The 143,528-nt window shown below is 47.5% G+C and overlaps 1 protein-coding gene and 2 long non-coding RNA genes across 9 annotated transcripts; 2 read left to right on the forward strand and 1 right to left on the reverse strand.

The window, feature by feature from the left end:
• The first annotated feature begins 11,681 nt into the window (after nucleotides 1–11,681).
• Nucleotides 11,682–25,829, forward strand: ARF6 (ARF GTPase 6). 2 transcript variants are annotated; one of them, XM_070588719.1, is made up of 2 exons: nucleotides 11,682–21,455; nucleotides 22,153–22,486. In XM_070588719.1, exons 1-2 carry the CDS (start codon nucleotides 21,209–21,211, stop codon nucleotides 22,347–22,349), a joined length of 444 nt encoding a protein of 147 aa, XP_070444820.1. In that variant the 5' UTR covers nucleotides 11,682–21,208; the 3' UTR covers nucleotides 22,350–22,486. The 2 variants fall into 2 exon arrangements, with proteins under 2 accessions (XP_070444820.1, XP_070444812.1); XM_070588711.1 differs by lacking the exon at nucleotides 11,682–21,455 and adding an exon at nucleotides 21,921–22,073 and having other exon boundaries at nucleotides 22,153–25,829.
• Nucleotides 25,830–28,466: 2,637 nt separating this feature from the next.
• On the forward strand, nucleotides 28,467–86,411 carry LOC139078123 (uncharacterized). Of its 6 annotated transcripts, none has more exons than XR_011530923.1 (4): nucleotides 28,467–29,070; nucleotides 66,599–72,258; nucleotides 72,754–81,901; nucleotides 85,288–86,411. It is a non-coding gene; the product is annotated as an uncharacterized lncRNA (long non-coding RNA). The 6 variants fall into 6 exon arrangements; XR_011530918.1 differs by having other exon boundaries at nucleotides 28,468–29,070; nucleotides 66,599–81,094; nucleotides 81,808–81,901; XR_011530922.1 differs by having other exon boundaries at nucleotides 28,468–29,070; nucleotides 66,599–79,568; nucleotides 79,765–81,901.
• Nucleotides 86,412–97,922: 11,511 nt separating this feature from the next.
• LOC139084879 (uncharacterized) lies at nucleotides 97,923–103,899 on the reverse strand. The gene is made up of 2 exons (XR_011542774.1): nucleotides 103,699–103,899; nucleotides 97,923–101,800 (listed from the first exon to the last, which is right to left on the reverse strand). It is a non-coding gene; the product is annotated as an uncharacterized lncRNA (long non-coding RNA).
• Nucleotides 103,900–143,528: the final 39,629 nt, after the last annotated feature.

The raw sequence follows: 143,528 nt of genomic DNA on the forward strand, positions 1-143,528 counted from the left end.
GATCCTTATAATTACATTGGGCCTCCTGGAAAAATCCAGGATAATCTCCCCATCTCAAGATCCTTAATTCACTCACATCTGTAAAACCCCTTTCACCATGTAAGGTAATGTAAGCTCCAGACATTAGGACGTGCCCGTCTTTGAGAGAGGCCTTCCAGACCTCAGCTGCACAAAGCTGAGAAGTTCTCCCAGAGGTGGTGGGAAAGACTGAAGGCAGGTGGGAACCCCTGGGGTACTCAATGTAGTCCTCACACCCAGGGCTAAGTCATTCTGGCCCACATCCAGGGATCCATTTAGTGAAAAACAAATGAGACATGCCCAAAGTGTTGGCCTCCTGTCTTTTGGGTGGAATGGGGTAAAGATTAAAAAAGTAAAAAAGCATTTCTATCTGGTGAAAACGCATTGACTTGGATGTGACTTTTAAATTCTTGAAAAGTTGTCGTGAAGAATCAGAGTAAGTCTTATTCCATGTGACTGTAGAGGGCAGACCCAAAAGCAGCCATGGGGAAGACAGTCTGTTCAATTCAAGGAGGACCTTATTCTAACAGTTATGTTTGTCCAAATGGAACGAGCCACCTAAAAAAAAAAAAATGGAACGCAGTTAGCTTTAAGAAAAGCTTATTACATTGTCCCCTTTCCTCTTCATTTTGCAACTAGTGAAAATCTCTGCTTGGCGTCTTTAAATTCTCAATAGATTATCAGACTAGTGTTAAGACTTACGAGAATGATCAATTTCTACTGCCTCTAAAATGCCAGAATTTAAGGGAACCCTTTAAGATAGTTCTTTCATAAAGATGGATTAACTGTCACAGAGCATCAAGAACTTCTGACAGTTTGAAAGAGTCTCTTCTTTCATACTTTATCCACTTATTTCTTTTGAAAATGAGATAAGGATTCAAGACTCGCTTAGCATGGCTCAGTGTGGGGCTGAGGCTTTGCCGTCGTTAACAGTGGGTTCAAGGCCCAGCCTGAACGGGTGCTCTCCGCTCCCGCACTTCGGTTCCGTCTCTAACGTCAGTGCTGACCATCTGAAAGTCAGAGGAGACAGGGTGACGGCTTCGGCCACTCTGGCCCCTCGCTCTGCTATCTCAGGGGCGTCTGCGCTCCTCTTAGGTGATTTTTCCCACCAGGAGGGAGTAGCGGAGTGGCCCGTCGGAAGGTCAGCCGTATCTATGAACGGGTAGAAGGTAAGGCATCGAGTGAAGGACTGTTGATTAGCCAGATCTTCCGTCTGCAACATTTAAAAGCAAAAACCCTGACAGGACAGCAGTGAAAGAAGGTGCCCTCCTGTCAGGAGGTGGGGAGGGGAGGGCAGGCCCGGCCAGGCACTGGAGACGGTGGTGACAGCAGCAAACGGCACCGCCGCGGGAAGAACTCGGCGTTCCGGAGCCGCGGCGCGCTGTGCAGTGTTGTCCGGGGCCATTCCCTCCAACGGGTCGTGAGGAAACGGGCGTCGCCTGCGGGCTCCGGGGACGAGGACGGTAAAGGAGCATCCCCTGTGGGCTCCCAGTGACGACGGTGAACGAGCATCCCCTGGCGGCTCCGAGCGAGATAGCAGCTCTTGGCAGAGACGTTTGCACGCGGCTCCAGTAGGGGTCAGTGGTGAGGGCGACTACAGGACCCCGAGTGTCCGGTCTCTCGGTCAGCTTTAGCCCCAAAGGAGGCGTCCGAAAGGAGACAAACATTAATAGAGGGAAGAGGGAGCCAGTGACAGAGGCCAGTTGCACCCCGTCTGTTTTTGGTGCACGCATTAGCAGGCTCCCGAGTACGAAAAACGTGGGTCTGGATAGGGGCAAATTTTCATTCCTTACGCGGGGGGCACGGGGAACCTTCGGGACCGGACGGGAGACGCAAAAGAGACGGGGTCTCGCTATGTTGCCCAGGCTGGAGTGCAGTGGCTATTCACAGGCGCGATCCCACTACTGATCAGCACGGGAGTTTTGACCTGCTCCGTTTCCGACCTGGGCCGGTTCACCCCTCCTTAGGCAACCTGGTGGTCCCCCGCTCCCGGGAGGTCACCATATTGATGCCGAACTTAGTGCGGACACCCGATCGGCATAGCGCACGGCAGCCCAGAACTCCTGGGCTCAAGCGATCCTCCAGCCTCAGCCTCCCGAGTAGCTGGGACTACAGGCGCGCGCCACCGCGCCCGGCGCTCGGAGCCGGCGCCTGGGCGCACTAGAGGCTGCGGCGCGTGACGTCACCCGGCCCGGGGCGGGGCGGGGGCGCCTGACGTCACGGCGGGGGGCGGGGCTGCAGCGGGAACAGGCACGCCCAGCGCGAGGCGGTGTAGATGCTGAGACGCGCTGACGTGCGAGCGGGCTCGCAGTCCCCCGACCGGGTGGCCTCCGTAGGGCGGTGATCGCGCGCTCCCCGCCTGGGCTCCCGGGTTTTGCTCGAACCCCGGCGAGGGCCGGAGGAGTCCCCGCGTGCGCGCATGCTCGGGAGGCCCCGGGCCGTGCGGAGGAGGGCCCACCGGGCCCAGGCTGCGGTCCCCGGGAGCGCCGGCGGCCCCTGTCGTGGAGACGAGTCTGGGCCAGGTGGCCTGGTAGGACTTGGCAGCCTCGGTCTCTTTTGGAGGGGATTGAGGGGAGGAGGAAAAGGACTTCCGGCCGGAGTAGACCTGCAGCCCGCGGATCTCTGCCCGCCTCCTGGCGGCAGTCTTTCCCACCCCCTGCCTCCCGGGAGCCGGCCCAGACCTGCCCTCCCTGCAGCAGACGACTTGCTCCCTCCTCCATAGAGGAAGGCCGTCAGAATCACTCTCCCCTCCTTGATACCCCTGCCTTCTCTGGATTCAGCTTTACGTTTTCAAGGAAGGGCCACTCCGTTGTCCCTTCCTATCCACAGCCCAGTAGGTGGGAATCCCCCCAGCAGTCTTTTCCACACCCGTCTTGTCTCTCTCTTTCACTTATATAAAGAGATTCCGAGCTTTCTTTCATCTTAGAAACAACTCTCCTTTGACTAAGGAAATTTGTGTTCATGGCTGCACTTCCTGAAAGCATGTTCTACAGTTAACCACAGTCACTTCCTAACATTGTCTTCAGTCCACAGCCCGCCAATCCGCTGAAACTATTTTAATAAGGCTCCCATACTTAAGCCTCCTAACGGGCAGGTCTAAGGGACTCTTTCAGAACTGGGTGACATAATTTGCACACACTCCCCACCCCCGCCCCTGAGCTGTACCACTTGTGACCACTACCCCCTCCCTGAAAGCTGCTTCTCCTTGCTTCTTGTTGACAGCCTCTTCCAGGGCCTCCGAGGCTCTGCTGGTGTCTCCTCCTCTGCCCACTCTATCCATATTGTTCCAGGTGGTTCCCTCCTAAACTTTCTCTGTTCTCTTGTCATGCTTGTCATGAGTGATCTCATCAGTTCTCAAGGCTCCCAACTCTGTGGCTCCAATGTGCTCTTTCCAGAGCTCCAGAGTCGTATTTTTAAGCTGCCTACCAGATAGCACCTTGAAATCATTCAAAACTTCAAATTAAACATGTGCAAGCAAAACTGATCCGTTCCTCCAAACTTGCCTAACTTCCTGTATCCTCACTCTCAGTCAGTATATTTAGTTGGTCACTTCAGAACTCTCTGAGTCATTCTTGATGACTGTTTCATTCATTTAACATCAGAGATTTATTTCTTGCCTCTCCAATCACAGGCACGGTGATGGAGGTGCAGTCGTGAAGAAACAGACATGTTGGGGAGACAGACAAAAACATAGAAAGTTGTAATTACAAGCTGTGATAAGGACCATAAAGGAAACAAAGTGCTGAGATGAAAATGGTGGCAGGAAAAGGGGAGGAGACCTTCTTTAGAGACAGTAGTCAGGTAAGCCTTCTGAGGAGCTGTCATTTGAACTGGGGCCTGAAGAATGGGGCATCAGTTAGGGTACTTCGATTGCAAGCAGTAAGGACTGTCTGTAAACAGAAGTATGCGAGCTCCTCTTAAGAACGAATTCATTGGAAGGGAATAGGGGAAGTGTGGCAGAATCATAGTTGTCCCCCATAGTCTGTTCTCACCTTTTACTACACTGATACATTTTTAGTTGGGTACATGAAGCCCTGATGAGAGACCACATTTCCCAGTTTCTCTTACAACCAAGCGTAGTCAAGTTCTCACCAAGGGAATGTGAATGAAAGTGATGTGTGCAACTTCTGCATCGCTTGCTTAAAAAAGCCTGCTGTCTCCACTGCTGCTCTTTCGCCCGTCCCTGCGCTAGATGGCGCCAACGCAAAGCTGTGGCAGTGCCCCGGCTCTAACCATGCCCAAGAGGAAAGTATCCTCAGGTGCCGCAGAGCATCAAGAGGAAAGGAACCAGGGTCCATGGATAACTCATGGAGCTGAGGCCCCCTGCCACCTGGGCCACTTCTACCTCTCGACTGTTACATGAGAAATAAGTTTCTGTTTCATTCAAATCACTAGATTTTGGGGTCTCTTATTGCAGCATACTCTGTACCATAAAGATAGAGAGAAGCTCACAGATGAAAACCTCAGCTAACCAAAACTCAGAAAGGGTAGAAACCAAACGGACGCTGGGTATCTCCAGGATACCCCAATGGATGAGTCAGCCTCAACCTCCTGTAAGGAGTCTGATTTTCTAGTTTGAGTCCCGCATCCTCCTACAATCTCTATTTATATTCCTATCCATTTTTATTAGAATAATGTTGTAAATAAAACTTTTACGTTTTGCTTTTCTCATTTGTCACTATACTTTTAGTGGCAGTATATGTCTCTTAGTTGGATGCATAATTTATGATGATTTAAATTGAACCACTGTCAGTTGCACTAACCACCACTTCGTCATTCTATACATTTCACCAATATTGATATGCATATTATCCAGTGCTAAGTGAATTATTCACAAGCTCGAGTCGGTGTTTGCTTTTTTTTAGGTTCTGTAATTTTACTTTTTCTCCAGCTTTATTGAGGTATAATTGACAAATAAAATTATAAGATATTTAAAGTGTACAACGTGATTTGATATTATGTATACATTGTGAAAGGATTCCTTCCATCAAGTTAATTAACACATCCATCACCTCACATAGTTACTTTCTCTTTTTTTTCTTTTGGTGTGAACATTTAAGTTCTACTCTCTTAGCAAATTTCCATTATCCAATACAGTTTTATCAATTACCGTCACCATGTTGTACATTAGATCCTCAGAGCTTATTTATCTTATAACTGAAAGTTTGCACCCTTTTACCACCCTCTCCCTATATCCTCTGGCAATCACTTTTCTACTTTATTTCTATGAGTTCAATTTTTTTTCAGATTCTACATATAAATGATACCATGTAGTAATTTGTTTTTCTCTGTCTGGTTCATAATATCCTCCAGTTTCATCCATGTGGCAAATGACAGGATTTCCTTCTTTTTAAAGGCTGAATAATATTCCTGTGTGTGCATTTTCTGGATCCATTCACGGGTTGATGGACACTTAGGTTGCTTCCATACCTTGGCTATTGTGAATAATGCTGCAATGAACACGGAAGTACAGATTTCTCTTCCAGATGATGGTTTTGTTTCCTTTGGATTGGGATTACTGGATCATATGATAGTTCTATTTTGAATTTCTTTTAGAACCTCGATACTATTTCCATAGTGGCTGCACCAGTTTACATTTCCACCCATAGTGCACAAGGATTCCCTTTACTCCACATCTTCGCCAGCATTTGTCATCGTGGTTGTTTGCTTTTCAATGGTGCAAAAAACAAGGTCATGTCCGGCTGCATGAAGGTTTTGCTCGTTCAAAACAACCTGAACAGGTAATTTTTTTTTCCCTAAAGATTGGCAACTGAGCTAACAACTGTTGCCAATCTTTTTTTTTCCTGCCTTTTCTCCCCAAATCCCCCCAGTACATAGCTATATATCTTAGTTGTGGGTCCTTCTAGTTGTGGCATGTGGGACACGGCCTCAGCATGGCCTGACAAGCAGTGCTGGGGCCCCACCCAGGATCCGAACTAGCAAAACCCTGGACCCCCAAGCTGAGCACGCCAACTTAACCACTGGGCCGTGGGGCGTTAATTTTGAGGCACCAAACGTTAGAATAAGATACTGTACTCATCTCAAATGGGATGTCTCAATCTGTTTACAAAACTGCACTCCGTGAGGCTCAAAACAGTTATAAATTAGCCCTTCCGGGACATTAAGAGGAAGAGCATGGGGTCAGAGCGAAAGTGTTTCTGCCCTGGTCTGGGGAGAAGGCTGTGGGCAGGCTGGGTCGGCTTGCGGCCTCAGCCGCCATCAGGCAGGAGCACCGGACAAGGCGGAGGCTGGACCCGGGCCGCGCAGGCCCCAAGTGGTGGGCGCCGAGAGGACACCCGAGGAGCAGGCCCGACGCGGCTGAAGAAAGAAGGCTCAGAGATCACAGACCACGGAGAGGAGGGGGCTTGCCCGGGGGACTGCGGGCCGTCGGACCGCCAGGCCAGTCCAGGCTGCGGAATCGGAGAGGCACCTGGGCCGGGGAGCGCCGCGGGGACGGGGAGAGGCGGCGCCTCCGGGAGTGAGGCGGGGCCACGAGGGAGGGAGAGGCGGGGCCACGAGGGGGAGAGGCGGGGCCACGAGGGGGAGAGGCGGGGCCACGAGGGAGGGAGAGGCGGGGCCACGAGGGAGGGAGAGGCGGGGCCACGAGGGGGAGAGGCGGGGCCACGAGGGGGAGAGGCGGGGCCACGAGGGAGGGAGAGGCGGGGCCACGAGGGGAGGCAGAGGCGGGGCCACGAGGGGAGGCAGAGGCGGGGCCACGAGGGGAGGCAGAGGCGGGGCCACGAGGGGAGGGAGAGGCGGGGCCACGAGGGGGAGAGGCGGGGCCACGAGGGGAGGCAGAGGCGGGGCCACGAGGGGAGGGAGAGGCGGGGCCACGAGGGGAGGCAGAGGCGGGGCCACGAGGGGAGGCAGAGGCGGGGCCACGAGGGGAGGCAGAGGCGGGGCCACGAGGGGGGAGAGGCGGGGCCACGAGCGGGGAGAGGCGGGGCCACGAGGGGAGGGAGAGGCGGGGCCACGAGGGGGGAGAGGCGGGGCCACGAGGGGAGGCAGAGGCGGGGCCACGAGGGGGGAGAGGCGGGGCCATGAGGGGAGGGAGAGGCGGGGCCACGAGGGGAGGCAGAGGCGGGGCCACGAGGGGAGGCAGAGGCGGGGCCACGAGGGGGGAGAGGCGGGGCCACGAGCGGGGAGAGGCGGGGCCACGAGGGGAGGGAGAGGCGGGGCCACGAGGGGAGGGAGAGGCGGGGCCACGAGGGGAGGCAGAGGCGGGGCCACGAGGGGAGTGAGAGGCGGGGCCACGAGGGGAGGCAGAGGCGGGGCCACGAAGGGAGGCAGAGGCGGGGCCACGAGGGAAGGCAGAGGCGGGGCCACGAAGGGAGGCAGAGGCGGGGCCACGAGGGAAGGCAGAGGCGGGGCCACGAAGGGAGTGAGAGGCGGGGCCACGAGGGGAGGGAGAGGCGGGGCCACGAAGGGAGTGAGAGGCGGGGCCACGAGGGAAGGCAGAGGCGGGGCCACGAAGGGAGTGAGAGGCGGGGCCACGAGGGAAGGCAGAGGCGGGGCCACGAAGGGAGTGAGAGGCGGGGCAACGAGGGAAGGCAGAGGCGGGGCCACGAAGGGAGTGAGAGGCGGGGCCACGAGGGGAGGGAGAGGCGGGGCCACGAGGGGAGTGAGAGGCGGGGCCACGAGGGGAGGCAGAGGCGGGGCCACGAAGGGAGTGAGAGGCGGGGCCACGAGGGGAGGGAGAGGCGGGGCCACGAGGGGAGGCAGAGGCGGGGCCACGAAGGGAGTGAGAGGCGGGGCCACGAGGGGAGGCAGAGGCGGGGCCACCGGGGAAGGGAGAGGCTGACAAAGTACTCACCCTGACCTCGGTCGCCGAATCGCGGTCCAGTCCTGGGCTGCGTCCTCCGCGAAGGGCCCCTGTCCCCGCCCTTTGACAGACTGTCTGTTCGCTGAGGCTCACCGCAGTGGGGTCACTTGCCCGAGGATTTCCATTACGATAGATCTATTTGCATTTCAGAGACATGCCCCTGCGGGTTGACCCCGATTCTATTACATTTAATAAACGAACCATGGATTAATGAGAACTAACACTTTGACATAATAAACGTTTACTTCTTGGCCAAACCCTGCATGGAGGAAGAGCCTTTAATATGGGTAATACAAAATATCTCATGGATCCAGAAACTCATTTCTTGTGGCAGGTTTTAAAATATCAGAATAAATCCTAACAGTGGACAAAGTTACTCACCCGGTGTCACACTGCTAGGACCTATAAATGTAAGTTAAACTTGAGGGGCTATTTTCTTCAACTTGAATATGTTTTAACGTTTTAGAATTTAGTAGAACTCCATTACAGCATGGCTATTTATTACATTGATTCTGATCTGATGTGGAATAATCACGTCCCCAAACCAAAACTTCATACATTAAACTCCCAGTTTTAACAGACTTTTTCACACCGCTGATTCTATCTCTTCACACCAGTGTGGCGAAAGCTTTCTGTGTTTAATTTATTCGTTCTGAAAGTATTAGAATGGATTAGAATGTTTCACTTTCATCAGATAACGTTTGAAAGAGTGCTTCCTTTGTTTGAGGGCTCAGTATTATTAGGCTAACGTCACACCCAGCCATAATAATTGGCAAATTGATTTGCTTTTTTGAATTCTATTCTCAAGGCTATTTGCTGAGGTTAATGTATTTGAACAGCCTGGCTTTCGGTAGGAAAACAAGTACTTTAAACTACATACAGCTTTCACTAAGGTGAGAGAGGACCAAAATAACATTCTTTGCTTAAATCATTCAATCACTCATCCAACAAATAATTATTGAGTACCTGCTATGTGTTAGGTTCCCTGAAGTGTTAACTATTTTAATATTGGGGATAAAGGTTAGTTGTGAGAATAAAAGTGTAAACAGGGAAACAATGAATTTGCTTGATGTGATACCAATAGTCTAATATATAGGTTTATGTGTATTCACCTGGCACCTTGAGGAAAGCGCATCATTTCTAAGAGAGGAATGACTGGAAAAGTGTCTAATCTTGCCTGACTGCTGGCCCTGAGTATGACTAATATAACAATCCTCAGGCTTTCCGTACATGGAGGTGGTGAGGAGGGTAATATCTTACTATGAAGCAGTGGAAGAACACTGAGGCCTTCTGAGGTTCAAATAGCAACCTACTTTCACTTTTATTTTGGAGAGGGAAATTTTAAGCTTTTGATGTGTGGTTTAGACAACTTTTTAAAATTACTTGTTGAGATTTTATGATGTGATGGTTGAACATATAGCACCATGGGTGCTTGCTAGGGGATACTTTATAAATACATTGTGTTGGCACAATTCACATAGTTAATAATTAAAAATATACTTTGTTACACTATAGTTTCTGTGTATGATGATTTATAATCCAAGTGATTTATAGTTTCCTCAGGGGCAGCTTTTAGGGCTAACGTGCCCTGAAAGCAGTCCCATCTATACAGAGAATCCTGAAGGCACAGGCCGTCAAATGAACCCCCTCGCTGTACAATGACAGAGCTCTAATTCATTTTGTGGCACAGCTCATTTCCCAAGGTGGGCATGGCCTGGCACGTGGCAAGAAATAAAGACAGACAACACCACTACACATCAGTTGCAATATTCTGTTAAAGGAGACAATCTGTAGTCACCATGATGTATGGATAAACAATAAATACTGCATCTACAAAAAGGTTATTTGTACAATCAAGACAAATAAATATAAATGCTGAATTATGATTTATCATTATCAAAACTAATATTAATGCTCTTGTACATTAACATACTAATAATATAAACTAGAAGAGTGATTTATCCTTACCATAAAAAATTTTATTAAAATAGTAAGTCCCAGGGCTGCCCCCATGGCCGAGTGGTTAAGTTTGTGCGCTCTGCTTTGGTGGCCCAGGGTTTCGCTGGTTCGAATCCTGGGCGCAGACATGGCACCGCTCGTCAGGCCATGCTGAGGTGGCGTCCCACATGCCACAACTAGATGGACCCACAACTAAAATATACAACTATGTACTGGGGGGACTTGGGGAGAAAACAACAACAAGAAAAGATTGGCAACAGTTGTTAGCTCAGGTGCCCATCTTGAAAAAAAAAATGTACCCTTGTGCGTTCATTCATTCATTAACTCTATTCATTAATTCTACATCATTAGTCATTAAAGAAATGCAATCAAAACCACAATGAGATACAACTTCATATCTACCAGGATAGCTATAATTAAAAAAACAAAACAAAAATGGATAATAACAATGATGGAGAATGTGGAGAAACTGAATTTTCGTACATTGCTGATGAGTAAATGGGGCAGCTGTTGTGAAAGACAGTTTGGTAGTTCCTCAAGAAGGTAAACATACTATTACCATGTGGTCCACGGTTTCCACTCCTAGGTATATACCCAAAATAATCAAAAACCAAGACTCAGTTACTCATATACTGATTTTTTTGCAGCATCATTCAAAATATCCAAAAGCTGGAAACACCAACAGAAGAATGGGTGAACAAAATGTGGTATTATGGAATACTATCCTCCCATAAAAAGGAATGAAGTCCTGACTCATGCTACAATATAGATGAACCTTGAAAACTTTATGCCAAGTGAAGTAAGTCAAACACAAAAGGACAAATATTGTACGATTCCACTTATATGAGATATCTAGAAAAGGCAGAGAGAGACAGGAAGTAGATAGAGGTTGAGGGGGTGGGGGATAGGAGTTACTGCTTAATGGATATAGAGTTTCTGTTTGGGGTGATGAAAAGGTTTTGGAAATAGTAGTGATGATTGCACAACATTGTGAAGATAATCAGTGCTCCTGAATTGTACACTTAAAAACAATTAAAATGGCAAATTCTGTCTTACATATTTTGCCACAATAATATATATGTTATATATATATATTCAATAATGTATTATATTCTATATAATAGAATATAATATATTATGTGGGTCTATTTCTGGATTCTCCATTGTGTTCCATTGATCTGCCTATCCCTCCATCAGGATCACACAGTCTTATTACTGTAGCTATATAATAAGTATTAAAATTGGGTAGAGTGATTCCTCCCACTTCTCTTTGTGAAAATTGTTTAGCAGGGGGGCTGGCCCCGTGGCCGAGTGGTTAAGTTCGCGCGCTCCGCTGCAGGCGGCCCAGTGTTTCGTTGGTTCGAATCCTGGGCGCGGACATGGCACTGCTCATCAGACCATGCTGAGGCAGCGTCCCACATGCCACAACTAGAAGAACCCACAACGAAGAATACACAACTATGTACCGGGGGGCTTTGGGGAGAAAAAGGAAAAAATAAAATCTTTAAAAAAAAAAAAAAGAAAAAGAAAATTGTTTAGCAGGGCCCACCCCTTGGCCGAGTGGTTAAGTTCATGGGCCCTGATTCATGGCCCAGGGCTTCACTGGTTTAGATCCTGGGCGCGGACATGGCACCGCTCTTTAGGCCATGCTGAGGCAGCGTCCCACATGACACAAGTAGAAGGACCTGCAACTAGAATATACAACTATGTACTGGGGGGTTTTGGGGAGAAGAAGAAGAAGGAAAAAAAAAAAGATTGGCAACAGATGACAGCTCAGGTGCCAATCTTAAAAAAAAATTGTTTAGCTATTCTAATTCCTTTGACTTTCCACATAAATTTTAGAGTAATTGTGTCTACATCTACAAAAAATCTTGCTGGGATTTTGATAAGAATTGCATTAAACGGGAGAAAATTGATATCTTTACCATGTTGAATCTTCCAATCCATGGACAGATTATGTCTCTCCATGTATTTAGATCTTCTTAGTTTTTTTAATCAGTGTTTTTGTAGTTTTTAGCATACACATCCTGTATATGTTTTGTTAGATTTACACCTAAGTATTTCAATTGTTTTTCTGTTTGTTTTTGCTGAGGAAGATTCACCCTGAGCTAACATCTGTTGCCAGTCTTCCTCTTTCTGCTTAAGGAAGGTTCCCCCAAGCTAACATTTGTTGCCAATCTTCCTCTTTTTTTGCCAAGGAAGATTGAGCCTGAGCTAACATCTGTTGCCAATCTTCCTCTTTTTTTGCTAAGAGTCACCCTAAGCTAACATCTGTTGTCAATCTTTTTTTTTTTTTTTTTGCTGAGGAAGATTTGCCCTCAGCTAACATCTATGCCAATCTTCCTCTACTTTGTATGTGGGTTGCTGCCATAGCATGGCTGCTGATGAGTGGTGTAGGTCCACACTGGGGAACTGAACCTGGGCTGCTGAAGCAGAGCATGCTGAACTTAACCACTAGGCCATGGGGCTGGCCCCTCAATTTTTTTGAGTAATTGTAAATATTACTGTATTTTTAAAATCAGTGTCCATGTGTTGCTAGTATATAGAAATACAATGGGTTTTGTTATGTTTATCTTGTAATCCTGCAACCTTGCTGAACTCACTAATTAGTTGTAGAAAGGCTTTTTTGGGTAGACTTCTTGGGATTTTCTATGTAGGAAATCATGTCTTCTACAAATAGGGACTGTTTTATTTCTTCCTTTCAAATCTATATGCCTTTTATTGTCTTTTCTTGTCTTAATGCACTGGCCAGAACTTCCAGCACTATGCTGAATAACAGCAGTGAGGGTGGACATCCTTGCTTTGTTCCTGATCCTAGAGGGAGAGCAGTCAGTCATTTTCACTGTTAAGTTTAAGGCTAGCTATAGGATTTTTGGTAGATTTTTAAAAAATCAACTTGGGGAAATTGATTCCTATTTTTCTTAAGAGTTTTATACCATAGATAGGTGCTGAATTATGTCAAATGCTTTTCTGCATTGGTAGATATGATCATGTGAATTTTCTTCTTTAGCCTATTAATCTGGTAGGTTACACTGATTTTTCAAATATTGAAACTGGCTTGCTTCCCTGAAATAAACTCCACTTGGTCATGGTGTATGATTTTTTAAATATATATTGCTGAATTTTCTTTGCTAATATTTCAAAATTTTGGCATCCATATAAACGAAAGAGATTGGCTTGTAGTTTTCTTTTTTTGTAGTTATTTATACCGTATTACTTGGCTTTAGTATCAGGGTAATACTAGTTCCATAAAATGAATTGGGAAGTTTGCCCTCCTCTTCTATTCCCTAAAATTCTCTAAATGTTTGGTAGCATTCTCCAGTGAAACCATCTGAGCTATCAGATTGCTTTTGTGGGAATTTTAAAATTATGAATTAAATTTCCTTAATAATTACAGAGCTACTCAAATTATCTATTTTATATTGGGTGAGTGCTCACTGCCAGGAGGCAGAATTCTATTGTATTTATTTTATTAATTTTGTCATTACCTTCTGTTTAGAGTAAATGATACGGATTGAAAACCTCCTCCAGTGAGTCTGTGATGTCCCTTTCTTCTCCCGCATTAAGAAAACTATTGCTATAACATAAGAGAATGCATTAAATTATTCTAAGAGCTCTATAAAGCAATTCAAGGGTGGGTCAAAAGTCCAGGTCACAGAACTGTGTAGAGGTTTTTATAAACTGAATTATATGTATCAGTAGTCCACCTACCCACCCTCAGGGGTAGTTTTATTAGGTAACTATGACGGCAGCATATAATTATTATACATTAGGTATTTGCATACCATTTATATTATAGTTCTCCATGAAGCACCAAAGTCTGTGACTTTGGTACATTTACTTTGATTGTCAAAATTCTGTCTTGCTTGCATACTACTTTATATTGACATGTTTTGTAAAGCCAAAACTTTTATTTGTAAGTAACAGCAGCCTACTGGAGCTTGCTTTCACAAAAAGGTAATTTTATATAAAGAAACAGGGTGTCTCATGAAACTCAAAGGCTGGCATACAGAGAGACCCCAGGAAGGGCCTGGAACTGTGCAATGCAGCCCGGGGAATAATTTGTTTCACCTCTGCTCTCTTTGTACATCTGCTTTTTTCTTTCTCCCTAAAGATTAACTTCTGTCTGCTTGCTGCCCTGTTCTCAAAGCAGAATCTGGCTGTGACATACTCCCTAGTTGGTAGTATATGGATCTACTGGGAAGAGACAGACTGACATGATCTTCCTTCAGGTCTGATTTCAAATTCTCAGGAATAAGAATCCAGTTAGCCGATTAAGATAATGAGTCTACCTGTGGTCCAGTTGGTTTGGCCAGAGATGTATGTGTTTAGGCGTCACAAGAAAAACCAGGACTGCCAGGAGTCTACTCCTGTATTCCTGTGGATGGGGGGGGGGACGTGGGGGGGCCGGGCCGCCATTTCCAAAGACCTCCTTCAAGTTTCAAATACATAGGGTACCTTGTTCTACTCCTAGAATCTCTGAGATACTGTTAAAGATGTATCCACAGTGAAATTGTTATAAAGTCCCACATTAACTCTCCGCGTAACCAAGGTTACTTCTGTGTTACCAAGTTGAATCATGACTTATGTCTCTTATAATGTTAAGAAGATATAGTAAGCAGCAGAAAGACCCACTTTTACACCTGGAAACAAAGTCACACCTCAGAAACTGCTTCAAAGGCTTCAGATCTTTCCTTTTCCAGCATTAACTCAGTTAATCTGGGAAGTCAGCAGACAGGGTGGTCGACCTCCTTCCCACACTGAAGAGAGCACAGGAACAGCTCTAGTTCACCAGTCACAGAATCCCTGCCCCAGTTTGTGAAATTGTAATGTTATCCCTGAAGCCAGTCTTTAGCTCAGCAGGTTTGTTATCTGACTATTATTTGTGGACATATAACCCAGTAGGTATCTTTCTAAGCCTGTTGGAATATAAATCTTTCTTACTTGAAATGGAAACAAACCCATACATTTTGCCCAGCTAAGCCAGTTAAGTTGTTAAATTGGTTACAGTGTAACATTTATCTTGCCTTTTACAACCATTTCCACAGTCATAAATCGCGGTCACTGTGCCCCACACTGTGTCTTAGAGTAGGAGCTCCTACAGACAATTATACACTCACAGTCCAAATGGACCAACAGCAAAAAGCCCTCCACTGTCTATCCTTGGTCCACATGCTATGTGTGCACAAATGTGCAAATGTGTGCAAAATGAAGACGGCTACGGAGGAGGAAGTCTCACACGGACCTCCCTGGTTATACTTTCCAAGGAATTATTCTTTTTTGCCCCAAAGCTAGATCAGATTAGGGATCAGTTTACCACACGGCCAAGCCTAACTTTTCAATACAATCCTTTCCTTTCTTCCTGCCTTCCTTCCTTCTTTTGCTGCCATCTTCCTTCCTTTCTTCTTTCTCACTCATTTTTTATTTATTTATTCTCTCTTTGAAGCAGCACCGTGTGGCAATTAAAGTCATTTTATTTGGTTTCTGATCTGTAAATAGTTGTAAATTTCCTGGCTTACCAACTGTTTCTTGAGATTTGGAAGATTAATTCTTTTCTCTGGGTTCTGTAACATGGACAGTTCCTCCTGTTTTTTCACCACCAGCCTAGCCATTAGATCCAATGCAGAATACTATGCTGGGGGCAAAGCCCTATTGAGGGGTAGTACTGCATGATGTCTTAAATTTGTTTAGTATCATTGGGACTTATTGGCCAATTAGAGGTCAGTGTTCTGCTTATATGCCATTTTCTTGATATATCTCTAACAATAGGGGAAAACATAAACAAACAGAATAAGACAAAGCAAAAGACAAAACCTATAAATCAGAAAGCTTAAAGCTGGAACCACTATAGAGAATAAAGACAGGACAAGGACCGTAGCCCTCAGGTCTTTGGTGTCCCCGAATGTCTTCCTGAAGACGTCACCGTCTGCACCAACACAGCGCTCTACAGCGGTTACGGCACACCACCACCAAATCTGCGTGACTGACAGCACGGCGCTGACAACTGTTACTGCAGACACCACATGCATGTTGTTGATTATGTAATTACAAAGCTTGCAGTACTCAGTTAAGCAGTCTCAATGACTTAGCCTCTTGGTTCTTAGAAAACAAAACTCTTTCTCAGGACATCAATATTGTAAACTCCTTGTCAGTTTAGAATGAAGCAATTATCTTGCTTTAGCTTAAAAATACTCTTCTGATACTGAAAATCAAATTTCTGAGGTTATGCGCTTCTTCTTAACAGGGGTGTTATTGATATCTCCAGGATATGAAATGTTTCTCCTTCCAACAATTTTAGTGATTAAATGGTTGACATAAAAACAATACATCCATAAACTTCCATGAGCAGGAACATTATTTTAACAGATTGGAAACTATGATGATTCCAGAATTTGACTTGTCTGACTCTATTTTCAAAGGACCACCTAATGGGAAAATTACTAACACAATCAGATGTCCAATTTGTACCATGTTGGTAAAAGATTTTATTTCACATTCTTTAAATTAAAATGTGTACCATTCAGCCTTCTTATTTACAATCAATAAAAACTGACCTTTGAGCAGAAAATGATTCGACTGGAAATGTCTGAGGAGGCCCACAGAATTGTCTAGAAGGCACAGCTGGGACTACACCACAGGACTGCTGGCTTAGACGCGTCCCACCAATGCTTTCCCTATGACACTTGTTGCCATTGGCACTCCTGCCACTGGGTATCCGCTACCATGCTGCTGGACAGTCACTTTGGACACTTGTCCCAGCAACTATGGAGTTCTGAATCTCTCAAAATCCAAAGCCTGGACTAGGACACTGATTAGTTAATTGGTTGAGCCCAGTTCAGTGACCCAAATCTCAGCTCCCAGGGAGACAGGAAAAGGAGAATCTACTTGCCCACCCTCATCTTTCCTTCTACCTAATTTGGGGTTAAGGCAAACAGGAGGGGTGTCTGCATCCGGGGCAGCCGAATGGCATGGACAGGTCTGAGTCTAGAGCTCACAAGTTCGATCATCCTATGGCTGTCAAGTATTCTGTCGTACCTTCTCTTCTTTGAATGGCACTGACTAGTTGATAGTGTTCTACTAATAATTCAATAAATTTACCTGTAATTACAGTATATTTTTAAAATAATTTTTGCAAGACTGAGAAATATTTATGCCTTTGTCTGAGACGTCTAATGTCTTGGGAAGTTACTCCGGTGACTAAAGCATTATTGCACTATATTATGCAAAAAATTGTGTTGGGGGCCGGCCCCGTTGCCGAGTGGTTGAGTTCGCATGCTCTGCTGCGGTGGCCCAGGGTTTCGCCGGTTCGGATCCTGGGTGCGGACATGGCACCACTCATCAGGCCACGTTGAGACTGCGTCCCACATGCCACAACTAGAAGGACCTACAACTAAAATATACAACTATGTACTGGGGGGATTTGGGGAGAAAAAGCAGAAAGAAAGAAAAAAGATCGGCAACAGTTGTTAGCTCAGGTGCCAATCTTTAAAAAAAAAAAAATTGTGTGTGGGAGTATGTATCTTGGGGACAAAGAATAACAAAGCAGAGTTCAGAATTCACAGCATTTTTAACGTGAGGGGAAGTTAGCAATTAGTTCAATGGTTCTCAGTCTTAGCTACACATTAGAATCACTCAGGGAGCCTTAAAAAAAATGGTGGGTAGAACTTCTACCACAGACATTTTGACTTAATTGATCTGGGGTGGGGCCCAAGCATTTGTGTGGTTTCAAAACCAGGTGATTTTAATGTGCAGCCAGGGCTGAAAACCACTGATCTAATCCAGCTTCCTGAGTTCACACAATAGTTTGGTACGATAGATAAAAGAACACCAGACTTGGATCAAAAAATCTTAATCTGAATCTCCTCTGTACCAGTTCTTGATCTTAAGGAAGTTGCTCCCCTTCTCAGTGCTTCAGCTCCTTCACCTGTAAGGAACAATATATACTGTCCTAATCAATTAAGAGATTTCTCCATCACAGGAGTAGAGAAATTGATGATCAATGAGGCGAACAACTCACCCAAGTTAAACGTGAGTCAAGAAGTGCTGGGAATAGTTTAAGGATGTAATTTAGCTTTTTCTCTTCCTTTGAGCCACTAGACCATATTGCCTGTGTTTATTTTTATGGTCTGAAGCTGTAACTATTCAACAGTTTGCTAAAATATCAACTATAACTCAAACTTTTGTTTTTAGTTCCCTCATTCCCACTTTTAATAATGCTAATAATGAGATGAAGTCTTCATACTCAGGCATAACTAAGGTAATTATCAAGGTTTTGATTGGGATGCAACTTTCTTTATGGTTAAAGAGGAAGAAGCAGAAAGTGGTTCCTCAGCTGACACAGGGAGAGGACGAGGGAGGGAACTACTGAATTTGCATCCATTAAAGTAATCAAGAACACTTATAAATGAAAATGAATTGTTTTCATTGTATTCATTGGGTTTCTCAGTTTTATTTTTGAGGGTCTCAACCTTTTACCATGTATCATCAAAAAATGATGATGCTTTGGTGGCCGGAGTGCATGGGTTTAGCACGGACCTGCACCACTCACCAATCCCTGCTGTGGCAGGTGACCCATGTACAAAGTAGAGGAAGATTGGCACAGATGTTAGCTCAGGGACAATCTTCCTCAGCAAAAAAAAAAAAAAAAGTTTGAAACTTTATTTTACTACCTACTAGGCATTATGCTGGCACTAAAGATTCAAAAATGAAAAGGACACAGCTCTCTCAGAGAGCTTATAAGCACATAGGTACAGTCCTAAGGGAGGGCAAATGCTCCTGCCTCAATTAGATTCAGCTGGAAAGGATTAGTAATTTTTCTAAAGATACACTCTATCATAGCTGCTTCTTTCCTCTTTAGTTCTACCGCTAATAGACTTCCTGGGGCTCTATGCTTTCTTCAAACTAGACAGAGCTCAATTCTGGGTAAGTCTGGACGAAGGGCTCAAAATGAAGCCATAAGCCGGGGTGTTACCTTCCTCAAACAGGCACATAGTCAGACCATGCTCGCACCCTCGCCATCTGGTCAGAATTGTCCTTGGCACTCCATGGGACAAAAAGAAATACGCAACAGAGTCCTACAGAATGAGTGCTTTTCAAGAGCTCCAGGAATTCAGAAATAGGGAAATAGCATGGGGTGCCACCGTTAAAGAAGACTTGTTCATCGCATTTTAAAAGCAGAAAGTTAAGCCATTTTTGATTTTTATTTAAAAAATTTTTTTATTTTTCTATTTTGAGGAAGATTAGCCCTGAGCTAACATCTGCCATCAATCCTCCTCTTTTTGCTGAGGAAGACCGGCCCTGAGCTAACATCCATGCCCATCTTTCTCTACTTTATATGTGGGATGCCTGCCACAGCACGGCCTGTCAGCACTGCTAAGGTCCGCACCTGGGATCCGAACTGGTGAACCCCCGGCTGCCAAAGCAGAGTGTATGAACCTAACCACTGCACAACCGGGCAGGCCCCCTGCTAAGCCATTTTTTAAAAGTAAATCTTTTTCCTGTAAGTTGGTATTTTAGTCAGGAATATTATAAGCATATTATTAAATATGGTTGTTGAACAGGTTAGAAATTATGAGATGGTGTTTTATACAAGGGAAGCCTGGTTTGAAAGTAAGCTGGAGAAATCTCTTCATTTGCAGGCTTTGAGTTGAAAAGCAGAGATCAATTTTTCTACAGTTTTTGGAGCTTTCATTTGTATCTAAAACTTAAAAACTGTGAAACAGAGCACAAACTGTGAAATCCAGTATTTTGTTTCATAAATGTAAGTTTCAGTTTATCTGTAAATATTTCGTTGAACGGAAATAATATTTTTAAAATAGAAATTTACTCTTTTTGAATTGTTAATTGTTTCAAGAAGGAATCAAGAAACAATATTTCACCAGTGGTACAATTTAGTAGTTGCCTAAATTGTTACTTTTTGCAGATATTTTGGTTTTATTGAAATTCCCTTACTTCTTTTTTTCTAACTGCCATGATATATAGAGTTAAAAATTTTGCATTGTTTGTATTTATTTCCTGACCATTATTACTTGTTTTATGATTATTACTTAAAATAATATATTGCATAATTTATTGTATGGTGGGCCACTCTAGATATCCAATACTCTTAAGATATGCCACCACCTGAAAAGCTTGTCAATTAACTTATTTCAAATCCCTGGATAAAAACCGTACGTACCTTTCTCCCCTTGTCTCACCCGTGGTCTAAAAGGCATTCGTTCACTCGACTAACCACCGACCTCCTGACACCCAACCGCTGCCGCTGGGAACATGCTGCTGACAAGACAGTCCCTGCCTCCGTGGAGCCTGCACTCTGGTGGAATACAAACGCAGGCTGGCTTTCAGAAGCAAGCTCTTCAGCCCCAGCACAGCGCCAGAGCCAGGTAGATGCTGGGGCTTCAAGCGGCTTCCACTTTTAACTGTATCACACCTTCCACTGAAATACAAGTCCAACCAGCAGATCAATCCCCCATTCACTCGGAAAAGCTGGAATCTGCTGTGAGAAAAACACCATGTTGGCATGAAACAAAATACAACACCTGCCTCTATTTGCCACATATAAATAATAACAAGAATTACTATGCGGGCTGGCCAGCGCAGCAGGTAAGTTTGCCCCTTCCGATTTGGTGGCCCGGGGTTCGCCAATTGGGATCCTGGGGTCGGACATGGCACGGCTTGGCACGCCATGCTGTGGCAGGCGTCCCACATATAAAGTAGAGGAAGACGGGCATGGATGTTAGCTCAGGGCCAGTCTTCCTCAGCAAAAAGAGGAGGATTGGCAGCAGATGTTAGCTCAGGGCTAATCTTCCTCAAAAAAAAAAAAAAAAATTACTATGGCACTTTATAGTTATAAAGCATTTCAAGAAATGCCATACCTGAGATTCCAAACAGCTGTGTGTAGGCAGGGAGTTGGCTTAATTTGGGGGTTAAGAGGGTGAGCTGTAGATTCACGATTTAAATCTCAGCACTGTGACCTTCACAAAATGACCTAAGCTCTCTAACCCTCAGTTTCCTTCTACGAAAATACCAGTACTCAAAGGTACCTCATGTGGTTGCTGTGTGGATTAGAACAACATATTTAAAGTATTTAGTTCAGTGTTTACCAATACAAAGTCAATACACGATGACTATTTTCATTCATATTCATCTGACTGTACAAGAAAACGAAGTTTACGAAGGTCCAGACTTAAAAACTCACAGCTGTGAAAAGGAGGGGTGACACTGTGAGCCCCAATCTTCTGACTTAAAACCCTTCCTTCAGTTTTAAGGCAGACGGAAAGTAAACTAGATCACAGAACACTAGTAACTTCAGGAAGCCTACTTCAGGCTGAAGCTTCTATTATTCCACCAATACAAGTTCTTTAACCCCCCTACCATTATCAGATCTTCCTAAATTGTGAAACAAAAAGTATGCCAACACACGCTGTTCTAGCATCTTCCTCTAAAAAAAAAAAACCCTACTTCCTGTTTCCCTCCCGTTGGTTCACTTATTTCAAACTTTCGCCTCCTCCTAAGCCGCCCTTGGTCGCTGAGCGTCTGCACCAGAAAGCCCTGGAGCCCGCACCAGCGGCGGTCGTCTCACCCGGGACGCGCGGTGCGCCCGACACGAGCTCGCGAGCCGAGCGCCGGGCGCGGACACCGGGCCCGGCTTCCGAGGGTGAGCGGCCGACGGGCGGGGACGGCGTGTGCACGCGGAAGCCGTCACCCCCGGACAGCCGCGGGCCCGGAGGGTCCCCCGGTCACACCGTAACGCAGACCGCGGGGGGCGCCCAGCCCGGCCTCCACGCGCCCCCCGAGACGCCGCCCAGAGGAAGGAAAGCCCGCGCGGGCTCCGGGCGTCGGGGCGCGAGGGCGGGCCGCCCAGCAGCCCAGGGGCGCCCGTCGTGGCAGCGGCCCCGCCCCCCGCGCATCCGCGCCTCCGGCTCGAGGGGGCGGACGCGGAGAGCGCGGAAGGGGAAGCGGACAGGGGACCCGAAGCCAGGGCGGCGAGCTGGGGCCGCGGGTCAGAGGCCGGGGTTCGCGGGCCGGGCGCACCGCCCCCGCGCCTCTCCGAGCCGCCGTAGCCCCGCCCCTCGCGCGGCGCCATGACGCCGGGCGCGCGGGCCGCTCTCCTGACAGAGGTCGCGCCCGTCCGAACGGCCGGCCTGCGCCGCGCATGCGCAGTCGGGAGGGGAAGTGAGGCGGTTTCCTCGGCGCCTTTTCCGGCGGCGGCGGCGGCAGAGCTGGGCGGAGGAGGTGGCGGCCGGAGGAGCCCGCGCTCGGGGCGGCGGCCGAGGTAACGCGGGCCCAGCTGGACGGGCGCAGCCGCGGCGCTCGCCGGCGCCGGCCGTAACCCTCTCTCTGTGTCTCCGCAGGCAGCGCCGAGTCCGCCCGGCCCCTGACGCGGCGCCCTGCCCCTCGCGTGGCCTGCGCGGCGGTGACCCGGCCCCGGGCGGCGGCGGCGGCGGCGGCGGCGCGGGGCTCGGGCCGCGGAAGGGCGGTTCTGGCCGGCCCGCCCGCTCCCCTCGGCAGGGCGGCGGCCGCGCGGCAGGAAGCGGGCGCCGGCGGGTGATGCCCGAGTGAGCGGGCGGCCCTGCCCACGAGGCGCCCACGCAGGCCGCGCGCCCAGGCTGGTTCCGGCCCCGCGGGGCGGCGTTGTCGGCGAGGCCCGCGACCCTGAATGCCCCCGGGCCCGGCTCCTCCGGCGCGATGGGGAAGGTGCTGTCCAAGATCTTCGGGAACAAGGAGATGCGGATCCTCATGCTGGGCCTGGACGCGGCCGGCAAGACCACCATCCTGTACAAGCTGAAGCTCGGCCAGTCGGTGACCACCATCCCCACGGTGGGCTTCAACGTGGAGACGGTGACTTACAAAAACGTCAAGTTCAACGTGTGGGACGTGGGCGGCCAGGACAAGATCCGGCCGCTCTGGCGGCACTACTACACCGGGACCCAGGGCCTGATCTTCGTGGTGGACTGCGCCGACCGCGACCGCATCGACGAGGCCCGCCAGGAGCTGCACCGCATCATCAACGACCGGGAGATGCGGGACGCCATCATCCTCATCTTCGCCAACAAGCAGGACCTGCCCGATGCCATGAAGCCCCACGAGATCCAGGAGAAACTGGGCCTGACCCGGATTCGGGACAGGAACTGGTATGTGCAGCCCTCGTGTGCCACCTCGGGGGACGGACTCTATGAGGGGCTCACATGGTTAACCTCTAACTACAAATCCTAATGAGCGTCCTCCACCCGGCCCCGGAAGGAGAGGAGCGAACCATTCATAGGATTATCGCCGCCGTCACCTCTTTCAATGGCCACTTTCTCTTCTCTTCAATTCGAACTCGGGAGTTACGGTTCTACGGTTTGGGGGCGGGTGAGGGGTTTTCTTTTTTGTTGGTTTCTTTTTTTTTTTTTTTTCTTTTCCGCTTTGCGTTAGAATGCTCTGATGTGACATTTGACATGAACACAAAGTGCTAGATGCTCCTGTTGACTTCCAGCAAATGGGATGGGGGAAATATAGCAGTTCTTGGTAAAGTCCTTTATAATAATGGTTTGATTTTTTTATTTCGAGAGAATCTTTTTTCCAATGTATGCTTTTTTTCCTTTTTGCCCAGTTTTCCTATCACCTGCTGTAGATGGCTTATTTTGCATTCATGCAGACTGTGTTGCAAGTCTGTTTCATCTAGTAAACTGAAAATTATTGCTTAATCAAACTGCCGTTTGTCTTTTATATTTAAGGCCTTTTCTCCCTCCCTTCTGAGTTCTAACTTTAACTTAGTAATTTCGAATGTGACCTTTTATATCTAAGACCAGTATAGTAAACTTAGCCCACAGTGGCAAATAATGAGTAATATCATTGTAATATATTCCAGTTGCACATCAGTGTGTCAAACAGGTAATATAAGAAGTTCTTTGAAATGTCAGCTATTAAATTCTGAAGCATACGTCATGCATGAGTAGGGATAAAACTCAAGTTCCCCATTACATAGCTAACTTACACTGCATAAAAATATGAAAGTGTAACTCGTCGAGGACACAGATTTTTTTCACTGCGAAGTTAGCAACTTTGCTGTGTTTTCCCTCTTTTTTAACTTGAAAAATAGACTCTTTCCAGGAAATGGAGCAATAACGGTGTATGCCACACACACATGAAATATTTGTAGATATCTTAAGTGACTTTTGGGCAAAACTGGAATATATACTTTTACTATGTTTCAAATGTCTAAGACCAATAGTTTTAAAATTACCAGAATGTTTACTTTGTTCATTAATAAAGCATTTAACAATTCAAATTATATGCACCCTTTACCTAGTTGGAAAAATACACGTTCCTGTTTTCACGTTGCAGCAACTGATTAAGCTGAAGGTAGAAGTCTTTTTTATAGATGAGTGATCCACATCTCCGTTAATTAGAACACTGGAAGAGATGTTTTATAAAAAGGATATTTAATTCTGTTTGATTGTAGGATTAACTCATGCAAGTAGTAAGTCAGATATCCTGTTGGTTCAATAATACACTTTCTCCTTTAATGAAGGAAATGTGATGGATGAATGATGTGTAGACTTGAGGAATGACAAAGGGGAAGTGGAAGGAAGAGAAAGAACCTACAGATGACGATGAATGTAAACTTATTTTTCTGCAAGGGTAAGCAGTGTGCTCACTGGTGATATCCAGATCCTAAGGAGATTACTTGCTTAGCTGGTTAGGACCAGTAACTAGATTATTGAGACCACTATGATAATACTTTGAACCAAATGTTAATGCTTGGTAACAGAATTGGGGAGCAGCATCTGGTTCTTATATAGCCTTAAGGATTAATTTTAGAGATCCTCAAGGAATTAAACTTAGGGAATTTCAGAAATGTACACTGCAAAAGCAGTATGCAGGAAGAGGTGGAGTTGATTTTGTTTATGAGGGTGTGTGAAAACTAAAACTGAGCGGGATATCATGGTATCTGGTTGGACAGTATTGGTCCTTCATGCTTTGGCCATATTGTATAATGGAGCTTTTACCAAAGATGTATGAGAAGCATAAGGCTACAAAAAGTCAACTCTTCAAAGTAAAACTCTTGACAAACATTTTACTTAAAGCAGATGAGAAAAGGTGCTATGTTGTAGGCTCCTGATGGTGCAGAGGGATTTTTGAATTCAAAATGCAACTGAAGTATAAAGTTCTCAGTTTCACTTTAGTAGAATATCTCTAGAAGCTGATAGACACATCTAAGAACATTTTAGAACAGTTTAGTTGCCATCTAAGAACACATAAGAACAGTTTAGTTGCCTTTGAAATTCCCAAAGCTCCACCATAAATTTAATTCTTAGTGTTTTAAATGATTACATTTAAGGTACATAAACATGGGTTATACAAATATCAATGCTGTAGTAACATCCAGAAACAAGACAAGCACAAAGGTATAAATGCCTAAACTGGAGGAAACTTGAAACCCTCATGTTAATTCTTAAATGTGGAATTTCTAACTCGTGACAGTTAGGTTGGTAGACAGCCATTTTTTTTGTCTTAAAATAACTGGGGGCATAGTTAAAATTTTATACATCAAGTAATTGCTATTAATTGTTGCAGGTGAGATGTAGTTATTTTTAGTTTATTTGAAATGTCTAACTGAAAGTGGTGGGGGGGTGGGAAGCAAATATTTGAAGTTTGGAAAACCCTAAACCTTTTGGTTAGAAATTGTAATTTTCACTTACGTTTTCTTTAAGGATAAAAAAGGTTGATAATTGATGTAGTTAAATTGAACCATAACTATTGGTGATCATGGAGCAGGTAATTACAGCCTGCAGAAAAAGTTATAATCTAAGAATTTAAAAAATAAGATCCTGAAGTTTTTGTTTAATTGCATCAATTTCTGTGTGTATGTGAATTTATAAACTGCAGTAAGTTTTGAATGAGGTCAATCTTGTCTAATATGAGTAAATGAGTCTGTAGACTGGTCTCCCCACACTGAAAAGTACAGTACTTGGAATTGTGCTCTTTATGGTTGTAGTGTTGGTGAAGCACTAATATGCAGAAAATAAAGGAATTACACAGCGCAGCTTCTCACGTTATGTTACTCGTTTGAACTAGATTAAGTGGGACATGTGGTGTGTTGGGCCATGTTTTTCTCCAGGGATATACCGTATAAAGTGGCTTAATTTGGGAGTCACCTAGCTTTTATGAGAACAAAAAAGAGAATCAATTTGGTTCTTGTACTGCTGCTTGTATAAAGAGGTTTTGCCCTGATTTAGTTCCACCAAACTTCATCTGATTTTATGATAACTTAGGACACAAAAACAATTGAAAATGGTTTTTAAAAACTAAGTTTCTATAGCAGTTTTTACTATGCCACTGTTTTTTCAAAATCACAGTCTTAGCGTTTTTAGGAGTACAGAATTATATCCGAAGAGAATTGGCCTACAGAGTCGTCTTAACCCTTGACAATTGACTTTTGGATTTTGAAGTTTGTGCTTTAGAAGCCGAAGGGCCTTGTCTGATAAGAATGGCAGAATTGTAGCCATTTAGAAAGCAGTAGATGGGGAATAACTTGTTGGATAAAAGGGTTCTTAAAACACATTTCCTTTCTTTGTAAGCATTCCGAACTTTTGTATCAGCAATTTTTGTGGTTTGATTTTAGAATGTCTTAGTGTGATCTCCAGTATGGTTTAACCCCCACATTAATGTTATTAATATATTTAGTACTGTGATTTTTTAATGGCTATCAAATATCAACTTATCAGTGATAGCAGTAGAAAATATTTTACTCTTTAGTGAGGCTTTATGTTTTAATGTAAGTTTAGATGTATAGTAGACATAAGCTGAATGGTGGTGGAACTTACTAAGTTTCTGAAGTTACATCCTCAGTACCTTGCCAAGTGTATAGCAGGCTTATGGTAAGGCAAATCTTGTCTCTTTCCTCACAGGTAAAAATTGTAAAACCACATAGTATAGCAATTGAAAATAACTTTTAAGTCTGACTAATCACTGAGCATAATGTATTTGGAATATAACATTCAATAGAATCTAGCTTTTTGCTTTGTTTATATCGAATGGTCAAATAGCAAAGAAGCAAGTAGGAAAGATTACAGTATTAGGAAGTTTATAAAAAGGGAATGTTAGGAGAGGGAGCTATAGCGGAGGCACAGTAACTTTTCCCTGCTTTGCTAAACGTTAAAGTTGCCAGACTAGATTAGTGAGTTGAATGGGCAGGGAGTACCGTGCAGGTGAGATCAAAGAGGGAAAACAGGTCTGTAGAGGTGTTTAGGAATGACAATTGAAATTCGTTATTGACTGAGCTGAAGTAATGGTAAACTTTCAGGGAATTATTCCATAAGAAACAACCTCACTGTGTGGGATAGTAAGAAAATGCTTTAATTTTGAGCATGTCCCCCCATTGTTTAAAATGTTTTGTGACTCCATGAAACAATTTTAAAACGAGAAAGTAATTGTCAATCTTGTCCTTGAATACCTTTTCACTTGTCAGATTATTTCATTTGGATATGTGTTTCCTCCATAGTATTTGTTTTATAAGTGTGAGGGTGGAGTTATTTATTGAGGCCTACGGTATGCTTGGCAGTGTTCCAGGTGAAGGAGAGACATCAGTGAAAAAAACAGTATCTGCCTTCATGCAACTTACAGGGGTGGTGGGGGCTGGGGAGGGATGACAAAGATCAGATGATAAATAAAAATGTGTCAGGTGATATAGTATGTTATATGTATAGGGGGACAGGTAGGAACATGTTCAGAGAAGGCCTCATTGAGAAGGTGACATTTGAGCAAATATTTGAAAGAGCAAAAATTAATCAGTGGAATTGACATAGTAACAGAAAGATAATATGTGTAGTGTAAAGCGGGGGTGGGGGAGCTGTGGCCAAGGGCAAGTCTGGCTGAGGCCTGTTTGGGACTGAGCTAAGGACAGTTTCTGCATTTTTAAAGAATGTTTAAAGACTGGATGAAAAAAACATGAATATGTGACAGAGAGAGTATTTAGCCTGAACAGCCTTAAATATTTACTGTTTCGCCCTTTACGAAAAATGTTTGCTGACCCCAGGTCTAAAGGTCAATTTTTACAACATTACCAAAACATACTGGAAATCCAGCAATAAGTAAAAGACATTTTTAAATGAATGAATGACTAATCAAAACTTTAGGAAACAGTGGCACGTGTGATTTTCCATACTTGAACATTTAGTGATCCTTGAGACTTGTTAATGAGTAGTCTAACCTGCATTTTTTTTCCCCTAAGTAAGTTTAAATGTGTGAAATCAGTAGTTTTTCAGTTTCAATTTTAACATTTAAAATTTTGTGAATCATTTCATTTAAAACATTTCCCTTATTTTTATGGTAGTTTTACTGGTGTTTGGATATAAGTTAAATGTGCTTCTCTGTTAAAGTGCCCTTTCCTCCGGATGACCCAGGTTCATTTGGAACAGGTTCAGGTAACATCATTGAACTCTGGCTTTTATTCAGTGGGTGTTACTGTAATCAAGTCCTGAGTCCAGTGTTTTATATTATGACACTTTGTAAGAGGAAGTGTTACTGACTTGGAAACTAATATGATGCATGATATTTGGTTTCTTCTAGTATTATTCCTCTAACCAATATAAACTAGAAAAAATAATTTACTTCACACCTAAGTTATTTCTTGCCAGGAGAGTTGTTCTACACTACTTATAGAGTAGGATGTGGAATCTATAACTGTCTTAAATGAGAAACTAAACAAAATAATTCAGCAGGAGTTACGGGAGTAAATTTTATGGAGAACAGTTACAAATGGGCTTTAAGAAATACAAACACTTGTAGTTCACGGAGAGATCTATGTGAAACTGGTTATTCATGACCATGAAAGCTGTTTCCCATTACAGCCGAATAGACAGGCCTGAGAAGGTCACAGCAGGTGAGAGGGAAAAACCAAATTTGTTAAGGGAGTTGAAGCAGAGATTTGGATCTTTAGAGTTTCTTCTAAAATGGCAAACCAAAGTGCTTTCTCTCCCTATCTTCTTGTTTCTGAAAGTTAGTTTTGTGAGTAACTCCTAGGTTGGAGCTACGCCTGAAGAGATCAAATTGGGAAACATTCTAAGAATAGTAAGTTAGCGTTTTTTGAATGTTTCCCGTGTGCCAAAGTTAGTTTTTTTTGAATGTTTCCTGTGCGCCAGGCATTGTTCTAAGCAGTTCATGCATATTAATTCTTTAATCCTCACAACGACCTTGAGAGAAGAGGCTTCCATTTCATACTTGAGAAAACTGAGGCTCGAGAGGTAGATGTGAATAAAAGGCGTAGAGACAGCCTCTGGACTCAGGTAGGCTGCACTGTACTGTGAGTGGGACTGAAGGGAACCAGTGGTTCGTAGTGTACTTGCTATTTTGTGTGTGTGTTTGCCTGCAAAAAGCTTAGCTCGAGTGAGGTCCCATAATTTTGTTATTTGATCATCAACAGATTTTGAGTCCCTATATAATGTGAATCTTCTGTGTAATGGAGGACATGGTTATTAGACTCTGCTTAGGAAGTTTTTTTCCTGTAAAAATCACATGTGACTACTTGATAGATTGTGAGTTTTATAGATCATTATGAAAAATAGGAAAAGTTAAGTTTTCACTAAGCTGATTATTTGCATGTTTATATGTAGGCTCCTTTTGATTGAAGAAAAAAGTTTTAGAAAATTTAAAATGCACAATTTGTATTGTGTCTCTAGTTGATAAATTCATAACTACTGACATTTCAGATATTGTTTAAGAAGTGAATTTCTTGCTTTTCAGATCCCATTACGGCTCACATTCTGTAGGTGAGGTTTGCTTAAAGAGCACTAGGTCCTCCTGTCAGCAAGAGCCTCGAGTCTAGGGTCAGCTGGAGAGCTTTAACCATGTGCTGTGGTGTTTACGCCGGGACTTAAGAGTAAAGGTTGATAATTTTGGTAAAGTGCAAAATGCCTTATTTTAAAATCCTATTTTATTTGTCGGTAATGTCTATATGAGGTAGAAATTTTAGGTGAAGTAAGACATAGACATGGAATGTTCAAAGCAAGCAATCAAGTGTTCTATCAAATTCTAGACAGAGGAGAGAGATTATACCGTGGGCCGGAGTGGGCCAGAGAAGGCCAGTGGGAGTTGAGTTGGACCCAAAAGTTCAGAGGAATGATAGTATTACTATCTACTGCATGCTTATTGTGTGCTAGACACTGTTCTAAGTGTATTACATGCATGATCTCACTTGAAATGTGTGAGTAGGGGTCTGGCCCCATGGCTGAGTGGTTAAGTTCACGCACTCTGCTTCAGTGGCCCAGGGTTCGCCAGTTTGGATCCTGGGCACAGACCTACACAACACTCGTCAAGCCCATACTATGGCGGCATCCCACATAGAAGTAGAATGACCTCCAACTGGGATGTACAACTATGTACTGGGGCTTTGGGGAAAACAAAAGAAGAAAATTGGCAACAGATATTAGCTCAGGGCCAATCTTCCTCACCAAAAAAACAATAAAGCATAAAAAAAATGTGTGAACAAAAGGTGCAAGGGTAGTAATCTATATGTAGTATTCGGAAGATAGAGAATAGGCTTGTCTGACTGGGGTTGCCAGATTTAGCAAATAAAAATACAGGATGCCCAGTTCAATTTCAATTTCACATAAACACTAATTTTTAGTGCACGTATCCCAAGCAATATTCTAAAACTATGTACTAAAAATTACTTATCTGAAATTCAAATTTAACTGAGTGGCCTGTATCTTACCTGCAATCCTATGTCTGACTTGAGTGGTAGGAGAGGAGTAAGGTTCAAAATGGAAGTTGAAAATGACATTTTTTAGGCCTCAAAAGCTAGACCAAGTAGATTTGTTTAGCGTGTAATGGGAGTCATTGAATTTTTAAAATATTTATGTAGCAGGAGAGAGTCACAATGTTTAGGACTATTAATCCAGTAGCTTTGTATAGAATCATGTATCAGGATCATGGAGAGAGGCTGGAAGGAAGAAGTCCTTTCAAGAGACTGTGAATAATTCAGGTGAGAGAATGAGGACCAAGTATATCATAGAGAAAATGAGACACGAGTGAGATGAAATAAATTGTGGACATACATTACTTGTGGAGGGAGAAGAAATTAAGGATTTTGATTCCTAATTCTTATGTAAAAGATAATGATAGCACCACTGATAGAAAGAAACCAGGATACACAGCAGATTTGAATAGAGACACTTTGGTAATCAGGAGAAGTATCTTGTTTGCAATCTTGAAAAGAGGTTGAATCCCTTAGGCGTGCTCTCTTTTGTAATTATTCTGTCTTAGAGCAGTGCAGTCTGATATAAATGAGTGCAAACCACATATGTAATTTTAAATATTTTAGTGGTCACATTTTTAAAAGTAAAAAGAAACAGGTGAAAACAATTTTAAGAATATGTTTTAGTTAACTCAATATATCAAATTTATTATTTCAGTGTCATCAGTATAAAATAACTATTGAGATATTTTACATTCTTTATTTCATACAAAATCTTCAAGATCCAAGTGCATATTTTATACTTAAAGCACATCTCGATTCGGACTAGCCACATTCCAGTGCTCAATAGCCACAAGTGGTTAGTGGCTATCATACTGGACGGTTCATTCTTAGAGGGTGGTTATTTCCTCCTAATACCATGCCTACAACTTCAGTAACTACACTGGAGGGTACCAGTTAAGATCATTGGGATATGATAAACTTTCTGGGCCAGAGATTGGCAAACTGTGGTCTATGGGCCAAATCTGGCCCACTGCCTGTTGTTGTAAGTAAAGTTTTATTGGAACATAACCATGGTCATTAATTTGTGTATTGTCTACGGCTGCTTTTGTGCAGCAACGGCAGAGTTGAGTAGTGATGATAGAGACCGTATGGCCCACAAAGCCTTAAAGCATTTACTATCTGGCCCTTTACAGAAGAAGTTTGACAACATGTTGCTAGGCCCCAAACTAAAGTTTCATGAATAAAACACATATTTTATACATTTAAATGAGTTTTCAGAAAGAAAGAATATTGAAATGGTTAAAAGATAATGCATATATCGATTCATGTATTCACCAAGCATTTATGTACTAGGTTACAGGCACTGTACTAGGCCCCATCAGCAGGAATAAATAAATGTCCTTAATCTTCACCAAGTTCACAGTCTAGGTGAAAAATAGAGATGTGTACACACCTAATTACAAAGGTGCTATAAGAGACGGTGCGTTGAGTGCATACCAGTGAGGTACCTTCCTGTGGCTGGGGAATGGGAGGTAGTGAGAAGAACAGAATGCTTTAGAAGAAGAAATCCATCTGAAGTAAATGTAAAGTATGAGTGCAGTTACTCAGATAAAGAGGAGGTGGATGGCCTTTTAGGCGGCAAACAGTTGTGTGCAAAAGCCAGCTGTTAGCACAGCACCACCAGGAACTGACAGCTAGCTTTGCAGCGTGGACGGGTGTCAGATGAAGATGGAAGGATGGTCAGCGGCTGCATCACAAGTGCCTTTGGTGTTTTAAGGAGCTTTGGATTTTATAATTTGGGTGCTGGAAAAACTTCATGGGATTTTTAAGCACAAAATTGCATGAGGTTTACATTTTTAGGGAGCTTACCGACTACTGTGTAAAGAATGAGTAAAGACCCCAGGCAGGAAACCTATCGTAGAGTAGGTAAGAGAGAATTCCCAACTGCAGCGACGGCTCTGGTGGCAGAGAGGAGAAAACACGTTTGAGAAATACTTGAATGGCATTTTGCAAAGTATGTTCTGTGGAAAACTGATCCTAGAAGATAATCCTCGGAAAAAAGTCTTCCAAGCTATTTGGGAAATGCTTATATTACATCAGTACGTGGGATGCATGAGATGCATTAGCAGTAGATGGAAGGTTCTTCGAAGTCCTGCTTTAACCCAGCATTTCCCAAACTCATTTGATCACGGAACTCTAATATATATTTCTTAAAACAAATACCCATCACTATCCTATGGAACAAGAGTTCCAAGGACTATAGTTTTGGAAACCCTATTTTAGATGCAGAATCACCAAGTTTTGGCCAACTGAATGAGAGGGAACAAGAGGAAAAGTCGGCTTGAGTGACTGCTAATGAAGATTACATTTATAAAGGTATAAGAGAAAAGAAAAGATTTGCAAAGTGAGGTTTAGTACTTTCCATCGGTTTAAGGGGAAGAGAGAGATTACACGCCCAGTTTTGACAGCAAGTTTTAGGTGCCTATGGCATGGACATCTTTACGGAGATATCCAGTAGATAGGACAAGAGACATCTAGTCTACAGATAGAGGTTTAGGAGTTAGCTTGTAAATGGCTTGTGAAACCATAGATGCTAGTGAGATTTCCTGGGAGTGAGAAGAATAAAGGGCAGGGATGGAATACCTCCCTGGGGAACAGCAAAGTTTACGGGGTGGGTAGAATGAGAGGTGTTAACAGAGAAGACTGAGAAGAAATGGAGAGAATATCAATGATGTCGTATCCCATAGGGAGCACAAGAAGGTTGAAACCCCAAATGAAATCTTTAGAATTGACATTGGCAAGTCATTGGGATCTTCCTTAAGTTTGAGTGAAGTGGTCAGAAATGAGTTTGCAATGAAAGACACAGGAGGCAGAAGAGAAGCTGCTCACAGAAGCATTCCAAAAAGCTGGAGACGAAGGCGTGATAGATGTTAAGGGTCTGAAAGTTGGAGGGAGATGCATGTGAACGTTTATCAAGATACTTTAATATAAGAGGGTCATTTAATTTTCAGGACATTGTTCAGATAAGTATTGTGGGTGTTGATTGTGGTCGGTGGAGTGGGGAATGAGGAACGGGCTCCCTACCACCAGATTCCCAGAGGTAAAGGAAAATTGAAAAAAAGAACCCATTGGAAAAATGTTAATCTTAATTCCTTTAAGCTGCTCTTTTTGCATAGTTAGGGCTCTCCTCTTGGAAATGCCTATGATGACCATGCCAGAGTAATTCTAGTCCTACTGTAATTACAGGTGTAGATGTGCATCCCCATCTCGCAAATGGAGAAAGTGTGACTTGTCCAGTAAATCACAGCAGTTAGTGGCAGAGCTGAGACTAGACTCAGACTTTCTTTGTATTTATCAGTCACCATAGTCATGGAGTGAAATTTAAGAGAATTTCTAATATCTAGGCATCATGCTAATTAACTTAATCCCTATTTAACTAAAATAGAGAGTTAACAATTTACCATGAAACTTCTCTTAAGATTTGCAAACTGAGGTTTCATACTCTCTGTCAACATCAGTTTTGAACTTTAGGATATTTTCTTCCACAGTGATTTGAGAGTAAAAGGGGAAAAGTCTTTCAGATGACAAAATGGAGTACAGAACTAAATAATAGTACACGTTATTGAATAATTATTGGGTGGCTGCTAGTGTGCTACGGGCTTTACATGTAATCCTCATAACAGAGTAGGAAAATAGGTGATATTACCTCCCATTTTACAGATAAGAAACAATGGGCAAAAATTTAAGTAATTTGTCCATGGGACCACAGCCCTTAAATGGGACAGCCCATATTCAAACCCAAGTCTTGTTGACTCCAAAGCAATAGCCTTTAGAGAGCAAGGGTTCTAACAAACTGCAATGTGTGTGTGTGTGTGTGTGTATATATAAATGCGTTTTTAACATCAAATCCAGTAAGACATGGTGGCTGCGATCCAGCAGATCTGTCTGTCATCAATCTGATTTATCAGGTGCTGGTGTGTGCTCTTGGAGACAAAGTAACATTTCGGAGGGGCAGGGACTTATTTGAAATGTGTGAAGAAGGTGCTTCACCTCCAATGACGCAAAAGAGCTGGTGATTTTAAAGAACTCCCAAGCATTCTTCTTTCCGTACCCACGAGCGCCTGAGGGCCTGGGTGAGACAGGCTCTGGGGTGGGGTGGGGCACGTGGTGAGGTGGAGGAGGGCTTCCTCTCTCCTATCCCATGTTAGATAAGTGCCATCAGGTTAGTTTGAACCTTACCTCTGGGTGAGGGGATGGTTTGCAAGTTGCCCTTTGTCAACAGCAGCATGAGTACACATGATTTCTGGACTCCTGATAGCTGGCTAGATCTTGTCTTGCCCTCGCTTGGAGAGGAGGAGCCAGCTGTATTCTGTTTCTGTTGTGCATTTGGCCAGGAGTTAATGGGCGTGTGTAGACGTGCCTTTGGCATATTCGCGTTTATTTCCCTTCTTGTGTCTTCATGGGTCTCAACTTTGTATTAGGTAAACTCATGAACTTATTCTTAAGGAACTCAACATTTGGGGTATGTAAGTATTTAAAGAATACGAGGGAAAACAAGATGAAGCACAGACTTATTTTCATAAGTTTGTGCAGGGTGGCAGAAAAATACACATTTTAATGAAATCATCTTTGTACCAGTGACAGTCTGACTGTTCATTTTTAAGAGGTGGAAAAAAAAAATCCCTGAATTTTTTCAATAACTTTTAGAAAAATCCATGTAGCATGGATTCAGTTTGATCTGCTGTTAATTGAATTACATAATAGGACTTCAATACCAAAAGTGTATAGAAACTAGTAGAAAGACATAGTTTATTTAAAAGATTATGATGTGGTAGCACAGGAAATCTAGCTCTCTAGTACCAGAGGCTTATTTCCCCCTGTACTGAATTAAAATTGGAAGGGGGAGGGGAGGGCAAGGCAGTGTCGAAGCCAGGAGGTTGAATCATCTAAGGAAATGAGTCAGTGCCTATGAACCATAACTTTCCTTTTTCTGAGGCCTTAACTTTGAGAGCTTAATGTTGAATTATTTTAAAAATCTTCTTGCTTTCAATCAGTAAATTAAAAATAGAAGTGTTTGTTTTTAGTTTTGTTTTAGAAATCTTTTAATATTCATATTTGGGATTCTTCATTCTTTGGAAAATATTTAGAAGAATTACAGGGATATTAAAAGCAGTAGTTATATATTTCAAACTAGGAAAATATGTAGTGATTTGGTAATATGGCTATACGTCAGTATCTTTGTATGTATATTTAGCTCTAGGTAACCAATAGTGATTCTTAACCAGGTTTTAACACAAGATTTTTGAGGTTAATAAGTGATGACTCATTTATGGACTTAAGAGGACAAACCTGGGACGCTGGTAGCTATTGTCACATCGTATTTCTTTCTATTGATACCCTTAAGTTTACTCCCAAGCCACGAATTGCTTCTTAGGAACCTTGAGCCCATAACTGAAATGAACACATTGCATTATGGCTTATTTTTGAAACTCTACAAGAAGGTCAAAATAGGTACGTATCTTAAAGTAAACACTGGTACTATTACATGAAAAATTCTTAGCCTTCTGTGCTTGATTGCTTATCTTTATGATTCGAACCTTTTTTTTTTTGAGGAAGATCAGCCCTGAGCTAACATCTGCTGCCAATCCTCCTCTTTTGCTGAGGAAGACTGGCCCTGAGCTATCATCCGTGCCCGTCTTCCTCTACTTTATATGTGGGACAACTGACACAGCATGGCTTGCCAAGCGGTGCCATGTCTGCACCCAGGATCCAAACTGGGAAACCCTGGGCCGCCAAAGTGGAACGTGTGAACTTAACCACTGTGCCACCAGGCCGGCTCCAGAACTTTTTAAATAAAATTGGATTGCATTTTTAATTCTCTTCAATTCATGAACAATAGTTTATTTAAGATAGTGAATGTATTTCACACAAGAACCTAGTATTTAGAAACCTGCTTGAGGATTCTCAAGTCCTATCATTGTCATCAAGGCAAACTTGAATTATAGAAGGAAATATTAAATTTTTGTTTTCATTCTTTTTTACTTATGTAATAATAAAGTAGTGGCAGGTTGGAGAAAATATTTTAAATAAGTGCTAATAGATACTCTTATTGTTCATAGACTATATCATTGAATAGAGTATAGATTTTAGACTAGTCTGATGAAATTTCTAAATTACAGTTACCTGGGTAACTGGTCTTCTCCTTAGTATTGTTGGCAGGGCTGTTGGTTCCATGTGCTTAGATGTGTTAATTTGTCTTCTTTCACACCTATGGTGATTTCTAGGCGTTTTCTTTTTCTTGCTGCGTGTCCCATCCTACTAAAATCTGAAGTATATTGCCTCTTGGTACACCTCTGAGTCCATGTTGCTTTGCTGGGCATCAAAATAGTGATTTAGGAAACTGTGATTTTGGGTTCTGGATTACAGTGTCAGAAATACTCGAGGAATTAGATCTGGAGACCGCCTGTGTACGATGCTCTGAATGCCGTTCATAGCATGGAGGGAGGACTGAATGGAAGAGATCTCCCTTTTTTCAAAGAAGTCATATAAGACACTTCCTATCTTTTCACAGACATTTTTAGTTCCCTGCCTGACAGGATTAATTTGGGTAAGAGCGTAAGGTTTTGAGTCAGAAAGCCCTAGCTTTGAATCCCCGTCCTGCTACTCAATTGCTAAGTACATTGGAAAGTTTATCTCTTCATCTGTTTTATTTACTAAAAACAGGAATGGTAATGTTCATCCAGCAGGGTTTCATCACTAAAAGTAGTAACTTTTGAGAAAGTCCCTAGCATAATATCTGGCATGGTAAGCACTCAGTAAAAGTTCTATTTTCCTTCTTCCTCTAGTTCAATAATTTTAAAAAAATTAAAGCAGAAATAAAATACAACATTTATGATAGCATCATTGAAATATTTAAAGATGAAATTATATGACTAGGATTTGTATTAAAATAATCTGGGCGTAGGGAGTGGAGTTATAGATGAAACAATATTGACCATGGGTTGGTAATTGTTGAGTTAATGGATGCATGAGTGTTCATTATTTGTGTTTGAAATTGTCCATAATAAAATTTTTTTAAAAATTATGCCATACATAAAAAAATAGTGAACAAAGTCTTTCTCAACGTGATAGGGAACCAAAGTGCTGATGTATTGTGCCTCTTTAAAGATGTCCAAGCAGGCATTGTTAGTTTAAGAATGGTGGTAGTTTTTTTGCTTCAACTACACAAAATGTGTAGTCACCAATTCTTTGAGTAAGAGGAAGGAATTTCAAGAGGGAAGCCTGAAAAAATCCTGAAGAGGTTTAAATGCTTTTGTCTAATTATCTGAGTCACTGCTCAGGGTGGAGGTTCTGTGGCATGGCTCCCAGCCAACATCACTTTCAGCTGGAAAAAGAGAGCAGTTGGTCCGGGAAACATAGTAGCTAAAATGACTACTGTGACGCTGGAGGCAGCTTCACACCCAGACATCTTCTCTGTTGTCTCAGGACAGTGATGAAGATGTACTGATGTTTCCTCTTCTGAACCATATTAATTTTCCAAGAATGAATGTGTACTGAGTTACAAACATAATTGAAAAATTCCGGAGAATGAGCAAAAGTGGACCGCGTATTACTAGGGATGTGGTTGCTCTATATGGCATTGAGATGCAGAGGAAAAAAAATGTATGACTTCTTGTGTTTAATGATTGAAGGCACATTGATTACTGCAGAAAGCTAAAAACTTACTTTTTAAGAATCCCCGCAAATCCTGTTGGGATGAATTCTAGAAACAAACGTATTTGAGAAACGTTCTTAGAAAAAAGAATTGCCAGTATATATTTAAACAATTGGCATTCATAACATAGGATCATAATTAGATTAATATGCTTAGTACTTGAATCAAGCTTGATGTCCTTGATCATTAGCTAAGGGCTTATTTTTAAATAACAAAATTAGAAGTCAAGTGTTAATTTAGAGAGAACAGGAACTTTCACTTTCCAGTTTGGCATTTATAAAGTAATTGTTTATTTCTTTAAAGCTTTCTCCAAGGATGTTGGTATCCTTACCAGAATTTGGTTATAGTAAGTTGATATTTAAATAACTTTTCATTGAAGTCTCAATTCAAGAATTACCATCATTCAACAATGACATCCACCTGTAGAAAATTACTATGAAAGAGGCATAAGCCAAGGGCTGTGGGCACCCAGAGGGTTGATTTAATTCTGCTGGGGTTGGGGGTAGTGAGGGAAGGAAGAGACCCAGAAGGGAACTAACATAGATTCAAAATTTACTATTGTGGGCACCAGCTCCTTTCATGTACTTTGTTTGTTTTGCTACAACTGCTTGAAGTTACTTGAAATTAGTCGTTCCAGAGTCAGCCTGCCTGGTTCTCATCTGGACACATAATGGCGTATACTACCATGAGACCTAGGGCAAAGATTGCATGGAACGTAATTATACTAAATAATTGTTTTTTAATCTGAAATTTAAATTTAACTGAGTGTCCTTTATTTTATCTGGCCACTCTACCACTGGGGCTTAAATTAGTAAAATCTTAGAAATTACCTAGAACAGGGCTGGTGCTTGTAAGTGCTCAAAAAATGTTAGTCACTATTTTTGGAATTATCTCATTTTATAAATGATACAAACTCAGGTTAAATAATCCCCATTTGTTTCCATAGATAAAAAGTAGTTTATCTAGATTGTAAAATCCTGCAGCCACTTTAGAAAAACAGTTTGACAGTTCCTCAAACTGGTAAGTGTAGTGTTGCCGGATGACCAGGCAACTAGATCCAGCGGCACTCTAGAGGAGCGGATGGAACCGGGGTGCAAATGCCCAGAGGCGGGGGCCCTGGAGCCGTGTTAGATGGTGTCTACCACAGCGTGGAACCGTTCTCTGGCCGCATCAGCACACAGGCTCCTTCAGCACTCTCCTCTGAGGGGCTGCCCATCTCTTTCTAGAGGGAAAGCAAAAGGTTAATATATAACAATTTGAGAACTTAAAACTCTTTTTAGTTGCGGTAGAGGAAAACTAAATGCTTCTAGAATAACAAACATATTGCTATTGAAGAACTGAAACTCTCCCTTTAAGTAATACAAGCTGTGTTTTAATTAATGATTCTTCTAGACTCTGTGACCTTCAGAGAGAGTAGCTGCTGCAAAAAGCCATAATTGTCGAATAAAAGTTTGTCTAGACATCACAGCTGGCTTTTTATTAGATACGTGTTTGACCTCTCAAGTGAATGTTAATTTTTGTGCATAAAGACTCATGAATTAATTGGCTATAAGAGTATGTTATTGTTTGAAAATATATAATGTGAGCATGCCCATGTAGATCAATTTAGAATTTTTTCTGAAGCAAAAAACAACAAACAAACAAGACAGGAAATTGCTGTGTAAACAATTGGGGGCTTATCTTCTCACATAGTTTTAAGTCCAGACGTCATCAGTCCTGGCTTTGTGTAGCTAAGGGATGTAATCAAGGACCCAGCAATCTGGGTTTTATCACGCTGCCAGCCTCAGGTGCTGACTTTTTGATTTAGGACCCCCTGATGGCTGCTCAGCTGTAGGTACCTGTGCCCATTTTTAAGGCAGGAAGCCAGAGGAAGCGGCACCATTGGCCAGAACTGTGTCACGTGGTCTCTCCTAGTTCCAGAGGAGTCTCAGGAAACAAGCACTGAACTTTTCCAGCCTCTCTAGTGGAAAAGGACAACGATGAAAGGGGTTGAGAACGGCTTTTGAGTTAGCTTTATCAAAGGGAATCATGGTCAAAAAGTTGAGAAATATTGCTTTAAACATTCAATAGGATTTGGATAAACTGAGAGAAGGAAATTACAGATTAGGGGTATAACATGAACCAAGGAGGGGATGCACACTGTGGGTTGATTCACAGGACACTGAGGAGCCTGGCCCTGTTGAGAAGTGATGGAGATTGAGTGTGGGGCTTAGCTTGGCTGTAGTAATTGGTAGGGCACCTCTAAAAAGTTTTAGGTAGGGAAACCATGTATGAAGAAAGGGATGAGAAATATTTGGCAATATGAATTATAGGAGGTGAGCTGGGAGGTAAGGAAGCCACAAAATTGCTGTGATAATGCAGTTGTGAAATGCCAGTTATTGAGGTTGAACCATATGTAATTCCAATATCCAACCACTTTTGACCTACAATATGATTAGATTCATTCATGTTTGAGGCAATGGTAGGACGTCCAAATGGAAAAGTCTGGTAAGTGAGTGAAGACAGAGGACTCAGATTTTCTGAGAGTAGAGTATAGGAGAAAAATGTGAATATCTAGATAAAAGTAGATACTTTCCATCCTATATTTCCTGGATGATTTCATTTCCTTTCAATGCTGAAGCTGTCACTTGCTGGTGGTTTTAACCCTCACATTTATTTCTAAGCTCCACACACTTATATTCAACTGGTCACAGGACATCTGCCCTCAGATATCTCAGTGGACTCTTCCAACTCACCATTTCAGGACAGGGATCATTTTTCTTCCTTCCCTTTGCCTCATCTCTCTCATACTTGTCTCATATTCTTTATCTCGTTTAGTGATATCAACATCCAACTAGCTGACTATGCTAAACATTTTGAACTTGCCTTTGATTGATGCCTCTCCTTACCCCCTACCTCCTTTTGCTCATAGATCTGGTCAGTTCTGCCTCTGGGATCCATCCTCCTCTCCATCTCCACTGCCGCTCTCTTAGCTTAGGCTCCATCACTTCTCACCTAGATTACTGAAATGCCTTTTGCCTGCTTAGGTCTTAGCAGTGAAACATCCAAACTGCTACCAAAGGGATCATTTCAACCACAAATGTGACCTCATCTCTTTCTTGCTTAACCCTTTTTAATGACTTTGAGTACATAACGAACAAAGTTAAAACTCATCACCAGGGTTTAGGAGAACTCTCCGCAGCACTCACTTTGTCCCCAGCCTCACCCCTTATACCTCTTTGAGCTCCCCTAATTCCTCCACACCAAACTCCTTGTCCTTTTCCAGATATGCCATGCCGTGCTGTAATTCCATGCCTCTGCGTTATTGTCCCCTTAGCCTGAAATTGTCATGTCCACATTTGAACATTTTGGTTATCTTTCAGCAATATCTCCTGTGGAGACTTCTCAGATGTGAGTCACGCCCTTGTTTCTGCTCCCAAGGTAATTCACTCAACCATCAGTGGCGCACTTATCACATTATATTGTCATTACTCAAGTGTTTTTCTCTGCCTCAAGGACAATGTGTTCTTGCTGCGTCGTGGTGTCCAGTGCAGTGGCTGGGTCATAGTTGGTGCTCAATATATATTTGTTCAGTGCATCACCATGAGTGTGGATAAGTTGCCCTCAGAAGAAAGACTGGGACAGGGGAGCAAAGACTGCTCTGAAGGGAGTGCTCATAATTAAAGGATGGAGAAAACAACAACAAACAGAAGATCAATCAGTGAGATTAGGCAAGAATCATTCATTTACCATGTCACGGAGCACCGTTCTGGGTGTGAGAAAGTGTGCTGGTGTGTTAAGCTAATGATAGGTTTGATTTGTCTTAGCTTTATCTCCAGGTACATCCAGGCCAGATACTTAAAGCAGAACTTTTCCCTGTTACTTTGATTTGTAGTTTCACAACAACTCCTGTAAGTACTGTCATACTTTTTTGTTTTTGTTGAGGAGGATTGTCCCTGAGCTAGCATCTGTGCCAATCTTCCTCTATTTTTTATGTGGGACGCTGCCACAGCATGGCCACCGACGAGTGGTGTAGGTCTGCACCTGGGATCCGGAGACGAGAACCCAGGCCACTGAAGCAGAGTGTGCCAAACTTAACCACTACACCATGGGGCCGGCCCCATGTCATACTTTCTTAAAGGTTCTCAACCTATAGGCTTTTGTACTGAAGTACAAATTAATTTTAATTTGGTGAGGAGACATATGGAGGGAAATGTCTGAATCCCCAAATCCCAGGAGTAAGTTCCTTTCTAGGCCCTGGCCAAGACGACACAGTCCTTTCGTCGTGTTTTGAAATCATACACACTTTCTGGGATGTCATTGCCCACACTCAGCGTTGGTCTCCTTAGTATACTCAGCTCCCAAAGAGTGAAAGTGAGCATGGTGTTCCATCCCTTCTTGGGCCACCAACCACAGAAGGGACATTATCATGTAAAATCCAATTAGAGGCAAAACTAACAACAATTGTGCTCCAAATATCAATCTCCAATTGTTTATAACCTAGTGCTTTACTCCACTATATGTGAAAAAAAAAACCTGGAGTTTTTCGTGTGTGGTTTTGTCGTCTACTGATTGACTCAACATGCAAACTACAGCAACACCTGCATAGAGTGTTTGCGTTAGCCTTCCCATTCCGCCTGCTGTTCAGGTGATCACTGTGTTTATATATCCCGTTCCATGTTTCAGTTTTTACTTCCTGTTGGCCTTGACTCCCGGGACGCTATAAACTCTGTTCCTCTTGGGTTTGTGCCGTATATGTTCGATTATTTCCTAATCCAGTTTTCCAAGTCATGGCCTCACCAGACTGCTTCTCCCTTTGCTAGCCTATCTTACTGCCAACATCTGCTCTTGATCAAGCCCCAAGCTACTCACAATAGATCCTGGCTTGTTTAGCCTACCCAAAGTCATCCTCTTGAATTTTTTTTTTCTTAATTTTTTTCATTCTTTTGAATTTTCCTCTTTGAATTTTAGTTTCTCTAGTCTGTCATCAAGGTTTCAAAGTTGTGAAAGTAAGCCATGATCTTTATGAAAAGTTTGGAAAATACAAAAAACAAATGGGAGGGGAGAGGAAAATAATCTCTAATTCCACCACCCAAAGAAAACTACTAACATAGATATTTCTATTCTTTTTCAATTTTCTCTTAGCATAAAAATATATTTCCCCATGTTCTAAACTCTTAAACATAACTTGTAATGGTACCACAAGTTCCAGCCAGCCTCAGTGGTCTAATAGTTAAGATCTGGTGCTGTCACCATTGTGGCCTGGGTTTACTTCCCAGTCAGGGAACCGTACCACTGTCTGTTGGTTGTCACACTGTGGCAGCTGTGTGTGGCTGTGATGCTGAAAGCTCTGCCACCAGGATTTCAAATGCCAGCAGGGTCACCCATGGTGGGCAGGTTTCAGTGGAGCTTCCAGACTAAGGCAGTCTGAGAAGAAAGACCTGGCTACCCACCTCCAAAAGAGTTGGCGGTGAAAACCCTGTGAATAGCAGTGGAGCATTGTCTGATATAGCGCTGGAAGGTGAGAGGATGGCACAAAAAGACAAGGAAGGGTTCCACACTGCTGTCCACAGGGGCACCAGGAGTTGGGATCCACTCCATGGCACTAACAACAAACTACACGTTCCACTTTTAAGATTACAATGTCATAATTTTCTGTTAGAATATTGACTTAAAAATGACACAATACCAAATTGCTTTCTAAGAGGATTAAACCAATGTATGTCCCCAACCGTAGTACGCGGGTGCCAATCTCTCTGCATTTTTTCACTATTGAATATTATTACGCTAATTTGATAGGCAAAATTTTCTCTTTAAAGATTATGAAGAACCCTGAAAAATACCACCAATGAACTCTTAAAGCTTGTAGAGCCAGAATTTTGGAGTCAAAGGGAGCTCATCAATAATCCTGGCGTCCACACGGAGTTCATCATCTATTTGCTCTCTTTTCACTTAACTAGCTTGGAATTCAATAGACTGATAGACCAAGAGTGTGGGTTCTGGAACATCTTTATCCCAGAAAAGGCCAAGTTAAGTCAGAACCATTCTAGTTTGTTCCCTCTCTGTGGTTTTGTGCTGATTTGGCACACAATGACCACCAAGGTTGGCAAGCAGAGGAAGATGAGTCTGAGAGATGGCTGAGGTGCCTATTGACTGAGGGTGGAGAAGAGAAACCAGCTGATGATGGTGTAAGGCAGACTCTTTTCCGAATCAAATTTAAACTTCTGTTATGGCTACTTCCAAGAAGAAGAAAAGTAGCTGATGAAAATCACATGCTTCAAAGCAGGTGGTCTTAGCCAAAAAAAGAAACCCTTGAGTGATGGAGATGCAATGCTTAATAAAGAAATGCTTTAAGTTGCAGATATTGCATTGTCTGGTTTTAAATATAAAAAGAAAACCTCACAAACCACAAGTATTTTATTTTTCATAAATGAGCCTTTGTGTTTCTCACCACTAGCCTATGCTTTGGGTTTAGTATTCCAGAAGGATATTGTTTCTCTCTCTCTCCCCTCTATTGAGTGCCTACTGTAATATAGTGGTGCCCAAAGAGACCAAATCCTGCTCATCTGGAGTTCATAATTTAATGAGGGCAGACAGTGAATAAGGAAAAGAACAAATGGATATTTTGGAAGAGTGAATGCTTCCATTAAATGGTCATGGGAGGCCTTTCAGAGGAGGCGCCATTTGAACTGAGACCTAAACATGGAGAAGGAATGAGCCTTGGGGAGATCTGGGAGCAAAGTGTTTAACGAGGACACGGCAAGTGTAAAGACTGTGAGTTGGGAGAAGGGCCAGCACGTCCCCACTATGCAGGAGTTTAGCTTTGGGACTGGGAGAGAGGTCATTTTTTTCACATAAGGAAGTATCCATTTATTCCTGTTTTCGTTGAGAGTTTTTAATCAAGAGGTGTTGTGGCATTTTTATCAAATCATTTTACAGCATTATAGGGATGATCTTATATGATTTTTCTTCCTGGATCTATTAATATGATGAGTTATATTAATAGACTTTCTAATATTAAACCAAATCTTCATTCCTAGAAGGAAACCCATTTGGTGTACTATTTTTTTAATGTGCTGCTGGATTCTGTTTTGCTGACACTCAATTTAGGCTTTTTGGCATTGATAATCATTAGTGATGTTGGTCTGTAGTTTGTTTTTTTGGACGTGCTTTGTCATATTTTGGTGTCACTATTATATTCATTGATATTATTATAAAGTAATAGTTAATAATGACATTATTATAAATTAATTATTAATTATATTTAATAGAAACAATTAATTATTATAAATTAATATACAAAGTAATACTATTAATAGTAATATTACAAAGCAATAATTTACTTTGTAAATTATTAATAGTTAAAAATTTCCTTTATTTTTCTATGCAGGGGAGCAGTTTAAATGGCATCATCAATGTCTTTAACAATTTGACATTGTGGTTCTCAACCTGGGCTGCATATTGGAATCACCTGGGGAGTTTAAAAACGACTGATATAGGGGCCGGCCTGTGGCCGAGTGGTTAAGTTCCAGCACTCCACTTCGGCGGCCCAGGGTTTCGGTGGTTTGGATCCTGGGTGCGGACACAGCACTGCTCATCAGGCCACATTGAGGTGGTGTCCCACATGCCACAACTAGAAGGACCCACAACTAAAATATACAACTATGTACTGGGGGGATTTGGGGAGAAAAAGCAGGGAAAAAAAAGATGACAACAGTTGTTAGCTCAGGTGCCAGTCTTTTAAAACAAAAACCAAAAAACTGCTGATACGGCCCAGAGATGCTGATTTAATTGCTCTGGGTCACAGCCTGGGCTCCTAGGTGGTTCAAAACCTTCTCAGGTGATTGTAATAAGTAGCCAAAGTTGAGAACCCTTGGTTTGGTCGAATTCCCCTGTGAATCTATCTGGGCCGTGTGCTTTTTGAGTGGGAGACCTGTTTGCCCACTTTCTCTGCTTCTCTATAGTTGGTCTGTTTAGATTTTCTGTCTCTTCTTGGGAAGTTTAGTTAAATTACACTGTCTTAGATAAGTATTCATATCATCAAGATTTTCAAATTTACTTGAAAGGTTGAGCAAAGTCAACTTTCACAAATGTTTTAATTTCTTCAGTATCTGTGACTAATTTTCCTTACTTTTCATCTATTTTGTGTATTCAAGATTTCTCTCTTTTCTCCCCCTTGATTTGTTAGATGAGGTTATATTTGCATTTTTTGTTTTTAAAGCACCGGCCCTTGGGATTTATTTCTACGTTTCTCTGTTTTTTAATTCATTAATCTCCACTTTTATCTTTATTGCTTTACTCTGTTTTCCTTAGAAAAGAAACAAACAAGAATAAATAAACCTTGGGGCCGGCCCGGTGGTGCAGCAGTTAAGTGCACACGTTCCGCTTCTCGGCAGCCCAGGGTTCATCCGTTCGGATCTTGGGTGCGGACATGGTACTGCTTGGCACGCCATGCTGCGGCAGGCGTCCCACATATAAAGCAGAGGAAGATGGGCACGATGTTAGCTCAGGGGCAGGCTTCCTCAGCAAAAAGAGGAGGATTGGCAGCAGTTAGCTCAGGGCTAATCTTCCTCAAAAAAAAAAAAAAAAAGAATAAATAAACCTAACATTGAGTTGTCAGAGCTTAAAGTTTTCCTTTTTTCTTTCCTTGTTCTTTGGACACAACTCTCATCTAAGGCTGTAAGATTCCCTGAGACCACTGCTTTTGTTGTACCCCTCAGCTCTGATTTGTGATGTTTTCATTGCTGCTCTATTTCAGATATTCTGGCGTGTCCATTTTTATTTCCTCTTTGATCCAAGAGTTGTCTATTAAGGAAAGTTGACACTATCTTTAATCCTCTATTTCTTCAGCCCATATCTGTTAATTCTCTACTATGAACAACGATGAGATTATGAAGTTTCCTCTTTATCTGCCTTCCCTTCCTTTTACCATCTAATTTCAGTTTATTATCTATTATCTATATTATATTATTATGCAAAAGATTACATTATCTTTTTTGGTAACTGTAAATTACGCCTATATTCTCATAACTGACTTAAAGAAATCTTTTGGCGACAGCTATAAAAAAAACAGAGGCATCAGTCTCTTTCACTACTTCCTACCTTTTCCCCGTTCCCCTCTCAACTTCTTAGTCAAATTGTTTCCACCTTGTCAGAGTTTGTAGCATTTGCATTTGGTTCTGTGGATATATTGCCCGCTTTTGTTTTAGTTCTAGTCCCAGGATTAAATAGATTTAATGCTCACATGCAGTTCTGTGCTGAAGTTTTTCCATCTACGTCTTGGGTGACTGAAATTTGTCCTCTGAAAGATTCTTCAGAAAAAACTCGTGGGAACAATATTTCCTGAGTGTTTGCATGTTCAAAATTGTCTGTTGCTTTAAAGTGAATGATAGGTTGGAATATACACTTTCCTTCTGGGATAATTTTCCAGATGTTGCTGTGCTCTCTGATATTGAACATTATGGAGAAATCTGAAGCTAATCTTATTTTCTCCTTTATAAATGTCTTCATTCCTCCCCTCCGCCCGCCTCTTCCACAGTGGCTGCTCAAAGACTTTCTTTGTTTTAAAATAATCTTTCATCTTCAAAGTCTGGAAAACTTACTATGACCATTCTGAGTCAAGATCTGTGGGACACAGTGTGCAATTTCAATTTGTAAATTCAAGTCTTCTTTTATTCCAGTAAAGTTTTCTTGAAATATATCTTTAAGGGTTTGTTCTCTTCCATTATTCACGTTATCTTATTTTCAGGTCCTCTTATTTTGTGAGTTGCATTGCCTACTCCTACTTTCATATTTATAAGCTTCTCTCTGACGTTGTTTCCTTCATCATGTTTTGCACCTTTTTCTCGTCTCTGACTCCTCTGTTCCATGCTGGAGCTTCTTACTGTGCCTTGCCTCCAGTTTCATGCACATCTCTACCATGGTTTTAGTTTCTTTTTCATTCACCTCTTTCCTGAGCTCTGTCAGCTGTTTCGTCTCCTGTAGTCATCTCTCTCACCCCTCTCTGAGTTGTTGTTTCTTTGTTTCATGCTTGTTTTCTAGAAACAACTGCTTCATTATATTTTTTAAAAAATTAAGGCAAAATACATGTTCAAAATTTTCGTCTGCTCTGAGGTGGCGTTTTCATGTTGACTATTCATCTGCTTTGTTTTTCTGTTCCATTTTCATTTCTTTCCTTATACCTTTCTTGGTTCCTTTTATTATTCCTCATCTTTGAATGAGGAGCATTTTCAAAGGTTGACTATTTATTTACAGGAGGTTTGTGTTTTGAAGGGGCCAACGACGCCTTCTACATCAGAGAGAATTTTTCTTTGGACCCGGGGTTTTGCGGATGAGATGTTTGAGCCCTTTCTTCTCCGCAGCCAGTGAAGACAGGCAGCTGCCGAGCTGCTTGCACTGTAGTCTCTTTCCTCTCCTCATAAACATACGAGTTCTTGTGAATGTTATAGTTTAGTCCCACCTTCTCTCTACTCAAAACCACGCCAGATCCAGGGAAACTCATGCCACCAGCCTACCCATCTGTCTTAGAAGCTAGGGCTGCCATAACAAAGTACCACAAGCTGGGTGGCTTAAACCAGCCGAAATATATTCCCTCATGCTTCTGGAGGCTGGAAGTCCAAAATCAAGGTATTGGCAGGGTTGGTTCCTTCTAGATGCTCTGAGAGAGAATCCGTTCCATGCTTCCATCCTAGCTCCTGATGGCTGCTGGCAACCCTCGGTTTCTAGGCTGGTAAATTCATCACTCCGATCTCTGCCTCCACCTTCATGTGGTGTTCTCCTCTCTGGTATCTCTGCATCCAAATTGGTCTTGTTACAAAGACATCAGTCGTTGGATTAGGGCCCACCCTAAGCCAGCATGATCTAATTTTGCCTTGATTACATCTGCACACTCTATTTCCAAATAAGGTCACATTCACAGGTACCAGGGATCAGGACTTCCACATATCTTTTGGAGAGACACAGTTCGGCCCATATTACCACCGTATTCCCCTTGACGGACAAATGGAGGCACTGATTTCTCACCTCAGTGTACGCATCTTTCGGTTGAACTGTCAGGCGCTTTCTGACACCTGCAGACTTGGATCCCTCCCTCGGCTCCTTTTCATGCCTTTCTCAAACTCCACTGCTTTTGGCACCCCTTCCACCTATTTTGCGGTTAGGAGCCTCCACTGTTTTAAATTCTTAATTGAAGGTGGGGTTTTTATTCCTGTCTCTGGTTTCCTTTGTTTTTTGCTGGGTGGTGTCTGAGAGATGACGGAAATGTCAATTTTATTTGACATCTTCAAACTGGAAATGCCTTGGGTCATTCTTTAGGGGTCACTGACACACTGAATTGAGCCAGAAAGGAATGTACACTATTTTTAACACTTACGTCAGTAAAATAGTCTCCTAGTTTCCTAGCCTCAGTCAGTCATGCCAGTTCCACCAACCCTGTCTTGACGGTAGGAAATAATAGAATTTACTTATGTGGGGACTTTCCTAAGGATCATATTGAGCTGATGTGCAGTTGTAGTTATTTTTTACTTTTATATGACAATCAGTGGCACACTTCTTTGAGTATATGATAATTAGAAAGTTAATATTGATTTTTCTCAGGATACAACAAGTCTATTTGTGTTGTATCTTTAGAACTATGTAGTGCTGAAAAATTTTTTTTAAGCTTTAAGTTATTTTTGCTCTAGTTGAACCTTTCTAAAAATGTTCATTTAAAGAAATTTAAAACTATTCTGTCAACTTAAGACATTCATTCCAGGAATAACCATCACTTCTTATATACAGAATACCTTAAAAATTCTTAGCCCCTAAGATGTTCCTGGCATCTGCTGATTTATTGAGATTTACTTATAATACATTCTATTATAGTCTACTAAATAATTGATTCCATTAAATGCTAATAACAGCCTGACTTTTCAAGTCTCTCCACACTGATCGGTTTTGAATTATTACCGCTTCAGCTGCAGAGTGATGCTCGTGAATGGCGGAGTCAGCGGTTCCGTTCTGCTCAGTAGTGGATGCACTTGACATACAGAACTGCTCAGAATTACAGAACACACGAAGCAGCCGGTTTAATGATTTCTTTGCTCGGGACTATGAGAGGTAAAATGTAGTTACATAAATGGTATTTGTCAAGGTTGACATTTGGGGGAAACATTAGTCTGCTTTTTGAATAGCAACACTCCTGGGCTACCATTAACCTCATCCTGCAAGGGCCAGTGTATACAGCACAGTGTTCGAGAATGCGGACCTGGAGCCCAGCCGCCTGGGTTCAGATCATGGCTCTACAAGCTGTGTGCGCCTGGGCGATTTCTTAAATTCTCTGCGCCTCAGGTTCTTCTTCTGTAGAAGAAGGGCTGGTCTTGGAGTAAATGGGTTAACGAATGTAAGGCACTTTGAACTGTGCCTGGCCTGCCTTAAGCTCTGGGTGAGCGTTAGTTATTTTCTTCATTTACTCCCTGGACCTGCAGGCAAACCAGCAGAGTAGCAGCTACTGACTACTTACTAGCCTGGTGATAGGTTGGTGTCCAGAAACAACTAGCGAAATAAGTCACTGCCTGGAGAAGTTGCGTGTGAAGGATAGGCGCCAAGCTCAATATCTGCCAGACAGGAAGTTGCGTTCAAGAGATAAAGTGCCTCCGATCTCCAAGAACAGTGTCTGGCGTGGGGGTGCTCTGCGGCTGTCTGTGGGATCTGAGCAGTTAATGACACTGGGTCAGAATGGGGACATTTAAACCCCTCATTCCAGCAACAGAGAAGGAAGTGTAAGGTACCGAACACCAAGGAAAAGATAGTTTCTAATGGGAAGAAATCAACCTGTGACTCTGTAAGCAAATAAAAATTGCTGGCCCAGGAAATAAGCATCTGAAAAAATGAAAGAGATTAAGTTACTGTAACTGGTCTGTTCTGTGACTATATTAACTCTTCTGAGTAAAACTTTCCCCTCCCTTTTCAGGAAGCACTTATGAATTTTTAACAATTAGAAGTTCTCGGCAGGGGGCTGGCCTGGTGGTGTAGTGGTTAAACTCATGTACTCTGCTTCGGATCCCAGGCTCGGACCTACACACCACTCACCAAGCCATGCTGTGGTGGCATCCAACATATAAAATAGAGGAAGATGGGCACAGATGTTAGCTCAGGGCCAATCTTCCTAAAGAAAAAAAAGTTCTGGGCAAGGTGTGTGGCTTCTACTTCTATCTGTGGAAAAGGCTGAGATATGGCACTGGGATTATCCACCCTCTCTCTCTGACCCCAGCACCACCCTCCTCCCTTCTCCCCCAGACCTCAACTCCCTGCTCCTCCTGAGCTGTGTCGCTTCCTTATGAGAGGACAAAGACCTGTGAAGCTGTTTTGGTGCAGGAAACAGGAGGCCTGGGGATCAGATGGAAAGTGAGAGCCCTGTCTAATGGGGTGGGTGGTGCTATGAAAAGCACAAAGGCTTGGAGCTGTGGATGAGCTGCCAGTGGAGGCCCAGAACCCACAAGCTGGGTGATCTTAGGCGTGTTACTTAACTCCTTTGAACCACGAGTTCCTTATCTGTAAAATGGGGTTACTATCACCTTCTGAGGCTGTTGAAAGGATTAAAGATAATCTATGTAAAATGCTAGGTACAAAGTAGGCCCTGAACTAATAGTTTTTCTCATTATTAGCTGAAGACAGAAGCATCTGACCTGATTCTATTTAAATCAGCTTGGTATTTCCTGTCTCCAGCAGTGAGGTGAAAACTAGAATTTTTTTTTTTAATATACATACAGAGTCTGTTCAATATAGAATAATGGAGGATCTAAATTTTTAGAAAATCATCTATATATCAAATGATCAGAACAACGTGGCCACTTGCTCACAATGAAACAAATGAGTTCTGGTGTTGGCTGAATAGTGGTCTAAAGTAAGATTTAGACTCTACGGGCGGAAACTCTCTTCTTCAGGATTCCCGGAAACAGCTGCTCTGGTGTGGTATACACAGGAAGTGCTGAGAAATGCTTGTTAAGTATTTCACTAAAGTGCACTTTATACGTATTTATACACACGTACATTTTTATAACTCATTTCTGTACCTTTGAGAATGAATCTTAAAAGAAAAAAAGTAGCGTAGCAAAGCTTTTGCTAGGGTAGTCAAGGCCGGGCTTGACATTGATCCATCTTTCGCCATTTATCCAGAACTCCTAGTGCTGCGCAGAAGGAGCAGCCTGGGTGGGCAAAAAGACGGCAAGGGTCTCAATAGGTTCTGTTAGAACTTGAACTTCAAGCAGTTTTTTTCTACCCATATTGTAATTTTCTTCAATGAACGTATTGCTTTTATACTTTTAAACCCTGATCTTTTCTCTCCAATTAGGGACACACAAGCATGTATGTATCCTCCCCCTACCCCGCCCCGTCCCCAATACACACACACACTTTTACAGATGCATCCTTGGCTAGGCTGAAGCTAAAATAAATCATTAAAGATGAGACTGAAGGCCTGAATGAAGGGTTCTCGTTTCATCATTCTCTTGGGGTTTAAGTACTGATGTGTCAGAACAACGTCTACGGAGGGTTGATTTTCATGTATACAAGCTGACCTTATGACCCATTGTTTCATCCATAGTCTTGAATTTTGATATTGGTTAAGGATTCCAGAAAATAAATGAAAATATTATCATAGAACAGATTTGGATTTTTAAAATAAAGTTACCTGAGCATATAGTGTAGAGTTAAATTGTTTTTGTGTTGGTTATCTATTGCTGTATAACAAATTACTCTAAAATTCAATGGCTTAAAACAATGATAAACATTGATTATCTCATAGTCTGTGGGCCAAGAATTTGGGACAAGCTTAGTTGGGTGATTCTGGGGTCTCTCAGGGTCTTCCAGAGCTGCAGTCAAGAGGTTGGCCGGTGCTGCAGACAGCAGAAGACTTGACTGGGGCCAGAGCATCCGCTTGTGAAGTGGCTCATTCTCATCATCGGCAAGTTGGTGCCGGACGTTGGCAGGAGGCCTCAGTTCCTCACCGCGTGGTACACAGGGCTGCCGTGTGTCTTCATGGCACGACCGCTGGCCTCCCTCAGATCCACTGGTCCTAGAGAGACAGCGTGGCAGCCACGCTGTCCTTTATGACCTAGCCTCAAAAGTCACGTCCCGTCGTTTGCACAGTACGCGGTTGGTTACTCAGGTCAGGCCTGTTCATTGTGGGAGAGGACTACACAAGAGTGTGAATCACTGGGGTCACCTTGGAGGCTGGCTACCAAAGTTCTACAGAGTTTGGTACAAAAAATATCACTCACATGTGTGGAGTAGAGATAGTGGTGGGGTGTCTGGGGGAGATTTCCTTCTCTCCTGAGATAACCATTTTCCATTTTTAGCCAACTCTTTGGTAGGCTCACTTTTCGTATAGACTTCCTCTCTCCTTGACTTTCTCTCCCCACTCGCCCCATCAGTGTGTCTGTTTCTACGATGCTCTCCCCGCTCTTCTCATTCACATTCTAGTCTACTTGAATTTGTGGAAAGGAAAAGTGTGGGGTGCTGATGAAGGGACTGTGGTGCCCTTCTCTGAGTAAGACGCTCAAGTCTCAGGGGACAATTTCTCTGGAGTGGTATCTAAAATAAAACATTTACAAATTTAGACAGTGTTTAAAATAGGGATGTACAACTGGTTCATCGCAGAAAGAAAGAGGATTTATTATCTGTGTAATAAGGACATTTGGGCATCGAGCACTAATGTGACCCATTACGAAGTCGGATTTATCAGCGATTCCTGGCCTCAAAACTACCACCTAGGGAAGAATCAAGATGCATTTAGAAATTTGTAGAGGTAGTTTGATGATTGCGTGTTGTAAAAGAATAGCTACGTAATCCCCATGTGAGCTTCTTAATAGGTTCACGTTTGCCAACTCTACAGGGCTAGCGGCTGCCACCAGTGCCCGGGAGGACCCACTTCCTGTGATGGTGCTGTCCTTGAGAGCCCACAGGACGGCTCCTTGCTCTGAGGGCTGTCTGTGAATCAGGCAAGGAAGAGCCATGGAAGGGCGGACTCTGGGCACATCTAGAGCTCCTGTGTCTTCCTGTAGCAGTGTTTCAGGCTCCTCCTGACTCTACAGCCATCTATCACTGTTGCTGGGGTCAACCTCCACCTCACAGTCACTTCCAAGTTTTCATTCCTTTAGAATTGCTGTGGACCAGGAAGCAAAATTACCAAACATATTTCACTTAAGTCTAAAAAAAGATATTAACACTGTTAATAAAACAAATCATTTAGTGATGCTCAGCAGTATTAAATGAACGCAGCCGCTGGGACCACCTGGGGTCTGGCTGCAGGTTGGAGGGAGTCTGCGGCTGGGTAGGTCTCGTAGAAGAGTTGTGAGTTAACCCAGGTAAGATGCTGACCCGCTGGTACCGAGCTACTTATGCAGAGTGACTCCAACCGAAGCCTCACTGGGGCGTTCCAAGAAGGCAGATGCCCAGTCCCTGGTGTGCGAGTGGGGCTCGGGGATGGTAAGAAGGGCCCCGGATTCAGTCAGTCTAGCTCCTCCAGCTTACCCGCTATGTGACCTTGAACAGATTATTCAAGGTCTTGAAGCTTATTCTTTAAAGTGGGAGATGAAAGTATCCAGCACGTAATTTTGTTGTAAGGATTAACGAAAAGTGTAAGGTGCTCAGCACACTGCCTGGCTCACAATAAGCTTTCGAATATTAGCATTTATTAAAAACACACACACACACACACACTGGATCCTCACTGCATTTCACCATGGGAGCCCATTTTTAATAAGTAGGACACTTTAAAATGAGAATCCTCTTATTTTTTCCAGCAATTAAAACTTCTCGGTTAAGGAACAGTTTTACAGCAAGGATGGGTCTCATGGAATAGCACTTGGGATATGATTATGGGATGGAATGTATCCATGTATACATGCATTGAGGCGTACAATAAGACTTTGGGAGATGTGGGTTAACATAGGAAGCGTTTCTTTAAAGGTTAGATTTTGACCCGAGTTTATTTTTTTTAATTTAATTAATTAATTAATTTATTTTTGAGGAAGATTAGCCCTGAGCTAACTACTGCCAATCCTCCTCTTCTTGTTGAGGAAGACTGGCCCTGAGCTAACATCCATGCCCATCTTCCTCTACTTTATACATGGGACGCCTACCACAGCATGGCTTTTGCCAAGCGGTGCCATGTCCGCACCCAGGATCTGAACCAGTGAACCCCAGGCCGGCAAGAAGTGGAGTGTGCGAACTTAACTGCTGTGCCACCGGGCCAGCCCCATTGACCCGAGTTTAAAGGGCTAGAGGGGAGGATATCAAGAATTTTGGGCAAACATCACAAGAGGAAGGAAATAATCATCTACATAAGCTAGGCAGAAGCTGGAGAGGGGTGAGGTTAGGTGTTTATTGGTCAGGAAGCTGTCAGGGAAAGAACCACATCCCATGTACCTTGAGCAAAAACAGGACTTGATTAGCTCCTGGAAGTGAAGGCCAAGCTCATTTTGACTCCAGGCAGGGCTGGATCCAGGGCTCCAGTGGTGTGGTACGGGCAGGCCCCCACCTCCACCCGGTAGACAGATTCTGTCCAAGTGGTGGGCAAGACTCGTATTCTTTTAGCTCAGTGACCAGGGAGAAAGCCTTTTCTGAGAACCTGAATTTCAAAGAGTTCTCTGGCCTGACCTGGGTCACAGGTCCAACTTTCTCCCAGTCCTTGTGTCCTTGGAGGAATTGGAGTGTGCTGGGGGAGGGTCAGCTGATGGAACCAGATGGATGGTTCACTACCACCAAGAGGAGTTCTGTCCCAGCAGACAGGGCAAAGGATGCTGGACAGGCAGGGGAACGTGTCCACAGCAGGTAGTGCTGTGCCTAACCTCCCCACACCATCTGCCAAAACCCGAGCGGTATTCTTACCTTTTGTTTCGGCTTGACAACAGCCCCCTGAACCACAGGGCCCCCTGAGGTGATTGTGGAGTCACGTGACCGCATGAGTTCCTGGAAACCCCATCTTATAGCAGATGTCAAGAGGACTAAGTGTAGACAGTTCCTTTGTTCCAAGGGATTTGGAGCCGTGACAGAGTTCATTGAATACAATGTCGGCAGAGCAATAAGAGTGAGGGTACTGCTCTGCAGTGTTAAACGAATGCAGCCTCTGGGACCACCAGGGACGGCTGCAGGTTGGAGGGAGTCCAGCGCTGCGTAGGTCACCACAGAAGAGTTGTGAGTTAACCCAGGAAAAACGCTGACCTGCTAGTAATGAGTTACTTGTGCAGCTTCATTTCCAGTGTCTTTCCCATGTGCCATATGTGGTCTTCAGGTCAATGGAATATTATTCTTTATCCCTAGTAGAATAATCTCATGAACACTTTTAGAGAATTGTTTATTTACAGTAAAAATTAGCACATGTCCTGTGCTTGATGTGCATGCTTCAAAGAGTTCTGGGTGAGGAGGCACGTGGGGCTGGGGCATGGACCGGTGGAGAGAATGAGCACAGATTACTAGAATGCTTTAGAAATCCTTTTCTGCTTCAGATAAGTGGCTAATTAAATTTGGGGTTGGCTACTGGAAAAGCGCCAATTATGGAAACGAGCATCTGTTGATCACACTTTCCTTCGGATGCTTGGCTCCTTACGAGAGCCGGTTGGAAAGAGAGCAGGAGCCACTGCTAGCGCCACGACAAGCGGGCCTGGCAGGAGGCGTGATTCATCATGTTTACTTTCAGGCTTTCATCCTATAACAAGACTAATTCAGTAGAACTCAACTTCCAGGGAAAAATGGACCATTTATTGTTTTAGATTCGGGCTCAGGCACAGCAGGTGGATTTTCCAAATTGCCTCATCTGACATTTCCTAGAAATGTAAGCTAATGTTATTCTATTTTTTGGCAACTGTAAAGTTATATTTGAACATTCTACAAGTCAGTTGGCAGGACTGAGAATTTCAAACACTTAACTATCTCTCTGGAGCTTCAGCTTGATTTTGTTGAGTGATTTTTAACTGTGAGACAGTCAATTTTTAGATCTGAAAATCATCTCAGAATATTTAAGTCATTTGCCAAAGGTCACTGAATAATATACACATTAGAGCTGGGAACTGATGAATATTGATTGGAATCCAGTTCTTTTATATCTCAGAGTCACTTGTACAAAGCGACTGTGATTTGCCATGTGTGTAACTTTGTTTGGCACATGGAATAAGTGAAGATTTTTGACATCCATCTTCTCCTTATGGTTTTTCCCCCTGGTGCTTCCAGGGCTTGCTTACCATGGTGTCTGCTCACCCTAAGTGAGCATGGAAAGCTGCAAACCACATTTACTCTTTTTCTAGAAGCAAACTTTCCTGCTGTGTGGGGCAGATCCAACAGGCAAATCCACTTTGCCAACAGTGATGCCATAGTGCAGGTAATGATATCCTTTGATCTTTTCAGTTGGAAATGGTAGGCCTAAGCAAATTAAATCCAAGCGAGTGCCATCAGTTAATGACTTCTTAATTGTTAGACATGCCTGATCTCCACCAGTTGTCTCTAAGACATTACTTTAATTCACTATTTTAATAAATTTTTCTGTGTTCCTTTGGGGTTTCTCTATTCAATGATACTTTAGGCTATTTTTCAGTGTTTTTGCTTGCTTATTTTATGGGTGTCACAGATTTCCCCTGTACGACTCTGTATCTTTGGGGTTATATGCTATAACTGTAGTCTTTTATTGTTTATAGAATTTCTGATATTTAAAATAACTCTTAGGTTGACAAAAGGCAGGCATTTTCGGGGGGGGGAGGTGGTTCAGGTTTGAGTCGATGAGTTTGGGTTTAGACTTGTTTATTCAGTGCCTCTCGTACCTCACGCACTCAGAAATGGTTTGGAACTCAGAAGAGACCTCAGGGCTAGAGACAGTTCTTTGAAATGATTGGTTTATAAGTAATATGTGAAACCATGAGAATAGATGTGAACATCCAAAGGAGAAGGCACAAGCTGACAAAAAGCTAGTATCAAGGGCAGTTGGGTGAGGTCTTATGACTGGCGGAGAGAGAGGAGGACAGTGCATTCGAGGAGGTTGGCAGCGAGAAGTAGAACTGAGAGGTTTTTTCAGGGCAGAGAGCATTGACTGTGTTTCTTGGGGAGCAGAGGAAAAGGGGAGTTAGTGGCGATGGATACACTGAAGAAGAGAACGGGGCCTGTGAGTGGCCTGAGGTTTCAGGGTGGTGGAGATGGCATCAGGTGGGTCTGGGAGGAAGGAGGTGAGTGAAAAGACAAGTTAGGAGGTAGAGAGGAGAGAAGTTGAGGGAGCCTTTGGTCCTGATGCTCTCTCCCTTCTCAGTGAAGCAGGAGGCTGGGCCATCTGCTGAGCACAAAAGCAACACTGGTGGAGTTTAGGAGCATCTTTATACATTAAAATATATGGTGCACCTAGATTTTGTGGAACTCACATATTACATTTCCATTTTGGAATCTAAATCATTTTTCACTTTCTTCTGAAGGCTAAAGTATCATGATCAAGAGCCAACGACTTATACCAAAAGCCATGGAAGTGTGAGGGTCTCGTCACTGCTTGTAAAACTCATCCTGGGAACTTCTGAGCAGCGGAAGGCTTCCCTTCAGATGTACAACTTGGTCTAACATTGCAAATCTATGCAGATCTGATGGCCGGTAAAGAGCGATGGCCGAGGAATTTACGCTTTAACCAACCTGATAAATTGACTCACTCTTTGAGAATGCTATCTTCTCTGGAGATAGAGTAAAAACTCCATGGGGGAGGGAGGTCCCTTGAGAAATGTTAGTGTTCCTGAAGTAATAATAGACCAGAAAGCCTCTTATTATGGGATGAGTGTGACAGCTAAGAAACGGAAAGAAATACATGTGAGTCATATAAAAGCCTCATTCCACGACCGTCAGCCGTTGTCAGTCATATTTGGGAAGACGTTGTGAGGAACTTCAATAGTTTATATCTTGTATGATGCTTATAAACACTCTACTTTAGCTTCGCCTCTGATGAAACAGGAGACAAATACGTAGCTTTACTTTCCTCCTCAGTTTTGACAAACTTGCTGCTCTGTGAGGCAGACACGCCTTTAGCAGCGTGATGGGCAGTGAGGAAGGGACGGGGAGGGACGCAGGCTTCTGTGTCTCAGCGGAGCCCTTAGAATTTTAAAATTTGCTGTTTTCCTTTGGGCTTCTCACCTCCGCCCCAGGTTTCCCATTTCGGGGCCTAACTGGGAGTGAGCCCAGAGCAGGCTCGCCCCACGCAGCCACGGAGCTCAGCAGGAGTTTGCCTGTTCTTGTCCAGGCTTCACACCGCACCCTGGGGTTGGGTACAGTGGCTTTCAAAACCTCAGGTACAGCCGGCTGGAACCTGTTTCTTCTTGGCCAGTGGCCAACTTTGAGGCCACGGTGCTGTGACTCTCCAGGTCCTGCTAATTGGCACCTTCAGTTACACATGGGTTAGGGATGCTGGAGGGTGGCACAGCATAGGGGGCACTTCATCTTTCCTTAGGACAACCTAACACCGTAAGACCCTTAAAGATACAGTGAATGAAGTGAACAAATTAAGGAAAATTAGAACAAGAAGAATTGGGAAGATTTTGCCTCTGTGTAAAATTTCCCAACTTGTTCTTCTTGAAAGAAAGTAGCTAGGAAGCGTTTATTAAGCGTTGGTCATTTATGGCTCATAAGCTCTTTCTGAGACTCTGTACCCTCTCTGGCGCACAGCTGTGGGTGTGACGTGCCCTCAGACTGCATCTAGTTTTCCTTTTCCAGAGCACATGTCTCTGTCAGCTCCTGGATCCTGATGAACCTCTAGAAAAAGGAGACTCTTTGGTCGGACACGGACCCTGAGGCTGTTTCCCTCAGTGCTGCCAGAGGTGCGAGAAGACTCTTTTCCTACCTGAAAGGAGCACAGCTGTCTGCTCAGTGGGTCCATCGTCCATTGCTCGAAGCTGGAGAAGCAGCAGGAGCATCCCAGATGGGCTGAAACGCCCCGGCATCGTCGTGAGGCCCTCGGCAGCTTCCTCCTGTGCGCGTGAACGGATCTGGAGATAGTCTGTGAGCGTCTCCTTTCCTGTTTTTATCAAGTGTTCTCTGTTTTCTACGGAATCTTCAAACACAGCTTGTGTCTTATTTACTGTTGGATGTATTAAGGACAGCGTTTTCCCACTTCTGAAGAGCTTAAAAAACAGGCCATATTCCTATTTTTCTGAGAATTTAGTTCTGCCTATAAGTAAGAAGACAAAAATAGCCTCCTAAATCTACGGTCCTTAAGTTGACCTTCCTCCTAGCTTTATTAGGAAACCAACAGGACAGTGTGCATCAGGGTGGGGTCAGGGGTGAGAGAGGAGGTGAAAGGTTGCTCTGACTTAGGTGCCTGGCAAGGCTTTCAGCCCCTGAGCCTGAGGACTTGCCGCAGTAATCTAACATCAACAGAAGAAGCATTCCAGGACCAGAGAGCAGGGCCAAGTACATGCATGAATCAGGGCCATGGGTTACAAATTGATCTGGAAGTGAAACGATGAGCCTGCACTAAGCTTTTACAGCGCTGGATTCCAGGAAATAAGGTGAATGCATCTCCAACGTAGTTAATTTCAAGCTGGAGCTTTCAGAACTTTGACCCCCTTTCTTCTCCCTAAGGGGTTGGGAACATGGTGGACGTTTGTCTGGTTCGTTCAATCTCTGCTCAGCATCCCTTGCCATCTGGAGGGACTTCCCTGTGTGAGTTGTGTTGGGGAGATCAGTGCTCTACACTGTCAAGGGCGGGCGGTCCCCGCTCCTGCCCCAGACATCCAGGGGCGGTGCAGGAGCCAGGCCCAGCCAATCAGACCCTCCTCTCCGGGACTCTGAATATCAGGGAGTGAAGCAAGATTCAAAGATAATTCAGAAGCCACTTGTGGTGATGGCGTCATCCTGTGGGCAGCAGTGGGTCACCAGCAGGGACACGGCCTCGGCTAGGTCCTCATGCCCATCCTTTCTGGGTTTCCAGGGCATTTCCTAAGCCCTGTTCTCCAGTCCTCCCATCCATCCTGGGGACTATTCGATGACCTTCCAATGCGTTCCAGCTTAGAAAGCGTTAGCTGGGGCTGACCTCTGTTGCTTGCAACCAAGAATTAAATGTGGCATCTGATGTTTCTGTGCTCAAACCTAAAGAAGTGTTTCCAGTGCTGGAAGCAGGCAGGGTATGCCCCTCCACAGAAAAGCAGCTGTACTTAAGAGATTTTAAGACAAATCTAGAGTCAAGGGTTTCTGGCACATTCCAAAAGTGGACACAACTAACTTCAAGTAGAGAGAAATTTCACTGAGTATGGGCTCTAAATAGTCAATATTCGCAGGTGTGAATCACAGGCCACAGACCTAGGTGGCAAGAGATACTGCATTTTTTCATGTATTTAAATCAATGTAATTTCAACTTCACCTTTTCCTACATAGCAAGAAGGGAATGGATCCCCAGGCACACTGGACTGCCCCAGAGCCCCCTGACCCCAAGGGTCATTTGGAAGCCCAGGGTCTCTTAGTGCCAGGATGTGGGGGAGGCTCTCTGGTCATCAGTCACTGGACTGCATTGGTGACTGGTGAGATACCCATTGTCCTGGCAAGTGCAGTCCCATAGGACCTGCTGGCTCTGTTTTTCCCTGTGGCACTTTAAGCATGGAGATCTTTGGCAAGGCGGATGCCTAGAGTCCCGTCTTCCCAGACACACCAAAAGGTAAACCTTTGAAGATTTGGTCGCCTCCGTAGGGCACTCCTATGGATGTGGCTCTGGTTCCTGATGCTGAGGAACCCACAGACCTCTGTCCCTCCCTCCTATCTCCAGGAATCTTTTAGTCTGACGGACATCCCACTGTCTTCAAATTTCCCTTACAGGACCTCCCCCAGCACAACCACCAAATACACACACACAGACACACACACCAATAAACTAATGAATGGCATAAGCTTTTGAAAATCAAAGTCAAGAAGGAAAATATCTCACAGGCAATTGATGCTTTCTGCTCTGTCACAAACCTGCTCTCTGCTCCAAGGAGAGAAGGGAGGGGGTCGCTACATGCGGTGGGAGGGGAATAAAAACAAATTAATAGATTTTTCAAAGTCTTGTCAATAACGTTTAAAATGAACGAGGGGAGAAATAAAATAGAATCCTGAAAAGCTATCAGCTGCCAAATAGAAGGGTTAATTGGATTTGTATTTGGTGTCACTATCTTCTGTGACTCCTTAAAGTTTCCTAAGAGACACAATCTATTCTGGTGTGAACAGTGTCACTCCCTCCTTTCTGACCCTAACTTTTTAGAGTCAGGAATGAGGAGTGTTTCTTGTCTACATTCTGTGAACCAAGTCAGCAATTCTATCTGTAATTAATATGGGACTTCTACTCCAACTGGAAACACATATTTGTGTTACAAATTAAATATCATATCATCTACAATCAAGCTTCTTACTGAGTCCCAGGTTCCAAGTGCTTCTTTGAATAGAGTCCGTTTACTATTGACTTTCCAATTTAGGGTAGCAAGGCGACTTGGGTGAGGTATCTCTGCCAGCATGTGAGCCTAATAATTCACTGGTACGTTCAAAGTAAGCATATGCCAAAATTTTTTACTCATTATAGGTGCTGATTCCAAAAAGCAAAGGATCCACATTTGGGGAATTTACACGTCTAGTTCATTCCACACATATAAGGCTGGATCCTGGTGAAATTGGTGAATCACTAGGAGGGAGGGTCAGATCTGCATAAAACTGTAACCACTATTGAGTCACAGAAACTCTGATTGCGAATGGGCTTAAACAATAGTGAGACTTATTGTTCCACTAACAAGGCCAGACTTAGGCTGGGTCTAAGATTGGCTAATCCAGGAGCTCACTGACATCATGGAAGACCCAGATCCTGTCTCTTGTTCCTCTCTGCCACCCTCTGTGCATTGGCTCCTCCACTTGTCCCAAGACAGCTCAGGCACTTCCAAGCATCTAATTGCAGCAAGATTTCTAGAGTCAGAGGAGGGGAATGGTTTCTTCCTACTTATCTCTTCTTAATAGCAAGAGAATTTCTCCCAGAACTACACCCCGACCCCAGCAGATTTCTTCTCATGTCTCCTTAGCTAAAACTGAATCAAGACCATTCCTTCAAGGCTTGACCCAGGGTACCCTTTTCATGGCACGAGGCCATGGAGACCAAATCTGGGCTTTCCCAAGGAAGGAAGGGGTAGAGTAAACAAGCAACCAGTAGTGTAGATCCGCCAACTTATCCCCCAAGAGCTTACAAATGGCTTGTAAATGTGTTTTGTACATTTCCGCTCCTGTGTTTCTTGAGCTCCTCTCCATTCCCTGGGCTCCAGGGGTTACCTCAACAGCCGCCATCCCTCCCCTTACAGCCTCAAGTGTCTTTTCTCTCCAACCTGCCCCTGCCCCCCATCACGTATGCCCCCTGCATGTCCCAGCAGCCTTCTAATTCCCTATGTAAGGAAGTGGAGAGAATCCCTTCTTCCACTGACAAGGCTAGAAGAGAGCTCAGAATTCTGTTCTTCATTCATTCACTTAACATGTATGTGTTGAGCATCTCCCATATGTCAGCCTGGCGGGATGCTAGGTGCTGAGGATACAAAGGTAATTAAAGCATATCTTCTGCCCTAAAGGAGCTTGTAGAGGAGACAAGTAACTGGGCAAACCATCCAGTAGGGTGGTTGTCATAGAAACCACATTACGATAAGTTGAGGCTTAGGGAATTATTGATAATGTGGTTCAGGGACACTGTGGGACAAATATGCATTTGCAAGGTGGACTGGGAACCAAGCCACATTGCTGGTGTTTCCAAATTACTGGCTTAAAAAGCGAATTTTGAAGAATAATCAATTCACAAATTAGAGGCAATATAAAGTGTTCCATATTGAGAGGAAAGCATGGGAGGAGGGGTTTAGATTCTTCAGCTTTCAAAGTTTTCGTGACTTTGTTATTTAATAAGATTATATTAGAAATATCTCTTTTTGGAGTTTAATTAGAAGTAAATATATGATGTTAAAATATTCTCTATGAACTGCTGAAAGTTTCATTTGAACTTTCATCAACTTTCAGAAGAAACAAAATATTTCAGAATGAGCCCCTTAATGATCTGGTCTCTCTTACTCGCGAGTCCCATCACTTATTTCTGAGGGTTGTCTAAGGAGCCAGGGAGACGTTGCATGATTCAGAGGCCACTATCTGAAAACCATCCTGGATCCGAAGATGCTTCCCCAGCTCCTCTTCAGACTCATCCAGTCACCGTCTCCCCATCTTGTCCTTTGCTCTTTTCGATTCTCTGTGCACATCCTCCTCTGGAGAGGGCATCTACTTAGGTGATGCTCCTGTCATGACCAGGTGCATTATGCCCAGATTTACATTTTGGCTCTGTCTCTCTTCCAAGTGCTAATCTCACATTTCCGTATGACTGACGGATATTTCCAATTGGGTGTATGACTAGTAATTCAAAGTCAGTCCTCTCAAAGTCATTACGCCCTCCCTCACCGGCTCCTTTTATTGCTATTATTTATCCAAGGCCAACCAGCTCAAATCCCGTCTTCCCTGTGAAGCATCTTCTGATTACCTTTCATTCAATAAATAAATATGTATCAAGTGCCACTTAGGGGACTCGACCTATTCTAGACGAGCGTATACAGCGGTTCCTGTGGGAGCTATATCGGACAACGAGAGACGAATCATCTCAGCTAAAACTGATCTCTCGTCTCTGATCTTCTACAACTTTCATTGTCTATATAATAAAGACACAGCACTAACAATGGCTCCCCTTGAAGAGAATTTGCTGGGGCTGGGCCTGTTGTAAGCGCTCAACACATAATAACTCGTTTAATCTTCACACCATCCCTGTGAGGTCGCACTTACAGAAGAGGAAACTAAGACACAGAAGTTGAGGAGCTCATCCAGGATTACAAAGCTGGTAAGTGATGAGTTTGCTTTCAGAGACGTATAATTGTAACAAATTCTGTTTGGGGTAAAAATAAAATATTTAAGCTTAAAATAATGGGAGTTTTAATACATCTACTTTTCAGTTTTCGCTACTTTCTCAACTACGTTAACGTCCCGGAAAAAAATTAACCGTCAAAAATACACTGAAACATGTATATAGGATCGCACTCTCTTCCTTTTGCCTGAGGCTTCAACGTGACGGCACAGCATCGTTGCAGCCTGCCTTTATTTAAACTTCTGCTATTTTGTGCGTCGTGAATTCTTTGCATTAATTTTGATTTTTTAAACTGTTATTTATTGTGATTCCAAGGTTGATTTGGGCACCCTCTCAAACTGTGTGCTGAGGTGAGCATCTTGCTCCAGTCCTGGCCTGGAGTGGTCGAGCTGGCATTCTCCGGAGGCAATCTGGCTCCAGGTCTGCACTCTTGACCATCACAATACTCACGTCCTAGAACTGTTGATTTTTGTATCTCTGTCTACATATCACTGCTCTTTCCAATCAAACTAAGAATGCCCTGAGGGCACAGGCCATGTTCTACACTGCCTCCTTGTACTCCCCACGCATCTGGCATGGTGTTCGGCACATAAGGGTACTTGATAAAGGCTGGCTGGAGGGGAATCAAAAGAGACTTTTCCAATTTGCTGAAATTTACCACCATCACAGCTACTTTTACCACAATCTGTAGTTTTGCTTGCTTTATTGCAGTTTCCCTCTTACATATTGCCTTTTAATTTTATAAAAGTAATTAACTGAGTAATCTATCTCATTAAACATGATGAAGGAACACCTGTTAATAAAAACTTTATGAAAATAAAATTCTTTCTCCACTCCAAGGTTTCCTTTTTAGTGAAACTTTTTCAGAAGTATATGGCCTTTGGGAAAAAAACCTAGAAGTTTTAGTTTTGTAAGCGAACAGATCAGTGCAGTAAAGAGAGAGTAGAATGTTCATTGACATAATTATCAGCTCTTTGCTTACAATGTGGTAGCTTCTGAAGAACAGCAGTTCTGTGATTCATGCTTCCCGGCAAACCTGGAGCCCCACTCACCACCTCCCACAGCCTGCCGTGAAATCCTCCCCAGCTGTGGGTGCGCCCAGCTCAGTGCAGCGATGCCACGCCTGGTGGGTTATGTTTGCTCCAGCACTCCTCTTGGAGTGACAGGAGGGGGTGCGTAATTTCTCTCCTGCCACCGAACTACTAGAAATGTGGCTCATTTTCAGAAGGTGGGGTCACGATGAGTGCAGCAATGTCTTCAGGGCGCATTCTATGCAGCCCTTGAGAGCTCTCCTCAGGGTGGGAGTCTTGAAGACAAAATAAAGGAAATGCATGGCACCGGGGAGCAGTCATCGCAGGTGACTTCAGGAGAGCTCCTCCTGCCAGCATTGTCTTCGCCAAAGGGCCCTACACCCTTCTTGCTGTTCCACTCCTTGCTGGATTGAAAAATATTCAAACCACCTTGACTTGTTTGTCTGTATGTTAAAATCCTCTGAGCAGGTTTTAGAGTATTCCATACTTACCTGTCTGTTTACTGATTTTACAGAATAAACCGTGACCTCCTTGAAATTTGGGGATCGCATGGATGCCCCCTTATGACCACGGGTTCTGTGAGGAATAAAATGCTGCACCCAGGCGGACTTGGAAATCACGCTGTGATAACGATACCAGACGAAAGATCCTGTGATCACCAAAACTCTGCAGCTATTAAAATCTGCCTAAGGCTTGTCCTGCTTTGAGGAAACGAGGTAAGGAGGACTGGATAGGATTGTTCGTCTGCTCTACAGACAGTTTTGTTGAACCTCATCCTTCCCATCAGATTCGTGCCCTGAAAATCCCGCTCTATCCCTGGTGCAAACACAACCTCATGTATTTTGGGGAAAGAAGAAATATTCCTGGAGAGCATATGGATTTCCCAGTGCAGCCCTTAGCTACCCCGGGGGCACCTCCATCTTCATCCCATGGACCAACGTAGACTGTAATGGATGGCAAAAACTTAAAGCTTAACCAAGACTCAAGTCCACCATCACTTCTATTTTAATAATCTGAGCAGGGAAAATAGTTTAGCAGGTTATCTGAGTTAAACTGGCTAGAGACGGTATCCAAAGATGCAAGTAGCAGAAGAGTTGGCACCAAGTGAAAAGGAGGGTTGCCAAGGTGGACGATGGCAGGGCCAGGGCCCAAGTCCTGGAGCCACGTTACCTGTCTCAGTCCTCAGGGAAGGGAGGAACGTTCTGAAAACAAGGCCGGGCAGCCTGAACTTCATCTGAGCAAGCCAAGCTCAGACGAGGGCACAGCAGAAGTCAACAAGCATCCTCTCTACTCCTTCTGTATCAAGGCTAGTTCTTTTTTTTTTAAAGATTGGCACCTGAGCTGACAACTGTTGCCAATCTTCTTCTTCTTCTTTTTTTTTTCCCTCCCTAAATCCCCCCAGTACATAATTGTATATTTTAGTTGTGGGTCTTTCCGGTTGTGGCATGTGGGACGCCACCTGAACATGGCCTAATGAGCGGTGCCATGTCCACGCCCAGGATCCGAACCCTGGGCCGCCGAAGCGGAGTGCACAAACTTAACCACTAGGCCACGGGGCCAGCCCCTCAAGGCTAGTTCTATACACAATGGCAGGGGTCTTGAAAGTTAGAGACCTGAAGGTTTGATGTTGACTTCTAGTCTTAGATTTAGATGTCAAAAGGTCAAGAACGTAACAGATGGGGAAGTCTGGAAGGATGTGAGTCAAGGAACACAAACTGAAAGCCCATCATAGGGCCAGGGGCTGGCCCGGGGTGGAGACACAGACACGACTGGATACAGTGCTGCCCTCCCAGGGCTACGATCTGACCAGTTCGGTGTCTCTTACATTCCAGCCAGCTCAGCTGTCCAGGACTGAACGGTGTCAGATAATTGCAAGTACGCTCTGAGAACCACGTGCTGAGATGTATGGAAATTGTCACTGGCAAGGTCTGCAGTGACAGGACTCTCTTGTCTTCAACTTCAACTGTCTTCCAAACATCTTTGTGTCACGCATCTTCCATGCGGTGTTTCTTCAATACCTGCCATGACTTTTCTCCTGCTGAGTTGGCTCTACCACACATTTGTCTCCCCAGAGAGCTAATGATCAGCCTCTATTTTAGTGCCTATTTACAACGAAAGCTTGTGTCAAGAGCAGCATGCATCTATATAGATATTGCCAAGAGTGTAATTCTGGAAAGCGAGGAAGCAGCACTCTTGGATATGTTCTTCATCCAACAACGATTCAGGGGAGTTGACGTGGGTCTGGTCAGGTCAGTGCTGGCCAAGTGGACAGCTAATAAGCGTTTATGGACAATAACCATCATAATAATGATGAAATGACCTAGTACAAATTTGTCTGGACATTCTCTATTTATATAAAGAGGCAGAGGATGCTCCGTGCTCGTCATGACGAGAGCTCGGGCTGCAGCAGCCTCGTAGGTAAATTCGTTCCTTGACAGACCCATGAGGGTTTCACTAGCCCCTCTCCATCTTGAGGAATGAGGTTCCTGTTGGAGCAGTGGCTCAGATTATTTGAGCATTAGGTCTTAAGTTTTGAACTTTTAGTCACAGGCTTCCTCGCTGATGTTACGATCTCTTTTAGGCCTTGGTCTCTGAGGCAGTTCTGGATTTCTGGGATGCTGTTATCACTTTTTCTTCTCCATCTCAGGGGCAGGAGGTGGAAGGGGAAAAAGAGAAATAGTAACATTACAAGTGTTTGTGTATTTACTACGTCTTGGATTTTGAAGAAGAAACTCAGATCTTCCAAATGGCCTTTTCTCATCGATTCAAGGTCACCAGCTCTATAGAAATGCTCCTCCTGGAAGACAAAACAAACGAAGACTCTGTGTTCAGAGCTTCCGTGCCCTTCTGTGTTTATAGATGGAAATATCTGTGGGATTCTGTGACACCGCGTCTTGCTGCAAACCCTCCTTCTGCCCTCCTTCCGTCTTGAAGCAGGTTGAGCATTTATCTCACTGACGGAGGGGAAGGTTGAACCTGCTTGACTTGTTCTGACTACTTGATTCAGGTTTCAGTAAAACGTGTCTACACCCTGCTGGGTGTGGGAGGCGGTGACTCACCGGGAGAGAGGATGTGGCTCCATGTTCTTTGTCTAGGGGTTGCAGGATGATTGAGGAACTTTTCATCCAGGCTTGGTGCCATTTCTTCCTTTTCTTGTCTTGTCTTGGATATTTACTTGGCTACTTGCTCCCAAGGAGAACCAGTCAGCTGAGTCTTCAAATATTAAATTAATTCCTCTTTCTGCACAAGTGACCCAGCAAGTTTTTACTGGAAACACAGATTAGTGCCTGAAGAAGGATGGGGGTGGGGAGAAGAGAGGCTGAGTTGAAAAGGCAAAGGAACCTGTGGAAAACAGCTTTTCTGTTTAATTACAAGTTTTATGACGCTTTTCCATCGTCCGTGATCTTTCTGCATGAGTAGATGAAGAAAATATTTTAGTGAGAATAGCCTCACATTAATCAATTTGGCCAAGAAGCTTCCTCTTTCCTGCTGCAGCACCATCCGCTCGGCCCATCAGAGCTCTGGCCCTGGCCACCTGACTCCCGTGAGGAGCCCTGTCCATGGAACACCTCCTCCCTTCGCCCTGTTTCAGACTGAGGACTTGCTGGAGTTCTAGTGGCTCCAGACGGAGCCACATGGCGGTATGACTATGGGGAGAATCCGGCTGAGTGGAAGCAGCTGTGGTCAGGTGAAGGGTGGAGCCCTGGCTCCTCGAGGCTGTCAATCAATGCTCTCCTCCTTCTCAGCGCTGGCTCACCCCTGTGTCCTATTTCCAACCTGCAAGCACTTCTAGACCTGGATATCTTGCTTACACTTCTTAACCCAAACTTTTCTTTCTCTTTTTTAAAAGGCAGTATTACTAGTTTATCAAGAGTTATACCCCAGGGTATTCAAATCAGATATTTTGGGTAGTGGGTCCCAAACCCAACTGTATTTCAGAATCATGGGAGCAAGGGGAAGGGGAGAAGTTGGCTTAGAAATACATATTCCAGGACCAGATGGCTTTACTGGTGCATTCTACCAAAAATTTAAAGAAGAATTAACACCATTTCTTCTCAAATTCTTCCCAAAAATGGAAGAAAAAGGATCACTTCTTAGCTCATTCCATGAGGCCAGAGTTACCCTGATGTCAAAGCCAGAAAAAGATACAAAAGGAAAGAAAACTACAGACCAAGACAAAAATACTAGCAAATCAAATTCAGCAACATATTAAAAGGAGTGTATACCATGACCAAATGGAATTTACTCCTGGAAATCAAGGATAGTTTAACATAGGAAGCTCAATGTACTATACCACATTAATAGAATGAAGAAAGAAACCCACATGATCATTTCAACTGATGCTGAAAAAGCATTTGACAAAATTCAACACTTAATGACAATAAACTAGGAATAGAAGGAAATTTCCTCAACATGATAGAGGCCATCTATGAAAAACCCACAGCTAACACCATACTCAACGGTGAAAGACTGAAAGTTTTTCTCCTAAGATCAGGAAAAAACAAGGATGCCCACTTCTACTCAACATAATGTTGGAATGTCTAGCCAATGTGCTTAGATAATAGAAAGAAATAAAAGACGTCCAAATTGGAAAGGAAGAAGTAAAATCATCTCTGTTTACAGGTGATGTGATCTTATACACAGAAAACTGTAAAGATTATACACACACACACACGAAACAGTTACAGCTAATAAATGAACTCAGCAGTTGCAGGATTCAAAATAACATGCAAAAGTCAGTTACATTTCTATACACTAGCAATGAAAAATCTGAAATGGAAATTAAGAAAATGATTCCATTTACCATGATGTCAAAAAGGATACAATACTTAGGAATAAATTTTTAAACAAGGAGGCTAAAAGTTGTACACTGAAAATTCCAAAACATTGCTGAAAGAAATTAAAGAAGACATAAATAAATGGAAAGACATCCTGGGTTCATGTATTGGAAGATTTACCATTTTTAGGATGAAAATACTACCAAATTGCTCTACATATTAAATGCAATCTCTATCGAAATCTCAAGAACATTCTGTTTTGCAGAATAGGAAAACTCATAAAATTCAATAGAATCTCAAAAAACCTGGAATAGTCAAAACAATCTTTGAAAAGAAGAACAAAGTTGGAGGTTTCACACTTCCTGATTTCAAAACTTACTACAAAGCTACAGTAATCAAAGCAGCATGGGTCTGGCATAAAGACAGAGGTGCAGACCAATGGAATGGAATAGAGAGCCCAGAAACAAGCCTTTACTTATATGATCAAATGATTTTTGACAAAGGCACCAAGACCATTCAATTTTTTTCAACAAATGGTGCTGGGAAAACTGGATATCCACATGCAAAAGAATAAATTTGGACCTTTACCTTATACCATATACAAGACTCAACTCAAAATGGACCAAAGACCTAAACTTAATAGCTAAACTATAAAAATCTTAGAAGAAAACACAGGAGAAAGTCTTCATGACATTGGATTTTGTAATAATTTCTCGGATATGATACCAAAAGCACAGGCAAGAAAAGAAAAGCAATAGGCAAATTGGGCTTCAACAAAAATAGAAACTCTAGGACATCAAAGGACACTATCAAGAGAGTGAAAAGACAACTCACAGAATGGGAGAAAATATTTGCAACTCAAATATCTGATAAGGGACTAATATTCAGAATATATTAAAAACTCCTATAATTCAACAACAACAAACCCAAAACAACCTAATTCAAAAATGGGCAAGGGACTTGAATGGGCATTTCTCCAAAGATATACATATGGCCAATAATCCAGTAAGCATGAAAAGACACTCAACATCATTAGTCACTAAGAAAAAGCAAGTCAAAACCATAAAGAGATACCACTTCACACCCTTTAGGATAGCTATTACCAAAAAAACCCCAGAAAATAACAAGTGTTGGCAAAGTTGTAGAGAAATTGGAACTCTTGTGCATTGCTGGAGGGAACGTAAAATGGTGCAGTTTGATGGTTCCTCAAAAAATTAAACATAGAAGTACCATATGATCCAGCAATTCCACTCCTTGATATATACCCAAAAGAACTGAAAGCAGAGACTGAAATAGAAACTTGTACAACAATGTTCACAGCAATATTATTTGCAAAAGCCAAAAGGTAGAAAGAACCCAAATGTTCACCATCAGACGAATGGATAAACAAAATGTGGTATGTACACATAACGGAGTATTATTTAGCCATAAAAAGGAATGAAATTCGAATACACGTTATAACATAAATGAACCTGGAAAACATTATGCTAAGAGAAATAAGACAAACACAAAAGGACAAATATTGTGTGATTCCATTTATATGAAGTACCTAGAAAGCAGGCCAGAGGTTACCAAGGGCTGGGTGGGGTGGGAATGGGGAGTCATGTTGATGGTTACAGAGTTTCTGTTTGGGATGATGAAAAAGTTTTAGGAAATGGGTAGTGGTGATGATGGCACAACATTGTGAATGTACTTAATGCCACTGAATTGTACACTCAGAAATGGCTAAAAAGGTAAATTTTATATTGTGTATATTTTACCACAGTGAAAAAAAATTTTAAATACACATGCCACAGCCCCACTCTTGAAGAGGCTGATGCAGTACACGTGGGATGGGAACCTGGAAGCCATATTTTTTTAATGCCTTCTTGTCTTTTTCTGGCATATTCAGGTTTGAAAACTTGTGGTTTAATCTCTGGCGGCCTTTCCAAGGGGACTGCTCCCAGCCTGTGAGGAAATGGTCACCCTCTGTGTGAAATACGTGTGTATATTTCGTAGAGCTAAGTGTGTATTTTTTGTAGATCTACAAACCTTTGCTCCAGATGCCAATCATTTGAAATATTGTAACAGAGACTGCTCCTGCAATTAATTTTATTTGTCCAGTAAGAAATTGAAAGTTGTATACATTTTTCTGTTGCTCATAGGATCAGTTGAGCAAGAAAAGGCAGAGTTGAAACTGACAGTATTAAGATGTTATCTCTCCCGCTGCCTGTTGCAATATTCTTCCTCAGACTCCGGAGGAAGATGGTGGGAGGGGACAGGCAGAGGTGGGACCAGAAGAGTAGAGAATCGTAAACTCTTCCTGGAGAACATCCTGAGAGAGGAAGTCGTTGCCTTGTCCTGGGTGTGGCCGGCCTCACCTTCCCCGAGTCTGGGGGCTGAGGGAGGGCAGCGGCCAGCAACAGCCATTCCTAGGGATGTTTTTGCATTCCAGAGGAGGGCAGCTGGCAGAGGGAGTGCCCAGTCTGTGGGAGCCAGGCCCGCCCCACCCTTTAGGCGGATTTGTTAATTATTGAAAAGTGCTTCAGAAGCACAAGGTCTGGGAGACTCCGTGTGCCCTTGCTTGGGCCTGTGTGGGAGCTGGCATTTCTGAGATGCTGAGGCTCTTCCGGGAGGCTGCGGAACAACCGCGGCTCCTTCCAGTGAGGGGCAGCCTTTCTGGGTCTGGGGCAGAGACCGTCCCGGAGAATGCTTACACTGTGCATTCTATCTCAAGAGAGAAGTTAACTTTATTCTGTGACAGGATTTGTAAAATATTTAGATAAATGAGCTGCACGAGATTTTCGTTTTGTTTTCTTGTTTCCAAAATTTTTGTGGTTTTTACAGTTTACATTCGGGTCATTTATACATAGACAGCATCATACGACATGTTCTGTTTGGGACTTACTGTTTTTCGCTTAACAGGCTCCTGGAGCTCTTTCCGTGTCAGTACATAGAGGCTCGCCCGTTTCCAGACTGCACAGCCGGATCAGTTTCTTCACCTCCTAGTCTATTGAGGGACGCATGGCTGGTTTTCCATTTTTCACCATTACAAACAGTCCTACAGCAAACATTCTCATAGGCAAGTTTTTTGTGTATACGTATAAATACTTCTGAAGGATGCATTCCCAGAAGTGGAATTTCTGGACCAAAGGGCATGCACATTTGAATTTTTGTTAAATAATACCAAGATTCTCTCCAAAAATTCTGCTCCAGTTTACATAGCCACCATCATACTCATCAACACCGGACATTATTGATTTTTTTAAAAAAATTGCCAGCATCATACACAGAAAAAACTATGCCATTTAAAATTGCATTTCTCTGATTTACCCATTAGGTTGTGCATCTTTTCCTATGCCTATTGACCATTTGGATTTTTTTGAACTTTTTTCTTGAGGTGTATAAATACAGCAAAGATACACAAGTCTTAAGTGTGCTGCTGACTGAATTAACACAAGATGAACTCCTCTCATAAGCGCCACCCAGGTCAAGAAATAGAGTTTTATCAGACCTTTTCCCACCTCCCCTAGAGTAATCCCCATCCTGACATCTAACCCCAGAGATCAGTCCTGCCTGGTTTTGAACTTCATATAAATGGAATCATACCACATGCACTCTTTTGTGTCTGGTTTCCTTCGTTCAACATTATGTTTATGAGTCATTCGTGTTCCTGCCTATAGCTGTAATATATTCATTTACATTGCTCATTATATTCCATTAAGTGAATACACCACAGTTTACTTATTGATTGACATTTGGGTTGTTTCCAACTTTTAGCTATTAGCAAATAATGATGCTATGAATGTTCTTTTGCATGTCTTTTAGAACACATGCGCACACACTTCTGTTGGGTATATATCTAGAAACGAAATTTTGGAGTCATGAGCAATGTTCTGTCAACCTGGCCAATTATATTTGTGAATTTCCTATGAATATTCCTTGTGCATTAATTATTGGGTGGTTTGCATTTTATTATTGATTTGTATGTGTTCTATTTATTCTGGATGTTAATTATGTGTTATGTCTGTTGTAAATATTTTCTCCTAGTCTTTATTTATATTGCCTTTTATTTCACAAAGTTTAAAATTTTTATGCAGTCAAATCTGCGGGTATTTTTCTTTATGGTTTCTGGGTTTTACATCGTGCTTAGCAAGTCCTTCCCTATCTCAGGATTGTCAAATATTCCCTTATGTTTCCTTCTAATACTCATTTTATTTTGATTTTCACATTAGGCTTTTTAATCAGTCTGGAATTTATTTTGTGAGCGTGAGAGACAGAGGCTAACAAGTAGGGGATGAGTAAAATTATACCATTTGCTGCCTAGATTTTTTTAATATTTATTTTTTAAAATCTCAAGACAGGTGATAAAATCGAAGAGCTAAGAAACTGCCAAGAATTAAAAAATTTTTTTGACTTCAGAAGAGTCTTCCCTAAGTAAAGTCTGAGTTAGATTCTGAATGGGGCAAATGTTCTAAATCAGTGGTTACCACCCAAAATGCCATGTGTGTAAATGGCATTGACTATTTATTCGTCGACTACGTACTGTGGAACTGGAAGGTGCGGTTCTCGTGGACTTCTGTGTCTAAGAGGAGGAGGACCGCCTTCTGGATCTCAGGGCAGCCTGACTGCATTCTGGCTCCAGGTTCTTGGGGCAGGAAAACCACAGCTGCTTCCTCCCTCCTGAGGATCCCGCTCCTCCCAATCTGAGAAGATGCCCCAAATGGACTACGAGCACTGAGCTCGTCCCCGGCATGGACTGGGGCCCAGTTGCAAAGCCCCAGGGTCAGCTTTTGGTTTAGACATGACTCCCTCAGGCAAAGCTACCCACCTGAGGGAAACTATCTTTCCAGCTGAGGGGGTACTGGTTGTAGGGTCACACATGGGAGAAGTGTGTTTGACCTCAATTGTGCTCCTCCTGGGTCTGAAATGGAGCACTGGCTTGCCGCGCCTGCACACTGGCTGTGTTCGCGTGCAATCAGTTGAGCGTTCGCAGACTCTCCAGTTGCTCCCAATGTGAAGCTGTTTTGTTCTGCTCGCCCCTCCTCTTTCCTTTGTCCTTACACAGTTTTGGGAAGGCCGATCTCTTGTGATTTAGCTAAGATTTTATAGGACTGGAGCTTGGCTCAGGGCAAGGAGAAACACCCCCCTCAGCTTGGCAAAGAGCTGGGTTGTAGGTTGGTGAGCTGAATGTGCGACTGTGAACTGTCTGAGTTGGTTTGCTGGGAAATGGCTCTGCTGGCCGAGCTCCAGAAATGTAATCAAAAGTGGCCTGAAGTCACAAGTTTTGCTGCCTGCATTCTTCGTTTCACAATTTAAGGGTTTGGCTGGTGCCTGTCCTGAAAGAATGAAATTTTCTACTGCGTGTAGCACATGACACAGTGTGTGTGTGTGTGTGTGTGCACATGCAGTGCACATGGGCTTGTCTGCACAGGCATGTTTTACAAATGAACTGTTTATACCTACTGGTAGGCAGTGATTAAAGAACACAGTGTGTGGAAGATTTTTTCTGATTTCAGGAATCGCATATCTGAATTTGTGGGTTAGTGTCTTTGGAGAAATGTGATGGAGAATCTTGCACAGAAGTGCAGCTGATGCACTAGGTACAGACTCTTGCCTCAGAAATGCATGAGGCTGATTTACTGAGGAGAATTCAGCCTGCTGGCTTTTGGAGGAACAGGTGTGTTTGACCACACACTGGGGAAGTGAAGACCTGAGTTTTGCAGAAGTCAAATCTGAGGCCCTCAGCGGCAGTTATTTATATCAGAATGGTGTGTACTGAAAGCTGAAGCCTTTCGGCCACCGCCGTCCGGGAGCCTGTAGAGAGAGGAAGGGCGTGCACTGAGCCTGGGTAAGCACCTCCTGCCCCAGGAGCGTCTGCTGCGGCTCGGATCGCTGGGAATCCACGCCGGGCTCCACTGTTGGCAAAGGGTGCTCACCAGCTCTGCCTCCAGCCTGCCTTGTGGATGAAACGGCTCGCTTCCGATTGGTTGATAGATGTGACTTGATTCTTGCTTTTGTTCCCAAGATGCCCTCCCCCGTGTGAGGAGCTTGGTGTGTGTTTGGGGGAGAGGGGAAGAACAGTGCATTTTCTCTAAGGTCAAAATAAGGACATCGGACCCTAACGACCACCCCAAGAACACATCAGGGACTCTCGTGTTCACTCTTACCGTAGATGAAGTCTCTCGTGACGAGCTTCCATCTTTATGTCTCTTGAGTTCTAAAGGTCTCCTCCCCCTCACGCTCTTTTGGTTACGGGAAATGAGTGTGTTTGGGGACAAACATGTCAGAATTATGAGGGAGAAACTTGGCAGTGGAACAAACCACATGATATGCTTGACGAGACTCGAGAAACAATACGTCTCAGATTTTCTGACAGTCTTCAATTTTTGGTTCAGGAATGTGACCCAGAAGCCGCAGAAAGGGAGGCACTCCTGCAGCTTCACTAGGATCATTAACAGTCAGTCTTTACGAAGGAGTCAACAGAGGCTATTTCTGCACAGAAAGATGAGGCGTCCGTAGGAGGAGAACTCAGTCCTGCATCCACCACGGGCAGGTGGAGACTGCAAACGGAGGACTTGCGGTTGTTTGCTTTAAATCAGAAGACCAAGGCGTTAGACGTCCAAAGGCAGAGGGCCCAGAACGATGGAGCCGTAGGAGAGCTGGGCGGTGGGAATCACGAGCACATTTGCATAAACACTGAGATTGTTCTGGGCTCACCTAATCCCAGTCCTCGGGAGCTGCCTTTTACGAGGGTAAACACGGTTTAATAGTGAGCAAATATTAGTTCTCATAATGAAACCTGTTGAGCTGAACAGGAAACACTCAAGGGAGCCTGCAGGCCTGCAGCGAGGGTGCTGCAGGAAGGCACGGTGCGTGGCGTCCCCGTGAAGACAGGGGCAGTGGGAAAGTTCTGAGCTTGTCAATAAGCCACTGGCCCTGGGAGAGTGTGAGAGGCGGCTGGGGTGTCGGCATTTTGCTTATTGAAGGGAGGAACGCTCCTCACAACTCTCTCTCTATTCATTCAGGACGTGATATTTGCAAGACTACAGCCATCTTAGGGTTTCAGTCTGTTTTCAGCTTCAGCCCAGGTCTCACCACACATGTTAGAGACAGGCGGTTCCAGCACAACTTAAGAAGGAAAGCCAGCCTGTCTTCTAAAATCCAAGTTTGCGCCATGGGTGCGTTTCTTCCTGGAGGGAGCCATGTGACTTCTCCCGTCACACCATCCCGCCTTCCTCTCATTCCTGCCCGTTCACATCCCTCAACCTCATCCTCAGGCTCTGGTGGGAAATGGGGGGTGTGGCTGCTCTGACTCTGCCTTGAGCTTCTTCCAAACCAGAGTGGAGACAAACGGGTGTGTAAGTCACCACAACCTATGGCAAGAAATGGCACATGCCGCAAGAGAAAAATAAACAAAGTGCTGATGGAAAATTCATTTCATTAGGGAGATATGTTTGTGCTGACGTTTGAAATGAGCCTGAAAAATGAGTAGGATTGTGACAGATGGAAAAAAGTGTCAGTGGCATTATTACGGTATTGACGTTTAATGATGTCTAAAGGAATCTGAATCTGTACAGGACACCAGGAGCTTTTGTGGTCCTGGCCTTGGCTCACTGTTTTGCTGGCAGGAGCCCCCCAACTATCCTTTGGGGGACCACCTGGCTCCCACTCTCAGCCTAAGTGGTTTGAATGGGGCTGACCCTGCCCTCTGGCCCCAGGCTTAGGCATGTGACCCAGACTGGCCAATGAGAGAACCATGTTCCCCTAGGCACAGGGTTTGGTTCAAGGGTGGGCAGGTAACCCAAGCTGGACCAGTCCTGTAGCTTTTTCTGGAACCTTGGGAAAAAGGCATCCTCTTTCTGCTGGGGTTGCTGAGCTGGTGGGTTGTAATTAAGGAGGCTGCAAGGGGCTGTCTTGTTACCACGGAGGGAGAACCCGGGCGATGGCGAGATTCCTGAGCACCTGGATCCGGTCGTGCCTGAAACTCTACTGTTGGATTTTTCAGTCACTCAAGCCAATATGTCCACTTTTTAATAAGCCATTTTGTGCTTTTCCCTTGCAAACAAAAAAAGTTCTAACCAACACAGAAATGTAATATGATCTGCTTTAACAAACAAACAAACAAACAAAAACCTGTGGGGGTCAGAGGTTGCAGATTCACAGAGCAGGTTCCTAGCAAAAAGGAGTCTTCCTGTCGCTAACATTTTCCAGGCCAGCCTCCTGGGCCCCAGTGACTAAGATGTTGGAACCTTTCTTCCTAAACCCCTTGGTCTGAGGCCGCTCACCATCTAGCTGACTCCCGTGTGCTGGATGTTTTTCCATGAATCAGAAATGAAATATGCAGCGCTGTAGCCACAAAGTAACGCAAACGGCTTATTCATCTGTCTCTTCGTTCCCCGCGCCTTGCTTTTTCTGGGTCGCACGTTGTAAGTGAAGAGCCATGATGCTAATCCTGTTTGGCTTTATTGACAGTTGAATGGATTATTGAGAAAAGCCTTTTAATCATCAGAAGCAGACTCCCTGCAGAAGAATTGCAGAAAGAAGGTGGGACCACTGCCTCGAGTCCACTAACTCTCTGCCCTTCAGGAAAAACGCCGGGCTGTTTCAGTTATGCGCCACAGCTGGAAATGCAGGAAGATAATCTCTTTTCTTCAGTGCTTACTGTGTCCTTTGTACCAAGAACAATAGTTTGCCTACATTCTGTCTTGATTTTGCCAACTAGAGGTATGTCCTCATCCTGTTTTACGGTTGGGGAGTGAGGCAGACACCGCCAGTTGCTACCCAACACCCATTTTCTCCTTGTTTCCTGCACGGAGACAGCCCCAAGCAGATACCGCTTCTAGTTTAAAGTTTAGGCTCTCTGGGCAATTACTGCAGACACTGATCATTTTGCAAACATTTTGTCATTTCTCTCCTGCAGCTATGGATGGCCATGATATGGTTCTGGCCACTGAGACTTGAATAGAAGTCTTCTGGGAAAGTGTTGCTTTCCTGATAGGAGCACTGCCTGGTCCTCCTTGTTCCTTCCTTCTCCCTACCTGGAATGTGAGGACGAGGCTTGTGGCGGAGCAGCCATGTTGTGACCTCGAGGCAACCACAAGGAGGACAGCCATATCTGGAGAGTGGTAGAACGGCAAGATAGAAGGAAAGTGGGATATTCTGACATTGCAAAGCCACTGCTTCTGCCCTGGAAGGCCTACTTTCAGCTTGTTAAGTGAAAAAAATAAACCATTATTTGGTTAACCCAGTGGGATCAGATTTGTGTTACAGACAGCTGAATGCAATCCCTAACTGACCAGGGAAATGGAGCTGAAGGGGTTTAAGGGACTTGCCTGCAGTTCCTTACAAAATGATGCCACAAAGCTGAAGAAGACACAGCACGTACCCTTGAAGAGTTCAAGCCGAGTTTGGGCGTCAGATACATAAGGAAACAATTGCAATATAATGTCATTGGTGCAATGATAGTGACCTGCCTCAGGTGTCATGGGTGTGTAGGAAAAAAACAGAAATGAGACAAAAGGGGAAAGGAAGTTAGCCAGGCAGAGGAGAGAGGTGGGCAAAGAGATTACAGTTTGAAAAAGGTGTTTAGGTGCGCCCAGCACGGCGTGTGCAGAGCCACAAGCTGGCGTGAGTTGTTGGGGCGTGAAGTTGAAGGAGGGCAGTGGTGAGAAATGCAGCCTCATTTAACTCTTGCTGCATCATGAGCCACCCCCAAAACTTAGTGGCTTAAAACGACAACATTTGATCATTCTCCTAATTCTGCCATCTGAGCTGAGTTCAGCTGGGTAGTCCTTCTGTTCATGGACTATCTGCTGGGCTTGGAACACCCAAAAACACTTTTTAACTCCCGTGTTTGATGCCTTGGCTGGGTAAATGGAAGAGCCGGGGCTGGCTGCCGTTTCTCTCTCTCTGTCTCCCTCCTCTCCATGTGGCTATCTCTGGCTTCCTCGGAGCACGGTGATCTCAGGGCAGTTGGGTTCTTACATGGTGGTTGGCTTCCAGTTGAGAGAAGCTGCCAGTGCATGTGAGGTCTGGGCTCAGAAGTACCCGAACCTCACTTGCACGGCACTCTGTTGATCAAAGCAAGTCACAAGGCCGGCCCTGATTTAGCGGGAGGAAGCAGCTTCAGCTTCTTGATGGGAGGAGCAGTGCGCATGTGCAGGGAGAGATGCGTTCACAGTGGTCATCTTTGGAGACTACCTGCCCAGAGGAAAGAAGCATGCAGAAGGACAATCTTGTCTGCTTGTCAGGTAGGTTGACCCAGACCCAGGGGGTTTGCCCTGCTTCCTATTTGGGATCTGAGAGGAGAATGCCTCTCAGACTGCCCCGACCCATCAGAGTAAAACAGTCATGTGATGAGGCACAGCGAGGGCTAGAATTTGGCTTCTCTGAACCCCCTTCAGTTTCTGTGGGGCGTGGACTGGACTCAGAAGTCCCATATGTCATAGGAGATGGCTGACTTGAGAGTCAGAGGGTCTATCCTGGGTGTGCATGGTGAAAGCCCACGGCAGAGGCTGGAGGGGAGACTGGCGGAGGACCCAGAGTCAGAGGGCAGGGGATGCTGAGCAGGCTGAGTCCAACTGGGAGAATGACTGAGCCCTGGCCCAGCCAAGACCCCAGAGGAGTTCCCAGCCACCCTGTGGCAGAAATCACCCAGGATCTGGAGGACATGCTATGGTTTTAAGCACCTCGTCTTCTACCCTCACAACACCCACCCGTAAGGTCACAAAAGACAGCACCCCTCCCTCCAGTGAATCCCCCAGATGCCATGTCGCATGTGGGAGAGCAGCGTGGGGAGAGGAGACACTGCAGAGCCCAAGAATGTGCCTGAGGGACGACCGTGTCCAGATGACCTCCTCATGGCATTTCCTGGACTGCATCCAAAGTTACCCCGCAAGAGAGGCTCAAAGGAAGAACACTAAGTTACCATGAAATAAAGGAGCCGTGTTACATAAAATTACAGAGAAATCGCAGGAATGATGACAAATGCAGGATAGCAGTTACCTCTGTGGGAGAAGATGGGATGTGCGAGGCCACAGGAAGCTTCGGCTATTCTGGTAAGGTTTTAGGCTTAAATTTCGGGAGTGGGTACCTGTGTGTTGTTATATTCTTTCTGCCTTTTTGAGGGTTTTAAATAGTTCATAATGTAATTTTTTAAAAAAGTACACTTCTGAATAGAACTGTGAGCCCCCAGTGCCTGGGTTAGGTCTTGAATGTGTTACATGGGAATGAGGACATAGAAAGGGGCTCGAAACAGGAGGCAGAGCTACTTGCTAGACAGATGGCCCTGGCTGGACTTGAGGAAGACAAGAGTGGAAGGGGAGGAGGCGGCCACACCGATCCCACGAGAGGTAATGGTGGCCTGACCTCCCAAGTGATGCCCGGGGAATTGACAAGACGGGGTGCGGGGTGGGCGAGGCTTCTGGTTTGAGTGAGTGGGGCTGGGGAGCCCCCATTGACTGAGATAAGCGAATCCCGGTGGACGGTGTGTGTAGATGGAAAAACAAAGAGTTCACTTAGGACAGGGTGGGTTCGGGGTGCCTGTGGGTCGTCCTGGTGGAGATGACTGGCTGGAGCGGGGGTGCATGAGTCTGGACCCCAGAGAAGAAGGTAGGGAGCCCCCAGCACTGACACAAGTTGGATCCGTAGAGGTAGTGACATGCCCAGAGGGGAGCAAGTGGGAGAGCAGAAAAGAGGACCAGGGTAGACCAGGCCCAACGTCTGCTCAGCCAGAGAAAGCGATGCTCCCAGCTCTGCAGACACCCTGTGCCATCTCCTCTGTGAGCAGAAAGACCACTACCCCCACCAGCACCCTCACCAGCACCCCTGCAGCGAGTTGCCCCACCCGGTGGTGGCCCCGTCCCTCCCTGCCGCTGTCCGTTCCACTCTCCACTTCCTGTCCAGGTTTGCCTGCCTGCTTTCCTGGGGCACTGCTTTCCTTTCTCTCCAGGATTATTGAAAGGGGCAGAGAAAGGCTTCCGTCCATAACCAGATATGAATTGAAGTCCTCGCCCGGGAAGTAGAAGGCCCAGCAGCCCGCCTGGGCCTGTCCCCTTCTAGGACAGAGCCTGGCGAGAGCCCGGACCTGGAGCCTCCTCTGAAGGCTGCGGTCTTTCTCTGGGAGAGTCTTTGTTCTGTAGAGAGCAACGAAGAAGGTGACAGGAGGAGAGCCGTGGAGGGGCAGCTTGGAGACCCCGTGTGCCCCAGTCCCCGTCTACTCCCTTGGCTGCTGGCGGCCCGCCCTCCTGTGTGCGCCAGGCCTCTCCTAGCGGACTGCCTCCCGCCCTCAGCTCCAGATAAGCTTCAGGTAGTCTCGTAGCTCCATCAGCGCCCTTGATTTGAATTTCTAAACTCTGGGCTCTGAGGAAACCCTATAGGCCTGACTAGCTGCCACTTGATTGACACTTGATTGATTCGACCCCTCCCTCTCCTGAAGAAAGAATACAACATTACTTCCTTCTAGATGGGTTCGTTGGCAATAACAGGAACACGCACAGGCTGGTCAGGTTAGAGGGAGTGTGCATGAGAGGGGTACAGCCTGGCCGGACCCACCCTTTGGCCTCCCACCTCCCTTTATTTTTTGTTGTAAGAAATACAAGATGGCGTCAGCCTTCCTCTGTCCCTTTGACAACCTAAATGTCTCTCTTCTACCCAGACTCTGGAAATCTCTTCGTTACTTAAAATTTGGATTCTGAGGTGAAGTTTCGATTCTGTGTTGGGCAGGGAACTGCTCTGAGCTCTAGGGAGAAAGTATGTCTGCCCCAAATTGGAATTGAGAGAAATTGGGAAAAGGCAGACAATGAAGTTGCATTTCAGAGGTATCAGCCTCTCAAAGCATTTCTCCGAAAGAGTAGGTTCCAATCACGCAATGAAAAGGTATTGGCGAGAATGTTAGAGGGTTTTGGTTTCCTAAGACGGACCCTATAGTCAAAGGTCATGCAGCTCCGTAATAAGATAAGCAAGAAAGGAAGGTTCTGATGTAGAAAACACGCCAACAGATCATTCCAACGGTTGTGGCACCACCTCTGAGCCCTCGGACTGGCTCTCAGAGTGATGGACTCACCGGCACCCGGGGGCTCGCTCGCACAAACCATAACCTTTTGGTCTTAAATACAGGCTGAGAAGGCGAGGCAGGTGCAAACAAGCATCTCCATGGTCACGAGCTTCCCTTGCACCTGTCATCGCGCTGGCACAGGACTGTGCAGGGGAATCAGGAGGTCCCTCGGTTCCTTCCTCTGCCTCCAGACTTTGAACACGGCCACTTCCGGCAGCAGGGCAGCCCTTCCCTCTCAAGGCTCCTCTGGAAACCTGCCCACTGCTTTGGATTGTGGCATCTTGAGCATCTGACGGTTTTTGATGTGCCTCCTAGCTCTCAGGCCACCCATTGCTACTACTCCTATTCTGGGCTTGCCCTTCTAGGGGTGCAGCCCTGCCCCAGACCTTCCATCTGTCCTTCCTCTGGGCCAGGGGATAACAGCTGGCTATTGGATCAATAACCTGGGACAGGGCGCGTAGCTAGGTCCCTGAGTCAAATGTGGTACTTTTCCCAGGTAATGTATTTGCATTTTAATAGGAGTCCCCTGGGGGGAGGGAGAGTGTTAATTTAAAGGGATTTTTCAGGCACTGGAACAAGCTGGTGTGTGTGTGTGTTATGTGAGGAGAGAGAAGAGGAGGAGGAAGATCATGGCTGCCGTTTATCAACGCAGCAAAAAGGACATAGAGGAAACCCTTTGTCCCTCTCATCCAGCGATGACACTGTTAATATCGTGGTGTATATCCTCCCAGTACCTGGTGTGGTAGAGATGAATGAGCATCCTCATCTCTGGCAGTCAAATTGAGACACTCAATTCTATAAAACTCACAAGCTGCAACACAGTTTCTATGTGTGCCATTTGGTAACACTTACACTCCTTGTTCCAGAAATCCCACCTCTAGGAATTTATTCTAAAGAAAAATCTAGAATAATAATACCATTAGCTACCATGTTCTGAATTTTAATTGTGCACCAAGGGTTTTACACACATTGGTTCATTTGATTCTTGCACCAAGCCTGCAAAGCAATAATGTCACCCCTCACCTGAGGCTAGAGAAGGAAAGGACCTTGTCCAGGGCCCTCTGTAGGAGGTGGGTCAGGAGCTGGGGCCCAGCGTGGACGAAGGGACCCCAGGAAAAGGCATCCTCCACCTGGATCCCCTCAGAGATGAGTGCAGCCATTGTTCCAGAGTCTCCTGTCCCCTCACCTCCCTCCCCAACTCCCCAATCCCCCAACCCCTCCAACCTACCTCCGCATCCCCCCTCTACCCCTCCCCCCCGCCAAATGTGCAAAGGCCCTGAGTGGGAGGAATGTGACCAAAAGTCTTGCCCTCACCCTCAGGGGTGGGGGGCAGCGGGTGACAGTGCCGCGGTGCCTCCCACCTGTCTAGTTTCAGCTCTTCTTTGACAGCTCCTTGTCCAGGAAGCCTTCGCTCCATCTCAGACAGTTCTGTCTCTCCTTTGTTCTCCCGCTGTGGTGGAGCCACCGCACAACAGCTCAGAAGATGCTCTGCGGCCTCGTCACAGTGTTTCGCACATGTTCCTGGGATCCCAGTCAGAATTCTCTGGGGAGCTGTGAAAAGTGCCAATCAACGGAATCTGATTCCCTGGTGCCGAGGCTCAGGACCTGCACCTCACGAGCCTTTCGTGGGCTTGGAGCACACTCGAGTGGGAGAGAAACTGCGTGGCTTACCTGCCTCCTCAGAGCAGGAACTCTGGCGGTGTCCTTTGTGTCCCCTGGCATTGAGCACAGGGATGTGCAGCCGACATAAGTGTGTGTGAATTCAGTGCAGAGACACATTTCTCAGGAAGGAAAGTGGAGTGGGGGCGGCGGACGACGTGGGATAACTGGGGAGAGCGTGAGTGGGAGCCCTTGCAGGAGAGCGAGAGAGGTGGGAAGTCTTAGGCTGATTTGGGATGCCCGCTCTGGGGGTCCTCTGAATGCTGCCAATAGATAGTCAGTGAATGTCTTTTCCCCTCCGTTTTTTCCGCAGACACATACTTTAGTCCCAGAAATTATTTTTGAAACCTGAACTTTCAATGCCAGAACGAGTAATTGCATATAAAGTGGGTCACAAGGAAGTGATAACTAATGCACAGGCTATTTTAACTGCTGAATCAGAAATTTCTAAGCTACATTATGAAATATGCAGGAAGGAAAATAAGCAGATGATAAGAGTGGAAGGAATCCTAAAATAATGTTTTCACAAACAAATTCTGGCCCAACATACGCCTGAGCGGTGGGAGTGGGGGAGCTCCAGTGACACACAATGAGAGTTGAAGAACTGGAATGAAATTGCCAAGCTGGAATTCTTTCTGAACGACGTAGGACCCCTGAGGCACGTGGCCCACACCCCACAAACCCACAGCCTGCAGGACTTTGGCCGTGTCGTGGGGGCACCTCGTCACTGCTTCACAGCACAGGCAGACAGGGCTAAAGAGAGCAAAGACAGACAAAGCCACAAACAAAATGTAGAAATCTGTTCTATTGGCTATTCCTCAAACAAATAAAACCCATCTTTTTGGTTCAATTTATTTCATAGAGTTTTTTTCATTGTGGTAAAATATGCACAACTTAAAAATTACTATTTTAATCATGTTTAAGTGTACAATTCAGTGGCATTAAGTAAAATTCACAGTGTTGTGCAACTGTCACCACTATCTATTTCCAGAACTTTTGCATCATCCCTAGTAGAAACTCTGTGTCCAATAAGGAGTAACTTCCCATCCCCCAGCCCCTAGCCCCTGGTAACCATTGTTTTACTTTCTGTCTCTATGAATTTGCCTATTCACATAAATGGAATAATACAATATTTGTCCTATTTCACTTAGAATAATGTTTTCAAGTTTCATCCATGTTGTTGGATGTATCAGAACTTCATTCCTCTTCGTGGCTGAATAATATCCCACTGTGTGGATATACCACATTTTGTTTATCCATTCATATGCTGATGGACAGTTGGGTGTTACCACCTTTGGCTATTGTCAATAATGCTGCTATGAACATTGCTGTGCCAGTTTCTGGTTCAGTCCCTATTTTCAGTTTTTTGAGTACATACCGAGGAGTAGAACTGGTGTCGTAGGGTAATTCTATGTTTAACTTCTGAGGAACCACAGACTGTTTTGAGTGGCTGTACCATCTTACAGTCTCAATAGCAGCTCACAGAGTTTCTAATTTCTCTATATCGTCATCAACACTTACTATTTTCCATTTTTTTGTTTTTTAAAAATAATAGCCATCCTAATGGGTGTGAAATGGTATCTCACTGTGGTTTTGACAGATTTTTAAACGGAAATCATACTGAGGACACATATTATAGGTAATTTCACGTAGTTTAGGTTTTGAACAGAAACTAAGAATCATAACATACTGAAACTAATACTAAGGATATTTGTAACTCATCGTATTGTGCACAGTCTCTTTTTGTTTATCTTATTTTTGGTGTAAATTTCTAAAATGTCCTCCTATGTTCTTATCTTGTGTATTAGTTAATTTTTCTTCTTGATACAAGTTCCAATTTTTTTTTTTTTGAGGAAGACTGGCCCTGAGCTAACAGCCGTGCCCATCTTCCTCTACTTTATATGTGGGACGCCTACCACAGCATGGCTTGGCAAGCAGTGCCATGTCTGCACCCAGGATCTGAACTGGCGAACCCTGGGCCATCAAAGCGGAATGTGTGCATTTAACCTCTGCGCCATGGGTCTGGCCCCCAAGTTCCAAATTTTAGCCAGTGTTCTAAAAATAACTTTTGTACATGACACTCGAAGATCTTTTAATCTCTGATGACAATTGTTATTACTACTGGCGTCCTATTGAACCAGCCCTTGAGGCTCAGCAGATTCTTTTGATCCCATTGTTAGCTTAAGCAGCATATTGTGGTCATTTGGAACAAAGATGAGATGCTGTTTCTTTGAAGTTGAGTGTAGTCTTTTCTTAAAACACTTACTGTAGTCAAATGGCAGATCTAATGTATTGAAATGCTCTGTTAAATCTTAATTTTCTTTGAGCATAACCAACACAACTGATAGGGACTTTTCATGAATACTTGGTCACTGAATATTTTGACCCATTGTGCTGGGTGCTGGATACACACCGGTGACAAAACAAACCTCATGGCATGTGGTAGAAGTTTGTAGAACGGGATAGTCCTATTCTTTCTGTTGCCTCTTGACTGATAACGTAAAGGATAACTTGTAAAAATTCAGGGAGACACTTGGCCCAGGACCAAATTGTACTCACTGAATTGATTTTTAGACATGTCTTTCCCAAAAGGATTTGAGTTAGCTTATAAGAGATACAGTACATACAATAATGCTCCTATACAGAAAGATAGGATCAGTAAGGAAATAAGGAAAGTGGCAACGTGCTAGAGCCCTAAGTTGCACATGTTTAACACGATTACTGTTATGTAATTACTATGCTACTATGTTTGACACAAACTCCAGGAATGTATTTGCTTGGAAACAATTCATATTGACTTAAACAAATAGAGGCTCATTTATCTCATATGACAGGAAGCCCCATATTTTGCAATCCAGGGCTAATACACAATTCTCTATCAGGGACCCAGGTTCTTCGTCTTTCTGCTGTGCCATCCTTAGCATTGATAAATAAATGAAAAGCAGTAGGATATATTGGAGTATATGGGGAAGTCATTTGGTATAAAACTAATTCGGCCTGATCTTGTTTTTCCAAAAGAGCCTGACGTGGCCTGTTGAGCATGCATTGCACATCTGTTTTAAACATTTACCATGCCCTAAAGACAGGAATGGTGCCCTTAAAGATAGAGATGTAGCTTCCCCCCGTATCGGCATTTCCTTTAGGATAAGCATCTCTTCTTGGAAACTAAGGATTAATTACTGCTGTGCTCATCTTGTGACCGCTGACCTGCTGACCACTGACCTCCTGCGACATCTTGTGACAGTAGCAAAAGAGATGTTCCTGTCATACGTCATGTATGCTCTTTGTTCCCAGATGGTACATAGCCATGCTGCACACCCCATTCTTTGTTGCCCCTCCTCCCTCCCGGGCTACAGTCCTCAGACTAGGCTTATAATAAACTCGCCCCAATTTTGATTTATGGATTGACTGTGGATTATTTGCATCGACAGCATACAGACCTTCATCCTCATGCCGTCACCTTGTAGTCTCCAAATGGTTGCTGCCCCTCAAGGCAGGAAGAAAGGAGACGGGCAAAGGGGAAAGAGCTTTTTCCTACTTTCCTTTTTTATTCTGAAAAGAATATCCTGTCAAGAACTGTGAAGCATCTGAGATTTCATCCTACTTGCAAGCTGAAAAGTTAGCCAAGTTAGCCTGTCGTGGCTCCGTGGAAGCTGGCAGAAGACATGCGACTCCTGGGTCAGAGACAATGGGCTTTATTATAACACGGCAAGTGGCATGAGCATCAGCATATCTGTGGCATTCTCCTTGTCCTCAGGCCCCACAGGCGAAATTCAGAGGCCAATAGGAATGCTTGTATACACAGGGGCTTGCCTTACAGGGAAGGAAGCCTGAGCTTAGGGACCCCAAATCTTATGCAATGGGCAGAGGCAGGCCTACCCTTTGGTCTGGAGTAAACGTTATTTCTGTCTCCCAAGGTTCTAAGCAAGCCTCCCCTTCGCTCTAGAGATAGTACCTCTGTTTTCCAAGGTGTTGCATGCCATTCAAACATTCTTGGGAAGACAGTCTGAAACACAAGACAGCCAGTGTTTCTGCTTGCAAGGTATACATAAATGTGAGAGACCGAGGAGAATTGTCTCCTGGCAATACCCTCTCCAGGGACGTCTGCCCGTGTGTTATTGGCCGGAACCCCATCGCACGGCCACCTCTAACCGCAAGGGAGGCTGTGAAATGGAGTATTTCCTGCTGGGCACATTGCTGCTCCAAATAAAACTGGGGTTCTGTTGGTGAGGAAAGGCAAGCGAGAGATGATGCTCCACAGGAGCAAAGCGAAAACCGTGTCCTCCTGCTTCCGTATGTGACCACTGTCCTTTCCCACTGCATAACACATTTTATCACACTCTATTTACTCAGCTTGCCAGAAATAATTCGTACAACTTAGACAGGAGAAAACTCCCAGTCAATCGCCATTTTACAAATTCCAAATAAGCTATCAGTAGAGCAGTACAGAGTTTTAATGTCACAACTACAGAACATCTAAGTGTACAAGCCCATAATTCCTTAGAATTCTCTCTATTTTAAAAAATCTGTAGTAGTTATTTTTACAGGTCATTTTTGAGGAGGTGAGAAGAACAATTCTTTTAATTTAAGAAAATGTTTGTGTCATGAAATTTCTCCCGATCTTTGAGTATCATCTATAGCCTAAAGTACGTGTTCTCCTTTGCGAACAGATAGGTGTTTGGTAAGAGGTTTATAAATATACCTTTTCTGGCTTCATTTATTTTAGGAGATTTTTGTCACCTCCTGACAGTCATTTGGGGCTGATAACGTTACCGTGGTAACCAGGCTCCAAAATGCTGGTTGCCAGTGATCATTGATCCTCGGCCCCTCAGTACCTTTCACAAGAGTGCTCCCCCCGGACCTGAGGGGGCTTTGCTGGGAGCACATTTAGGTCAAGGAGTCCACATCCAGCTCTGTTAGGGGCTATCAGAGAAATCTCCTGGATTTTCCTCCGAGGAACCAAGAATCCTGGCTCCACCGCGTCACCCTGGCTTACGTTTCCACTGTAACAGACGGGGCAAGTTTCTTTGTTTCCTTTTCAGCTGCATTGTGGGAGCCCAGAAGCTCAGTCAGTGCAACACGTACGGCACTGAGGGAAAATTCCAGATGTGCACGGACTTGTCTCCCCCAGAGGCAAAGAAGTTTGCAAACTACTTTTCAAAGCCCTTACTACATGATTTTGAAATAAAAATCCTTCTCTCCTGAGAGGGAGGGAGAGATTTTAATCTGGGCTGTGCACTGGGAACGTAATGACTGATCCAAATCAGAGTCCAGGGGCATCCTGGGGGCAACGATTGGCAAGGCTGCAGCAGGGCGGTCGCCGAAGGAGCTGGCCCCACTTCTCCACAAACAGGGGAGCCTCTCCCCTCCAGCCAGGTCTTGCGCATGAGAAAGGGGGGGCTTGTTAGAGAGAACAGCTTGGAAACTTTATTCTCCTTGCCAAGAGCTAATGGACTGTCTTCAACGTGCATGAAGATCTGTTCTGCACGGTGGGCAGCGAAGCCAGAAGGAGGCCTCCGCGGACCTAATTTGGCATCAGCCTACCTCGGTGTGAGAGGCCTGGATGCGCTCATTTTACTCTCTGCTGTAACTAAGAAAAACAACAAAAACCCTGTGAAGGTTCATTGAGACAGCAGTCGGTCACAAAAAAGGAATTTGAACCAAGATAACGCTGGTTACATTTTATCCACATGTCCCCAAAGCCTGTGTGCCAACAGTTGAACAAACATGACAAATTAAAACTTAACCAAATCAGCGTAGACTCTGTATGATTCAAAGAAGCCACAGACACACAGACACGCACACACAGATGTCTTTGGATATCCCGAGAATTGAAGGATTCCAGGACCGAGTGAAACGTGTCACTCCGTCCTGTGTCTGAAGAGGCAAGCGTGTGTCTCAGTGACGTGGGGGCCCAGGGAGGAAGTGCAGTGGGAGGAAGTGCCCCCTGTTACCGCCGTTGCAGAGACCGCGGCCCTTGTGGAGCTCGGACCCCGAGCCAGGCGCTGGGCTTCAGTGCTTAAGGAGGGATTGCGCCAGAGGCTCCTTCATAGTCCTCCAAGGTGGAGCCGATCATAATCCCCATTTCACAGCTGTGGCCACTGAGGTGCAGAGAAGTGAAGCGACTTCCCCCACATCTCACAGCTAGCTGTACAGGACCTGAGCCTCTGGTGTAAGATGATGTACGTGGTCCCGCTAGCTTTGTGGCTCACGGTCTTCCGAGCAAAATGCCCCAGCAGGAAGGGGAGAGGAAATTAGGCTGTGGTAACTGCAGGGAAAACCAAAGAGAGGCTCTTAAAGTCACGGTGAGGACAGGGTCGCCAAGGCCAGGGCCGTCTCTCATCAGCCAGCTACTGGTCAATCTCCCCGGCCTCAGAGGCCTGTCCAGGGTTTCTTTGCTGCCAGGGTCATGTTGCTCAGCTCTCTGTGGGGTGCTGTGGCCCTGGAAGGAAGCCGGGCGGCAGAGCCGCCAGGACCTGGCTGGTCTTCTACCCAGAGACAGGGGGGAACGTCATTCCTGGGCAAATTCTCCTTCAGATGACCTTTCGGAGATGAGTCCTGCCTGTTCCAGCGTCTGCCCTCCTCAGTTCATCCTCTCCAGCACCGAAATACACGTCCTCTGACAGCCAGCCAGTCCCCCCTGCCCTTGGGCACTGGTAGCCATGCTCTGAGGCCTCAGAGCCGTCCCTATTGCTGCTTCCCACGGGGATCCTGCCACACTGACCGCGGTGACGCCTGAGTGTGCGTTGGCTTACCAGCCAAACGCACCTCTTTTTAGTTTATGCTGCCTGTTTTCCCTGAGAATAAACTCCACTGAATCCAAATCATGCATGAGAAATGGTTGGAACTGTGATGTTGCCGTTTGGAGTTGGAAACGAAAGAAGCAGGGAGGACACAGGCCCCCACCCTCCTTGGGAATTTCTTTACCTGCCCTCTTGACAGAGTGACAGAGCCTCTTAGATCTCAAACCTTTTCTCCATTTACCATTTGGTCATCAAGATGACAAATGCCACTGGCCCTAAAATATGCATTGTTACAACCATTTGGTTTAAAAATATATGGCTAGCTCTATAAAAGGGATGACCAGATCAATTAACAAACTTTCTAAGTCCAAAGTCGAGCCCTCCAGGTTACACCTGTAGTGTCAGGTCTCAGAGCGTTAGTTTCAAACCAGGGATTTAAGGCATAATTTAGCTGATTCTCTGAAGACTTGAACTTAAAAAAACAGCATCCAGTTGGAGATAATTGTTCACATCTGCCTAATGATGTTCCTATTTGAAAAGACATAATAGAATGTAAATTTTGAGCGACAATAGCTTTCAGTTTGTTATTAAAATCAAAGTGAGAAAATGCAAGTGAAAGTACTAGATACTTCTGGAAGGTCTTCTCGTCTGAGGACTCGGGGTCACGTTTGTCAGCATTATCAGACAAGGATTTCATTCTTACTCTTTGTGCTTTTGTGCAGGTGAGGTGGGAGGAGCAGAGGTTTCACCTCCACGAGACAATACCTCACTTCACTCTCGTGTCTGCCTCCGCCTTCCTTCGTGCGTGGCTCGCTGCTGACGGAGGCCGGCAGTGCGGTCCTCCGCGCCGGGAACGGACAGTGAGGGGTCAGAGGCCTTGGGAGAACTGAGAAAGAAACCATCGCCCTGGCCTCGCCCAGTCACCCGTCCCCAGTCAAAACCACGCCCTGTCACCCACGAAGATTTGGAGACCAGCCCCCACTCTGCTGCTGGGCTGACCACAGCCCTTCTTGCCCAGGCAGAGCCCCCGATCCGCTAATGCCAGGAGGTTAGAAACTGAGTGAAGGGCGGATCTGTGCTGGAAAGAACAGAGTTCTAGGGAAGGACTGAAACAGAAGAAGGGCGCGTGTGAACGGGGCCCAACGGGAGCGCGACACAGAAGTTCAAACGTGCTGTGAGTTCAGTTGAAGCCAAGACTCTAGTGAAAGACTCATGCAGTCTAATGAAGGACAGTGGGACTCAATGACTGCTCCTTAACCGGATGAATCAGAAGATGCTGCTCAGAGGATCCTGGGTGGGGTGGGTAGGGAACCAGCTTGGGACGTTACGGGTCTGTGGAGAGCAAAACTGCAGCTTGAACCAGGGGTCTCCAGGGAGGAACAGGCACCAAGTGGCAGAACTGGACACAGAAGTGGGCTTGTTGTTAAGTAGGGTGTGGTAAACTTGGTAGCTCCTCTCCCCTTTTCCCTTGGTAACACAACCCAGATTTTAATCAAGGCACCCAGATGAAAGACTACATTTGTCAGCCACATTCACAGCTGGGATGGCCATACAGATATAAGCAGAAGTTGCTGGATGGATCTTCTGTGAAGACTCCTTAAAAGGGGCTAGACTACTGACACACTTGTTTTTTTCCCCTTCTCCTTCCCCCGTGCCTTCCTGGAACAAGAAGATTGGTGTGATGGCTGGAGTGCTAGCCACCACATTGGACCATGAAGTGAATTTGAAGATGGAAGCCATATGTTAAAAGATGACAGAACAAAAAAGTAGAGTAAGCCGTGGACTTGATGACTCTGCAGCTCCCTTACCAGGCAGACTTCAGCCTTCTTTTACATGAGAGAGAAATCAGCTTCCGTTTTATTGAAACCACTGTTATTTCCACATTCACCTGGGACATCACAAGCCTAGGGACCTTGGGAAGGCTTTGACTGAAGAGTGAAAAACCAGGGTTTTTATTTGTTTGTTTTTTGGTATGTTTATTTGTTTAAGTTAAATAAACTGTAAGATAAAGGTGATTCAAAATGACAAAATAGAGTCTCTGAGCTCAGTCATAAAAAGGGATCAACAGGTTAAGTATGTTTGTGTTGTATATTTATTCAGCTTAAAAAGAAGCTCTATTTGCTTATGGAATCAAGAAGTCCAAAGGTCAGCTGGGCTTCAGGTCAGGTCCTATATAGCAGCAGGACAAGTCAAGCAAGACCTCATGTCTTTCCATCTCTTCTCTGTCTCCCATGGTACTGGCTTTGTTCTCAGACTGTCTCACTTGATGATCCCGAGATCCCAGAAGCCCTTGGCAGAGTCTCCTTGCATCTGGGCAGGGTGGCCATCCCCAAATCAATCACTGTGGCTAGGGTGGCCAGAAAATGGAGCCCTCTGGATGGCTTAAGCCTACCCAGGTCCACCCAGAGAATGGTGACCAGGTTAATCCCTCCCTGCTGTGTGGCTGGGACGTGGGGGACTCTGCTAGGAAGGGAAGAAAGGGAATGCACATGAGGAGGCCACCATGTTTGTCCTTAGCAGGTAGTATTACTTAAGGGGCTTCTGTTTTTTAAAAAAAGGCAAAGGTCTTTTGTTCCCGCATTCATTTCTACTAGCCTGAAAGCCAATATTAGGCTTATCGGTTTGGGGTGAGGCGTGGGATTTCCAGAGGGCCTTTGCCACTCTTACTTTCACTCATTAACTCAACAGTAAACCTTTCTCAGGTGCTGGTTCTGTGTCACACAGGTGGCAGGTCTCACCTGATAGGTGTTGAGCCATCGGGATTGGTGGCACTGGCACACGGGGGCACACACTCCTTATGAAGGTCAGGAGGCAAGGATGAGGATGGGGGAAACAGGACAGGCAGGTCTCGCTGGTGACAAGGGAGTGGGACTGGGAGGGGGGGCTTGGGTGGTGCTCAGAGACAGTGGAACTGTGTGGGCCCCTCAGCGAGATGGGGGCACATGTGGAGACTTCAAGCTGTGTGGCGGCTTACCAGGGCTGGCTTTGTGCCTAGGGTTCCGGACCCCCCAGTTTAGGAGGTCTCTTGGGGGAGAATGGGTGAGGTCCATGGTTCTTAATTTGGGCAGTGGGAGTGTTTTGGGGGTAAAATGCCAGGAAAGGAGAGTGAAGTCCCTGACTTCTGGGGAGAGCCTCCCCCAACCCAGGTAGCCCACTGCTCTCCTGACCCCGAGCAACTTCTTGGGGTTTTCAGGTTATCATGACACAATTCTTTTTTCCTGCAAGAGTCAGAGAATAAGGGCTTCGTGACCCAAATAGTTCACAGCATGGTATTTGTCTCTATTTAAAATAGTCTCCCGTGGGGTTCCGTTAACAATGTACATGTCGAATTATGTCACATCCATTCCTTGCTCCACTTTGGTCACACTGGGTCAGGCAGTCCCTGAACTGACGGAACTGTTAACCTCCCAGCAGGCAGCATAGCCACAGCCGCACCGTCCTCAGCCCGAGCTGCCTCAGGGTGTAACGTCGGGAGGAAGTAGCAGGCAGCCCTACACGAACAGTCAATCTCATGACGACAGCGGCCTGTCATCAGCGCCCTTTATCAGAGCCTTGTCCCTGGAGACGGGAGCATGTGGGTTTGATTCACGGCTCTGTCACTCCGGCTGTGTCAGCAGTGTGAGTTTGGGCCAGCTCTTTCCCTTTTCCGAGCCTCCCCTTCCACGTCTGTGAAATGGGAGTACTTGTACCCCGCCATTTACAGGCTGCAGCGAGGACTGCGTGTGACCACTCGTGCACAATGCTGGGGAGCATGCCTGGCACTTCTTAACGCCCCAGCTAGTTACCAGTAGTGGTGGTGTTTGACTTTTTGTCCTGTTCAGTCCTTTAAAATTTGGGGTGCTCCCAAGAGCACCCCCAGGAAACACTTCACCAGCTCCCCAGAAACCCAGAGAAGGCAGGCGGCCCCTCCTGGAGGGCACGCAGGGCAGCCTGAGGAGCTGCAGCGGTATCTGGACATCAGGACTGTTAAAGACGCGGCCAGAGGGCCTTGCCTGTAAGAACGTCTCTGTGAGGGTACAGAAAGCTTCTTCCTGCACCCAAGGGTCACAGATGCCTTCGCGGGGCCATTCAATCCACCTGCGGAGCTCCGGAGAAGCAGACATACAGGTACTGGCCGTTCTCTCCATTTTAGAGGTAAACTGAGGCACAGAGACGTCTACACGCACCGGTTGCTTCCTCCTCCTCTCAAAGGACAGTGAGACTGAGGCAATCGCAGAGCTGGGGGCAGACTCTGCTGCCCAGACGAGTGGAAACGAGGCATCTGGGGGTAAGCCGCGTGGAAGCAGGTGATGAGGACACTGTCCGGGGCCCCTTTCCGCGCACAGGGACTCTGCTTCTCACCTCTCCCACCGCCAAATCTCTGGGCGGCCGGCGGCCCCTCTGCGGTACCCGGCGGCGGTGTGGGGCAGGAGAGGCCCTGGGGGTTCGGGAGCCCCTCGGCAGGGCTGGGGCTGTGGCCGCCGGGGGCCAGCCGGGGCGGGACCGGGTCCCGCGTGTTCCGGGAGCCCTGGGGCCGACTGTCCGGGCCGCCGCGGCGCCGGGGCCTCCTGCCTGCATGGCCCGCACTCTCGTCCTCAGGGGCCCTCGCGGGCAAGCCCAGGGGACAGCCGGCGCGCCACCCGGGCAGCCAGTGGCCGAGAGGGGGCGGCCGCGAGGCCCGGGCCCACCTGTCCATGGAGCCTGTGACCTGGGTGCCCTGGTGCCGGGGCCGGGCCGGCTGTGGCCCCAGCGGCCCTGCTCCCGGCCCAGACCCCGCGCCCTCCGTGCTGGGTCTGCAGCCCCCAGGCCCAGCCCGGGGTCCCGAGAAGCCCGCTGTCCCCAGGGCCGCGGCCGCCGAGGCCAGACGTCGTCTTTGTTTCGGCGCCGCGTTGGTCCTGACCTCGTGGGGCCTCAGTGAACCAGGAGGCTGGGGGTCGGCTCCCAGGGCCGCTGACCGGGGCGGGGGGCGTGGGGACCCCGCTGAGTGGCGCAGAGGCCGGGGCAGCTTCGCGGTGGCCCGTCGCGGTGGCCGCGGGCCTGCAAGGGGAGCTGTGACGGCGTGTGGCGCTGCCTGGGCCAGCGCGGGTGGGCCCGGCTCCTGCCCATTGCTGCGCACCAATGACACTGGTGTCACCAACACCTCATTCTTGAAAGAAGTCAGAAATCTCAATTTTGCCTGAATTCTCCCAATTTTAAAATGATGACACATTTAATTTGGAAAATTCCTCAGACCAAGCAAATCACACCTTCGGGCCGCAGTCTGAGACTCAGAGTGGGGGGCCTGGCCTTGAGGACTGGTCTGGGAGTGCTCCCATCTTCTGCTCCCAAATAAGCAGAACCCCCAAAGGCCGTTCTTCAGTCTGAAGAGTTAAACCCACCCCCAACCCCCTTGGCCATTTCCTGTGTTGGAGGGGAGGAAGGCTCCGGTTTTCTGAGGCCCCCATTCTCTCCTGCTGTTGACACCCCAGACCCACAGTCCTCCTCTCCCCTTCCCTGTGTCCGCCCCTTGCTCCCAGTAACCCCCAATACAGAGAGCCCACGCCCTGGACCCCCTCCAGGGTGACACCCCATATACAGACTGTTACACCCTGTCCTTTCCCACACTGCAAAAACATTCAGACCCAAGGAACACGAGAGAACCAATGACACAGATGGCCTTGAGCCATCATTTATTTTTTAAAGGTAAATCACTTATGTACTTTGGTACTCTATCTTATTCAGGACACATGTCACAGTGGGTGAATGATGGCTCCAGAATTTCTATGCAGGAAAATCTTGGGGGTGACATTTTGTTTGGAAGCGAGGAATAGCTAAAGGACTTCTCCTAAAGCTACGCTGTATAGTAAACTCTCTTTATACTTACATTGCACATTTATTTAAAAAACAAAGAAAACCTGCCGAAGCCAAGCCTTGGCCCCACCACTGTGATTGGTCAGGACACAAGATAGAGACCCCGCATTCTCAGTGGGGAGAGGGATGGGAGGGACCAGATCTCAGAACAGCCAGGCCAATGGTAGGCCCCACTGTTAGGAAATATTCAATTTGGAGGTTGAGGGGTTTTTGCCCCATCCCCGAAAGTGTTCTGGACCAAGAGGATCTGTTCTTCCTACTGGGCTGAGTCATTCTAGAGAAAACCAAACCCTCCTTGACCAAGGGCAGGGGTAAAGTCAGGAAAGTCCCAGACCTCTGCTCCAGTGGGCTCCTTCCACCAGGCGGCCGGATGGCTCATTATGGCCAACACGCAGCCCTCCAGGCCCGGTGCTCTGGCTTGTTGGCCACAGATGGCCTGGGGGACAGGAGCCTGCCCTGCTGCCCGGAGTGTCTCCCAGGGGTCCTGCCCACCGGCCCCTTCTTGGGATCAGCAACTCCAGGGACACCAGGGAAGAGTTTCCCTCGAAGCGACTTCTAAACTTTAGAAAAGTAGAATAGAGTGATAGATTTCTTACTTGCCAGGAAGTGGTTGAATTCTTTCTGTCACCAAAATGCTACTATTTGGTATCATTTCAAGTAAGTGATCTGTGTATAACTCAGAGGGTTTTAATATTTAAAAATAAATGAACAGACAAACGACTGACCCTTCTGAAAAGGAATGTGATGTTTCTCTCCAGGAGCAAAGAAATCTGGCAGGACATACACACAGGTATGGACGTACACACAGGTGTGGACCTGCCGTCAGAGTTATACACAATTATTAGTTTTCAGTTGGAGGGTGTGTCTGGGAGACAAGGGACAAGAGAGCGGCTTCTGCTGAGAGGGTAGCTTCCTCTGACCGGCACCTCCCCACCACAGTCAACTCTGGGTGTGCCGAGCTCCACCTGCCTCTCCGAGCTCACCCACAGCGCTTCTTCCAGCTTCCCCGCAGGCCTGGCTGCCTGGGAAGTCAGCCACAGCAGACGGGCTCTGAGCGGAGCATCTTCAATGGTCCCAAAGCCCAGGGGGATGGTGACATCGAGGGCAGGTCAGAGGCTTGGACTTCACAGCACGAGCATCTTTCTATTTTTCATTCTGGTTTAGGGCTCCATTGGATTTCTTTGTCTCAAATGTCCTCATCGGTCTGCGGGTCTCCTGAAGGTGCACTGGTTTGCTGTGTCTTAGTCTGCTGGACACATGATAAGACGGCGGATGAGACAAGAGGCCTGGTACCTAGTTCCTGGTGATATGAGCTGTAGACAATACCTGCGCACTTCCTCAGTGTGTCTGTGACCTACACACTTGCGCCTGCAGCATCTTGAGAATAGAGAGTGACGTCTTTAAATTTTTTTGAGCAATGATAGTAGTCTAACACACACAGATCGCCTGAGAATTCTCACTATTTTCCGGGCATGATCACGAGACCACAAGATTCAATGTCAGAGCCCCTTTCCTCGAGAGTCTTACAGTTTACTGCAAAGAGATGCTCACTGAAAAGTACAGATCCAGATTGCTCTTGCTTCTCATGTTAGGGTCCTTACATCCAGGGGTGAGCAGCGGCCTGCCAAGGGGGACAGCACAGAGCCATGGCTAAACGTGGTCCACGTCTTCCTGGAATCAAAGGTCCTCAAAGGTTTGGAGGGAACGTTATTTATTTTTTTAATTGAAATAACCACAAACCTATTCTGGAACAAGGAATAGCCCACCCCATGCCCAACTGTAGCCCCTCCCCCAGCCGTGTCTCCTCTGTGGAAAAGGAGGGATGCAAGAGGGACAGAGGCTCGGCGGAGCAGAGGAGTGGGGAGTCTGGAGAGAGGGCAGAGGCACTGAAGGGTGTAAATGGCAGGGAGCATCCTTCCCAGGGCGTGGGGCGTTCCCGTGGAAGCCCCCAGGCCTGGTTGAGAGGGAGACCCACAGAAATGCCTTTGGGGACATTGTCAACTTCAGTGACTCCTCCTTTTGTTCCAGAGATGGGGGAGAGACATTCCCTAAGAGCTTCAGCGTGGGGGAGACTGTCTTTGAAGCAAGCCGGGGTCTTCTGAGCTGTGGCCCCATCTACTCTGATGCCTCATCCGCTCTCCGCAGGAAGTGGGCAGCCTCCAGGGCTGTAGCAGAGATGGCGTCGTGTGGAACAGGAGCAAGGAGGCCGACATGCCCTCCGCAGTCTGCTGGGAGGAAGCTCTGCTGAGCAGCTCTGGTTTTAGTTGGAAACTTTCCGTCATGTCCCTGTCAGGGCGGCGGGGGGACTGTGGTTAGGCTTCCTCCTTCCTGCAGTGGACAGGGACCATGGGGCGGGGTGATGAAGCAACGGACAGTGGAGAAGTGACGGTGACAGGAGGTGGAGGTCACCACAGCGGGTTTTCAATTCACAAAAGCATTTCTGCTGTGGGGAGGACGAGGGCCACCCGCCCAGGGAACAGGCCACTGGGGGTTCCGGAGGAGGACCCGCCCAGGCCTCCTGACTTGTGGCTTTAATTATCCAGTTAGTCATACGTTTACTGTCATCCAAGTTTAATAAGCTTGACTGTGACCTGTGAGCAAAAAAGTTGTCCAGGCTAAAAAACAAAGGGGAAAAAAAGCCATTCTGGGCTGCCTGACGGGCTGCGGCAGGACCCTGGAGCCAGCAGCCCTGGAGCAGTGGGCACTGCATACCTTTCCTTTCCTTGTCTTTCCTGGGAGCTGTGTCTTGAACACAGGGCCTCGGGCACAGGCGGGTCCAGTTACAATGGAAACATTTGGGAGCCGACAGCCTGTAACTGCTCAGAGAGGTTTCACTGGCACAGAGCAGCCTTGGACAGCAGCGCCCAGCTCCAGAAGCCTAGGAGGTGTGGGCGGGTGTGGGGACCCTGACAGTCACCAGGCTGTCACCCGGTTTTTCACAGGAAGCTGCAGATGCTTATCGGCTCTGGCCCCTGTCCCTCACCTTAGGGGGAATGGGTGTGTCTGGGTGGCATCCTCCTGATGGGGAACAGGCAGGTTTTTGTCCCTGGCCTTGGAACAGAGCTTGAAGCTCGGCATGCACAGCTCGGGCTTCCATTCTGAGACACCTGATCCCTAGACGTGAACACTCGGCTCTTTGTGTTTTGCACAACCGGATGGACCTGCTCCTCGCTCAGCTCGGCATCTCCTGGCTGCAGCTTCTCTCCTGAGCACCTGATGGCTGTCGGTTACTGTGACTCCCTGCCGTCATACCTGCCTGGGCTTATATATTGCCAGCATCTCACCCCAGCTGCCAGGACCCAGCTCCCAGCAAGGCCGTCCACTCACAGCTCTGCCGAGCCAGCAGGAGAGGAGACCTCCCATCCCTCTGTCAGCCTCTGAGTGATTTCATCCACACATACTTCTCTTCCAACCACCCGGGCTATTTTCGTTTTCCTGAGCCACAGGAGCCAAAGGCGCCCGTCGTCCGCTCGCTCTCAGGAGCAGGACGCTCTCCTGGAGCACTCAGGAGCCCGCCACACTGGTTTCTTTGTGAGGTCATCTTTGCAGTGGTTTCCGGCCGCTCTGGCCTCCTTCCTGCTAGCCTCGCACATTCTGGTTTCCAGAGTTCTGAGGGTGGCTCAGCTTAGGGACAACCTGAGGCCTTCTGAGCGCTCACCGCTGGGCTTCACCTGTGCAGGACACAAAAGCCAGGGGGTGGATGGGGGTCGAGGGGCAGTGTTGTTGAGAGCTGTCCAAGGTGGTCCCCCCAGAGGGAGTCCCTTCCCGAGAGAAAGAACCCCATCATCGGTTACACTGGGGAATCTTGAAGGGTCACAACACGTGTTTGTGTAGTAAAGGTTCTGAGAAGTCCTATAGCAAAGAAATTCTGTTCCCTACTGTTAACCTGCTATTTCTCAAACCCAGCGTGATAGGGACCATGGATGGGCTCTTTTCATATCATACCTACTTGCATCTCAAAGAACTATTAATGTCCTGGAATATAGTTTAGGAGATGATGTAACAGTGGTTTTCAACTTACGGAGGCACCTCAATCTCTAGAGCATTTGGACGCAGGTGGTGGCAAGTTTGGCTGTCACAAAGACGGGGGTGCTCCTGTCACTTACTGCCCGGGGCTGGCGATGCTCACCCTCCCGCAGGGCAGCCTCGTCCTCGCCAAGCCGGGAGGAGCTGCGCCCCCGCCGAGGCCCCCGGCACTCCGCCCCTGAGACGCGTGGTTAGATCAGCGCTCAGAACGGCTTGAAACCCCTCTGCAGGTTCACACCTCTCACCGCTCCCCTCTGGGCCCCAGGCGCCCCCTCCCCGCCCTCGTGGCCCCTGGGCCCCCGCCCCCTCTCGGGCCGGGCCCCGCCTCCTCGCGTTGGGACGCCTGCGCGGCGCCGCTGGGGTCCCCTTGATGGCCGGGGCTGGTCTGCTCCAGCGGGGGCTGCGCGCTCCTCCGGAGGGGAAGAAGGACGTGCTCGAGGCCCGCGGGGGCGCAGAGGAGGCCGCTCGCCCTCCTGAGCTCGCTCTCCTCGCCTCACTTGGCGCGGGAAGGGTGCCCCGGCTCCGGGCGAACCCCTGGCGCGGAGCCGAGGTCGGGTGACTCGCGAAGGGCGCGTCGCAGCCCGGGGGCGCGCTGACGCTCCGTCCCGCCCTGTCGAACGGGACCCGCCCACGGCAACCGGTGGGGCGGCCCGAAACTGCAGAGGCTGCGGCTCCGGTCCCCCCGGGGCCTCTGGCGCGGGGCCCCCAGGCCGCAGACCCTCCCGGGGCGGCGGACGACCTCTGCGGGCTGCCGGTTCCTGGCCCCCGCCCTGCGGGGATGAGCCCCCCGGACCCCCGCCCTGCGCGCGATCTGGAAACGAGCCCCCGCGGGCCAGATCCCGCCGTTCTCCTCGCCCGCCCCTAGACCTGCAGGATGGGGGATGGTTTCCGGAGCAGGCAAACCATCCCTCCCCACCCCAGCCCGAACGTTTGACATAAACCGCTTCTGCGCCTCTCCCCTTCCTCTTCCTCTCTCAGGATTAGTGTGGGTAAAAAGGAGGGGTGCACCTTTCATTTTGAAAATGACCTTGAGGGCGAGGTCTTGCCAAGTGTGCAGTCCAGTAGGCCCGTTGTGTGGACGAGGACACTGAGGTCTAGGGAGACCAGATTTCAGGTCACGCTGCTGCTGGGCTGCCCAGCCAGGCAGAGAGCCTGGTGCCAGACCCCTTGGCCATTAAGTCAGCACAGGCCCCATTGTTCCCCTTTGTTAACACCCACCGAAGCAAATGCTGTTGGCTTTTCTCTCTGTTAAGAGGAATTACCAAAACCTGATGGGCGGAGGGGAGCTGAGGGCCTGTCCATATTAGATTCGAGCCTGTCTGCATGCGGATCTGGGCCATCTGGCTCTCTAGGGGAAGGTAATTTTGACTCAGTATTTACTATTAATTAGCGTCCAGACGTGCACAACTCGGTAAAATTAGATGATGGCGTGCAGAAGCGGCTCAAATGTAAATGACTTCTGCTCAGTGGAGAAGCAAATGATTTCTGTCTGGTAGAAAAAATACCCCAAAGGTTATGGCTTTGTTGCCTGTGGGACGTTCACCTGTTCTGTCTCTGTGATCTTCCTTCAGCATTCCTTTTTTGTTGTCTGAGTGCGTGAAGTCTTCGTTCCCATATCCTCTTTTAAACCGGCTTTGTCACCCTGCAGATTCTCTCATTAATGAATTAATCAGCTCACTGGTCCGCACGCACCATCTCTTGTCAAGGCTTCATGTTCCTCTTCCTCTGTAGTCCCCGCCAATTCACAGTCAGCTGAGAGGGACGGTAAACACGGAGTGTTGATTCTCTGACCCAAGCGGAGCATACGCATGACATCAGGGGGGCCTAAGGTTATGGTCCCCCCAACTTTGCAGAGTAAAAGAAATCACTATCCCTGTCAGAAGCACACTAGAACCGTCTAAAGTGTACAAACTCGACACATTACTCCAAGCAGTCCGTTCTCCTTGCCTCACACATGTTAATCAGGCCGTGTCCGTGATCAGGGGCTGGGGCACCGGCCCTCAGGACACCTGCTCTGCCCTCGTCCCCATGGAGAACATGTACCATGCACAGAGTCACACCCGTGAGCCCACCCCTGGGCCACGCACCTGTCCCTCAGCTGCCCACTTACTGGTTGGATGGCCACAAGGGCTCAGCCCAGTTGCACTCGTGAGAGGCTCTGTCTCAGCAAACTTGACAAGGCGGCTCAGAGGGAATCTTGTAATAAAGGTGATAGGGACAGGCAGGCAGGCGTTCAGGGTTCTGGAGCGGAGGAAGAGCAGGGGCAGACACCAACACCCAAGCTGCCCTGTGGCAGAGCAGGAAGGTGAGGACGGATAAGCTGTTGCTGAGCGGGTGGGAGACGGGGCGCCTGTGTCTGACCCCGAAAGCCCTCTTGGTCCCTGAACTACGCCTGGGGCTCCGTCAGGCTCCACACAGCTGCTGCTGCTCCTCCCAACAGGCCAAGATGTGTGGCTTGTCCTGGTTGCCATCAGAGCCGTCATTTGTCGATGGTACTGTGTGTGGCCTTAAAATAGACCCCCAATGCTGGAGGGAACCTCGTGGATCTCTGCTCCCTCCAATCCAGAGACTTGGCTCGCCTCTCACCTCCTCTAACAACTTAACGAGTTAAGTAACAATACCAGAGTCTGTATCACCTTTTGTTCAGCCATCTCTTTTCAAAAGTCAAGGCTTTCCCAGGAAAGAGCGAGTTTCCTTGGTTAGAGCTGCCCTCCGCTGGCCTCCATTCATTCGTGTGTGATCATTCATTCATTCTCTCCACAAGCACACCATGGACCCTAAAATCAACAAGGCGACATTCGTGCTTTGAAGGAGCTCACAATCTCGCCAGTACGGGGTTAAGAGAGTGGGGTCAGTGCAGGAGTGAAGGGAGAGCACCCCAAGGTGGGGTGGGAAGGGCAACCTCACGCCCTGTGGCCAGCGTTGGCAGGCTTTCCTCCAGGCTCTCCAGCGAACGCTGGCTCTCGTGCCTCTGGCCTGGAACGGCATGTAACCAAAGCCATGTGCTCAGCTTGGATTAATTTAATGGAGACCTCAGCAAATTTCTGTGTTGCTTCTAATGCTTTTGTGTTATAATAACTTTAATATTTGTCACTGTGTTGTTTGTTACGTGGAACCCTGCGGCTCAGAGTCTATTAGTCTGTAAAGTTTAAATGGTGAGAGACTTCTGGTCTTGATTTTAAAAGAGAAGGATTCCATGAGAAAATATCTTCTCTTCTCCAGGTTGGACCTGAGAGGGTCCACAGCCTGGATCTACCCGGGAGAGGACTGTAATTTTAGCTGATTTTAGGAAATGGTGTAAGAAAAGGCTGTGCTGCAAACACAAAGTCCTGATGCTCCGTTCTTAGCACGAAACTGCGGAAAAAATTGAATTCCCAATCCAGTTTCTAACCGCAGGTGTCCACGCACCCAAGATGGTGGGGCAAGGGGGAGGGAAGAGGAGGCCCCCTTTCCAGGGATGGACGACTCAGGCCGGGCCCTGAGCAGGCGGGTGAGCAGGCAGCCTCCGTGCACCAGCACATGCAGTAGTAAACCCAGCCGTGGACCACAGAGCTTTGCAGGGGCCGTGGTGCCACAGCCCACAAGCACCAGCGCCAGTGCTGGTGACATATGGCAGGTTTGCTCCTTTATACTGGGGCGGTTGTCACAGTGACAAAGGGTCCCCATACCTTGTGCAAATGCCCTGAAGCAGGTCCCGGTCTGGGCTTCCTTCTCTACAGTATGGTGTGTGGGGGGCTGGGCTGGTGGGGTGGAGGGTGTGCTCACTAGTGGTAACTGTGGGGATGACTCGAGGGGAGCAGAAATCACCTGTCCGATCGGCACATCTGTAAATTTGGGCTGGGGCACTTCTGGCTGTGAAGTCGGGGGTTTCCTTGAGGTGGGGCATCTGGGCGTTTCCTCGAGGCCTCCAGTCCCTGGGTGGGTAGGGGGTGGGGCTGGGGTTGGGTGGGTGCTGACAGCTGTGCTCCTCGCCCAGCCAGAGTATGCTGAGATCTACCTGCACATCTTGCTGGGCCGGATCTGCAGAGAGCCGGGGTTCCCCTGGGGCACGCCCAGCACAGGCCCCTCATCCCCGCCCGCCCGCTCTTTACACCCGGCTCTCGTGTCTGGGGAGCTTTGGCCATGATTTCAAATAAGCGATCAGTATTGAGAGGACATGCTTATGCATCGTCCCAAGGCCCCTGTCCCACTGACCGGCAAGTGCCACACCCTTAGCTCCTGCCTTGCCTAACCTGGCCCCTCCCAGCTGTCAGCCTGGAAGAAACTGACCCTCCCTTTGGAGGCTGCATCCTCCCCTCCCCCTTCCAGTTTCCCTCTCTGAGTCTCTCTAAGGAAGAGCACAGAAATGAGGAAGACAGCCTTGCCTGCTGGGCAGGATTCATGAAGACCTGTTGCCCTGCATGTAACAGATTTTAAAACTTTGTCCTGACTTTTCCTGGAGCACTGCCCCTCCCTTACTCTCTGGGGAGGCTGACCCCACCCAGGCTCAGGACTGACACAGACCCAGGCCCGGCCAGTCACAGACAATCCACCTGGCCCATCGGCAAGGCGTTCAGAGATAGGCCCAGGCCCACGTCTCAGAGAAGAGTCAGCCCCAGGGTTTGTGCTGAAGCTGTTGGAAAAGAGGCTCTGGGTTTCCACAGGACTTGCTGAGTGGGAGCAACATGAGTCTAAGGCTCCTGGTGGCGGGAGAGCCAGAGGGAGGAAGGCAAAGCTGAGAGCGAGTCCTGAGCACGCCTCGAGCACCTGCACCCAGCTCTGGGGGCCCCAACTTCCCACCACAGGAGCTGATGCAGCATTGTTGTGCTTAAGTCCATTTGCACTGGAATTATTTCACTTCAATTTAAAGAGGCCTGACAGCTAGCTGGCTGAAGTGTGAATGGATATCCAGCAATCAAAGATGATGTGTTTCTTCAGGAAAGGAGAGAAAAAAGAGGCAGGGGAAAGACTAGCACGGAAGCCTGGGTGGAGGGCTGGAGTCTGGAATGCTGCCTGACGTTCTCTCACGGCTCCTTAAACCCTCCCCCTCCCTCCAAACCAGTCATGTCTCTGCTGTGCTCTTAGCAGCACACACCCTGAAAAGGGGCCGTGGAGAGACTTGCTGTGGATGCCCAGGGTTTTCAGACCGCAGCGAGGTTTCCTCCTGGAGGATGTTCTCCTCGAGAACCCCTCCAGAGCCGGTCTTGAACCCGCAGCCCTGCCCCGAGCTGACGAGGAGCAGTGAGCTGGATCCCCCGCCCAGGACTGGAAACTAGTTCTTGCAGGAAGTGTTCCACCTCCAGAAGTCTTCAAACCCTCAGCGGGAGGAGCAGCCTCATGCCCTCTCCAGGTGCCTGGGAGAATTAGATTCCGCTGTTAACGGCCCCACCCTCCACTCCCAAGTGGTTCAAGTGAGAGAGAAATTGATTTCCTGCTCATGAAAATGAAGTCTAGACTGAGGCTTCATGAAGTTATCAAGAACGCAGCGTCTCTCTATCTTGCCTTCTCACCGTCCTCAGCATCTGGTGTGTGCCTTCCACTGCCCTCTCCCCCTCCCTCCCCAACACCACACACACCACTGTCACTTACATCATCGGATAGAAATGGAGACACTACCAGCAAGGGAGGCTGGGAAGGCATCTAGCCCTGTGTGCCAGCTCAATATTGGGAGGCCATGACCAAGGAAGAAAGGCAAAATAGGTACTTGGGACACTAGGAGTGTAGGGAGCCCCATGACGTGCCACCACAGAACTCCCTGCAGGACCAGCTCCGCTGCTGACAGTGCAACAAGGGCCGCTGGGGAAGAGAGGAATTAACTCCAGGCGCATCAGGACAGACACTGTCCTGTTACAAGTCCTAAGAGGATGGACTGGGACTACCAGGGGAACCCTCCCGTCCTCTGTCCTGACCATTCAGAGGTCACTGCCCTCAAGGACGAGGGCTCAAATCCCACCTTAGTTCCTTAAGGACAGCTGGACTGACAACAGCATCAGAGACGCAGAAACGTCCTAGGAAACTTCCGGGGCACCAGATAGCAGGCAAGGGAGCCGCGTCCCTACCTGACCCCATCTCAGCCGACATCAGACAATAGCAGCTTTCTTCGTTAAAGAATAACGTGGGCTGTGTCTCTTGATATACTTCACTACCGTTTGATATTGAGAGGCCATTCTTGAATGAGTGAACTGTGGAATTCGTATGAGGTCCGTTGATCCCAGAGCTGCTTCTGCGGCTCATTGGCAGGTCACTCAACCGGGCGACAAACCATCTTCAGGGAAGGAACCCACCCTCCCCACTCATTGCTTAGCATTTGTAAAGTGCTGAAAATGCTGGTTGGCCCTTGGTGAGAGCTCAGTAAATATTAGTGGAATATGGGCCTCAGTATTCTGAATGAGAAGAGCACTTCTTATTTTACGAAAGATTTATTCCACATCTACTATATGTATATGTATAGAGGACTCCTCTACCTACCCCAGAGGGTCGCAGAGATGAAAAAGACACCATTCTTCCCCTAAGTAGGTTACTATCAAATAGGGAAAATAAGAATAGTTTCAAAAGACTGCTTATTTCACATCAATTACCAAAACCAAACAGAAAGTAATCAAGAGGAGAAGCTGGGGGTCCTGCTCTCACAGTGGTAATTGTAAGTGTCTTTGCAAAGACTGGTTTCTGCGGCCGCATGTCTGTCTCCAGAAGAGCTGATGAGGGTTCCACGTCGTCCACCCTGCCAGGCTCAGAGAGGTGCAGGCAGAGCACCGTCCTTGGAACAGCAGTGGTGTGCTTTCTGTTTGCTCCTGTCACCTCCCACTCCCTAGCTGAGCCTCTGCTTCAGTTTCCTCATCCCCAAGGTGAGAGCAACTCCATTTGTTTCTTCCCAGCTCCCTCCTTGCTCGTGCTCTGTGTTGTGTTGATGGAAGCCGTGATATCTGTGAATCACGTGGAGCCTCCTGAGAACTGGTTTTACATCAGATCTTTCTCGGGAAGGTAGGAGTGAAACAGCTGGCTTTTCAAAACGGCTGTTTTGTTTTGAATTAATCTTCACACGAGCTCTTCCCAGGAGAAATGATGGAGGAGCAGACAGAGTGAGGATAAAATGCCCAAGGAAGACTTGGGGGATGATTAAAGATTTCCAGAGCCTGAACCTCTGCACCAGACACCTGAGGGCAGCTCTCTGACGTCAGGGCATCCGTGCCCAGAAGACTTTGGCCTGGGTCAGTGGGGGCTTCAAACCGTCCACATTTATGTTTCATTCATTCAGTGACTCATTTATTCATTCTGTATTCATCCAACCTTTATTGAGTACCGGTAGGTACCATCTGGAAATGTTGCCACCAGGAAGGGTGTTTGCATCGACCTTTCTGTACACTCAGTTTCACTTCCCAGGAGTGGTTTTGGACTTGAAAGTAGATGTTACTCAGAACCTTTTCTGAGAGCTGTGTCTCGAGTTTTCAGGGAGGGGCCCACTCCTCCAAAGCCTTACACATCCTCGGCCCGGGTGAGCGCCCATCTCCCTCTGCATCCTCACCGGCGTTCAAAACCAGCAGCATCTCTGCACAGTCCCGGGTTGTCCCCAAGGAAGTCAGAGGCGCCTGGCTGAACTAACAAAGACTCTTTGTGTCAATGGGGCTGAGTCACCTGACAGGTCTGAAATGTAACTTCCTCTTGTGGGGCCAGGAGAACTGAATCTGAAAGACTAGAAGGATGGGTCAAAATGAAGATAAAATTTAAAGGAATAAAGGTAGAGTTTCATACTTAGTGATTAAAAGAGATAAAAAAAGATGAAAGAGGAAGGAATCCCATCCTGATGGTGGTGTGTGTGAAATGGATTTAGAGATTTTGGTTGACGGTAAGCTCCGTGTGAACCAGGAGCTGATCTGGCAGCTGGAAACCCAAACATCCTTTGACAGTGTTAGCAGAGTTGCAAGTGCCTGGAGAGGGAGCTGGGAGCCCCCTGGGCTTGTCACAGGCCGGGCCATACCTGAAATGTTTAGGCTTAGTTTTGGGTCCACATTTTAAGAGACACTTTAACGTTCTTGAAGGAATCTTAGGAGGATGGTATGGGTGTAGAAATTATGCCACACGAGAAACCACTGATGTTTAGTCTATAAAAGCAATTTATATTTCTGCAGATATTTGACACGTCAGGTGGAAATGGGAGCCTGGAGAGTGAAGGTTGAAAGGGCTACCTTATTCTCAGACTATGGACTTCCACAACTTCCAGCCCCTTCACCTCTAAATTTGATCTGCACCTTCCTCTATCCTTTCGTTTCTTCCTGTCTCAGAACAAGACCATTCCTCCTTCTTTGGGAGGTTAGCCTCACCCTCTCCCATCTCCTTTAGGATGTACCCCTCCATTTACCACCTGCTCCACAATCCTTCACTTTGCCTTCTCCATCGGTTTCTTCTCATGAGCCTGCAAGTATGAGGAAGATCATGATTTGGGTACTTGTTACTATGTGCCAGGTGCCTAGTGATGTAGCTGCCTTATCTTGGTTAATGCTTACACCCCCGATGAAGCAGGAGTACCCTCTCCACTTACAGATGAGAAAATTGAGGCTTTGAAGACTTAGTGACAGTCATTGCCAAGCTCACACAGTTGCCAGGTGGTGAAACCAGGGCCCACTTGGGGTCCATCTGCCTCTAACACTGAACCTCTTGCGTTCAGCTGTTAAACACTCTGCTCCCCCTCCTAGCCCAGTTCCTTTAGGGAGGTCTCTCTTCACGCATCTGCTTCCTCACCTCTCATTCACTCCTTAGCCTGCTGTAGGCTGCTTTCTGCACTCACCCTCTGTGGAAACAGCTCCCGCAAGGGTCATCAGTGACCAGTGGTTCATCCCAACAGCCTTCCTCAGTTCTCATTCCACTGGCCCTTCTGTAGCATCTGACATTGCTGACCTCACACCCCTTCCTCCCTCTCTCCCTCCCTCGTGCATCTGTCAGAGCTCACCCACTCCCACCTTTTCATGATCACCCTTCTATCCTCATCTTAGGTCCCACCTTCCAAGTATCACTAGTCATTTTAAAGGATCTGAGGACTCAGCTGAGGTCGGAAACCAGGAATCTGTGTGTGAGAGTCTACTGGTTTGTGGAGGGGTCAGATAGGGACTGCAAATAGATGAGCACGTAGAGAGCACGGTTCCAGTGATCCGAGTGTCCTCACACCCATCTCGGGTAGAGTTACAGGAGTGGGGAAGAGCTATAGGGCAGACACGAAAGCACCAGGAAAGCGGATTGGTATAGTCCCAAGAAGCAGAGAAAGCTGACAGTGCTTAGGGAGTGAGATGGACGGGACGGTGAACTTCAAGGAGAAAGCAGGCTACGACCTGGGAAAGGCTGACCACGACGAGGAGCAGGTGAACGCTGCTAGAAGCACTCACATCAAGGAATTAAGAGTCTAGACTGCTGGCTGTCTCATTCACCTAAACTCTGAAGTCCCCTAAAGTCATGGCAGGAGGTGGCTTTAACGCCCCTGACTCGTGCCTGCATCCCATGCGGAGCTGTGTCCTCCGCAGCACAAGATTTTGTATCCTGTGGGCCCATCTTCAATTTTCTAGTTTGCCCAGAGCCCAGGATCCTTGCTCCAGTCAAGCAGGGGCCCAAATCCAGTGTATACTGAGGGGGCCAACTCCAGGAGTGCCTTCACATGGAATGTCCACTGGGGCTCCGAATCTACACTAACAGCACAGTGCCTAGTGGAGACGAGCACTTATTGAATGAGCAGGTGAACGAACAAATTCATTTCCTGTGTGTCTTACTCTAGTTCTGTTCAGCAGCATCCTCTGAGCACATACTGATGCCAGGCTCTATGTGAGGGACTGAGACACATCCAGACGATGGAAGAGATCTGAGTAGCACCTGCTGCCACGGGCTCATAGCTGTGCTGATCCTAAATTAGGATGGAACCTTAGAGGGCTCTGGACGCAGTCTTGAGCTCTCTCCTCTGGGCTCGGCACTTGCAAATCTCCTTCAGAACCCCAGAAACTCTTTAGCTTGATCAATGACGGGAAGACATCTTGGAGGGACCATTCAAGAACATCTGGCTGTCTCAGGTGCTGGGCCACTTCCCCCAGAGTCACCAGGCAAAGGAAGTCAAATGCGTCTGCCTTGGACAGAGCCGCTGCTCGTTCTCAAGGGAAAACCCTGGAGGCTGCATGTGGGAGAGCCCCCTGGACCCCTCCTCATGTTCTCCCAACTGGGGGATGGGGAGCATTTCCTACCGATGCCCTTTTCCTCGTCTCTCATTTCATTTTATTCTGAAAGGAGTCTGAGTATCCCTTTTCATTTTCACTTAGAAACAGCCCTGCCTCCAAACCCTCCAAGTATTTCTCAGAGAATTACCTCTGGGCCATTTCCATTTGCACCAACAAGACCTGGAGCATCACAAGAGGCTTCTCCTCCTGATTTCCAGAAGAAGAGTGCAGGAAGAGAGCCTTACCAGGAGAGCCCCAAACCCCTGCTTGCTACGCCCACGTGAAAGTGGCCATCACCCTGCTCTCCTGTGTACGTGGTGATGCTCCCCCAGGGCGGGCTGTAGACTCAGCCAGACAGAAGCAGAGGTCTCAGGTGGCGACCACTGTGGGCCCGCCCTCAGAGACTTCTAGAAGAGCTTCCCTCTCTTTTACTGGTCTGTTCCTACTGCAGCCCCAGGGACCCAGGTTCAAGTTACACAAGCTATAGAAACCCAAGCAAGACTGGAACGCCTAACTGCTGTGGTTCACTCTCGGCTGGCAGGCCTCCTTTGTCAGCACCCAGCCCCACCTCCAACATAGAGAAAACACAGCCCAGGGGAAAGAAGCCAGAGGAAGGAGCTCAGGACCCTGGTGAGGAGGGGACTGATCCCCCAGACAATGGGGGATCCCTTTACACAGAGGCCAGCTCTGATGTGAGGGTGGAGCAGGGGATCCAGAAACCCTGGCAGAGGTGGAACCCAGGCCTGGAGCCCCAAGCCCCTGTTCCCTTTAGACTCCTAGGCTGGTCCCTCCGCAGGGAAACCCTGGGACTGCACCAGCCAGTTGTAATCGGTAACCCTGGAGACACATTTGTCTGCAGACATGTTGCACAATATTGTAAAAGCTGCGATCCACCATTTATAGATTGAGAGAGCCACAGATTTATGGCTTCTTTCGGAGAAAAAACTCAGGAGGTATTGCTAACCTGGGCTCTCCTGGCAAGCTGGACCGTGTGGTCAGACAGAGCGCATGCCTGGCAGTCCACGCTCCCCACTGCCCCCTGAGAGGCCCTCACACGGCCGCCAGGTGCTACTGACCTTGCCCTGCTGTTTTCTTATGGTAGAGAGAGATTTCTCTACGTGCTCTTTGCCATCAAAAATGACTTTTCTGCCCTGGAGCTCCCAGCTCCTTTTGGCGTTTGAATCTGCAACCCCCGGTCTAAGGCACTGGGTTAGCCAAGATTGTTTCAATTGCAAGGGACAGAAGATAATCCCAGCTAATTTAAATAAAAATAAAGAGAGGCTGGCTGGCCCCTGCCGCTGGGCAGCTAAGACAGGGAAGGGACAGCAGGAATCACAGACGATGGCCATTCGACCCTGCCAGGCCCCTCCCGGCTCTCCCCTCTGCTTGTCCCTGCGTCTGTCTGCAGGTTGCTCTCATCCCCCTGCAGCAGAGGCGCCTTCACCGTGTGGTGAGCGTCCCAGCCACTAGAAGCTCAATTTAGAAATCCCGGTAGGAAGAAGAGCTTCCTATCTCTGCTTCCGAAAATCAGTCCCCGGAAAGGATATGGGCCTCACTGGGCCACGCCTCGGAGCTGCAGGCTGTTTTCTTTCAAATTCAACACTTAAGTAGCTGGTCACTGTTCTGAGCAGGTCACGAATATTAATTTATTTAATCCCTATAAAGAAAGCTTTGAGTTAGGTCCTGTTACCACCTCCACTGCAAATGAAGAAACTGAAGCCCAGATAAGTTAAGTGGCTTTCCTAAGACCACACAGCTATTAGTTGGTGGAACTGGAATCTGAACCCAGCAGTCCAGCTCCAGAGCCCAGCTGTGGTGTGCAGGTTTGCACTGCACGGCTCTAGGGGAGTAAACCCTGGACGTGCACAGATTGTGACCTGCACAGGCTGCATGGAGAGGTGGCACTTGACCAGCCCTTGGGTCGGTCACTGTTGTCAGGGTGAAGGGAGACTCACAGGGGCTCATATCTGGTGGGGGAGGGGGTACTGGGACCAACAGTTCCACCTGTACCACACCTACCGGGAGGGGAGTGGTGTCCCAGAGAAAGAACCCAGGCAGATGGGATGACGTATGACCATCTCGGGTCAGCCGTGGGCTGCGGCACCTGCCTGTCCTCCTGCTCCCTAAGGACGTCTGAGCTCTGCAGTGGCTTCTGGGTAGGCTATTCTGGCTCAGGGGCTCTTAAAAAACTATAGGTTTAATCAACCAAACAATAAAAGATGAGAGAGAAATAGCTCAATGTCAATAACACAAAAAAAGCTTAAAAGAAAATCCCAGTCACTCTCTCTGTACCTGTGCTGAGCCTCGTGTAACTCCACCGTCTAGTTGAGAGACCCTCACCTTCTGAATCTCGGGGTCTGCATCTGTAGTGGGGGATGAGGCCTGTGAAGCGGGGCTATGGGGTTTGGTGAGATCAGCACCGTCCAGCATGGCTCCTGGCACATGGAGCCTCTAGAATGTGTTAGCCATTAAAGACCTGGTTTTCACCCCGGCCCTCTCAGGACCCTCTGCTTTCGCTTTCAACCATCTCGAGTGTGTCCCTCTGAAAGTCACACAGACCCCGCCACCTCTGCTCATGTGGCCTCGGTTTCTCGGCGTAAATCACAAGGCCCTTCCCAGTGAAGGTGGCTGCGAAGCACAGAGGGAAGTAGGGGGTGCGGGGGCTGCAGGGAGGCTGGGGCGTCCGACTCGGGGTAAGTGACTGAAGGACACTGAGTGTCCTCAGGATGAAATGCGATGGCAGTAAATGAGGCGATGTGAGGAGACGGAACAGAAAGGGGTGGGGCACAGCTTCAAGATAGGTGAGACTCATGATGGGTCCCAACCATCGCGTTGGAGAGTGAAGGGAACTCAGAGAGGGTCCAGCTGAGTGGTTATGCAGTCCTTCTAAACAAGTCAAATCGCGTGCAGAATCTTACTGCCAGACAGGCAAAGGCAAGCGGCCCTGGATAAAGGGAGGGCAGGGGCTCGGGAAGCAGTTTGTCTGCCCCCTCTGTCCTCCACGCACGGCTCCTAGGAACAGAGTTTGAAACCCAGATCAGAGTCAATCCAGGAAGGAGTTCAACACCACCACAAATATCCATTCTGCTGCATTCCACAGATGAATCCGCTATTTCATTATCCATCCCAGAACTTAGTGTCTTAAGACAACCACCGTTTTATTTGCTCATGACTCTATGGGTCAGTCATCTGGGCTGAGCTCAGCAAGGGGGTTCTGCTGGGGTTACTTGTGCAGCTGCCGTCAGCCAGGCTTGAACAGGGCCGAGAAGCTACGATGGGCTCACTCACACGGCTGGTCGTCAGTGCAGGAGGCTGGCTGGGCTCCCCTCTCTCTCTGTGGCCCCTCATCCTCCAAGAGCTACTCTGAGGCTCTTCACACATAGCGCTGAGTTCCATGAGGGCCGGAATAAAAGCTGAAAGGCCTCTTGAGCTGTGAGCCAGGAAGCCACTTCACGTCACCTTTGCCACATTCTACTGGTCAAAGCAGCTCAGGTTCCAGTTCAAGGGGTAGAAAAATAGTCTCTCAGTGGGAGGAACGTTAAAATCACATTGAGAAGAGTTGTTAGTACATGAATGGGAAGAATTTGGGGCTATTTTTTGCAATCTGCCACATCTCCTCATTGTCTGTAACCTTTTTTCAGTAAACTTGGCATGTGTCTGGGTGCACAAAGATGACACCTGATAGTATGTGTGTGAGCATGTGGCAAACCTGCTGGCGCCCTCTTCACTATTCAGTCTCCGTTTCTTTCTTATTTATAGAACCTCAGTTCTCTTTTCAGGGTGGCAACGTGCCCCGTTACAAATATTCACCTTCCCAGATACCCTCACAGCGGGGGTGACCATGTGACCCAGTTTTGGCCAATGAGTGTCACCAGAAGTCTCCTGGGCAGGGCCTCCAGGAAAGCCGCTGTTTTCTTGACAAAAGGGAACAGGCTCTGTGACACTTGCCTCTGCCATCGTCCTTTCGCCCTTCCTGTCTCATTCCTGCCTGGATCCCAAATGCAACACTTGTGGGGGAGCAGCCATCTTGAAACCATGAGGATGTTGTGAATATGGCAGAACAGAAGCGCAGAAGTCTGCTCTCTGATGGCTCCATGGACCTCTATTCTAGTCCTGGACTCCCGACCTCTGGGCTTCTTGTTGCCTGAAAAAAATAAACCCCACTTGGTTAAGTCACTGTTAGAGCTGTGGTTTCTGCTACTGAAACAGGGAGTAAGGAGACGAACCTAGGAGGGGTGAGGCTGGCCTGAGGGGCTGTGACTGCAGGAGACACCCCACTTGCTATGAAAACTGAAATGAGTTTCTGCCTTTTGTTACACACATGTGTGTCTGTGAATTTGGATGTGAGTCTGGATCTATGTGTGTTTTGGGTGTGGGGGTGAATGTGAGTAAGGAAATGCTATAGTCACTGAAAAATTTAAAATCAAATTGGAGTCCAGATTTTGAAAGGCTGAAATAATTAAGTTGAAAGTGAAAAGAGAAGTTTAATGGTGATGACTATAACCCTGTACTCAGGGTTTTTCAGGATGTCAGGGTGGGAGAGCTGAGTTTCGCGGCCTGGGGTTGGAGTTGACTGCAAAGGCTTAGAATGAGCTCAGAGTGAGCCGGGAGTCCCAGAAGCTCTGGCGCGGCCCCTGACGGCGGTGATGATGATTCGGGAGGCAGAGCACAGACAGCGGAACTCCCTCAGCCTCCACCCAGTCAGAGCACTGGGAGCGAACACTGTGCCACCGCAGGACTGGCGAATGGAGCCCAGCTAGCAGAGGACAAGATGCCTTCCAGAGATCTGAGAAAGTTTAACTTGGTCAAAAGGAGACACGGAGCCTTATATGATAATAAGTGTAGTAAGTCATCTGTCACTGTGTTTAAACCACAACTGAAACGTCGTGTCGTAAACCAACAATAACCACGCATTTGCTCACGGTTCTGCAATGTGAGCTGGAGAGCTTCTCCGCCCCATGTGGTGCAGTAGGCTGGGCTGGGCTGGGCTCACTGGTACATCTGCGGCCAGCTGGCAGCTCAACTGGGGTGGGGAGCCGTGGTTGCTTCACTCTCGTCTGTCGCCTCAGCTGGGATGGTTGGAAAGGCACTGGGCTGGCGGCTCCTCTCTCCTCACAGCGTCCCCCTCTCCATACGGCCTGTCCTCCTCAAGGAGGCTAGCCCAGGCCTCCCGGCTTCTTAGGACAGCAAGACAGTGAAAGCAGACACTGCAAGGCTCCAAATGCCTGGGACTAGAATTTTGTCACATTCTACTGGACCAAGCAAGTCATAAGAGCAGCCCAGATAGGATGTGGAAAGGGAAGACACGAAAGTGTGAATTCAGGTGTGTGATTCATGGGGACTATTTGTGGCAGTCTTTCAAAATAATTAATGTCTATTATTTCTCCAGTCTTTATAGTTCACAGAGAACACTTACTTGTACTGTCTTATTTGATCCTTACAACTAAGTGGAGATGTGGTCAGTGGTGTGCTCTTAAAACAAAAAATAAACCAACAAAAAGCCCTGATTTAGAGCATTTGCCAATTTCCATGGTGAAAATCCTCCCACTGTGGCTCATTTTAAGTGACCAGTGGCGATCACTGAACACACAGGTGAGAGCAGGTGCACTCAACAGCTGGCCTCAGCACGCCTCTGTACAGAGTGGGCGTTGTCTCTACCGGCAGATGAGCTTATGGAGATTTCTCAAAGACACACACACCCAATAGTAGCAGATGTGGGACTCAAACCAGATCCAAACATTGGTTACAACATCACCCTGCCTCATAGCACTATTCTTCAAATATCTGAAGGGCTGCGATGGAGGAGGAGTGACTGGAGTCTAGGTTACCCCAGAAGGCAAAGTAAGAGTCCATGTGAGTAGGTTCCAGAGACGCGGATTCCGTACAAGAAGTCAATATGAAAATGGATCCTGCAGTAACAGAGCCATCCCAAGACAGTGAACGGCTCTGTGCCATAGCATTGTCGCTCTTGTAAAGTGCTGTCAGAGGCCAGACCTTTGAAGACCTCTGAATTAGGGAGAGGTTGAACTAGCTCATCCCTAAGAGCCTATTTGTCTCTTAGATTCTGGTTGTGAAAACATTCTGAAGTCCAAAATCTGGAATCACTTAATGTCCTTTCGAGACCAAAGGAGGCAAGGGAAGGGAAGTGAGAAGGTGAGCCTTAAATCTTGGAAGGAACTGGCCAGAGGAGAGGTCCCGGTCCTGGAGAGCCAGGTGGGAGGAGGTCTTCACTGGGGTAGCCCTGGTCCACGTGCCAGAGCCATGCAGCTCAAGATCCGGCAGCACAACTTGTGTTGAATCCCAAGTCAGTTCAAATGACGGCAGACAGCCCCAGACCTTGTGCCCGAAACGTCAGGATGTTCTCAGTGTGTAGAAGGCAACCACTGGTATTGCCCGACTGTTTAGATAATGGTCTTTCTTTCCAAGTGGGCTTCTTTAATTTTTCTCAGAAGGAAGCGTTGCCGAGGATTTAGCATTTCATCTCTTTGGCTCAACCAGAACCCAACCGCTCCTCCCCTTGGCTGCCTGCCCCAGCTCTGAGGGAGTTTACATGATCTGCTCGAGGGTCTGGCAGTCCTGGGCACTTCCCCCTCAGCCCTGGGGGCAGTTAAGGCTCTAGCTTTATAATGAGAACCACAAAACTGGAAGCTTTCCCGAAGGAACAGCTCAAAACTTGAGGACTAATTCTCAGCATTTGGGAACAAACACCCGGGATGTTTCCTGGGATGACTCAGGCGTCACCGACCACGCCAAGAAATTACACGGGTAATCACGAGGCCTGGGAGCCTCCGGAGAATGCCCAGGACGGTTACCGAAGTAGACAGCTCATCCCTGAGAACAAGCCTTTCAGCTCGAAAATTGCAGAAGTCTGTGCATCTCTGGGTCTGAGGAGTTGCGATTTCTCTGTGCTGAACCCAAAGAAAGGAACACAAGCTCACTGAGCAAGGTCTGGCCCTGCTCTTTCAGCAGACAGCTCCCCCAAGCGGGACCAGCCCCATCAAAGGACTCTTTCCAAGGACACGTTCACATCAAGGTTCCAGGAGCCGGCTAGTGACGTGTCCCCTGAAGTCCAGTGGATTTGTCACCCAAGGGTGGAAGTGTCTGGATTAGCTGGGCAGGATTTGAAATACGAAACGATGATGATTCCAAGAGGCAGTCCCCTGGAGACAGAGGCTGGGGTGTCTGTACTGCACTCTGAAAAACGCTCAGACACTCCGGAACCCTCATCACTTTACACACAAGCGGCACCAGCTCTGGAAACAGGGAGCCTCTCCCCAGGCTCAGAGTGCCCTCGGTTCTCTCTGTTTTCTCTTGCACAGAAATAGGTCTGAAAACCTCAGGGAAATGGGGTGTCAGCTATTAAATTAGAGTTCTCGTTCTCATTTCCTCACTCAGCGAATGTTAGGACTTGGACATCTGCCTGGTCCTGGAAGCTGGGCCTGGGGCCTGGAGCCTGGGGCCTGGAGCTCGCTCAGGGATTAGGGCTCAGGGCTCAGACGTCAGGGCTTGGGGCTCCAGGCTCAGGCACCGGGGCTCCTTCGTGAGATCCAATTTCCTTTCTCTCCCTACTCCTTCCCTTCCCTCTCCCCTCACTAACCTCAAAGTGCTAGAATCACAGACCTTAGGGAACTTAAAGATCATGCTGGCTTGAACCTCTGACTTCACAGGAAAGGCCCAGAGATGCTGACTTTTGAAGGACACTCAACTTGTTAACGAGTCCTTCACGAGCCAGTTCACACCATTAACCTTTTCAGGGCATGACCCTCTTCCCCTAAGTCTTCTTCCCACACAGGATGTGGCAGCCAGTTTCCAAGATGTCTCCTAAGACCCCTGCCTCCTCGTATCACCCCCCTGCATAGTCCCCGCTCCAGTTGTATCAAGGTTGGTCTGTATGACCAAGGGGATAAAAGACCCTGGCTTCTGCCTTGGGCTCTCCCTCCTCCTTTCTCTCTTTCTCGTGGATCACACCCTCTGAGGGAAGCCAGCTGCCCCAACATGAGGACACTCAGGCAGCTACGGGAGGCTCACGTTGTGTGCAACTGGAGTCTCTGGCCAACAACCGGTGAGGAGCTAAGGCCTGCTGACAACCTCATGACTGAGCTCGCAAGCAGTTCGTTCCCCAGATGAGCCTTCAGAGGACCACAGCCCCGGCCAACAGCTTCACTGCAACCTGATGAGAGAGCATGAATCACAGCCACCATCCAAGCCACTCCCCGATTCCTAACGCACAGAAACTCTGAGATGATAAATGTTTGTTGTTTTAAGCTGTTACGTTTAAGAGTAATTTGTTACGTAGGAGTAGATAAATACAATGGGGGTTTTCTTGGCTTTTTTTTACTTGGGGGAAAAAGAGAGAGAGAGAGAGAGGAACCAAGGCAAATCCTAGCTTAGCAGTCAACCCGGCCTTGTCATATACCGCTTTAAGAAATGAAACTGTGGCAAATCAGGACAAAAGGAATCTTCTCTGGAAGCCTGGGGCAAGAGCCTCACTGGCACAGGAATGAGTGTCTTTCAAGGGCCTAGGGAAGGAATGCCAGCTGGTGGCTGCTAGAATGCACTGGCTCCCTTCACAGATAAATTGTGAGCACACGGCCGGTGCAAATGCTGACCACAGAAGATGCACAATGTGCAAACCGCACAGAGCTTTAGAAAGGGAGTTCCTTGGTGGCTGCTCTGTAACTTAAGGGTGTTCCCATAAGTTAAAGGTGATTGCCCGTGATTCTGGCTTCCCAGCTGGGATGGAGTTTCTGTGTGATGTTTTCAGAGGCTGCAGCAGAGGCAGAGCCTGCACTCACTGCGTCCTCCCCACGCCACTCACTCCCAGGGTGGACCAGCCCACCCCTGTCTGACACACGCACAACCTCCAGAGAAGAGGCTCTTTGAAAAGTGCCTGAGCACGAAGCACCCCACAAATGCGTCCGTTCAGCAGAGTGTGGTCACAAGCGCTCTTTCTAGAGACTTACTCATTAGTGGGTCCAACCGTAGGGCCCTTCAGCAGCAGGCTGTGTCCTGTGCACTCTGCCCTATGTGCTCAAAGGTGAGCCCTGTCTTGTTTTCTCTCTGGAAAACCTATAGCTGGAATCATAACGGGCTTTCCGGGGCCCAGTATTTGTTTCCTAAAATACAGCTAAAGTAGGTTAATACTTTTTTTTTTTTTTGCCCTTGAAGTGTAGATTCAGAGACTCTGGGAAACTTCCTAGCTTCTTGTTTTAAAGAGCCAACAAAAATACAGCTGTTCCCTTCCCCTCAGGAGGGATTTCAGTTGGACACACTGGCAGCAGACAAGCTGGAGAGGTGGGCCCGGGCTCTCCTGGGCCGTGAGAGACAGCGAGGGCCGGCTGGTGCTCGCTTTGCAGTGCCATGGGGTTCCCCCGTACAGAATGATGCCGGGGTCACTGGGACAGCTGAGGGAGCACTGGAGGCCCTTTCAGGACCTATTGTATGTGAGCCAACAACCTCATGTCTCCAGCTGTTCCTTCGTCTCCTAAAGGAGACCAGGAAGTAGAAAAAAATGAAGAAGTTGGAGCCAGAAGTCAGTTTCCACCACAGGAACAATGGGTGCAATTGTGCTCCTCACACAGCAGCAACGGCTCTCAAGGAGCATTAATAAAACTATGCGCACGCCCTGCCATCATGAGAACCTCACCAGGGGAACTTCCGGATGTGGTCTTCTGGAATCCGAGGGATCTGGGAAGACCATTCCAGTAAAAGGGGCCTTCCATAGAAAAGTCATGGAGTGGCCAGTTCTCGGGTGACCGACCTTTCCCAGTGCGAGAAAATGCAAATATGTGCATTAGGAGCTTCCTCAAAACCAATGCAAATCTGTCTTCATGCAAAAGCCATGCTTTCCCCTTAATATTAAAGATAGTCCTGGTCTTGCTCCTAAGAAGCTTGCAGGGCCAAACTGTGACCAAACTCATAAGAAAGAGAGAGACCCTCAGAGCTGGGAGAGCATCACTTTACGTGGCTTCTTGCCCCTCGCCTTGAACTGTGCTCAGGCCAACATCTGCCACGTCTCTAGACGGGGTCCTGTGTGGGTTGAGATGTTGGTACTTCTTGGAGGGAAGACAGAGGCACATGCTGTGCTGACAGGAGCATATGACGTGTGCCTCGGGCACTTGCTAGCTGCTGACCTCGAGAAAGTTCCTTCACTCCTCCCAGCCTGTTTCATCGGCCTTACAATGGTGGAGCTAATACTTACTTCATTGGTTTTTTGTGTGTTTTTTTAAAGATTTTATTTTTTTCCTTTTTCTCCCCAAAGCCCCCCGGTACATTGTTGTATATTCTTCGTTGTGGGTCCTTCTAGTTGTGGCATGTGGGGTGCTGCCTCAGCGTGGTTCGATGAGCAGTGCCATGTCTGCGTCCAGGATTCGAACCAACGAAACACTGGGCCGCCTGCAGCAGAGCGCGTGAACTTAACCACTCGGCCACGGGGCCAGCCCCCTACTTCATGGGTTTTTTTATGAGACATTGATGAGATGATGTATGGGAATGAGGTTTGAAAACTGAAAAATAATCTCTGGATCCCATTGGATTGTGCCCCATCTACCACATGAATAGTCCAATGACCCCGGGTCAGGAGAGAAGGCCTTGCCAGGTGCCACACACCAGGTGAGACCTCGTCCTGGGCCAGCCCGAGAGCTCTGCTCTACCCGGTGATGAGAAACCTCTGGGAGGCAGGTTTACTTGTCCTGAGAGCTCCCCAAGGCAGGGGCCTGATGCTTCTGGGGGGTCTTCCTTTCAGTCCCTCCTCTTCCTTCTGTCCGTCAGTCTTGCTTTCTCTCTCCCATTTCTCACTGCCTGTTACGTTTACAGATCAACAGACCAGTTTCCAAAAACTCACTGACCCAGCTCCCAGCGCTCTGCTGACGACTCTCGAATCTCTGCCTCCAGCCCGGACCCCAATCCCACGCGGGCTAGATGGCCACCCCACCTTAAATTCAATTTTTTAAAAAGGACATCTTTCTCTCAAAATGGTTCAAACTCCCAACTATGATAAGCTAGTATATAAGGGGTTGGTTATTTATTTATGTATTATTTAACCCTTTATTCTCCTTCATTCCCGATTCCAACCTGCTACCAAAACCTGGTACATCTTCCTTCGAAATGGCTCTTGACATCTCCTGGCTCTTTCCAGGTCTTCTCTTGCTATCCTGGGTCATCTTCCTTCTCCCGCATCTGGATCCCGTCCCTACTTCTCACCTCCTCTTCACCTCCGCCTCTCTCTGCCCTTATCTGAATACAACTTGATGTTCCTGTCAGTCACGATAGGCCGGGCTATGCTACAATAGCAGGAGACTCCAAAATCTCAGTGGCTTCACACAAGAAAGGCTTATTTCTTGTCTACGTTACACACCCACCACGGACTTGCTCTGGCTGTGCTCTCCAGGCTGTCTTCACTCTGGGACCCTCGCTGATGGGGCAGTCCCTGCCGGACAGTGTTATTCTCCAAGCAAAGGGAGAAGACAGCACGGCGAGCCACGCTGCAGTTGTCAAAGCTTTTGCCTAAAAATGACATGTATCCCTTTTACTCAACTTTCAGTGGCAGAAGTGTCACGTGTCCAAGGCTCATGTCACTGGGTGGGGACATACAATCCTACCAGAGGGAGGGGAGCAGGTGTGTGTGAACAGTGCTACAATCTGCCCTGGTATCCACCCCCTGCCCCCGGCACCTCAGCTTTCCCCTTCTCTCCCAGGACACCCACGTCACATGCTGAAACCCCAGCCACCTCACGGCCCTGTAAAGCCTGCTCCCGCTAGCTCAGAGTGACTTCCCCTTGCTACGACCTTTAGCTGACTTTATAATCCATAGTCCCCATGCACAGAGAGAGCAGAGACACTGTGAGAGAGGGGCTGGGCCTTCAGGAGAAAAGTGGAGAGGGCTCGCCAGTCCCCTGAGCTGTCCCAACTCCAGCACCAGCCACATGGACTCTTATGACAAATCCCTGTTTTCTTGAGACAGTTTGAGGGGTCTCTGCCTTCATTATCAGCAAATCCTGAATAAAGCCGCTTTGGGTTTAGGGAAACATCAGTTGTCAACTTGTCTCACCTGAGTTTAGTTTGATCCTCCCAAAATGTGAGGTGCATGGGGTGTTGTCCATGTCTGGCATGGGGGGGCCTCCATACGTACTCTGCCAATGGCTTTCCACTGACTTCCACATACCTGTGCATTATTATCATCATCATCTCCTTTGTAGCCAAATCTAGAAAACCAACCCAAAGCATTATTGTTGAACAAATGAGAAAGGAAATACAAATTTCCTTACCCAGGAAACAGTCTCTATGCTTACTTGGCGAAAACTTCCAGGACCGTCATAACTGATGTGCTGTGGACCACGGGCGCTGAGCGGACTTTTCAGAACTGTGGCCCGGTCTCCAAGCCTCTCCTTCAGGTCCTCTGGGTACATTGCTGGGTAGCAGATTCAGCCTCTTAAAAACGGGGTTAACATCTGGACTTGGTGAGGGGTAGATAGTAGAAATGAGAGCCATTGGCAGAATAAGGAGCAGCACATACCCGGAGAAGCAGCGGGTCCTCACTGCTGAGCCAGCCGCTGTGTGCTCAACGCACCGCAGCCTAGACCAGCGTGACACTGGATGGGTACAGTGGGCAGTCAGGAGGAGCGGCCGGTGGCTTTGGCCCACTGGAGAGCTTTTGGATGTCTTTTGTCCGTCTCCCCATCCCTTCTGCTTTCCAGTCCCCCAAGCAGAGAGCACGTCCTCAAGGAGCCCTCCTGGGTCCCTGTCTGCTTTAACCTCCGCTGTACATTGTGCTTCTCCTTCGAAGCCCTCTGCAGCCTGTCGTGACTGAATATCTGAAATCACCCGTGTAAGGACCGAGTCCTTGTAACCAAGACTACAAGCTCCGAGAGGGCAGGGACTCTGCCTTGCTCACCGCTGTCTCCGTAGCTGACGGAGGGGAGGAAAAACTTCCCTCTGCCCTTCTAGGTGCTGTAGCCGGACCTAAGCACTAAACTGACATGAGACAGATTAACGGGAGAAAAGCACACAAATTTTATTTAATATTTTCACACACACAGTAGTCTTCAAAAGGAGAAGGAAGAGCCGAAGAAGCCATTTGGCCTGAAAGCTTGTGTAACAAAGAACAATCCAGCGTGGGGACGTGACGACACAAAGGACCTTGAGCTGGGGGCAGCAGACTGTGGGCCAGGACCAGACTGTGGGCCAGCGGCCAGGACACAGACGGGAACAATGGAAGATGAGCATTATAGGAGCAGTGTGGTCTGTCTAGGTAGTCTCGGCCCTTCTCCTGGTCCCTGGCGGTAAGGGTGTTCTGCTCTTCCTGGGGCAGGAGGTGCGTTTCTCAGGGGAAATTTGATGACCTGTTTTTAGGTAGAAAGGGGAGGTCAGAGAGCCAGGCCTGCATCCACTGTGTCTCAGCTGCCTTCTGTTGAAAATAAGTAATATGCCAACGCAGCATGTTTTGGGGTGGTGTGTTCATTCATGGACCCTCAATAACTATTTGTTAACTGACTGACTCTGAGTGATTATCATATGTACCAGAGAGGCCCAAGATGCCAGGTCGTGTCCAGTGAGAATTTTCTTTAATTCACTCCTGGGCTGCGAGCAGGGCAGCCCGATTCTGCTGTGCTGTACACGTGCCAGGGTCTGGGCAGCCTGGCGCCCGGGCTGACATCTGGTGGGGATGTGGGCTGGGGAAGTTAGACGGGGAGGGGCGGGGGCAGAAACTGCCACAGTGTGAGGAGTTTAGATCTGACGATGCCACCAGCCCACTACTGCTTTGGGAGGAAAAGTAAGTCCTTGTCCCCAGTCAGTCCGACGTCAGCCCCAGGCTCGAAAGGGGAAGGAGGAGTTGTGTGGTCACTGACGTCACAGGCTCTGGGCAAATCTGGTCACGCTCAGCTTTACGAGGACTACCTGCCCTGCCCTCCTTCTCAAGACTCCCTAAAAATCTGGAAAAGATCAGTTCGGGCTGTTCGGCCTTTAGGTCTTGGATACAGAATCTTCCTGAGACCAGCTTTTCAAACAGAGTCCATTTTAGCACCACCCAAGCCAAAAGGCAGGCCCCAGCATCCCGCACGGCTCCCAGGCCTCCAGTGTAAACTTGGCCGCTAAGGAAGGAGCATTCTTCTCTGTGGCGTGAAATCGCAGGGTTCCAAGGAGCGAGTGAGGAAGAGGCAGAGCGTGCGGGCCCTGGGCGAACGCCCCCTGAGGCTCGGAGCAGCTCTGTGAACAGGGTCTCCTCCAACTTTCCCACCCGGAGAAGTGAGAACAAGATCAAGAAACGAAGACTCAGCTCCCGCTCAGCAGACAGAAAAAATGGCGCCCGCATTCTCTCCCTCCACATCTGCCACAATGATTAGTCACGACAACCAGGCGTCTTCAGCCACTTCTGCTCTGACTGAGAAGCAGCGGTGCTCCCCCTGGGTCTGGTTTGGGGATTTTCTGGGGCGGGGCTGAGAGGAATAGGTGCTGCAGTCATCTCCTCCTGATGTGCAAGAGCTGGTGATTAAATATTCAAGAATTTTGTGAGCCGGTTGTTAAACCATTGGTGACTTGAAATCGGCCATGGTGGGAGGATTTACACGATGGGAATTGGCAGGAGCTACAAATTACGGGATTTTTGCTTTCTTCAGAGGGCTGCTTTACCAGCACACACTGCCTGACTCAGGTGGGGGGAGCTCTGAGGTCGGGGAGAGGACCACAGGGCGAGCCGGCTCGGGTGTCTGCTGCTCCCCGACCCCTCTACCATGGCGTCCTTCTCTGCTCTTGGTCCATTTCCTTGAGGACAGCGATTTCTTGCTGGAAACCCCTATGGATTCCAGTCCTGCTCCCTCAGGGACGTGAAGAAGTTGACGTTCATGCGGCCCTGTGCTAAAGGACTCCAGGAGCGCAACTTCCAAGAGCGGCAGGCCGGTCTTCTTGCAGAGAAGAGGAGAGAAGAAAAGCTCGGGAGGTGCCTTTCATGGTGACAAGTCAACGGAAAAGCAGGTGCGGGCAGCCCCACAATCAAAGGTTGGCTTCCCTCAAATCCTGATAGAATCTGCAAGTCAGGCTCCAACCAAGGCGCAGGGGACATGTCTCACATAGGTGGATCCCCCGCTTCAGGTTTCATCTTCAGAGGTCATAGAAGGTAAAAGGAAACACTGTTTTCATGAGAAGGATAATCGATGAGACCAGGACTGGTACAGAGAAAGCTTCTGAAATGTTGCTCTGCTGGGAACCTGGGCAAGGGGGGTGCTTCCAGAAGCATGGATTTCCAGGACGTTCTCTGGGAAATTTAGATCCTGGAGGTCTGCAGATGGGGCCAAGAACCAGCCTTTTGAGCAGCCCCACTCCCACCCTATCATTCTGTTGCCCGAGGCCTGAGGACGGCACGTTGAGAAACTGGTCTGAAGAGTGCTCTCAGGAGGCGTTTGTCGCTGGTGGACTGACCCTAGGGGCCCCCCCACCCAGCACCCAGGCCCTGCCCCAGCTATGGGTCTCCAGGATTCATCCACTGGGACATGTGGGCCCAGCCTTGTGCTGGGCGCTCTGGGAGCAGCATAAAAACATAGGAGCGCATCCTACTTCTCACCATTGTCAGCGGGCTGGCGCCTGGGAAGGGAGTCCTGAGGGTCTGAGAGGAACAGCTGGGAAGTCCTTGCAGGACCCGCCACCTCTAAGAAGGAGGAGCAGCCGGAGTCGCCACCATCTCTGCCGCCAGCTGCCCTCCAGCCTGGGAGAGCCGGAAAGGGGAGTGTGGGGCAGGCCTGGGCGGTGGCCTCCATCTGTAGGGAGGCCAGTCCTGCCAGCTCCTCCACCCCTGGATCAGCCAGAGCCCCTGGGGCCGCACCCAGGGCAGCCGCGCCTCCCCGTCCTGGCTCCTCGATGTGTTTCTTAGCACATGTGAAAGGAAGCTCGTCCCTGTGGGCTCAGAGGACCCTCCAGAACTAGTGGCAGCTGCCAGCCTCCACTGTTCCTGTCGGCAGCACCTCCTGAGGGTTTAGATGGACAGGGCTGGCAGAACTCACCTCAAATCCACTTGCAAGGACAAGCAGGAAGGGCTGGGACACCCCAGATGGGCTCACTCTGGAGAGGCTCCTGAGCCACAGGGGTCCCCCCTCCTCCACCCTGTATGCCACCCCCAGGAAGACGGCCGGCCCAGCCAGAGGGCAGTGTGGTCACGGGGAGCAAGAAGAGATGCCAAGCGGCCCCTGCCCATTGTGCGCCCTCCTGGCCATGCGCTCTGCATCTCTCAGCCACTTTCCATTTTCATTTCTAGGTCACAAGCCAGGCCTCTAGCTGGTGAGATCCACTCCCCCAGGGACCTGCTGATCTCCCCTCGGAGACACGGCTGCCTCTCAGGGAGGGCTCAGGGGGTGCCCTCGGACGGACGAGGTGTCAGGTTGTTCTCAGGAAAACACATGCGCTCCCAGGCCGTTAGGAAGGCCCGCACCCAGGCCCAGAAGCCCGGCACCCGGGCAGTCTGTGATGCACAAGGGCGCTTCTCTGCTGCGCCGATGCCCAGGACCCCAGTTCCCTGGACCCACTGGACAAGTACACTTTTTGCAAAGACCTCCGTGGAAACCTTGCTTTGCGAGCAGCCAGGCTGCCAGACAATCATCGGGCAACAGCTGTTACTGAGGCCACGTGGACCAGAAGCCATTTGAAAGTGTTATCTTCCAGAAGCTACATTCCAAAACAAGGAGGAAACTGCTGCTCAGCTGTGAGCTGGTGGTTGGCAACCTGGGCTCCCTTGGGGACAGACAAGAACGGACTGCATGATTCCATCGCCTTTCTGTTACGATTCCTAAGCGAATTGTTCGTCCTGACTTCCACTGCTGGTTGTGGTGGGTTATTCTGGGGGAACACTGAGCCCTGAGGACAAGGCACTGGATGGTCAAGGTCAATGTGCCAAGTCAGCACCAAGCTGCTATTTTGGCTCCCAATTCCATTCTCTGAGCTTTTTTTCCTGTGAGACTGTGTTGTAGGCTGAAACACACCTGAGATGGCACAGAAAACGCAGAGCTTCAATCTCTCCCCCGTGACTCCGAGTGAGCTGGGCTGGGATCCCAAATCAGGGATGTGCTGGGGCCAGGGGCTCGGGGCCGGTCCCTGCAAGGGTTCCCCGTGTGCAGACGCCTGCACACCACACCTTCTTCTACATCCGGGAAAGGAAGGGGAGAGGAAAGAACAGGCAGAGAAAGGCACAGACACTCGGGTCAGCCTTGGAGGTAGGGATGAGGGCTGCTGTCCTGAAAGCAGTCAGGAATGCAGAGTCCCGGCCCTCAGAGGGGATGGTCCTCATGGAGGCAAGATCGTCTCCAAAGAGGGGAGCAGGCACTCTGAGCCTAGTGCAGAGAAACAACAACTCCACATGCACATCCCCCGAAAACAGAACACGAAAGATGTCATCCTCTTAACCATTGAGGAGTAAGGAAGTAGGAATTCTCGTATCCTGCTGGTGGGAATATAAACTGCAAAAACTAGGTTGCTGGCCACTTGGTAATGTAAGTTTGGGGCAGAGACAGGGCTCTGTGTTCACCAGACTCCGTGTTTCCCTCCTGGACACGCAGGAAGCCTCCGTTTTCGAGCCTCCCTGGCTGTTAGGAGTGGTTGTCTGACTGAGTTCTGGACAGCTGGGAGGGGGGCAGAGGAAGCGACGGGAGTCACGCCCAAGCCTGGCCCTACAACCACCAGTGCGCTTGTCCAGCTCTGTCCCCTCCCTATGCTACCAGCTGGCATCAGAGGATCTGGTGGAGAACTCCAAGGTTCTCCCATACAAGGGCCAATGAGGAGCCATCATATGAACAAACCCTGGTTCCAGACGCCTGTGCGGAACTCCCTCACCTCCACCAGATGCCCTACGTTGAACTGCAGCACAAGAGAGAAGTAAATCTGGACTGTGTGAACTGCCGGGATTTGTTACAACATTAGCCTCTCCTGACTGAAATAGCAGCAAAGTCCTTAAAAACGTCCGTGACCTTTGACCTAGCAATTACATTCTTTGGGATATATCCTAAGGAGGTAATTAAGAATAGTCGTGACAGTATTAATTATAAGAGCAAAAAAAAAGATAAACAACATTAATCTCCAGTAACAGAAGATTCATTACATAATAATGCAGCTCTGTAAAGAAATATTTGACACTTTATATCACTCTAATGTATTTATTGACACAGAAAACCTTCAAGATATAGCGGCAGGTGAAAAAGAGGGAGTAACAAGATGACATGGAAGCTTTGGGTGATAACCATTTATCTACATACAGATACACATAGAAAAAAGGCTGGAAATCACCAAACGAACAGCGATTTCTGGTAATAGGATTATGGGTGGCTTTTAAAAAAATTATCTCTTTTCTGCCGTTTCACACTTTTTCTACAAGGAGCATACATTTCTTGAATTAAAAAAAATTTGCTTAGTGGCCGGCCTGGTGGCATAGTGGTTAAGTTTGCGTGCTCCACTTCAATGGCCCAGGGTTCAGATCTCAAGCAAAAAGAGGAAGATTGGCTCAGATGTTAGTGCAGGGCCAATCTTCCTTACCCCCCCCAAAAAAAATTTTTTTACTTAAAGCAGCCTGCTGGAAATGGATGGGTGTCCTTTGATGTGAAGACTGGCCTTGTTCCCTCTGGGTATAAGTGAATCCCAGGTCCCTTTGGCACTCTGCTGGTCAGGGGCTGAACTGCACCATTCCTCTGGGGAAAACTCTGATCTCCACTCTGGGAGCAGCTCCCGGGCCCTCCACGTGGCCTCGGGGCTCAGCGCCCCTGCCAAGCTGCCCGGCTTTAAGGAAGGAAGGGCCTTTTCACAACGATGTTTTCCAGCATCTCCTCCGAGAGTCGCCGGGCCTCAGAACTCTCTTCTTTTGGGGTCCCCGTTGGGATGCTTTTGGAGAACTGTGGCTGCAGATCTCCCTGCCCCCAGACGAGCAGGTGATGCAGACCCTGCCCACGCGGCAGAGAGCAGGGCAGGAAATGACGCTCCGACTAAAGGTCTTTTTCCGAAACCAGCAGCCTCCCCACAAAACGAACTTGAGAGCTCTGCAGACTGGCGGCCTGACCTGCGAGATCAGAGGCCCCGGCGGCCTCTCCGCACGGACTTTGAACAGAGTCGTGCTGCTGGCTTGGGTGTTGTCCTTCCAACCACAGGTTCAGGCCAGAATTAAGTTGTAACCCTAACTTTTTTCCTGCCAAATCTACTCTCTGCCCTTTTCAACAGACCCTCAAGGGAGGGAACAAGCCACTGAGGCTTCCTGTGGAGGAGGGTTCTTTGTGTTCCGAGGGGACCTCGTGAACGCAGTCCACGTATATGTTTGCATGTAGTAGGACAAAGCTGTTTCAGTTGAACTCAGCTTCTTTCTGGCAGATGACATGTCCCCCAGGTGAAAACACATAAGGAAGGAACGACTTACTTTTGTGTGACCCCGATGTGCTGCCTTGGGAAGGGGCTTCCCCGGGGCTCATGAAGACCGAAGCCGGGGCCCCAAGGGAGCCCACGAGGAAACCCAAGCCCACAGGGAAATTCTGTCCATTCCTCTCCACCAATCAGACGCTCCCTGCCCTTCAAGGCCCAGCGAGGAAAGTACCACAAAGGACCCCACGGGCAAATCAGCCCCACTGAAGTCTCTGTCTCCAGATGCCTCTCCAGTGGGAGGGCCGTATGGTACGCTGCACAGCCTGAGGGATGTGGCCCTGAGTGAACACCTTTGGGGCCAACGCAGTCAGGTGCCCTTCAGAGCCCAGCTTAGCGTTGCTCAGGGTCCCCGCCCACTCGGGGTCTCAGCCCCTCGCAGATTCCTCTTCCTCTGGGGGTTGGGAACCCAACAGAGAGCAGCAGCTAAGCACATAGGCATCGAAGCTAGAGTGCTGTGTGATCTAGAGGAAGTCACTTGCTTTCTCTGAGTCTCAGTCTCCTCTGCACCTGGTTCCTCATTTGTAAAACGGTCTTAGTGGCTGTTGTGAGAATTAAATGAGAAAAGTCATATCATGCACTGCACACTAAAAAATCTTAGTGTTTCCATTTTTAAAAGTGGCCCCCAAACACTTTGACCCCCTCCCATCTGGGGAGGCTCCCGTGTTGCCTCTCCTTCAATCTGGTCTCTGAAACTGCCTGCCTAAGCGGATAGAGGAAAGAGACGCCACACCAGTGTCCTGTCCGAGCCTCGGGCAGCTGGCAGCCTCCGCATCCCGCCTCACTCCTGGAACCCCGACGCCACATCATGAGGGAGCCTGTCCACACGAGAGGCTTGTCCTCCGGCCAGGAGCCCCAGCCGAGGTGTAAGCCAGCAGGCAGAATAAAAGCAAAGCAGCTTTTGAGGTGACTCCAGCTGCAGCCACCATCTGATTGCAACTCCGGAAATCAGGGATCATAAACCTCGAACGAGAACTGCCCAGCTGGTCCCAGCCAGCCAACCTCCGGAACCACGAGCGACGAGAATAACATGGTTGTTGTTGCTAAAGTCGCTAAGTTCCTCAGCAGTGATATCTGAAGCCCACACTTACTGCTGTAAGGAGACCTCCCCCGGCAGCGAGTGACCTCAGGCCCCCGCCTGCCACCCTCCCTCCCTCCCCTAGCAGCCATGCTGCCTCCCCCGCAGCTTTGCACAGCCAGGCCCGCCCTTCCCCCCTCCCCACCTCCACCTCACACATGCTGGCCGGTATCTGAATCCCACTGGGGACCTGACTCCAGTTTTCTCCCCAGCAGAAAACCCTGAGCTCCCGTGTAAGTCGATGCCTTCCAAGGACTGTTGGGGAGAGAAGTGGTCCTGTCGGAACCACCTCTCACGGTGGTAGGCTGCATTCTGTTCACTACATTTTCCATCTAGGTTAGATCTTGTTTTTCCAAAAAGAATGTAAGTTTCTTGAGGGCAGGCATCCTGTTTTAATTTTATTTTTTGAACGGTTTTATTTTTGAGCAAATTTTAGTTTTTTGAGAAAACAGTGATCTTAGCTCATTGGAGCCAGTTCAGTCTGTGAAAATCCTAAACAAATAGTTGAAGTGTGCCAGTGAAAAATTGCACTACCCAAACTCTCAACAAGAAGGGAAAAAAGAGTATGGTGATAAATCAGTCTATTGTTGAAACAGGATGAAGATGGTTCATATAAATGGAAACTCCAGAGGCTGGAGGGTGAAATTCCTTTGATAGTTTCAATGCTGTCTCCTTACTGCATACTTCAAATCAATACTGTAGTCTGCCCACGATGGAAGAAATATTTCACCTGCTGAGTTGATTGTTGCAAAAATTTTGACACTTAGGTCCCACCCTGGAAGCAGGAATAGTCAGATTTGGAGGATACTGGGGGGCTGGGTTGGGGACTGGGGGACAATGGTACTCCAGGGAGTGTCACGCATGCCACAGGATGGCTCATCCACAGGCCTCTTTCTGGAAGCAGATTCTGTGATTTCTCCTGTCTGCCTGCAGAAGCGTCTCCACAAGTTTCCCTGTTGACTGCCAACCAAGAAGCTTAACATGCTCTGTGACTGTTGACTTCTGTTGGGGGAGCATGTCTCCCCCATTGGGAGCACCTCCCCCCCCTGACCCCCTCCTGGCTGGGTTGCCGTGTCTTCGCTGTGCTCCCGCAGTGTTGGCTGCTTCTTTTTGTGCCAACCCTTCCCCTACCTTGTGAGATCTGTGTACACATCTAACAGACCAGGAGCCTCTGGAGGCCTTGACCCTTATTTGTCTTTCTCTTCCTACTCCCCGGTAGTGGCAGGATCCCCCTTAACAAAGTTTTAAATGAATAAGTGAGTGAGTGAGTGAAACTTCCACCATCTCCTTACAGGTTCAACCAGCATAGACTACTTGCTCTTTCTCAACGTGCCCTGGGTATCCTGTCTCCAAGGGGATGGGTTTCAAGTGTTTCTGGAAGCCTTCCCAGTGCACACAGCAGCGAGGCAGCAGGATCGGCTGCATAATTTGCAGGATCCAGTGAAAAATGGAAATTCAGGGCCCCTAGTTAAAAAATTATTAAGAACTTAAAAACGGTGACAGCAGAGCCTTGCAGCAAGCCTGGGGTCCTGAGCAGCAGGCCCTGTGTAGCAGCTGCCTGTTGTCGGCATCAACCCTGACCCAGTTTCCATTTGGGGACCACCCTTCCCCATTTCCTTAGCTGATGGGACTGCCCTCCCCAGGGTGGGCATGGCATCCTGCTCTGGCCAATGAGAGCCTCGCATTCTCCAAGTTATGACTGACTCAGGGCTGGGCAAGTGACCTGGGCACACACAATGAAAGCCAGACCTCAGAGTGGAATCTTTGCTGGTGCTACCAAGTCAGCGGGAAATAAGCCTAGAGCTCCTAGGGGTCACCATCGGGGAGATCCTGCCTGAGATAAAGCTGGTACTAAAAAACTAGAGCTGAGAAGAGGCGGCCATGGTGGTGGTGGTGGGGGGGTGGGGAACTCTTGCCAGCATCACTGAAGCAGCTGGCAGAGCTGACCCTCTTGACATCTTTTTTCATTTGTATAAACCAATGAATTTCCTTCGTGGCCTCAGCCAGCTTACCTTGAGTTTCAGTCACTTATAATCCAAACAGACCTGACTAATGGGTTGGAGCTTAATAAATGCCTTTCTGTTTGAATAACAGACCAGCAGGGCTTGAAGGAGTCCATTGTTTTGTTCTATCACGGTCCTTTGCTTGGTTCCCTTTGACTTGACAATCAGGGCAAGAAATAGAATAGCCAGAGAGACTGTGCCCGGGTTACTAAGACGAGAGTGTGGTCGTACGTGGAGGATTTCTCGTACTCGCGTTCCTTGTTGTGTGTGTAGAGGGAGACGGGACGAGGGGTGTGGGATGGACGGCCTTTTTGCTCTGCAGATTTGAAAACAGAGTTTTTATGTTAAACATGTTTTACTTGGATAATATGAAAGCATAATAATAAAGTTTATTGTTTTAAGGGATTTGAAAACGTGTGACGCAGGCCAGTTTGTCTGTCCACAGACCGCTAGGGTACCAGTCCCATACAGTTAACTCTGACCAGCACTGCCACCCCTTTGTCTAAAGCTGCGCTTCACCGAGTACACAAGTCTGGGCCAGCTTGCTCTCCCCAGCCCTGGGCTCAGCCTGCTTGCTCCTCCTCGCTCTGCCCAGAGCAGTAGGCCAAGGCCAGCAGACCACTGAGTGTTTACTGACTTGGGCCTGTCCACGCCCCCACCTGCGTCCTTCCACCAGTTTCCCCTGGAATCCTGAGCAAGGGCTCAGATCGCTGCCTCTGCTGCCAACAGCAAACATTTATCCTCTGGATGTGTTGGCAGGAAAATCAAATTTCTATACCTCCAGGCCAGGCAAAATCTGGAGGCCAGTTAACTTCCCGCATGACCTCATCTGAGTCGTCCTTCACTTCTGCCCGGGTGAAAGGCTCATCCGGGCTCCGCTCGACTCAGCCCGGCCTTGCTCTCTGAGGCCCCCACCCTGTTTCCCTCCAACACCCCCTTCCTTTGGGGTGCCCTCCTCGGCTCCCCTGTGAACCATCTCTCTGTCCTGCTCCCTTGGACTCTACCCTGAATCCTTTGTTGAAGCTAGGTCTCTCCAAGTTTCCCACCTTCCCCCATGAGCCTCACAATTCTCAAGTGGAAACTTCTGCAGCCTCTCCCCACTGCTGGTCCTGCCGTCATCCTGGAAAGTTTAATCTTCTTGTGGGCGCCTCAGCCAACAGCCTGGCTCAAGATCCTTCACTTCCTCCACTTCGCTGGCCTTTGTCCCCTCTCCGCTTCAGCCACGTCCATGCCCTGGATGTTCTCCACACTCACAGCTGAAATGTTAGACCCTAACACCCCTAAACCTGTTTAAAAACAAGCATACACACACCTCCAGTATCCTGCTTTCTAATTTCGAGTCCTTGGTTACCAGCATTCATGCTGTCAAACATCCGCCGTCTTGCTTTATTGAGATTTCTGGTCTTAATGGTCAATTCCGTTTTCCCCAAATTCACATATTCAACAAATATCTACTGAGTCTACGTATGTGCCAGGTCCTGCCAGGCACAGCCCATGAAGCTCCATTCCAGTGGAGGATGTTTCAGTTACCCACTGCTGCATAACAAAACTCCAAAACCTAGTGACTTTAAACAGAAGGATTTATTATGTCTCACAATTCTCTGGTCAGGAACTGGGCCAGGACCAAGTTAGGCAGCTCTTCTGCTACTCTGGGCGTTGGCTGGGACCCCTCACTCATCCACACTCAGGCACCACTACCTGTCTGTCACTTCAGTGTCCCCCACGTGGAAGTTTGGGCTTCTACACAGCATGGTCTCAGGCCAGTCAGACCTGTTACATGGCAGCAGCTGCCAAGAGCAGAAGTGGAAGCTGACAAGCCTCTTAAAGTTAGGCCCAGAAACGGTACAACATTCTTTCTCCTGCATTCTGTAGTCAAAGCAAGAAAAAGGAGTCACGTGCCAGTCCAGCGTCGATGGAGGGAGAACCAGACTTCTCCCCTTGATGAGTGGAGCGGCATGTGCGACAGTGAGAGAAGGAGTCGATAGCAAGCATTTGGGGGGACCATCGACTACAGAGGAGGGAGACGATAAATACATAGATAAATAAACAGAAAAATACCGGACGGTAAGGAAAGCTGCTCAGAACTGAAACAGGGTGATTTAAGAGAGAACCACTGAGTAGCTTCTGTAGCCTGAGGGACTTGTTAGGGAAACTCTGTGAGGAAGTGATATTGAAATCACAATGAAAGGCAAGAACTGCCCTCCATGTGAGGACCCAGGCAGGAGGAGAGATAGCATCGGAGCTCTGAAAGGGAACGAGCCGGGCAGGTTCAAGGAAGAGAAAGAAGGACCGAGTGTTAGGCATGTAGACAACGACAGAGAGTATGCCAGACCAACAGGAAGGGCCGAGTCACGGGCGTGGGTGAGGCGGTTGGATTTTGTTCAGAGAGCAGTCAGTGGAAACCCATTGGTGGGATTTAAGCAGAGAAGGGACATATGCGACTGGCATGTTAGAAGGCCACCCGGGCTGCCTTGTGGGGAACAGGCTGTGAGGCGCAAGCACGAAACAGCAAGACCGGACAGGGTCTGCGGGCGCCCAGGCCCCAGGACGTGGTGGCCCGTTTGGCTGCTGGTGTGGGGAGGAGAAGAATGGAGATGTGCTTGGGGGTTGGGCCGTCAGGAAGCGCTGAGGATGGAGCCCATCCTGTCCGAGTTCAAGTCCCCTTTGCGCCTGGGTGATCGTTGCACACGTTCCTCACCAGTGCACGCACACCCAGCTGTCACAGTTAGTGCCCCTCCTGAAATAGCACTGTAGAGTCTTTAGGATTATAAATTCTGCGTCTTTGCATACAGTGCAGCCCTTCCGGTTAGGCTCTGCCGCCTCCCCACGTGGGCTCATTTCCAGGCCCTGTCCCACCCGTGCGCTTTGCTCCAGCCGTGTCTAATTATTCGGTGGTCTCTGACCACGTCCCCGCTCATGATCCTGTGCCTGGCACGTGCTGTTTCTTCTTTCTAGAATGCTTCTTCTCCCCCACTTCCATTCATCATCCACCCAAGACAACCCCAGTTTTCTTTAGATTTCTGAGCACTCAACTCATGGCACCATAGATGTCCAGCCAAGTTTGGAGGACAACCAGATAAAGAAGTCCGTCGGGCACTTGGATTTGAGAGTCTGAAGTTCAGTGCAAGGACCAGGCTCTTTCCTGTGTCTCTTGTCCTCCTAGGCGAGGTCCCACGGCTTCTGCTGCCTCACCCCCATCCCTACCCTCCCTGCACTCCATGGAAGCACTCACCTTTGACCTTCGCCTTACCCTGCCTGCTGCCAGGCACAACCTGTCTGAGTGACTCCTCTTTTCAATGGGGTGGCTCTTGCTCATCCTTTATAACTTTGCTACTCGAAGCCTCAGCATCTCCTGGGAGCTTGTTAGAAATGCAGAATCACAGGCCCCACCCCGGCCCTACTGATTCGGACCCTAGAACATCAGAGAGTATGAAGCACAACTTTACAACTTGGCTGAAGAAGCGCGTCTTCCAGGAAGCCCTCCCAGACTGACACGCCTGTCAAGTATTCCTCCAAAGGAACACTGGGCATCACCACCATGGCTCCTGTGATGTTTCCCAAGGGAGGACCATAGTCCAGTCACAGAGAACTGTCAGATTTAGAGCTTGGCCCGCAGCGGAATTTTAATCCCCAGTATCCCCAAAGTCAGGGAACAGCCTCTCTTTCCCATGGACCCCTCGCTGGCTCGGTAACTCTACCCCTTTTCTTCCCCGTGCACTGCAGCAGCCCCTGATGTGTCCCCACAGGCTGAGCGCTGCTTGCCTGGCCTCTGGGCAGGGCGTCCCGCTGGGTCCTGTCAGCTCGTCTCCTGGGGACCCGGCCTGGTGTGCTCTCCTCTGGCCTCGGGGAGTGGGGCAGGCGGAGTGCCCTCCCCTGGTTCGGAGTCCCAGGCTGCAGGAGAAATGCTGCTTCTGTATCCGCCTCCCCCTCCTCAAACAGCGTGCGTCCTGCTGATCGCTGAACATCCAGCATGCACCTCACAGGGTGGGAAGAGCCATGGCCTGGGAGCCAGGGGCCTGTTCTCACCAGCGGCTCTGCTACCGGCTGTTAACGTGACCCTGCACAGGCCCCGGGCGCTCTGAGACCCGCCAGTTGTGGGTCTGTGAGAGACAAATAATAACACTTGCCTGGGCGGCCTCACTCCTTCCATAAGGTGTTTCTACTGAGCCACGCCTATGCCTGGGTGTGGTCCGCGGGTACACTCACACACACACTCACACACACATACACACTTATGCTCACACTCACAGCCACTCATTCTCTGTGCCATTCATCAGCCCAAACAAAACAGGCAAACCCAGTCCTTCCGTCATCCCTCCGTGGGCCATGATGGTGCGTGGGAGCGTCCTGGCGGATGCTCTCAAGAAGCATCAACAAGGCCGAAGAGGCAAAGGCCAGCCTCCTCCTCGCCGTGCGCCACAGCCACTGCGCGGACGCCGGCTGTGATCATGAAGCGTGGCTACACTGGCCAACGTAACGTCATCGTTGACCACAGAGCTGGGAGGATCTTGTGAAGCTCGTGAGCAGGTTAGACAAGTGTGCAGCCCCAGATTTGACGTGCAACTGAAAGATCTAGAAAAATGGCAGAACGACCTGCTCCCGTCCCTTCAGTTTGGTTTCCTTGTGCTGAGGACCTCATCTGACGTCACGGATGAAACACACAGGAGGGAAGATCCTGGAATTCCTTTTCCAGGGATGTAATACACACATACCAATGCAATGTCCCAGTGGATGAGAGAGAGGGAGCGGAAAGCCCCAGGGCAGCTGTGTGCCAGCTCCTGCTTGGAGTCTCAGCCAGAGCTCTGGACGACGAGGAACTCAACCCCTTGGCACCTACATGAGCATCTAGACTGGACATTGTCCTTCTGGGGCAGGATGGGCCTCTGGTACCTGTGGAAGTTCTCACTGAGTAGTGTCTCGAAGCCACTAGCATGCACAGAGGGACACTAGCCGTGCAGGGAGCTTGAGCCAGCAGGACCCTGAGCTCGCTTTAGCAGAAGAGTGAGGGGCCCAGGAGACCCTTGGGCCAGGGTGCCTGCCCAGGACATCTATGGCATCTTTGGTTTTGCCTGCTGTGTGGAGGGCTTGAGGGGGCGATAAACAGGTATGGGGCCAGACAACACAGGTTTTATTCTTGGAATGGTTAGAACTCTTAGGCAGAAATGAGATTTGAAATTGGACTATTCCTCTCCTCGTCCCCCTACCCCATTTTGTTAACGACGGTTTATGACATACCAACTACGTGCCAGGCATTGTGTTAGTACCTGACTTATGTTGTCTTCGTTAACATGCTCTTTTCATGGAGCCGAAAATGAGGCCCAGGAGCTCACGTGACTTTTAGAACCTAAAGTAGAACCTGCAGCTTCTGACCCCAGCTCCGTGTCCCTCACTCCGTTGACCTTTCTCAGAGCGCTCTCAGTGGAGCACGGTCTGGAGGGACTTTCGTTGGTCAGATCAACCCGGGAATGTCTGCATATTGCATCCTTTTTGGTTTTAGGATGCTCTTAGCCGAAAAACACAGAACACCCATGGCCTGGACAGTGAAGAAACAAACTGAAAGCGTTAATGCAACGGCTGAATGACATCGGGCATGGAGATGAGCTGGCTGTTCTTGGCTTTTCCCTCATGATTTTAATGTGACTGCAGCAGCTCCAAGCTTGTATCTTCACGTGATAATGTCCAAAGACAGGAAGAAGCAAGTCCTCATCTTGTGTTTTGTTTTAAGAGTGAGGAAAACCTTCCTGGAAGTCCCCTGGCCTGACCTGCCTCACATCCCATGGGCGGGGCTGTGTCACATGCCGGTACTTAATGAAGCAACCACTCTCCTCCCCCGTCCTGGGGAGAAGCCCAGGGACCACACAGGTGTCATAACCAAACAAGATCCAGGTTATTGGGCGTAGAAGCGGGCCGGGACGGTGTGGGGTGGATCGGCAGGGTGTTGCCCTCCTCTGTATGGCAAAGAAAGCAGCCCATTTTACTTGTTTGCACCCAATGCTTCCCAAACTTACTTTTTCTTGGAATTCTTATTAACTTCCTGCAGGCAGGTTAAGAAAAGCTGGAGCCCACCATGCATCTGTGCTCAGTTAAATGACTGTCTTGAGAGCTCCGGAGCACAGCCGTGGAGCCAGACAGTGCTCTGTGCGCAGCCCGGGAACCACGACAGTAGCTCCGGAATTCGAAGGACAGAGTTTTCTTTGGTCCAATTAACAGGAAATAAAGGCAGGAGATTTTTCTCTGCAGGCTCCTTTTCTTTTTGGCCATTCTAGATGAATAGCTTTAAGACATTACTTTTAGGTGAACTTCTTTCCATTAACCTTGCCACCAGGGAGAGAAAATGATGGCTTTTCACAATGATTAAACAGGGCCTGCATTTGCTCCCGTCTGCACGTGCACACTCTCCTGGACTCACTGCTTCCCCGCGGCCACCTCCCCAAGCCTGGCCACTGCCAGCAGCTCTCACCAAGCTCTCAGCCCCGCCGACCTCTCCCGTTCTCTCCTCCTCCCTAATCCCCTGTCTTCCCACCCCCACTTCTCTGTGCCTATTCCCTTGTTGGAAATTTCTTACTGGTTTACAAAAAGGAGACTTGAGGTTTCTTCGACATTGATGTTTGAATGAAAATAGAATCCCAGCTGTAACCCTCCACTAGGACAGCCAGGCACCCTTCATCCCCAGAACCGAGTGGAAGAGGAAGGGGTTTGGGCAGTAGGAAGGCCCCATTTTGTATTCAGGTTGATTTCACAGATATAACCACTGTTCTCTCTCCTGTTCATCCTGGGCCCCACTGTGGACTCGGCTTTGTTCCCATTCTCATGTGTGGGTTTTCAGAGGTGAGGCCATCCTGCTGGGTGTCCCTCAGCCTTTGCTGGTGTCCTCAGACGAGTTGTCCTACAAGCTGATAAGCTGGGTCCTCTGGGCTAGTGTCTCGTGGAAAAGATTGGGTGGAGGAGGTACAACCTGCTAGGATGACAGAGGAGGGCTCAGCTCACTCTGCCTGCTCCGTCCAGACATGGGAACAATGCGACCAAGAAGTACCATTTGCAAAACTGAGGTTCCGGGGCCCGGGTTATAGCAGGTCTGTGATGGACCCCGCAGGGGCTTAGCTCTCCATCTTGTGGTCTTCCCCTCCACTCCACAGGATGTGTCTTCCTTCTCCACGACTTCAGCATCTGCCTGGTTGAAACCTCCCTTTCCCTGGACTCTCACTTCCTTGATCTCTTTATCTCCCCTTTCTTTTGCCCCATGTCCAAAAAACGTCTCCCATCCACCTGCTTCCTTCCGTTTCCACGGCCTCCGCCAGAGTTTAAGACATCATCCTCTATTGCCTGGACCGGTCAGCGACATTTCTGCCCTTTCAGGGCCCAATCCACTCTCCACGCCACAACCAGTGTGACTTTAAGACGTCACTCCTCTGCTTGAAACTCTTTGGTGGTTCCCACTGGACAAGGAACAAAATCCAGAACCTTTACAGTGACCCACAGATCCCTGCATTATGTGGCCCCTGTCCGTCATCTGCTTCCCACTGCTCGCTGTGGTCTTCATACTGGCTTCCTCCCAGTTCTGAGCAGGTCAGCGCCCCGGGCCTGCAACCAGTGCAGCTGCACAGGGCCTTGCACTCAGAAGGGCGTCCCTGTGCTTGGGGTTTAATGCTCTGTGGTCGCCATCTTGAATTTCCTTATAATTACCTTTGAATTTGTGTTTTGCCAGTGAAGTCTGATGGGACAATGGAGCATGTGCTTGGAGGCTCGGCTAAGTGCTGATCCAGCTTCCTGCTGCCTCCCTGCCTCCTGGGGCCCCAGGTCCCACTTGGCCTCCCCTTTCCTCCCCCTCTCCAGTTCTTCCTCATGACCACTGCCACCCTCTGCCTGGAGCAGTGACCAGGTACACTGGCAGGGGGAGGCCAGGGTTCTGCTGTCCCCGTTTGCCCCGGGCAGGGGGCTGGGCAGGGTTAGGGAGGGTGGGAGTCAGGTACCCGATGTGACGTCTCAGGGCTGGACACAGCGGCAGCCATCTCCACCCAGGCCAGCAGCCCCACAGTGCAGTTAGCAGGTGACAACAGGGGTCTCTCACCAGTCTGGATCCAAGTATCAAGCACATCCTGGGACACAGATTGCAAGCCTTTGGGGGTCTCCCGTCTGCTGCGGTTGGGGCGGTGAGCCCCTCGTAGGGAGATTGACTTCCCACCCCGGCCGGGGGCCTGTACATTCATTTGCAGGAGGCTTTGCTAGTTGCACAGCCAGTGCTGGCTCTGAGGATCTCTGGGCCTCTGCTCTTTCCAGGGTTGACTCTTTCTCGTCCTTCTGGTCAAGCTCACAGACTCCCTCTCAGATCACTTGCTCTGCTCCTCCGAACCCAAGGAGGTCAAACCTGTTATCCTCACATCATTTAGCATCATGTACAATAATGCGTTTGCTTTATGGCTTGTTTCCTGTCTGCCCAGGAAATGTGATGTCCACGAGGGCAGGCTGCCTGTCTGTCCTGTTCACAGATACAGCCGCATCACTGGCACAACCTTTATAGTACGATGTCTGGCCCAGAGTCTATGCTCAACAAACGCTTCCTGAATAAACAGCAAATGAACAAGTGCGTTTCAGGTGCGCATGGTGAAGGCTGCTCCTACTGAAGGCAAACAGGGCCACCAGACTGCACGGGGCTTCACGAGCGTTTGCAATTTTATTCTCCAAACTCTCCCGTGTGCTTAAAAGGATGACATTTTAAGGCAGTTTTAGAAAGAAAACAAAGTGTTCGCGGGAT

This window comes from Equus przewalskii, chromosome 1 (assembly GCF_037783145.1).
Source record: "Equus przewalskii isolate Varuska chromosome 1, EquPr2, whole genome shotgun sequence".
Taxonomy (NCBI): Eukaryota; Metazoa; Chordata; class Mammalia; order Perissodactyla; family Equidae; genus Equus; species Equus przewalskii.

Bases quoted from the DNA above. Each gene is read 5' to 3' on its own strand.
- ARF6 (XM_070588711.1), top strand. From the start codon at position 22,487: ATGGGGAAGGTGCTGTCCAAGATCTTCGGGAACAAGGAGATGCGGATC.